We start from the raw sequence: 136,443 nt of genomic DNA, 5'->3' as shown, positions 1-136,443 counted from the left end.
ATTTACCAACCAGTAGTAGATATTTTGGCTTCTACTAAGAAAGCTCCATTTGGAGCTAATGTGTTTAGATGCATGATCCAGGCGCGTAGCTCCCTATACGCTAACACGCAGTTGCGTGCACATCGATTCGGCATTCAAACTGAAAAATAATGGCAAAATAAAAATTTATCAATTGAATGTTAAAGGAAACACCTATGTTGTCACTTTTTTAATCGAAGAAATATCATTAGATAACGGCATTGGTTTCAAAATAAAAGTTTTATTGGAGATGATGGCAAAATCGGACAGAAACTTGTATCTTTTACAAGATTCGAATTTGTAATACTCAGTCTAAGACATGTAGTTTGTGGAGCACATTTTACAGTGTACGGTTCATCAGTTTGGAATGAGATGTACCAATCGGCATTAAAATTACAAGAACCCTTCGATATCATTGAAAATATGCCGAGGCGATGTGGTCGACAGACTACCGAAGCCAATCACCAAGCATAAACGCCAAAACAGTGTTGGAAAGTCTCATTATTTTTTGCGTTCATAGACCATATGATAAGGGAATTGGAGAGTGAAGTCGCGTCTAGTATTATCAGAAAATCGCTTCTTTGCGCTGTATCTGCTTCATCGTGTTGTAGAAAATATAACAGACGAACAAATCTCAACAATGTCTGAGACATACGAAACTGACTTGGCATGTAATTTTGACGAATTTAATTGGGAGGTCGCTCGATGCCGAACATTTACGCTGGTTTATAACATCTTGCGAGTGCTACCATGGAGATCTATCAGTGTACTTTGTATGTTGAAAAACAAATGTACGATCTACAATGAACAACGTTACGACATGCAGCTACTGCATATTTTTCGGTATCTCAGTGTGAATATTGACAAAGTGATAGAGAAGTTTGCTTCTGCCTAGACCCGAAGAGCAGATTTTTGACGATTTTGAGTAAATTCTGTATCACAAATATTTGTATGCGTTATTTATGTATTACTCTATTCAGAAGATTTATTAATAGTTTTACAATCATACATTTAAGTCCTGACTACACATATCGCCTCTTTTAATCGTCCTATGACCGAAAAAACTGTAAACATGTTTCTGGTGCCATGTGAAAACTAAAACAATATAAATTAGCTATTATGGAATAGAATTAGGAATTTTCCAAAAGAAGCTTCAGGCACTTTTGACTGAATTTCTATCCATGATCTTTTCCTTAAATGGTTCCCAGTTTCTTATCTAGAGTAAAATGATGTTACAGCTAAGTTTTCTTACAATGAATATTTCAGTAAATCTGTTATATACCAGAAGTTTATCACTAAGTATAACATTCTAAGCTTGCCTCATATTTGCAAGAAAATGCAGGATTATATCACGATCTTCCAATTACAACCATACGAACAAATTGTTGTTCCTGATTGTCCTATTAAACAAAAAAGTTATAAACCAGGTTGTATATATTTCTATAGAACAGAAAGGACATTTTAGTCATTATTTCTTATTTTTTTACTGCATATGTTTTTGTTAAACCTAGAAATACTATATATTCAGAGGTGGATTTACGGGGAGGAGAGGTCCATGGCCCCCACTTTTCTGGGGGAAATTTTGTTGCTTATATAGGGAATCAATGAAGCATGACCGGAGCGGGCTCCCTCTTAAGCAGTTGATGGGCCCCAACTTATGAAAAACTCTAGATGCGCCTCTGATATTATGACCCAGGATAAGCACAACTTGTCATAAAATATTATAAGTCTTAATTTTACATGGTGCAAAGTAGCCAGGTTTTCTCAGTCGGGAATAGTGAGGGTTTTTTAAAACTTCAATTGTAAGGATTGTGAAGTAGAGTAAAAATAATCAATTAATCAAATCATTACCTTAGTAGAACAGTTATTTGGTTCTTCATTTTTATTCATTGATAATCATGGTTTTAATCATGTTCTTAATGAGGTTCGATTCTTAAATGTTTCAAGAATACAGAGGAAAAAATTTGGCAATGTAATGACTCAAATTAAGATAGAGTTATTCCTCTTTGGTTAATAAAAACTCTCCAAAGATAACCTGTCAGTAGCCATTCTTAAACTGCAGAAACTATATTTTAATTTTCATCAGTGTATAATTGAGGTTTTTTTTGTTGTCGATTGAAGTATATCTCACATGTTTTATCGGTTCTTATTATTAGTTTCTAATGTTACCTTCTATTAACATCTGAAATATATTGTGCATATTGCCTGTATGTCTGCATGTTTGTCTGTTTATTCAACATTAACTAGAGGTATATGGTGAGGGTTGATTTCTATCAAATATTTTAACCCCGTTGCATCTTAGCGCCTATCCGAAGTCTGGAAACTCTTTGTCTTTGTCTTGTTAGTCTATAATATGTTTTTTTAAAGTTCGGTTCATTTGTATATCTCGGAGTTTAGCAGATGACACTCATTTCTTTGAACTGGTATAAATTTTTGTTTAAGGGTCAACTCAAGCCCACCTCCTGGTGCAGGAGCTGTGTTGAAAACTCATTGGTGACCTTAGTCTGTTCTCTGATCTTTGATCGGGTTGATGTCTCTGTGAAACATTATGTTTTGCTTATCTTTACTGACAATCAGTTATGTATGACACATACATGTAGTTTTAAAAACAAGTTTACAACATATTGAAAAAATGGAGTATGACTTGTGAACGACTAACGTATTAAGAAATCATTTGGTGGGGTCGGCAATTAAATCTACCACAGATGTCATACAAACCCTTTCTTCGTGGGTTCTAGAGAGCATGGTAATTGGCCTAACGTCTCTGTCAGATTAGATCAAACTTTCTAAATATCATCTGCGACTTCGCAATCTGATGAGCAAAGCTATTTCTAACTGATATGACAGTTGGTTCTAATGTTTTGATGTCATAAATGTGAAAAACAAATTCTGTATTTTTTCCTTCTTTTAATTTTCTAGATTTTTAAGGCATTAATCAATTCAGTTTTAGATTTTATTTTTGTTTACATTTGGGCCTATAAAGGAGTTCCGAAGGCTATGCCCCAAATACTTGTCGTCTCTAAGTGAGAAACCTGTAATTTAATTGGTGACGTTGGTAGCTGTCTGTCATATTAGCCGTCATTTTTTGTTTAAATTTGTTTCCCATTTGTCATGGTTGGGCCTTTTCTAACTAAATGTATACGATATAGTTTAGCTCATTGTTGAAAGGCGTACGGTGTTAGACCTATATCTGCCTTTAGGTTCACATCATTTGAGGTCCAGTAGAAAGTTGTCCCATTGACAATCATAATATACGTCATATACTTATTTTATATGTACAAATGTATAACATACATACAGTAAGCAAGTATAGACGAGTCAAGGGAGATCTGCATGTTTATCAGATTGAGACCATACGTTCAACAAACCGAGACAGACGCCCACTTTTGAATTATCTTATATTGTTTACTAGTAAATAACTTGGAATTGTAGGCCGCTGAATTGATGACAATTGATAATTGTGCCCCGATATATACATCAATCATCAAAACTTGGTGCATCTTTGTACATAAATATATACTTGTATTGTATTTTCTGTTCTCAGTAATTATAAGCGCAAATCACAAGTTGAACAGACTCTGCTTGCCAATATGAAACGCTTAATGTCATCCCGGCATTGCCATCTTTGCTCTTCTATTGAGTGTTCTTTTTTTTTTCCATTATTATAAGCAAAGGACTCGTCTGTTTTCTACGACTTATATATTTCAACTGTTTATTTGGTATTCTATACCTGTTTTTGACATTTATTAATATCTGGGATACTATTTTCTCGGATTGTTTGGTTTTTGGTGTTAATATATACAAACATTTCTGAAGAAAAAAAATATGAAAAAATGAAAAGTCTTTAACTTTACAGCTGTGGAAAATTATGTTTTTGTGATACAAAGGCCTTGATAAAACACACACCATACAACAAGGTGTTCACACATTATAAAATATATTTGTACTTTTAAAGCTGTCTATCACCCGTGATCGATCATAAAGGCGTTTTTGGTTGTTTATTTCATGTGAAATATGCCTCATATATCTAAATGAAGCAGTTCTATTACATATTATATAGTAAAAGTGTCTCACACAAATGTTAATAGGGTCTCATGATACTTATTCAAATCAGGTATTGAACAAACAACTTAAAATTAACCTCTAGTTGTATTTTAATTATTTTACGGATTTCATAAGACAAATGTTGTTACTCAATCGCTATATATGTCCTTGCTTGTCTTGAAGTAGAGCGAACAACTTAAAATCAATCGCTCGTATTTTATGTCTATTCTACGGATTTCACAAGACGAATGCTTTAACTCCAGCGCTATATATGTCATTGCTTGTCCTTGAGGTTATTTTCTACTTTTCTCGTCTTCGTGGTTATATCTTCTGTATGTGTCTTCTGTAGTCACGGAAGGCAAGAAAACAAAGGACAAGCAAGCCAGTCTGCTGCCTACACATGGTTCTTTCGGTACATGTTATGATGCTTAACATCGAAGACTATAGTCTACTATTGTGACAATCGTAATGTAAAATCCGTATAAAAACTATCGATTAGGGAAAATATTTTTAGATTAGCCAAATTAACAAAATCGTTTTGACCTTAACTGTACGTTTTAATACAGTCTCTAAAATAGAATCATATGTATTGGAAAATATTGATGTCTGTGTTTACGAGACGATGTCTAAAATGGAAAAAAATGTATTTCCACAAACTAACGACTGGGGCTGATTACATTTTACCATTAAGCTTATCTCAATATAATAATCTTAAGGAGAGGTTGTTATACGAGAATGCTATTGAAAATCGACTTGGAAGACATTTAAGATATTATGTAACAACAAAAACAACCAAATAAAAATACATTGAAGACTGATAAAGCATTAACCGTATAGGATGAGGAGGTGCTTGTTTTTTTCGGTGTGATTTTTTTCCACATTTTTTTTTAAATAAGAACATGTATTTTTTTTATTTTTTTTTTTGTCAATTTTTTACTTATTATAACAATTTTCAATAGAATTTTTTCACTACCCGTCTGAAACAATTTTTTTTCATTTCGAAATTTTAGAATCAAACAGTTTATCTAAAAAAATGTCCCCTTTTAAACAAAAGATGAATTGTTGATATCTAAAGTATTTAACAAAGAAAATTTCTAAACGTTCATTCCCTGTTAGTTTTAATTTCCTTATCACTTAAAACACCTGCCTGTAATTCGACAAGCTGTTTAATCTTTCATTTGATGTTATTTTGAAAAGAGGTCATGCCTTGAAACAATACACCTGACGAAAGACCATTGTAAGTTTGACATAATTATCAGAAAAGCGACCCAAGCAGTTAAGAAGAGATATGACGCCATTGATCTCGCCAAAGATCGTGGAGTGTGAAACATAACTTATATGCATTAGTCAAGAGTGTATCTTGTCTTATGATAATTCGAGAAGACGGTAACCGAAATGCAGATGTTTAAAAAGTAAAAGTTCCAGATTCAGTCGTAATAATGGTTTTCTTAAATTACAAATTGTACCTTGGATGGTGAGTTGGCTCATTTAGATATAGGAAGATGTGGTGTGAGTGCCAATGAGACAACTCTCCATCCAAATAACAATTTATAATAGTAAACCATTATAGGTCAATGTACGGCCTTCAACACTGAGCCTTGGCTCCCACTGAACAAAAAGCTATAAAGGGCATAAAAATTACTAGTGTAAAACCACTCCAACGGGACTCGAACCAACGGTCTAATCTATATAAAAAGCGAGAAACGAGAAACACGTATAAATTACATAAACAGATGACAACTTCTGTACATCAGATTCCTGACTTAGGACAGGTGCAAACATTTGCAGCGGGATTAAAGGTTTAATGGTACCAAACCTTCTCCCTTTTTCTGAAACAATAGCATAGCATCACAACATAGAAAACCACACGATAAAATATCAATTGGAAGGCTTAACTCAATCAAAAAACGTAAATTAACAAACTATGAAAGAATACATTTGATCTGCGATACCTGAATGCAAATGCACAGTTAATAAAATATTAGGAACAAACATTCAAGACCAAAAAGCAAACAAACAAGTCCAAAAAAAGCCATGGCAAGACACCACCGCAAAATATTTAACCCTTCGAAAAAACGGTTTTAATAATAACTACAGGTAAATGAAAAATAATTCTGTCGTTTTAAGTATACTACTTATGTGTATAAAATTCTTCCAATAATAAGGAATACCAAGAAAGTTCTGTCATATAAATACATAATTCAACACTAGATACAAATTGGGATGAATATCAACAATAAAACTATACAAAACTTCCCTGTACAGATTTAAGGAGAATAATCTTGATGTTCATACAAATGTAGTACGAAGAAATGAAAATTAGTAGATATTTCAAATAATTAAAGCTGGTATATAGACAAGACCCATATTAATATAAAATAACAAAACAACAGTATCAACAGGTCGAATTAACAAGAAAATACGATTTGAGAGTACCCGCAGTTACTGACAGATAGTTAAAAGCCAAAAACAATTAATAATAAAAAAAAAATCATGCATCAGAGACTAAAATAAACTAAAAGACATCAGAGACTAAAATAAACTAAAAGACATCCATTTAGGCACACATTCCACATCTTCTTATAAATATTGAATATAACTATTACTTAGTAAAGAACAACATACTGATAGAAAAGGTTCTGGATTGGGCCATTCATTTCTGTATTCTTTAATTGTTTAGGTCAATTTTTCCTAAAGATACTTTTTTTATGCATTTTCAAATTTGTCCATCCTCAGAGTGTCCATCATTCTTCATCCTTTATATTTCTTTATTTTATCAACCCCATCCCAGTGGCGGATCCAGGGTGGTCGGGGTAAGAACCCCCTTTTTGGGGACGATCAATGCATTTGAATGGGGACATCATTGTAGTTGGAACACACACACCCTTTTTTTGTCCTAGGTTAGGACCCCTCTTTTATCAAATGGCTGGATCCGCCCGTGCATCCACACATCTACCACGAAAGAAATGTTATAAAAAGTGTTGAATCAACGTACATACAAGGATTTGTATATAGTAAGATATATACAAATCTTTGATATACAGGCAAAAGTAAACTAGCTAACGAAGTAAAGATGGGAATGTAACTGTTGATTAAAAAATCACAATTTGTGGCTAATGACATGCTATTCTTATTTTGCAAAATCGGCAGATTTATGAACCCGAAAGTCCACAATTTGTAATGCCCACTTAGTCTAACCATCTGCTGTTAACTGTTACATATTATTATGATGAATGGCCGTTTAATGTCCAGCGGCAAATTGAATGTATATTCTGGACGAGAACATGTGAATGTAATATGAATATTAACCCTGCTTTGTTCTAGATAAATACGCGGATCTGGATTTTTAACGTGATAGTTGTTGTTTGTTCGTGTCTCTCATATTTTGTTCGTAAATTGTTTCGTTGGGCCGTTAGTTTCCTCAACTGAATTGTTGCATTTCTTTCGTGTCAGCCCGGCTTTTTATAGTCGACTAGGTATGGGTTTTTCTCATGGTTGAAGGGCGTATACAGTTGCCTGTAAATGCTTTCATCCATTTCACTTGAACTTTGGTGGATAGTTGTCTTATTTCCAATCATACTCTGGGTCACATCTCCTGTTTTATGTACAGTTCGAAGTTCACAGGGAACATGTCACTTTACGTGGACACATTAGCTTTTTCTGTTTGTTGTTTCATTTCAATTCCCCTCGATTTGCGGCGAAGCATCTTAATTTAAGTTTTTTTAAAGTCTTTGAGTTTGACCTAGCCAGGTTCAAATCCTCGATCTCCCGAGTGGCGAACTCGAGTAAATTGAGGCGATGTGAACAAAAGGTGATCTGACGATCTGAAGAAAAGTCAACAAGAAAACAAAAATAAAGGCATCTGAAATTAACTCAGCCCAGGGGCGGATCCATCCATTTAAAAAAGGGGGGTCCCACCCAGGACAAAAAGGAGGGGTTCCAACTATATGTCCCCATTCAAATGCAATGATCGGCAAAAAAGAGGGTCCCCCCTCACACACACACACACACACTTTGGAGTCGCCAATGCAGCCCATGCATAAAGTGTACGTTGCGCTAATCGAAAAGTTTCTATTATATTTTGCTAATTGTAAGTGATCATATCCTGTATCTTGTATACATTAACCCGAATATGACAAGGCAATAGTGTACTGTAGACCAAAATGTATCGAATAACCCGAGACATAAAAACCGATTAATAAAACAATAAACCTCCATTTAAGACATCGCATACAGATATCTGATCAGATAATCAGATCACGTAAATATGACTAAATCAATTGTTAAAATCAGTACTATATATTAGTAAATAAAAACGCTAAATACATACAAATAGTGGTATATAATGATTAATTGGGGGACTGTAAATTTACCGATCAAATAAAGGACAATGGAATCGCTTCTCTGTAACTGGTACCGCAATGTTTTTATCTAATTGGAGATAGTTACAGATTTTTTTTTAAACAAACGATAAAAAATAGGCATTTGGTTAAGTGTCTATAAACCAGTGAAATTGTTGAAATTGTCTAATAAGGAAGATGAACAATAGTGTGGGGTATTTTGTTTGTAAAAACAAAGCACGCGCACGAGAAAACAGTCAAGCAAATACACATTAAGTCTTTTTAAAAGTTAACATGATTGGCAGTCATACCACATCTTCTTTTTTTATATTTACAACTAGACGACTGTCGGGACTATATATGAAAGGGGAATTCAAAAAAACAAAAGACACCTACACAGGAACAGCGCTTTAAGTGCTGTTCTACATGTTAAAATCAGTCAGCCCTTCACCAAGGAGCATAAACCTCTCCCCCTCATTAGCTAACTCTTATGGTTATTTCAGTGTTTCATTTAGTTGCTATCTTCTCAACATATACTCCCACTTGTTATTTATTCATATTTGAGCTATTCTGCAACATTTCGTTTTATAAAGGTCATATAATAATACAAGGAAATATACAATACAAAATAACCAAACAAGAGATGTTATTTTAGATAATCATGCAAAACAAGAAAAAATATGTTTTCTGACTTTTCTCCTATTTATGTTAAAAGGTCAATCTAACAACACAGTGACATTTCCTGATTTGGTTTACACAGTTTATTTATAAAATCAAATTTCCATCGTCCAACCACAAGTACTCTTATTGATTCGTACTTAATATAAGAGGGTGGTAAAGGGTTATTTTCGTGCAACGTGTATTGTCATTTTTATTTCACGTGCAGCCGTAACAAAGATTCGTTAAAATCACCGTGTTTCGTTAAATCGGTTAAAAGATCAACGTGCAAGAAATTTTTAATTGTTCGTTCATCGTGAAATGGCAATTTAATTCGCGTTCTTCCATGCAGAAACCTTACTTTACGCCCCTCTTATAATACCCCGCGTTTTCCTTGAGCTTACGATCATTACGACAGTAGCCTAGGATAAGTACTTTTTATAACAAGATATTCTTCCATAAATAGTACTTCTCGACAAAATATTTCCTTGGAAACAGGATAAAGAAGACATGTTCCTTGTTGATTATTTAATTAAAAACCTGGATCGGAAAAATAAGATAGTTTACTAGGACATAAATTGACTGTCCGATTTATACTTACTCTTGGCGATCATTTCAGTGGATACACAAGTCAAGTTTTTACTAATATACTTTGAAAAAAGGAAGTGAACTGTATTATTAAAAAAACATTTACAAAAATGACACTATTTTTTTTAACTTATTATACCTAATCTGGCCAGTTTTTGTACTATGATAATTTTGAAACAATAAGCGAAGTGTACTATTAAAAATACTTTTAAAAATATAACACAGATTTTGTTTAACCTTTTTATACATGTTATACTAATTTTTTTCCTCGCCAGCTATCTGTAATATCACACCGTTTTTTGTAAATATGCTAAAATATAGTGCATAAAAATTCATTATAACCGATTATTATTTATATATATAGGGGAAAGATATATATTATCATAATAATATATATGTGACAGAATCCATTTGCTGTAATTTGTTCTTCCAAACATCAACGTGTGTCCGTTTCTGCATCATTCTTCCGAACATCACTGTCTGTCAGTTTCTGCATTGATCTTCCGAACATCACTGTGTGTCAGTTTCTGTATTGATCTTCCGAACATCACTGTGTGTCAGTTTCTGTATTGATCGTCCGAACATCACTGTGTGTCAGTTTCTGTATTGATCTTCCGCGAACAACACTGTGTGTCAGTTTCTGTATTGATCTTCCGAACATCAATGTGTGTCAGTTTCTGTATTGATCGTCCGAACATCACTGTGTGTCAGTTTCTGTATTGATCTTCCGAACATCACTGTGTGGCAGTTTCTGTATTGATCTTCCGAACATCACTGTGTGTCAGTTTCTGTATTGATCGTCCGAACATCACTGTGTGTCAGTTTCTGTATTGATCTTCCGAACATCACTGTGTGTTAGTTTCCGTATTTATCTATATATGTATCCATATATAGTACTTTTCGACAATATTTTTCCTTGGAACAGGATAAAGATGACATATTCCGTGTTGACTATTTTATTATCTTTCCAGTAGATGAAAGTCCCTCTTTACAATAATACTTTGGAAAAAGGAAGTGAACTGTACTCTAAAAACTCATTTACAAAAATAACACTATTTTTTTTAACTTATTGCATCTAATCTGTGTCATTTTTTGTATAATGATATTGTAATAAGAAAGGAATTGCACTATTTGAATTATTCTTAAAAATATGACACAGATTTTGTTCAACCTTTTTATACTCAATCTTTTCCCCGCCAGGTATCTCTAATTCTCACCGTTTCATTTGACAATATGCTAAAACATAGTTTATGAACATTCATTAAAATATTTCTATTTTTAATAATAACTTATGTAAAATATATATGTGACAAGATCAATTTGCTGTAATTTGATCTTCCGATCATCCCTGTATCTCGTTTTCTGCATTTAACGTCCGAACATCACTTTTAATGTGTCAGTTTTAGTAATTAACTTCCGGACAACGCTTCAGTTTCTGTACTAATCTTCCGAACATCACTGTGTCAGTTTTAGTTTTTAACTTCCGGATATCGCTTCGGTTACTGCATTGATCTCCCGAACATCACTGCGTGTCAGTTTCTGTATTGATCTTCCGAACATCACTGTGTGTCAATTTTAGTATTTAACTTCCGGACATCACTTCAGTTTCTGCATTGATCTTCCGAACATCACAGCGTGTCAGTTTCCGTATTGATCTTCCGAACAGCACTGTGTGTCAGTTTCTGTACTGATCTTCCGAACATCACTGTGTGTCAGTTTCTGTTAATCTTCCGAACATCACTGTGTGTCAGTTTCTGTATTGATCTTCAGAACATCACTGTGTGTCAGTTTCTGTATTGATCTTCCGAACATCACTGTGTGTCAGTTTTTGTATTTATCTTCCGAACATCACTGCGTGTCAGTTTCTGTTAATCTCCCGAACATCACTGTGTGTCAGTTTCTGTATTGATCTTGCGAACATCACTGTTTTAGTTTCTGTATTAATCTTCCGAACATCACTGCGTGTCAGTTTCTGTTTATCTTCCGAACATCACTGTGTGTAAGTTTCTGTATTGATCTTCCGAACATCACTGTGTGTCAGTTGCTGCATTGATCTTCCAAACATCACTGTGTGTCAGTTGCTGCATTGATCCTCCGAACATCACTGTGTGTCAGTTGCTGCATTGATGTTCCGAACATCACCGTGTGCCAGTTTCTGTATTGATCTTCCGAACATCACTGTGTGTCAGTTGCTGCATTATTGATGTTCCGAACATCACCGTGTGTCAGTTTCTGTATTGATCATACGAACATCACTGTGTGTCAGTTTCTGTATTGATCTTCTGAACATCACTGTGTATCAGTTTCTGCATCAATCTCCCGAATATCACTGTGTGTCAGTTTCTGTATTGATCGTCCGAACATCACTGTGTGTCAGTTTCTGTATTGATCTTCAGAACATCACAGTGTGTCAGTTGCTGCATTGATGGTCCGAACATCACCGTGTGTCAGTTTCTGTATTGATCGTCCGAACATCGTTGTGTGTCAGTTTCTGTATTGATCTTCTGAACATCACTGTGTATCAGTTTCTGCATCAATCTTCCGAACATCACTGTGTGTCAGTTTCTGTATTGATCGTCCGAACATCACTGTGTGTCATATTCTGTATTGATCTTCCGAACATCACAGTGTGTCAGTTGCTGCATTGATGTTCCGAACATCACCGTATGCCAGTTTCTGTATTGATCGTCCGAACATCACTGTGTGTCAGTTTCTGTATTGATCTTCTGAACATCACTGTGTATCAGTTTCTGCATCAATCTTCCGAACATCACTGTGTGTCAGTTTCTGTATTGATCGTCCGAACATCACTGTGTGTCAGTCTCTGTATTGATCTTCCGAACATCACAGTGTGTCAGTTTCTGTATTGATCTTCAGAACATCACAGTGTGTCAGTTGCTGCATTGATGTTCCGAACATCACCGTGTGTCAGTTTCTGTATTGATCGTCCGAACATCACTGTGTGTCAGTTTCTGTATTGATCTTCTGAACATCACTGTGTATCAGTTTCTGCATCAATCTTCCGAACATCACTGTTTGTCAGTTTCTGTATTGATCGTCCGAACATCACTGTGTGTCAGTTTCTGTATTGATCTTCCGAACATTACTGTGTTTCAGTTTCTGCATTGATCTTCCGAACATCACTGACTGTCAGTTTCTGCATTGATCGTCCGAACATCACTGTGTGTCAGTTTCTGTATTGATCTTCCGAACATTACTGTGTGTCAGTTTCTGTATTGATCTTCCGAACATCACTGTCTGTCAGTTTCTGCATTGATTTTCCGAACATCACTGACTGTCAGTTTCTGCATTGATCTTCCGAACATCACTGTCTGTCAGTTTCTGCATTGATCTTCCGAACATCACTGTGTGTCAGTTTCTGTATTGATCTTCCGAACATCACAGTGTGTCAGTTTCAGTATTGATCTTCAGAACATCACAGTGTGTCAGTTTCTGCATTGGTCTTCCGAACATCACAGTGTGTTAGTTTCTGCATTGATCTTCCGAACATCACAGTGTGTCAGTTTCTGCATTGATCTTCCGAACATCACAGTGTGTCAGTTTCTGTATTGATCTTCAGAACATCACTGTGTGTCAGTTGCTGCATTGATGTTCCGAACATCACCGTGTGTCAGTTTCTGTATTGATCTTCCGAACATCACTGTCTGTCAGTTTCTGAATTGATCTTCCGAACATCACTGTCTGTCAGTTTCTGCATTGATCTTCCGAACATCACTGACTGTCAGTTTCTGCATTGATCTTCCGAACATCACTGTGTGTCAGTTTCTGTATTGATCTTCCGAACATCCCTGTGTATCAGTTTCTGCACATTTTTTTACATATCATAACATTGAAGTAACTATAATGTAATAGAATAGTGAAAAACCTGTAGCTAAGTTTTAGCTTTCACCTACTGTGTTATTAGTGACATATAGAAACAGATTATTGCATAGGGCTCTACATGGACTCTTCTTTATCACGGACGAACACTGAAGCACTTCCATCCAGCTTTCATAAAAGTTAAGAAAAGATACAAAATTGCTGTCAGCACTGGAACTGCTGGAATTACTTCCAGTGTCAGGAGCCTGTTCGTTTCTGAAGTTTTGGTGCCTATAATCGAATTCATTCGAGTTTATGATGTTTTTTTTTTAATAGATATCTTTGTATTTAATATAAAAAAAAAATGTTTATTAAAATAGTTCTGGTATATAGTTAAATTATTGAATTTTAAAACGAGTACAAATGATGATAGTGTTGTTATTTTACAAAAGTTGAAGATTCGAATCAAACATATTTTAAGTATAAAAGTACATTTGCCACAATATAAATCATATGTTGTAATAAACTTTATTCCATGTTGCGTGAAATTTAGTGACTAAATTATATATTGCAATAACAAGATTGAACTGCTGTGATTGTTATGGTACAAAAAGGTTGCCAAGTAATAAATAAAAAAGCCACAATTATTCTACGTTTTAAGAATATACATACACATCTATTTTTCTATTACTCTGTATGTTAACGTTCTGTCTTGTACCGCCTCATCCGACTAATTTTAATGAGTTTGGGAGGAGATAAGTTAAGTTCTCAATATGCTAAAAAAAAAAAAAAACCCAAAGAACTTTAAGAATCAAAATTAGATACTTTATATTTGCAAAAAATTGTCCAATAATGCGTTCGACTATAGGGTGGCATAAATTCCTACACTCTGATCACTTGTGAGCGAGCACATTTAAAAACAACTGTCTAGTGCATGCAGGGTACACTTTATTCACATCACATTGTTTGTCTGTCCGTTACGTAGACGAAACTCGCGTCTGGCGTACTAATTTATAATCCTGGTACCTTTGATAAATATTCATTGAAAATGTTCAACACGGATCGAACAGGATAGAACATGTGTCAATCATTTGAAATAGATAACAGGAACATGGACACGGTGGTTAATTGAGGAATTGCATTTCTCATTTTGTATTTCTAAAGCTTATTATACGGTATGGCATTTGTTCATTGTGGATGGCTGTACACTGACATGTTATTTTCGTCACTTACTTTTCATTTGGATTTTTGGTAGATAGTTGTCTCTTGCCTCATTGGACAACACACCACCTCTGTTTAAGGAGGGTTGCTACTCAGCTTCAAAATAACAAGTTTTTCATAACACTAGTATATATTGATAGGGGATAAATAAAGGAACCAAAAGGGCACAAATAAAATATAGGTCAATGTACTTGATCGTACTTGTTTTCGAGATATAAGCCATTTGAATTTTGGCGGGAAAATGTTCTCTCTTGATTTTTCGCAGCTTTGTCATTGACAAGTTTCTACTAAAAAATAACAACGATATCAAGTAAACTTCCTTTTATTACCGACAAAGTATAAAACCATTCCACACAGACCTTTAATTGTACTTTGTGCCACTGTTGCTTATTTTGGTCGTATTTCTATTTTTTTGCCATGGCATTGTCAGTTTGTTTTCAACTTGTGAGTTTGAAGGTATCTTTCCCTTTTATGCCCCATTTATGAGCATTATGTGTTCTGGTCTGTGCGTCCGTCCGTCCGTCCGTCTGTCCCGCTTCAGGTTAAAGTTTTTGGTCGAGGTAGTTTTTGATGAAGTTGAAGTCCAATGAACTTGAAACTTTCACGGTCCACTTAACATGGAAAATGATAGTGCGAGTGGGGCATCCGTGTACTATGGACACATTCTTGATTTCTCAAGTTTTTCTTTATAAAGTAGATGAATTCCATTGGTCCCATTCTTATAAAGGAAAATAATGAGAGCCGTTGCAAACGTCTATCAAGACTGACAAAACAGAAACTGTTTGTAATATATTTAATTAGAAAAACGGCAATTAATGGTATTTTTAAACCCGTGGTATAAAAAAATTATGACCACTACACGCTTCCTAACCAAATGTTTTCATAAATTATTTTTGTAGTATATTTATTATTCAAAATTCCCCTTTTAGAAAAGAATCGCTGATTCACTTATCCTTGTACAAGTTTTTTTCCTTGCCAATAACATGTTGTGTCTGGTTATAATGCTTGTAATGGCCTTGTTTCACGTCTGCTACACGAACCTGTGTCATGCATATTTTGTGAGTCATGCAACTATACCTTAAATATCAAACAAAAGGTTATTGGTGCCATCCATACATTTCTGTTACGTAAACAAGATGAAAGGATGACATAAAAATGAAATACATTGTTTGACCTTAAAGATTACAAGATATGGAATTGTTTTACATGTATATTTATTCGTAGGAAATCGATCATTCAATGCGCACGTTGTGCGGCCTGATCAGCGTTTTAAACCCATTTGTTTTGTTTTTGTACTAAAACAAGTCATTGACTACACAGCTATCGTAATTTGCAAGTGAATGTTATTAATCATTTCATAGGAACTGGGTAAATTATTAATGTTTGCAATGCACAACTTCGTAAAAGTACAGCTATTTAGATTAGAAATTATATTTGGGATCCCTGAAGCGTCATTGTAGTGCCCCCTTTCCCATTTTTAGGTCAGTCCTCTCCCTTATAAAAAGTTCTGGATCCGCAACTAATATTGTTCTTATCCGCAATCAAAAGGTTAAACACCTTTCAATTTACATTATAGAGCACCGTTTAGTGAATCTGCAATGCCTTACATCTATAATTAACTAAAATAGAAGATAGAAGTAAAACATTTAACCTATTTTTTCGTGTTAATAGAGAATGACTGAATCCGTGTATAGATTTTCGAAGTTACACTTGGATCTTTACGTGGTTCATTAGTAAAAAGTAATTTGGCATATTTGTTTTTTGTTCCTTTTTTGTGCATAAATTAGGCCGTTAGTTTTCTCGTCGTTGGAATTGTTTTACATTTGTCATTTGTCATTTCGGGGCCTTTTATAGCTGATTATCCGGTATGGGATTTGCTCATTGTTGAAGACCGTACGGTGACCTATAGTTGTTAATTTCAGTGTTATTTGGTCTCTTGTGGAGAATTGTCTTATTTGCAATCATACCACATCTTCTTTATTATATTGACATTTGAAAGGACTGACGAATGTTTGATGTTAATCAACAATAGTATGACGGACACCCATTGCGACCTTTGGGTCTGTTATACAATAAAGCACTCTTTGTGCCGAATATTTAAATATTTACATCTATAAAAAGACTAAACTTAGACGTAAACATCAAGTTTAAAGTAATGTTAGTATAGTTTAACATGGTCATACTAAATAAACAAATACGACCTTTCTTTCAAGGTAGGGTTCAAGATTTAAGGTTAGCGTGACAAATGTGTGGTCCTTATACTCATTTTTCACCTTTTGGCCTCAAGATGGTTTAGTGGTCATCGTGAGGATTAATAGTCCTTAATTATTAACCTGGTAGCCTGAAAAAAAATCAATAACAGTTTTATTATCGTTTATTTTATGTCACTTTTATATTGAGCCAGTTTTGTTTTACTGTTCAAATTTAAAACTCTAAATCTGGTTGAAGATGAACAACATTTTATAACTAGTTGTCCAGCATACAAAAATGATAGGGAGATATTTTTCAAGAAGATAAACTGTATTTGTCCTAATGTTATACATCTTTCAAATGAGGCAAAATTTGTTTGCTTATTTACTAATTAAATTTGTCTGTACTTAGATTTTTAGGGAGCTATATTATTACATGTCTAGATGTTAGACGAACTGTTGATTAATGTATGTAATAATGATAATTATAATGATTTGATGGTTCTGATCCTGCCTGGAATTAAATGTATATGATTTTTATAGAATGAAGAAAATAACACCTGTCTGAATTTTTTTTAATGTTTCATTTTATTATATAAAAACGTTTTCTGTTACAAATCATAATGTATTGTTTTATGTGTACATGTTATGCTGCCCATCAAGGGCCCTTGATTGGAATAATAAATATTCTTATTCTTAAATTTGAATAAATTAAAACAGATTAGGTCTGTATTCATAAATCTGTAACTTCTATGAGACGAAAAAAAAAAGAAATTTAGATTGAAACTCAGGATTGAAAGAAGACAAACTCTTTGAAAACCTTGACAAGGTTTAGCCGACATCCACTTTCTGATTGCTTATAATTATAGTTATGGAAGATATATAAGAGGGTGGAAAAGGGTTGCTGCCTAAAGGGTTATTTTCGTGCAACACGTTTTGCCATTTTTATTTAAAGGTTCTTTTTTTACCGTGTTTCGTGAAATCGGATAAAAGATCAACGTACAAGACATTATAATTGTTCGTTCATCGTAAAATTAGTTGCAATATCATTTCGAGTTCTTCACTGCAGATACCCCCCACTCCTTTTACGCCCCTTAAATAACATTTTTGCACTATGCAGCGGACATACAAACCCGTTCACACCAGTGTATAGCAATATTCTCAAGATAGAATTAACAAGATTACGAAGGTCAAAACACTTAAAATCTTTAGTTTACTATTTATTCCTCCGTACAGGTCAGTTTGTGTTTAAAGTTAAACTTGCTGTAAGTTTGGTTTATCCTACATTGATTTTACATATATCTAGATGGGTCAATCATTTTTTCCCAAATTAAGTTAAGAGGGGGGGTAGGGGGGTCAGTAAAAAAACTATCTGAATTAAGTTTTTTTATCCTACATTGAACTTTTGATGTCGTCCTTTAATATTGAAGTAAAGGGGGTAAATCGATAATGGTTCATGATTGTCTCCATCTTCAATCTTAAGGCCTGAAGGCACCAATGTATTTTTATGTAAAACCTCCACGGTTAAATCTGTATATGTGATTGTTCTCTCTGCCTATATTGGTTCATCTGCTGTTAAGATTGAGTTTAAGGTGGTTTTATGTCTGTTTCTTGTTAAGAACGTGTCTCTACTGGGTTTTCTGAGACTCATTATTTGTATACGGTTTCCTTGACCTTCGTTATCTCTATAAAGTCTCAAGTTTCTTGACCTTCTGATTTTTAACTCATTAAATTGAACCAACCAAGTGTATTTAAACTGATTTTTGACTCATTAAAGATCATTAAATTGAACCAACTAAGTGTAAGTAAACTGATTTTGACTCATTGAATTGAATCAACCAGTTGTAAGTAAATTTTTTAACACACGACTTGCTTCATATGTAAAAATGTTTCTCTTGGTGCTTGTGAACTCTGATAGTAGCCACAGGGTAATCATGTCCATTCAATGTTTTCGTGGTCACTATTTAGACGTAAACTTCCTATTTACGTGTTTATATTATTATATATTAGGTCAGGTGTATATTCTGTATACAGATGTAATCAAATTATTAATTTGACTGGAGGGGGAGTGTGGAACATTATTAGACGTCATAATAGTACAATGTATGATTGCCAGATGTCTGTATGTTTCATTTTAAAGCATGCGAAACTGATAGAGAAACATTTTGGCATTGTAATGATATATACTTATTAAAATGACCGGTCCTGATGTATTTCAATTTATCAAAATGTTTAAAAAAATATTCCCCGAGCTGCTGCTAAAAAGGCAGTCACTGAACTTAAGCATAAGAATTACCTATGATTACTTATTTATGAGAATGGAACTCTTTTTTATTCAAATTCTTAATCTTATAATTCCGCAGCATATAGGAAGGTACATCTGTGATGATTGTGTTGATTGTAATAACTGTGTATAGGCGATTTTAATATATTCTATTGTATTTCATTGTATTGTATTTAATTGTAATATTTGTTTGACTGTTTCAAGTTGATTGGACTTCAACGTCATCAACAACTACCTTGTCAAAAAACTTTAACTTGAAGCGGGACAGATGGACGAACGGACGCACGTGTATACCAGAAAACATAACGCCCCTCTACTATCGTAGGTGGGACATAAAAAAACGGAAACTCCTTGCGAGGATGTAATTTACATTTGTAAAGTTAGTGTTGCTAACCTTGCTGTATTGGACATTAGAACATTTGAATACCTAGTTGGTGACTAGGGTATTGATGAGCTTAACATCAATTCAAATTCAATTCAAATATTTATTGTCTTATAAACTCTGAACAATAAGTTTGTGACAAATTATATAAACATACACAAAATACATTTAACAAACAAAACAATGAAAACAAAAAAAGCAAAAAAACAAGACAATCTATCTATATAAATTTTATAAATAAATCAAGAGTCCCCTGTCCTCAGTTCTAATGCCTGTTTAAAATAGGACCCTAAGCTTTCTACTTCTTTTGAGGTTGATGGACAAAGAAGATATATTTTTTTTTCATTTTCTTGCCAGGACATAAAATCTGGCATATTTTACAGAAGAGAATATTGGACCCCCCCCCCCAAATAAACAAACAAATAAACTACAGAGAAAAATGGGTTTCAAAAAGATAATAATAAGCCAAATTTATAAAGAGAAATAAAATTGGCTAAAAGAAAATAAAACACATAATTGAAACTCCCCTCCCCCTTTCAGACCCTCATATACTGCTGACAAATAACATGTCTCCTGGTTTACGTGTAGGCTGATTTACATCATTAATATCAATTTGTAACTCCTTAATAAATGTCATCTTTGCAGAAAATCTTATCAATTCTAGGCATCCTTAAAAAAAATATTGATTCAGTTGTTTTTTCCCAATATCTGTTTAACAATATTAAGGAATTGTACACATGAAGGAATGAAAAGAATAAATATGGTGTTTTTTTTCTGAAATATACTGTCAATCTATTTAAAGTTTTTAAATGAAGGGTCTTCCTTTCTCTGTTACAAACATGACTTTTTTGTATTAAATATTGCTACTATAATTTCCTCTTTTCTTTGTATTTGTCGATTCTTTTTAATATGTTTCCTGTTTTCTCTCCGTTTTTTTGACAACTGTTGTCTCGAACTCTTCTTGAAAACAAAACCCAGACCATGCGGAATGTTTTTTTGAAAGAAAAAAACACATTTATCTTTTTTCTCGTCGAAATCTCCTTCGAAATGCTCCCTCTTGATATCAATTCCATAAATAGTTTCGCCAGATAATACACCTGACAAACTACAAGCATTTTTACAAAATCATTTTTAAATTTAATTAATTGAAATCTTTGAGAAAAAAATCATTTCCATACAAGTTGACAGTTTAATGGCTTCCCGTATCGTCTGCCACCCACCAGAACAAATATTCTTAGAAATAAAAGGAAGCTGAGAAACATAATTTAATCAGACCTTGGTACACTAAGTGTCTAATGGAGATATTTATGGAATAGTGAGTAAGATAATCTAATTATGCTCATTTTAAAAAAAAAAGAGCATAAAAAATTCAAATAGTTTCCAGTGATCGTTATCCCTGCTCATATTGATTCGCTAAAAATGGATAAAAATTACGCGAGAAATTACGAGAAATAAAATGATCAGGTTCAAAGATATTGCTAATAAAATTTTCTGTTCTTAAATGTCAAAGGAGTATTAACTTACATCTAAATCACATATAAATGATACATTTGCTTCCTGTATATGATTATTCCTTTTATTGCATATCTTACAATAAAAACGGTTACAATTCAATGTGTAATAAATTTTATAGCGGTTTTTTTTTAAAGCAGTCAGCTTGGATATCATAGAATTTACGCTATAAAAACCGTGATTATTTGGTACACACGTGTGTTGTATCTAAAACAAATTTTAATAGTTGAAACTAAACACCCTATTAGTAACCCGAAAAAATCAATGCATTACTTTGCTATGCAATACACCAATAACATTACAACCTTATATATATCTGCAAACGCAGAGAACATTTCATTGTGATGCGATTAATGTATAAAACCAGTAATTTGTCAATAAACCTATTGCTTTCTATGCTAAATTCTGCTATTTCAAGCATACATATCCTAAGTGGCAGAAACTTTATATCGAAATAATACCTTATGCTGGCTTATTATAGCCGAAATTAGTGGTTTTATATCCTAAAAAGAGATGAGCATAGGTATACGTCAATAAAACAAAAAACAAAAAACACAAATAAGCACAAGACATGTAAAGGTCAGAATACAGAAATCAGAGATTGTCCTGACTTTTTGGCGACTTGTGTCGTCGAACTTTTGGTCTGTTTTGGGTTTGATGGTACTGTTTTTATTCCCTCATCTTTGAGAACCAACATATTAGCTAGGAAACATGACAGTTTACAGCCGCCTGCATTGAGTGTGTAGGTAAGGTATTATTTAAGCTTGCCTGCTAGCTGAACCGTGAAGTCATTATTATGTAAGGTATACTACCATCCATTCGAAGTAGTCAATTCCTACGGACAGATAGATTAGTTATCGGTCGGTCAAGTCTACTCTTAAAGGATGGTAGTTTACCTAATCTACTTATGACTTCCCGATTCAGCTAGCAACCAAGCTAACCAAAGATATCAACCTTTACGTACACACTTATTGCAATCGGCTGTAAATGACTTCTGGTCTTTGAGTTATCGGTTTAATGTCTCACTGCATGACGAAGTGTCGTTTTGTTCACAACCAAAATTGACAGAAAGATTAAGACAGACTGAGTCCCAGGGTCAACTTCAACATTAGCTCCTCTGCCACTTTTACATTCTTAGGATCGACTAAGTGTTACAGTTCCGAGAATAGTTTAATACTCAACAGTAACACTATTTTATATGTGGACCTGGATGGAGTTTACAGAATTGAGCGTAAAAATTAATGTGCGCTAAATATACAGAATAGAGAAAATGGACCAAATAGAAAATAGAGTATAAATGGGTTCCCATATGATATTTACATACTAAAAGAATTGAGAAAACTGGTAAAAAAGTAAAAAAAGAAAAGGGAAAAATGGCATAACAATGAAGAATACAGAAATGAAGGACCTAGTCCCTTCACATATAAAGTATAATCATTTCAGACTCTACTTCATGCGGATATTATCATAGTTCTATTTCTTCGTATTTAAACACGTGCATCTCTGAAATAACAACATCATTTCGGAAGTGTTGCAGTAATATCAAGTCATCAATTCCTTGTACGTATCTCACCCACTTTAATTTGTCTTGCAATAACATAATTGACATGACATATCGACCTAATTTATCTAATACACCAAACCCAGACTTGTATATTGCCATGATTATATATAACATGACAAGACAAGAAGACAAATTGACCGACCCGTGCAAGGACTGTATAGCCAGTCAAGGTCGTTAAAAACTTCCATTTGTTGACAAATTGACTTGACATTATAACATGGTGACCAGTGGTAGACTAACACATGTAACATTACGGCACAGGTTACGACAAGCCTTGGGTGTAGTTACCATATGGTCCACGATTAATACATTGCCGATATCAAATGTTATTGCCTCAAGTGCAGACATCAAATGGTCAACAATTAATATACATGTAATGTGGGTTGCGGCATTAACTGGACATATGTTAGCCAACTTTGTCGCATCTTCACAATTATATTTCAATATTGCTAAAGTTATTCAAAATAATGAGAGCTGTCGAACCAAAAATTGATAAGGTGGAAACCAGGTCAAGGTCACCATAATCAAGTTGTTTCACCAGTAAAATATACTGATTCCAAAACTTAACATATAAAAAAGAAGATGTGGTATGAATGCCAATGAGACAACTATCCACAAAAGACCAAAATGACACAAACATTAACAAATATAGGTCACCGTACGGCCTTCAACAATGAGCAAAGCTCATACCGCATAGTCAGCTATAAAAGACCCCGATAAGACAATGTAAAACAATTCAAACGAGAAAACTAACGGCCTAATTTATGTAAAAAAATGACAATAGTTGTATCGATAACTAAAAATAAAATCTTTATTTTGAATACAGATTATAGTGTCCATGGTCATTTTTCGTTTACTGTTTTTTTTTTTACATAAATAAAGCTAATGGCATTCAAATTCTCTCGCATTTGTTTTTATGTCAGGGCCTTTTATATAATTGAATACTAGTATAAGTTTATGGTAAACGTTTTGTTCACTGTTGAAATACCCGCCCAAATCCAATCCTCCGTATGGTAAACTATAGTATTTTCATCATTTTGACTTTGATGGAAAGTTGTCTCATTGGCTATTTATAACCATATCTGCTGTTTTTTATCGTTTGAATATAAAAGCCAATATATCCAATGTACTTATACTGTAATACGATGTACTATAGTATAGCTAGTACCTTTCCGTAAATATCAACTGTCTAGCTATTGCATAAATTACATGACAATTTTACTATGAACATATACATAAATAAATCTACGAGGACTGGGTGTGGATTTAATCAAAAGACAGCAAAGCCAGACCTACAACACATTAGGTCTTAAGATCTTAAAGGTCACGAGTCAAGGACAAAGATCTATTTCCACCAAAAGCATGCCCCAGCAATAGGTGCTACTTTGTTTTCAATCACAGACGTTATCTGGCTTTAAAGTCTTTCTAGTCCTATAACGATACACAGTCTGCTTATATGAGGGTCTATCTCGGGGACCCTTTATTTCTGTATACTTTCATACTTTTTTCTCTATTATTCGTTTTTGTCCTTTATTCAGTATTTGTTGCCCACTGTTTTCTTTTATCCAATCCAGACTAACGTATATTGAGCCGAGTTCTCCCGTGTCCATTGCATTCCATCTTCACAAACGGAAAAATTGTCGTTTGTTTCTAAACTCCTTAACAGCGGTGATATTGCTCTGCTAAATTTTTACCATACTGCACTATCTCAGAGTTCAGTTCATTGCCTTTAAAAAAAAATTACTCTCATGTCAATATCAATTTAGTACAGTACTACGTATGATCAATAGTTTCGTATTCTTAGACATTCCAATACTTCAAGCTATTTATTCATCCAGACTGGATGAAGTAAGAAAATATATCCTATTCTTAGACCAAATACATTCACTCAGAAAATCTCAATTAACGGACATTCTCATTTCCAACGCTTTTCCTGTAAACATGTCAATTTTCATTATTCTCGAGACTATTTTGTCATCAGAAGCATATAGCATATTGCCTTCTTGTGATCGAATAACAACAACAAAAACCTACACCACAACAATAGGTATAAAAAAGAAGTTTAGTGTTTGAATGATGGTCAAATTGTTTTTACTTTGATAGATTAGTTTGTCATCATTTCATTAAATATGCATAAGTTGTTGCAAGTGGTACGATCAAATTCAGTCCAATGAAAAGTTTGTAAAAACTAGATTACAAATCAAGCATAGCAACGTCTGGGAAAAGATAAAAACTGTATTACAAATCATACATAGAAACGTCTGGGAATTAAGAGACAAAGACCTTTTAATATAAAGTACTTATCTTTATATTCCTCCCACTGCGATGACACGCATATTTAACAATTATGGGATCCATATTGTACCACTTATGCAATCTGGAATTTTGTAGCAAAACATGCATTTAAATAATAAGATGTGATATGATTGTCAATGAGACAACTATTATTTACAAAAGTCCAAATGACATGGATTTAAGCAACTGCAGGCCAACATACGACCTTCAAAACTGGGCAAACAAATACCGGTAAGAGAGCTACATGTATAAAATGCATTGACGTGACAGAATGTTTTAAACAATTCAAACGAACAAACCTTCGGCTTGATTATTGACAAAACAACAAACGTAAGGTAAATCTTGCAAATAGCAGATAAAATATAACTGTCACTGTAACAACTGAAACATTCTCTTGACTTGAAACTAGTGTCCACATCTTCTTAATGATTATTAACAAACAAATACACTACAATAATGTCGATGGAGTAGAGATGTTTGCTAAGACCCAATGCCACAGCAAAGAGAAATAAAAAAAATACCAAGCGTACTAGTCAAGAATCTGATGGTCAGTAGTGTCGTTTGTTGGTGTGGTTCATAAGTGTTTCTCGTTTTTTATATCATAGATTAGACCGTTGGTTTTCCCGTTTGAATTGTTTTACAATAGTCATTTTGGAGCTCTTTATAGCTTGCTGTTTGGTGTTTGACAAGGCTCCGTGTTGAAGACCGTACTTTGACCTCTAATGGTTAACTTTTACAAATTGTAACATGCATGGATGGAGAGTTTTCTCGTTGGCACTCATACCACATCTTCTTGATGTCTGTCATTGGCAATCCTCCTATACATCTCCTTATTTTTATAATTTTAAAAAGTAAATGTGGTATGATTGCCAATGAGAAAACGAGACCAAATGACACAGAAATTATCTATATAGGTCACCGTACGGCCTTCAACAATGATCAAAATGTATACCGCATAGCTATCCACAAAAGGCCCGACATTAGTTCAAACTCTTGCCTATATCTAGTGAATTGAACATATTATATACATGTATCAATGCATTGAAATGCTGTTTTGTTTTCAATCATACTACACTCAAAAGTTTTCTACTTTTTATATATGTACGAAATACAAAGGCCTTAGGGCATGGTCTCAGTGCTAGGTTGATATATGAGAAAGGACTTCTTATAACAAAATCCAATGTATTCTAACCAAAAAATAAGTAAAAATGAAGGAGCATACCGATTGAGAAAAGCAATGGCGATAAAAAATCATTGTATAACTATAAAAACTAGAATTCTTTGATGTCTATAAAATGAATGTACTTCACCATTGGTGACCTTTCTCTACACGTGATTAAGTACTTTTTACCAGACATAAACAATGAAAAATGACAATATATTTCCGTAAAAAATCAATCAAACATAAATATGTCCTTCGTTATCTATAATATATAATTGAAGGTTTTACATGCAAAATGGTTCGATTTATATTAATATACAGTGAAACAATGATTTTTTTTCTCCAAAATTAACCACTATACTACAAAAAGGGGGCAGGGCTCGTATCCCCTAGAACAGCAATCTGCCTTGTAGTCAAGGTAAACTACATCTGAAGATAGATATAAGATATGGTATGAGTGCCAATGAAATAATCTCCATCCAAGTCACAATTTGTAAAAAGTTAACAATTATAACTCAAAGAACGACCTTCTACACGAAGCATTTGCTCACACCAATTAGCAAGCTATAAAGGGACAAAAAATGTCTAGTGAAAAACCATTCAAACAGGTAAACCAAGGAAGTCTATAATAAAAACTGGCAATATCAACGCGAGACTTTATTAACCAATGAAAAGATTGGAAAACAACTATCAAATACTTGACTTGGAACACGGGAAATGTCCAAAAAAAAATCCCGGACTTAACCTGGTTTTGTTGCTATATAAACCTCCAACTTATATGACAGTTGTTTCTAGTTCCGTTATGTTGACAAAGATCATACTTCTTGTTCCGAATCCTAATCTCGATTTCAATCTTTGAAATTGATAATTGTTTCTATAAATTTTTATCGCAGAAAACTAAAATGCAAGTCAAATGTACTCTTTCAATTTTAAAAGTATAAAACCACACTAAATATGTTGCTGTTATAGCCCTAGGATAAAATGCTTTTAAGGTATAACTTTTATGAATGATATATGCCTTAACAATATCAGAATTACCGACTGTGGTCATATTTATTGATAATTTCCATTTGCTTCTCATTTTTCATGTTAAAAGTTGTCTGTTTTGGTATAACTAGTCATCTTCTATTACAGTGCATTTACAAGTCATCAATTTTGTTGTAGTTGTCCGATTTTTTATTTTATCATCAAAAATATTATCGTGACTGCATGGCAGTGAATTAAAATTTCAAACATTTTCGTATACATATAAAAAAAAAATAGATTGATCGATTGTTGGTGTTCAATGCAACTTTTAGTTGCTATATTGAAAAAAAATATTGGAATTTGATGCGACTGTCATTCAAGTGAGAGGTTTAAATAGCGATATAAAACCAGGTTCAATCCACCATTTTCTACATTTGAAAATGCCTGTACCAAGTCAAAATTACGACAGTTGTCCATTCGTTTGATGTGTTTTATCATTATTATTTTTTGATTTTGCCATTTGATTAGGGACTTTCCGTTTTGAATTTTTCTCAGAGTTCAGTATTTTTATATTACGGCGACCAGTTTTTAGCTTACCTGGCCTAAAAGGCTATGTGAGCTTTTTTCGTCACTTGACGTCCGTCGTCGTCGTCGTCGTCGTCGTCGTTAACAATTTTTCAAACATCTTCTCCTCTGAAACTACTGAATGGATTTGGATGAAACTTAGCATGATTGTTCCTTAGATTATCCTGCACAAAGTGTGTGATCCGTCAAAAAATATGGCCGCCTATACTTAAAATATAACATAGGGGTCAAATGCAGTTTTTGGCTTATATCTCAAAAACAGAAGTATTTAGAGCAAATCTGACATGGTGTAAAAATGTTCATTAGGTCAATATCTATCAGCCCTGAAATTTTCAGATGAATCAAACAACCCATTGTTGGGTTGCTGCCACTTAATTGGTAATTTTAAGGAAATTTTGCAGTTTTTGGTCATTATCTTGAATATTATTATAGATAAAGATAAACTGTAAACAGCAAAAATGATCAGCAAAGTAAGATCTACAAATAAGTTAGGTTGACCAAAATTGTCAATTGACCCCTTAAGGAGTTATTGTCCTTTAATGACAATTTTTCACAATCTGTTCATCATATTTGTAAACTTTAAAAAATCTTCTCCTCTAAAAATACTCAACCAAATTCAACCAAACTTCAACTGAATGATTAGTAGGGTGTATAAAATGCAATTTGTGCTTTATTTTTTATTTCGTCAAAAAACATGGCCGTCATGGCTAAAAATAGAACACAGGGTAAAATGCAGTTTTTGGCTTATATCTCAAAAACTCCAGCATTTAGAGAAAAAAAGACAAGAAGTTAAAGTATTTATTAGGTCAAGGTCTACCTGTCCTGAAATTTTCAGCCGAATTGGGTAACTGTTTTTTCAGGTATAATGCCCCTGAATTGATGATTTTAAAGAAATTTTGCAGTTTTTGGTTATTATCTTGAATATTATTATAGATACAGATAACTGTTAATAGCAAAAATTTAAAGCAAACTTTAAGTAAGATCTACAAATAAGTCAATTTGACCAAAATTGTCAATTGACCCCTTAAGGAGTTATTGCCCTTTAAAGACTTTTTTCACAATTTTTTTATCATGTTGACTTACTTTAAAAAATCTTCTCCTTTGAAACTGCTGTATCAATTTCAGCCAAACTTAGGCTAAATGAGTTACAGAGTATCCAGTATAAAATTTATATTTTATTTCCTTGTATGTCAAGAAACATAGCTCCTATGGCTAAAATAGAACATAGGAGAAAATGATTTTTTTTTGCTTTTGAAGAAAAAAGGACGATTCAAAGAACATTTAAATAAATTGAAAAGCCAAAATAATCATTGATGAGAGATTTAACCAAAAAAATTAAGGTGAGCGATTCAGGCTCTTGAGAGCCTCTTGTTTTTTAGTGGAAAAAGTCGGAGTGCCTAGACTGAACCACCGACCTTCGACACAAAAACTGGCAATCATACTGAGATAGGAAACGGAGTCAAACTAACACGGTCACCAAAATGGTTTTGTTTAATTGATTGATGATGCCACTTTTATCATTGTTGTCTATTTTGTGGCGGCCAGTTTTTTGTTGTCGGAAGAAGCCGGGGTTCATCTTTGTACTTTGGGCTATATTTATAGATTTTATTTAGAAACGGGCTTCAATGAGAATATTCACTCTCGTCATCTGATTATTATTTCTACTTCTTACTTGTTACTTTCTATCTTTTAAATTCCCAAAAATCATTCCTCCCTTCACAATTTATCTTTAAAGAAAATCGAAAAATTCAAATTAAAAAAAACCAGCACTTATATAATATGATATCCAAAAATACATTTAAACAACTAAATGTTATGGCCAAAGTTTAAAATAAGTATAATTTACATGAATGTCTTAATAATAATATATTAGCATTACATATCATTACAGTCTGTGTTCATTTTAAGTTCTAATTACCATTTTATTCTCATTTTTCAATCAAATTGTCTGCTTTCTGGTAAAACCAATCATCTAATACTAAAGTGCATAGAAAACTGGGCCTCAGAAACCTCACCAGTTTTGTTGTAATTATTTGACTTTTTTTTTCTTCAAATTTTGGTATTTAAACTAATTCTATAGACTGTTAATAATAAATTCAGATTCCATATTTTTATCTGAAATTATACAATGATGGAAAGATTGTTGGCTGTTAAACGTCCAGTGGCAAATTAAATGCATATTTAGGACATACATGAACATCGTAATGCGGCATGAATTTTAAGCCTGCTTTGTAATATACGGAAACGCTGATCTGGGTAACTACATGCTAGTTCAAAAGGTTACACTGAGTCCGCAGGAAGACATGTCACCCTACCCAAATATCAACCAAGCTGGCCATAGTTTTTTTTAAGATCGTTTACAACATGTGATTCGTTGTCACTCCGACAGGTTCACTTGAAACCCAAAAGTCTGCGCGAATGAATCTGCCAATTAAACTACTGCTACTCGGTTTATTGAAACCAGCAACAAGGTACTGTCAATTTGAGGTTATAAGGGCAATACCAATATAATTAGGAATAAAATGAATGCTTAATTCTAAATATTTCCCCTTAAAACGTCAAATCAATTTGTTTGCATGGTGCACCTCTTCCAATGGCTGATACTTTCTTTCTTTGGTGATGAAACAGATTTCCAGTCTTCGAGGAGCCGACTTCAAGGCTAATATTGTAAAAAGTCTATGATCACTCAAATGATTGTCCTTGCATCTAAAGGGAGATAATTGAACTTTGGCACATTCAAGTTAAACGCCACAGAAATGTCAAAGTTCAATTGCATCCTCTTTTTAAGATGTCAGACAAGAATTAATTCGCCTCATGTACATCATTATACGATGTAGTCTGATGTATGTGAAGTTCTATAGAACTCCATCAAACAATTTAGGAGCAGTTGTATTCATAGATCAATGAGTAAAATACAACGGATAAAACAAATTATCTTCCCTTTATTATTTTCTTTCGTGCATATTTTCATATGGGAAACTCCCATTTATTTTGAAAAAGATCAAATATTTTTCTTTGGAATATTCATCAATAGAAAGTAGATGAAAGGACGTGGTATTCCAATACAATATTGAGTTTCAGTCCGCTTGTCTCGAATTGCTTAATATCTTTATGAATAGTAATGACATATTTGCCACTGGACATTAAGCATACAACGAGAAATCAAATCACTGTTTTATATACCAGTTGCATTATTTTTTTTATTTAAACTTATTATAGTTAAGGCCAAATTACATTTGCTTAAGCCTCGGAACAAAATTCAAATAGATATATAAAAGAAGATGAAATAATATCAAAAACAACGATAAGACAAAAGAAAAAAAAACTAATTGACCCCTACACATTGATGATTGTAGTTTATTAAAGTGCAAATAACATAAAAGCAACTGCTTAAAAAACTTGTTCATCCACAAAGCTCATGTAACCCCTTGACACAATTATAAATGAGCATGTCATTCCAATTGTCTAACACCATCCATATGTTATAACGACACATTAAGAGTGTCAGGTGCTGATACAAACGACACATTAACATGACAGAGGGTCACCTCCTACACTTATAAATGTCTATCTCTTACGTGGAGTACCTTTCATCTTGTTATGATTTGTGGTGTAAGATGAAAGAAGATATTATTTTCAAGGTAAAATGATAAATGATGGTCAAGCAATACTGGACATAAGTTTATACCTAATTACGAATGCAAGAAAGTAGTTTTAAGAATTTTATACGTAAATTTTACATTTCGATATTCACCCCGTTTTTTGCCATACTTATAGGATTTATAGGGATATGCATACTATTTTTCATTGTCAGAAAGTTTTAAATAAAAAGAAAATTCAATTCAGTTCGAATTTTAGTTTAACCACCCAAGAAAATATAAACATAAAAATTATAGAAATTTGCATCCATGCATGTATATGTACAAAAAATGACTTACATGTCCCCGTCTTTCCACCAACAATACGGTAAGGTCCACGTTTAATGGTCGCACATTTTCTTTAAATTTTGAAACTGATATTACTTGAAAAACAAACAGTATTATTTATTTACTCACATGAAACAAACCGGGATGTGGTATTCAGTATACGTAGGAGAAACTGGAAGGTATTTATCAAAACGCACTCAAGAACATCTGTATCGTTTTAAAAGACCTAATAAATTCAAAAGTATCATTTACCAACACCTTAAGAAGCACAACCATCCTTTTAAATATTTAGCAGTTCAACCTTTAGAAGTAGTAAATAAGCAGCCTGGTGAATCGCATTCAAAGTTTGTACGATCACGGAAAATAATTGAATTAAATTGGATTAAAAAATTACAGACAGTTTACCCTCTCGGTCTAAATGATAATATCATGGGAATTGGTAATATATCTAGAACCAATTCCGTTAACATTTTGGATATTGTTTCTAAAACTGTTCGTAAAAACCGTTCTCACGGTTGTAGAACAAATCGCAATCAAAGAAAATTTCGGGCCAATCATACCAATATTTCGGACCTAATTTCTATTTCAAAAAACAACGGCAGACATTATCTGTTAACAAAACTCTGTTCGTTACCGGTTAATAAGTTAAATAAAATTTTGGAGGATTGCAACACAATTTCATATAGCAGTCCTAAGTATGAAATTGTTCAAATTATTATGGCATATTGTTATTCTAAATTATTTCCCAAAATTGATCGCCCTGAAGATCATAAAAAACATTATATTAAAATTAAGTATGTCAATAAAGGCTTTGATTTTGTAAATATTGCCGGTATATTTAACGACCATTCTGTTAAAGAACAAATTCCTGGATATTTTGACAATACTGAGCTACCTCTTATTTGTTATATTTACAAGAAATCTACCCGGAAATTTGTGTTTAATTATAGTCAATTGTGTAAAGATGTTAATATCAGTGAAAATACACCTACTTCATGTAATTGCAGTAATTCCGAATATATTTATGGACCCATTTCCCATGTTATAACAGGAGATCTTAACATCGTTCAAGACCGAGAGTTAAAATCATTTCTCAGTAAAGGACCTAAATATCGTCCCCCGTCAATTATTAATTGGAATGAGTGTCGTAATATCATACACGACTCACTCCATACTTACTGTATGAAATGGATAAAACGGGAAAAAGCTGACAAAAAATCTTTGGACTCTTTTTTTAATTCAGTAATGAAGATAGTTGATATACGTATTCAACATTTTAAAGAACATTTTACTATTAACAATAACCACAATAAACCTATTTCTCGTATCAAACATAAACTAAAAGAACTAGCCAAGGAATTTGTTTTTGTCCCGGCCGATAAAGCTGCTAATAATATTATTATTGTTTGACGTAAATTTTACATCGAGGTTCTGAAAAAGGAAATCACCAATTCACCAACATTCCAACTGACTCCATTTTCAGAAAACGAAATCTGTAACAAACATAAACTTTTAGCCACCGCTTTACAAGCAGAGCCAAATACAATGAAAGTTCCAACTATGTATTGGCTTCCGAAGCTACACAAAACCCCTTACAAATATAGATTTATTTCGTCGTCAAGCCATTGTTCAACTACTAAATTGTCTATTATTCTTACCAGCACACTTGGTACAATTAAAAACCTTATAATAAATTGTTCAAATAAGGCCTTCGAAAAAAGTGGAATAAATTACTTTTGGAGTGTCAAGAACTCGTTGGAAGTACTTGATAAATTGCATGCTTATATTGGTGATTTTGAATCTGTTCAAAGTTTTGATTTTTCTACCCTGTATACCACATTGCCTCACATTCTCATTAAGAAAAAATTCACACACCTAATTAAATGGGCATTCAAAAAATCAGAATGTGAATATATATGTTCAAACTCTTTTAGGTCATTTTTTAGTAGCAATAAACAAAAAAACTATGTTAATTGGACATGCTTTGATACTATATATGCCCTTGAATTTTTACTAGATAACATTTTTGTTCGCTTTGGGGATTCCGTATATCGTCAGATTATCGGAATTCCAATGGGGACTAACTGTGCACCACTTATTGCGGACCTCTTTTTGTATTGTTACGAGTTACAATTTATGACAAAAATAAGCAAAGACCCATCAAAACAACATCTGATAAACAAATTTAATAATACTTTTAGATATTTGGATGATATTTTGGCTCTCAATAATGACGACTTCAGTATGTATATTAATGAAATTTATCCTGGTGAACTCACTTTAAATAAAGCTAATACTAACAATGACCACTGCCCTTTCCTTGATTTTTCATTTCCTATCGTTAATTATCCGTTTTTAGATGGTGACGTTCCCTTGTCACCATCTTACGGTGTTTATATATCTCAACTTGTACGATTCGCTCGTGTATGTAACAATGTTTTAGATTTTAACGAGAGAAATTTATGTATTACTGAAAAATTATTACACCAGGGTTTTCGATATCACAAACTAGTCAAAACATTTACTAAATTTTATCATCGGTATAAAGACATCATTCGTAAATATAGCTCAACATGCAGACTTTTTATACGTTCAGGTATTTCACATCCAATTTTTTATGGAAATATTCTTTATAAAGCACAAAGGTGTCAGTATTCACCTCATAAACTTACAAAACCTTTGAATAGACTTATTAAGAAGGGATATAATTACGATACTGTTGTCAAGTCATTAAAGATTGCATATTTTGGCGTTAATATTGAGTCACTGATAAGGTCTTTGCGTCGGAACTAAACACATTTATTCTAAAAACAGTTGTTGGCATGACACGGGTTATGTTCTTCTCATATATGTTATGATGGTATGATACTAAACCCCTTACGGGAAGGATTGTGCCTGATGTTCATATGATGAAATCATACTCTTTCAGTCAGTTTAATTGAAGTCTGGAGCTGGCATGTCAGTTAACTGCTAGTAGTCTGTTGTTATTTATGTATTATTGTCATTTTGTTTATTTTCTTTGGTTACATCTTCTGACATCAGACTCGGACTTCTCTTGAACTGAATTTTAATGTGCGTATTGTTATGCTTTTACTTTTCTACACTGGTTAGAGGTATAGGGGGAGGGTTGAGATCTCACAAACATGTTTAACCCCGCCGCATTTTTGCGCCTGTCCCAAGTCAGGAGCCTCTGGCCTTTGTTAGTCTTGTATTATTTAAATTTTAGTTTCTTGTGTACAATTTGGAAATTAGTATGGCGTTCATTATCACTGAACTAGTATATATTTGTTTAGGGGCCAGCTGAAGGACGCCTCCGGGTGCGGGAATTTCTCGCTACATTGAAAACCTGTTGGTGACCTTCTGCTGTTGTGTTTTTTTTATTTTGGTCGGGTTGTTGTCTCTTTGACACATTCCCCATTTCCATTCTCAATTTTATGTATATTGGAAAAGCATAGGAATTTAATTGAATTTTGAATGCATATACAAGTAAATATTCAACCTTGTCTCGTGCATTGTACATCTATATAAAAGCCTTCAATGTCTATACGTGTACCGCCGTGATTTTCAGATAAATGAAACTGATCGTTATATAACTGAGATGAAGGTCAAAACTTCTCTTACGAAAATGTAGCCTATTATGGATTGAACGATGATCAAGTCCAATGGACATCTTTCATCCATTTTCGAATTGACGTCTGAAAAACAGACTTGGCTTTTAAAATGACAAGAACTTAAGGAAACTTTAAAAAAAAAACATTTGTCACAAGCTGGAAAAAAAACCCATTACAATGGCAAGACGAAAAGACAAACGAAGTCTCTTAAAAACTACACAGAAAACATTTTTTTGCAATATTATTGTGAAACTAAGGTCCAGGGAAGCAAAATTTGTATAAGAGTACATACATGAAAAAAAATGAAATTCATGAAATAGAAAATAGGAATAGATTTCAATGTTCGCTGGACTATAAATATCCAATATTTGACGTTAGAATTAATTTTAATTTGCATACTTTTGTATAAATTCAGTTGCAAGAGATTTTCTAAAAACCATGTCTGACGTAAAATATCTGTCAAAAATGGAAATGAATGCAGTTAATGCTGATGATTATGTGGAATAGGAAGACGTGTTAAGATGGATTCATGGTGTTAATTACATAAGGTGCTAAGGAGTGTAACTGTCCACGTCAGGCGGGTTTAAAACTCGATAATAGATTAATCTGGGTGACACTTCACAAAATTTCACTTCGATATATAATTTTAAGGTGTTTTTTTTATATAAATATATACAACTATATTCATCGTTTGTGATTGCAATTTTAAACAAGACATATATCGGGTCTAGACCCGAGTAGCTACATGTTATTGCTTTATGTGAAATGTTTTCTGAAGGAAAACTGATCATTTCGTTCCATAGAAGTCAAGAATAATTTGACCATTTCCTTGTTTAGTGAGAGCTGTAAATTTCAAACTATCGGCAAACAAGAGGTGCATGTTACAATCAATACAACTCAACGTCATCAAGCTTCAGACCAAATATAAATTTCTTCCCTTCCATAGAAGCCACTGAAAGGTTTTACGACAAGGGTTTAGTAGGGCGGAGTGGGATGGATACCAGACTTACTCTATTGCTAGTATTTGTTATTGCATTGTTAGGGTCGAAAAAGAATGTTCTTATAGCTAACTGAGAGAGTTAGACCCATGTCAGACAAGCTTATGTCATGATGGTGTTTTATTTACATAAATTTATAATTGAACACTTAAAATATGCTCTTTTTATTCTATATATTGTATTGTATTACATTGCATTGCATTGCATTGCATTGCATTGCATTGTATTGTATACAATTGTTTAAATGTATTGCTGGACCCTTATGGGTGTAATTTTGCAATAAAGATCTAAAGTATAAATTATAACATCATTTAGAACCAGGGGTCGAATTTAAGCTTTTTTGTGTACTGGTCAGCCGGACCAGTGGAGTGAAAACTCTACTGGTCCGGCTCCAAATCTACTGTTCCTGCAAAAAAATATCTAAATTAGAACGAAATTCTCTCTCTTTTTTTTTATTAACTTCGCTACAGGGCCGTTCTTTTCTGATTTGAATACCATTCGAGATTTTCTGATTTTGTCGTAATGATACACACCTTCACGAATTTGAAGGATTCAATTTCATTGGCTGAAATCATTATTTCAAAAAAAGAACGAACACAGTGTGTAGACAGATCCTTATAAGCAAAGCGTGGACACAGAATGAGATTGTATAAAATAACACCTTTCTACGCATAATCGGGAACGGCTGAAGACAATAGCCCTTGAAGATAGTAATGGCATTGATTGTAAATCTGATTCCAAAAGCTGTGAGAAACACTAAAAGTATACTTAAAGTGTTGCATTACAAAAGGATCGGCTCTATGTATGTTCTATTCATATTAGGTATTCTTTTCCCAAAACTTAAACATGGTTTCAAAATAGATTTTTTCTAAGAGTAAATTGAAAATAAACATTTAGTCAGTTTTAAGGTTATGTTTTTGTTTGGCATCTTGTCTGTTTTTTAAGAAAATACACTTAAAGTTATCGTTTGTTCAGTGCTAGCTATGATATTTGTTTTTCGTTTATTGTTTTGTCAAGAAATCAGACTGTTAGTTTTCTCTTTTGAATTGATTTACATTTGATTTCGGGATCTTTTATAGATTGCTTTGCGGTATGGGTTTTGCTCATTGGTGTAGCTGAGAATTAATTTGATCTTGGGTGGAGAGTTGTTTCATCTGCTATTTTTATAAATAATAAAAATACAGCAATATGAAATAGAAAAAATGATGGATCGGCGATATTCCTGACTGAATTGTTAAACTCGGGGCGTATTCTTGCCTGTATGTGGGGTTTGAGAAATTGTCATCACAAACCCCTTTGTAATTTTAAACTTAAACTTGCCTTTTACCGCTGAAAAAATAAAACAAGACGACAGAATGAGATTTAGAGCAGGTATAATAATGTTTTCAGGACACCATGCCGATTTATTTCGCGTTGTAGGTGTTGCGTGTTCATTGGTGGTCAGTATATTATATTAAAGTTGATTGATTCAGTTCTTGACGTTGATTTTCAATAGAACTTACTGTTACACTAGACTGATAATTGAAAGCAAAAAATACTAAGCCACAAATTGATATATATCATGTAATCCAAAATATCGCCATTGTGTTCAACCATGATATAGTAAACAAGCATTTTACTTGTATTGTAACAAAAGACAATTATACGAACTATGAAGGAAGTTTATTTCCATTCATCTTCTTTAAAGTCAATGACAAATTAACGAAGACATAACAACAGTCGTTAACTAATAATGGGAAAAAATTCATCATTCCATGAAATACAAAACATGTTATTCTAATTCAAACCATTATAAGGATTGCCAGTTATCCTGTTATAAATGCCAGTGGTTCTCTGCGGGGGGTACAGCTTTATTGACCAATGAAAACTCGCCACCATGATTTATAGATTAAAGTCCTAAAAGTGGCGTTAAACATCATCAATCAGTTAAACCATTATAATTTATAAGGATTGGCAGTTATTCAATTCAATTCAATCCAATTCAATTCAATTCAATTCAATTCAATTCAATTCAATTCAATTCAATTCAATTCAATTCAATTCAATCCAATTCAATTCAATTCAATCCAATTCAATTCAATTCAATTCAATTCAAATTCAATTTCAAATTCAAATTCAAATTCAAATTCAATTCAATTCAATTCAATTATTTGAAAGAACACAATAGAGGCGTGATCCAAATACAAGAACAGACAATAATGTATTCTATAACATATAAATGAAATATAGATTCATGTGACAAGAAGTTATAAGTAAATTCTATGGTCACTATAACATTCAGAACTCATAATGATACTATACACACATACAGCATGATTATTCTTATAGTTTTCCTAACCAGTGGCGGATCCAGGGTGAGGGTTTCGTGGGTTGGAACCCCTTTTTTTGACGATTAATGCATTTGAATGGGGACATGTAGTTGCCCCCCCCCCTTGTCCTGGGTTGGGAACTTTCCCTTTTTCAAATGGCTGGATCCGCCCCTGCTAACTTTTACTTAAAAAAACCTCTATCACCTATATAAAAGAGGGGCGAAATATACCAAAGAGACAGTCAAACTCATAGATCGAAAATAAACTGACAACGCAATGCTGAAAAATAAAAAGACAAACAGACAAATAAAAGTACACAAGACACAACATAGAAAACTGAAGACTTAGCAACAATAACCCCACCAAAAACTGGGTGTGCTCTCAGGTGCTCCACATGTGATCTCAGGTGCTCCACATGTGATCTCAGGTGCTCCACATGTGATATATGTTTATATGCACAAGCGACTATACAGGATTGTTATCCGATGAAAGTTTGAAAATGTTATTTTTGAAAACGAAAATTTATATTGTCAATTTACTAGCAAAACTAAAAAAATAACAAAGTACACTATAAATGAGTCAAAAAGTCTTTTTATTAAAAGTTGAAATTTAAAAAATAAGTATCATTTTTTCATTGTTTTGAAAATACAGCATTAAAATACCCGCGTATACAGGATGTTATCCGATGAAACAGTATGGTGATCTCTCAAATCTACTTATTGCTAGTAGTCATCTGTCTATGCTACGGCTTCGTCCACCAATTAAAACTTGCCGCCATGATATAAAACTTAAAGTCGTGGTGTAGTGGTTAGCGCATCGGACTACAATTGAAACACAAATGTTCTTGGTTCGATTCCCATTAAGGGTAGAAAATTCAGACTGAAGTTTCGGCTCTCTCTTGACACCATTTTCGAGTCTGGTCTTGAGAAACGATGATAGTCCGTCGGCCAGGGGGACGATAAATGAATGACCCGTGTTAATAAAGCGAAATATATCTTGCACGTAAAATATACCCTTGTAGATTTCGAAAAGAGCAGGATAATGCCGTTACAAGGCAGCACTCGCACCCGCAAAGTGGAAAGGGATTACTATAAGTTGTAATCCAATCCAATATAAATAAATATGTTGATACCAAAAATCTCGAATGTGGCGTAAAACACAATTATTCAAAAATTGACAAATTTAGGAAATCATTTACATTGATAATTTGTTATTCATGAAACTGACAACGCTGCACAATTGTATACTTTCTGAACTTATACAGAATTTGATTTAGTAGACATTGGATAATATTAATTAATGTTTTCCCAAAAAAGACTGCTGTTGTTTTTTTTTCTATGGTCGGGTTGTTGTCTCTTTGACACATTCCCCATTTCCATTCTTAATTTTACGATCTGTCATCAATTTCTTCTTTTTCTATTTTATTTTCCATTCATTTAAGATATTGAACATAGTCGAGATTGTATATAAGAAAAGCTTCGTTAATTAGTTATATGTTATATACAATGGAATAAACTAGAATGGTATTTATATATCATAGATTGATGACATGTCTGGTGTCCATGGTAATTTAACACAATCTTTTTATTTTCCCACAAGTCTTGCAGAGGTCAATGGCTGCTCAGAAGGTCAAGGTAATATGGTTCAGCGAAACATATAATTTATAATCAATGTCTATACAATTGGCTATTGACGTTTCTCTGCTAACGATGTTTCTATTTCCGGCTTTCTCTTGTAACATGTCATATTATTGTACAACTGAATTAGCTGACAAGATTTGACAAGGTCATGGCTTTTCCAGATTTCCTACCGCTAAAATTTCCTTGTAGGCAAAACGTGCCATTTTCTGAAATTCTTTACGTAACTCTCCCACACTTTACATAGGAACTTGACTATGCCATTAGCAAGAGGTATTACCAAAGTTCGGAATGCGTACTTGGAATGGACAATACGACATATTTTGCGCACATCAGGAAATGACGTAACTGGATACGTACTCCAGGCAAATTTTCCCTTCGGCAGAAAAACATGTTGACATACTATACAAATTACATGTAATAGAATCGTCAAAGGGAACTAATAATATCATGATGACATTCATAATTAATCACTCAACTGAAATTCATTGCCATAGCTTTACTTTTGAAAAAGAGTGAGATGGACTTTGTACCATGCATAATTCTAATAAACAAGAGTTGACTGAGGAACCGAACGTTCGTTTGGTTTTTTTTTTATAGGGCATGCTTTTATTTGTCAAATAACATGTCTGATTCAAAATTTCTGTAGAAAACAACTTGATTCGTATAAAAAAGGTACAAACAAGTTTGTGTCCATTGAAATAAAAGAAACAAAGTAATTATTATCGAGACAAATGTTTCAGTGTCCAAAAAAAAAAACCACAATGCACCCATTGCTTTATCTCTACGATACGTGTTTAAATAGCGAGATGGACTTTTATTTGAACCTTAACAATCCTTAAAAACAGATGAGTTGATTTATTCAAATAACTTCAAGCTCTTTGGTGGCGTAAAATGTCAGTCGCGAGCAACAATACGAACCTTTGTGGCGAGCGAGCTTATGTCTAGTAGCGGTTTACATTTTATGAAATCTATATACGTATATAGAAAACCCGGTTATCTTTTAATCGTTCTATTTGTTGCCTTTTCCTCCTCCTTAGAAATTTTAACGGAACGTAGCTTGGTATTTCCCGGTCCTTGAGATAAAACTTTGTGATTTTGGTAGTGGGAGTAAAACAAGTGGCTAATTAAGATCAGATACTGACACTGAACTTTTCCCCAACCTTGTTAATTCACTTTATTAAGAAGTCATTACCATCACGAGAATAGGGTCCACAACAAATAAAGTTTATTGTTCTGGTATGATCTTTGTATATACATGCATAATATGTGTTAATTTGTTTACACTTTGTGCTATTATTTTTATTGTTGTCATGAACAAATATATTGTGTTGAATCAATGAAAAACAATATCCCACAAAATTATTTTTGAAGGTGGTGAAAATGATAACAGAATATTTTTTTTGCTTATGTAGATTGACAAGATTGTTCATTCAACATAACAGGACAATCGGGAGTCAGAATAAAAGGCAATATGGGTGATTTTCTCGCTGTGTTGTAGACCCATTGGTGTCGCTTTGACAGATCCAGGGGGGGGGGGGGGGGGGTCCGGGTGTTGAACCCCCTTTTTTTGCCGATCAATGCATTTAAATGGGAGCATACAGTTGACCCCCCCCCCTTTTACTCTGGGTTGGAACCCCCCCTTTTTAAAATGGCTGGATCCGCCCCTCCATGGGTGGCCGTTTGCTCTTTGATCAGGTTGTTGACACAATCCCCATTTCCATTCTCAATTTTGATTGTAACTGGACAAGTCGATAAATTTTAACGTATATTCTAAACTAGATAGTGGATTTTAAACTGGGCAAGACGATTTCAATTTGGACAAATATAAGTTGTATTTTAATCTAGTCACGTTGGTTTTAATCTAGACACGTTGAAACAGGACATGTTGTTTAAAAAAAAATGTTTTACACTTAATAATGTACCAAACATTACAAGTTTGCGATGAGCCTATAACAAACTGTTGATACCAAAATTGCAAGGTGTTCTGCAGCATTTGAAGTTCACGAAAAAATAATGAATAACGTTAGTTTTATAGGAAAAACGAAAAACCAGATGATTTTTTGTCCTGTACATCGTTATTTCTTTAATTGATATTATAGTACCGAAGTCTTTTACTCTCCAGAGTTAATCTTCAAACTTTTGCACCTCGTTTTTCTCTATTTCTTTGTTGTTTTTGCTCACTTTGTCTCTATTAATTTGTACTAATACTCCGCTCCATTTTGAAAACAGCATTCACACCCTACAGTACTACATCATAGTGAACACAAACGCTACATTATTTGCCCAGTGTATTTTTAAAATTTATTATTATATATAAAACTATTTGAGTAAAAGTATCTATGATTAAATCTATTGCTACAAGGAGGTTATGTAGTGTTGAAATTAAACAGTAATTATATTTCAATGTACATTTTAATTGCATTTTCAAACTAACATGTCAGATTTTTGTGAGGGTTTTTGTTCTCCTCATGATCTCCTCATGATCTCCTAATTGGATACATTGTCTGTCGACAATGACAGTCGCTACTGAATTATAAAAGCAAATATAAAGAGACCAAGAAATTACAAGACCATTCTCAACGGAAACGGAAAGCTAGCAATATGTTACATAATGTAAAAATAATCAAACAGTTCTTTGATTAGAGCTACATATGGATTTACACCTACTAAAATAAGAAGATAAAATCGTAATCTATAATGTCTGGATAAAATCCTTAATGACAGTCTTGTACGATAGAAGTTAAGGCGACATACATTACAGTTATATAAAGCAAAATTTATAAATTTATAGGCGACTAATGTCTGGTCATATAAGAATTAATCAAAATGGTAAAATCCAAAATTTGCCTAAATATTGATGACATAACATTGAAACCAGTTGTGAATCTAGGATTCTGAAAGGATCAAAAGATGAGTCTTTTTATGAGAGGAAATAAAATTAAGAACGGAAATGGGGAATGTTTCAAAAAGACAACAACCCAACCAAAGAGCAAACAACAACCCAACCAAAGAGCAGACAACAGCCGAAGTCCACCAATGGGTATTCAATGCAGCGAGTAACTCCCACACCCGGTGGCGTGCTTCAACAGGCCCCTAAACAAAAATGTATACTATTTCAGTGAATAGGACGTCATGCTTTTAAACTTCGAAATATACACAAGAAACTATATATAATTGAAAATCATTCAAGACTAACAAAGACCAGAGGCTCCTTCCTATCTTGGGACAGGCAACATTGCGACGGGACTAAACCTTGTTTTTTTTAGATCTCAACACCCCCACTTAATACCTCTAAACGCGCAATGTTGAAAAAACAAACACACAACAATACGCACAGTAAAACTCAGTTAAAAAGAAGTCCGAGTCCGATGTAAGAATGCATTAACCATATATGTAGCTTCATTAGGGAGGAGTTATAAATGTTGCCATCTACAGTTATATATCCTATCCTCTGTACTAAAATTTCCGATATCCAATTATGGTTTCTACAACAACAACAACAACAACAACAAAAACAACACACTTGATTGTAGTTGGATAATCTCACATGTGTTTGAAGTATTTAGTATGCCCCGATGATGATTGTGGAAAATTTTTTCAATTTTGTTCAATAATTTCAGAGGAGAACATTTCAGAAAAATTAAAAGACGCTGGACATCAAGTGATGAGAATTACTCACATGAGCCTTTGGATCTGGTGAGTTAAAAGAAACAATGAACAGCTCAACAGTAGCCACAGACAATGGAAAAAGAAAGATTATGGTAAATTCATGACACCCAATCACTACGATATATCAAGCTCTGCATCATCGAAAAATCATATCGTGACAAACATTCACTACGATATATCGAGCTCTGAGTCATTGCAAAATCATATACAAACAGTTTCTACGGTATATCGAGCTCTGGTTCATTAAAAAGGCATGTAAAAACAGTCACTACGAGATATCGAGCTCTGAGTCATTGAAAAATCATATACAAACAGTCATTACAATATTTCGAGCTCTGATTTATTGAAAAAATTATATACAAACAGTCACTACGATATATTGAGCTCTGAGTCATTGAAAATCAGATACAAACAGTCATTAAGATATATATCGAGCTTTGAGTTATAGAAAAAAAAATCATAAACAAATATTCACTATTTATCGAGCTATAGTATAAGTCATTAAACAATCATATACAAACAGTCACTACGATATATCGAGCTCAATATTATCGAACAATCATATACAAACAGTCACTACGATATATCGAGCTCTAACTCATCAAACAATCATATACAAACAGTCACTACGATATATCGAGCTCTAAGTCATCAAACAATCATATACAAACAGTCACTACGATATATCGAGCTCTAACTCATCAAACAATCATATACAAACAGTCACTACGATATATCGAGCTCAATATTATCGAACAATCATATACAAACAGTCACTACGATATATCGAGCTCTAACTCATCAAACAATCATATACAAACAGTCACTACGATATATCGAGCTCTTAGTCATCAAACAATCATATACAAACAGTCACTACGATATATCGAGCTCAATATTATCGAACAATCATATACAAACAGTCACTACGATATATCGAGCTCTAACTCATCAAACAATTATATACAAACAGTCACTACGATATATCGAGCTCTAACTCATCAAACAATCATATACAAACAGTCACTACGATATATCGAACTCCGATCCATCGAACAATTATATACAAACAGTCACTACGATATATCGAGCTCTTACTCATCAAACAATCATATATAAACAGTCACTACGATATATCGAGCACTAAGTCATCGAACAATCATATACAAACAGTCACTACGATATATCGAGCTCTAACTCATCAAACAATTATATACAAACAGTCACTACGATATATCGAGCTCTAACTCATCAAACAATCATATACAAACAGTCACTACGATATATCGAGCTCTAAGTAATCGAACAATCATATACAAACAGTCACTACGATATATCGAACTCCGATCCATCGAACAATTATATACAAACAGTCACTACGATATATCGAGCCCTTACTCATCAAACAATCATATACAAACAGTCACTACGATATATCGAGCACTAAGTCATCGAACAATCATATACAAACAGTCACTACGATATATCGAGCTCTAAGTAATCGAACAATCATATACAAACAGTCACTACGATATATCGAACTCCGATCCATCGAAAAATTATATACAAACAGTCACTACGATATATCGAGATCTAAGTCATCAAACAATTATATACAAACAGTCACTACGATATATCGATCTCTGTTTCATCAAAGCTAAAGAGTTGTAAATATTTTACGTTTACAAAATGTACTCTATATATATAATACTCTGCCTACTTTTCTGTTCTTTTTCATTTAAATTCATTTACTAATTATAGTCTTAAATGCCAAACTAAATCGGAGTTCACATCTTTAACATTAAACATTAAAAATCCGCACAACAGTAAATTTATCTACTTTAACAGCACAAATACTAAGTAAGGCAGTTTTAACTTTATTTTCATACTGAAGCGTTTGAAATCTGAATATGTCTGTATGTGCCGATAAATGGTGAGTACAAACCGGTAGATTATATGCTAAGATGACGCAAAAGTGCAATTACACCTTTTCAAATTTGCTTATTTTATAACATTAATTTGTAAACTCGAAAAGGACACACAGTAGACATTTCATTAAAAGTCACTTTGAAATAAAATTAGACTGACAGTAATATAACACACACCACAAACAAGAGAACCGTTGTTGTGTAATCATACTCTCTTAGTCTAACTTTTGTTTGACATTTACAAGTACTTAAATGTTTTTCTGAAAGTTAAACTTCCTTTTGCCAAAAGAAGCTGAAACGACATGTAAAATAAACAATGAGACAGTCCATGCAAATAAAAGGTGTTTCATCCTAACCCAATCAACGCACAGCTGAGGGGGTGACACTATCCTAACCCAATCAACACACAGCTGAGGGGGGTGACACTATCCTAACCAAATCAACACACAGCTGAGGGGGGTGACACTATCCTAACCCAATCAACACACAGCTGAGGGGGTGACACTATCCTAACCCAATCAACACACAGCTGAGGGGGATGACACTATCCTAACCCAATCAACACACAGCTGAGGGGGATGACACTGGAATGCTCATCACGTCTGCATTTTACCCTTATATCCAAAAACCGCATATTGAACCTCTACATCCAATGCACCAGTGGACATTTTTTTTTCTTTTTTTTAAACCAGCCACGTTTTGTACGGGATGACAAAAATGGAACAGGAACTGGGACAAAGAAGTATCAACATATTTAGAAAATCTGTAATCCCAACCATATTCAACCAGCACTATTTTTTTTAAATTTGGACCGACAATAAAAAAAACCCAACATCGTACATCTTTGGGAGGTACCAAAGCTGGCCATGGTAGAGCTCAGAGACCATAAACTCTTTGCAAAAAAAAAATGGTTTAGAACTGGATATCCTTGTTTTGATACACAGATTAAGTGAATACTTTTAGCTTAACGTCCAGTGGCAAATATCACATTTGTATAGTCAGCTTTAAAAGACCCATACATGACAAAATATAAAACAATTTAAATGAAAAACAAGAATGTGTCCTCAGTACACGGATGCCCCACTCGCGCTATCATTTTCTATGTTTACTGGACCGTGAAATTGGAATAAATTCTCTAATTTGGCATTAAAATTAGAAAAATCTTATAAAAGGGAACATCTATACTAAGTTTCAAGTTGATTGGACTTTAACTTCATCCAAAACTACCTTGACCAAAAACTTTAACCTGAAGCGGGACAGACGGACGGACGAACGCACAGACCAGAAAACATAATGCCCCCCTACTATCGTAGGTGGGGCATAAACATAGCCCATTAACAATACATTTGCTTCAAAATTTTCTGTAAATGGAAGCCATACTTCCAACCAAATGTTTTAAAATTTTATTGAACTAATACGGCTAATAGTACAAACCAATTACTAATAGTCTATAATTGGAATCTTTGCTCATCTATTTCACAAGAATAAAAACTAACAAAGTTAAAATCCCATGACGTCAATAATAATATTTCATCCCCTTTATCTGACTACAATAATACAATAAACCATTTCCAACACGGCAATTACATAATGAAGCCTTTACTTTGTCTTCTTGGTAATAATAGCATAGAGTAATTCTAATCAGTCATGTCTATGATATCAGTTCTTTGTTTTAAGCTCCGATAATCTTTTATAACAACAATCCGCTTAACGAGAAGCGTTTTGTTGCAGATTGTATTTTTTTTTGCGGCAATACTAGACAAGATAAGCATTTCTAGTCTGACAACATTTTTAGATAAAATCTGCTTATTAAAATATTTGCCATTAATAACCTCATTAAAATGCTTTAAATTTCTAATTCAAACAACGTTTTATATTGGACTATAATTTGCCATATCAATCAGGTCTAAAACATTTTGCCATAGTAATCAGGTCCAAAACATTTTGCCATAGTTATCAGGTCCATAACATTTTGCCATTATAATCAGGTCCGAAAATTGTGACATAGAAATCAGGACCAAAACATTTTGCTATGTAATCAAGTCCAAACTTGTTTGCCATAGTAAACAAGTCCGAAACATTTTGACATGGTAATCAGGTCACTTCTGAAACATTTGGAAATTGTAATCAGGTTCGAAAATTTTGCCATAGAAATGAGGTCCAAAACATTTTGCCATGGTAATCTGGTCCTACATTTTTTTGCCATAGAAATCAGACCCAACACATTTTGCCATGGTAATCAGGTCCAAAATGTTGTGCCATAGTAATCAGGTTTGAAACATTTTGACATAGTAATCAGGTCCGAATCATTTTGACAAAGTAATCAGGTCCGAATCATTTTGACATAGTAATCAGGTCCGAAACATTTGGAAATTGTAACCAGGTTCGATAATTTTGCAATAGAAATCGGGTACAAAACATTTTGCCATGGTAATCAGATCAAAAAACTTTTGTCATAGTAATCAGGTCCGAAACATTTCGACATAGTAATCAATTACAAAGAAAGTTCAAACTAATATAAAATTTTAGTTCCATAGTAATCAGGTCCAAAATCATTTTGACATAGTAATCAGGTCCGAAACATTTTGATATTGTAATCAGGTCTAAAAGATTTTGACATAGTAATCAGGTCCAAAACATTTTGACATTGTAATCGGGTCCGAAACATTTTGACATCGTAATCAGGTCCGAAACATTTTGCCATTGTAATCAGGTCCGAAACATTTTGCCATTGTAATCATGTCCGAAACATTTCAACATTGTAATCATGTCCGAAACATTTCAACATTGTAATCGGGTCCGAAACATTTTGACATTGTAATCAATTCCGAAATATTTTGCCATTGTAATCGGGTCCGAAATATTTTGCCATTGTAATCAGGTCCGAAACATTTTGCCATTGTAATCATGTCCGAATTTTTTTGCCATAGTAATCAGGTTCGAAACATTTTGACATAGTAATCAGGTTCGAAACATTATGACATAGTAATCAGGTCCGAACATTTTGACAACGTAATCAGGTCCGAAACATTTTGACATTGTAATCGGGTCCGAAACATTTTAACATTGTATTCGGGTCCGAAACATTTTGCCATAGTAATTAGTCCGAAACATTTTGACATTGTAATCGGGTCCGAAACATTTTGACATAGTAATCAGGTCCGAAACATTTTGCCATAGTAATCAGGTCCGAAACATTTTGCCATTGTAATCAGGTCCGAAACATTTTGCCATAGTAATCAGGTCCGAAACATTTTGCCATTGTAATCAGGTCCGAAACATTTTGCCATTGTAATCAGGTCCGAAATATTTTGCCATTGTTATCGTGTCAGAACATTTTGCCATGGTAATCACACACCAATTTCATGTCACTTTCTACCTTGAAATCCATTTAATAAAAAGGTAATCAAGGTAGTTATCAGGTATTAATGAACATACTGCCATGGTAATCAAATACTTTTTTTTACCGTGGTAATCTTTTAATGAACATTTAGAGACATTGTAACCAAGCTATCAAATTTTTTACCATGGCAATTACAATGTTAAAAATGTCTGTCAACATGATGATATACAATGAATGTATCATGTCATTCTAATTTTTACCATAGTAATCCTACACCATGTTTGTCATGCAAGGCCATTTTCCTGTTACATAACTTGTGATAAATCATGTCCATAAAACGCACGAATAAAAGCAATGCTATGAAAAAAAATATTGCAGGATTGAGTATCAGCAGAACTTTAATTAAATGCTTTGTCAATCAGCTAATAAATTACCTCTTTATAGACCTCCTTTCTTCAATGTACTGTTAGTTCAAAATTTGAACTTCAGAGCTTAATTGTATTAAACCTTAAACTGATTTATCTTAATAATTCTGACTTTTCCTATAAAGATTTGACAAGAGTACTGTTAACATGTATCAAAAGTCTGCATCAAAACGAGTACTTAGGGAAATCAGATTAAGGCAGATGCATTTTGATGCACTTCAGTGCAAATTCATTGACTTTTGTGCAACTGAGCACCTGTGCATTGCATAAATTGTGCAGCATCAGACATTGGCACACAAAAGTAATTGAATTTGCTATAACTTAATAGTTTATAAGTAATTACAAAGAAAGTTCAAACTGATATAAAATTTTTAGTACCTTTATATAATTGACTAATTAATGAAAAGAAAAAGAGATAAAAGCGCTTATTTAGGGAAACGGCAACACCTATTATAACAGAAAACCTACAGTTTCAAACAATTTAGATTTTTTCTTAGATTGATTTTTTTACTGGGCAGTCTGTTTCAAAACAGATAATTATTGTGCACTTTTATCAGAACTGATATTATGAACCAGTTGTTTTTTTCTGAACTGGTGTTTATTGAGCAGTTTTTTTTCTGAACTGATATTATGAACCAGTTGTTTTTTTCTGAACTGGTGTTTATTGAGCAGTTTTTTTTCTGAACTGGCTTTTATTGAGCAGTCTTTTTTTCTAAACTGGCTTTTATTGGACACTCTTTTTTTCTGAACTGGCTTTTATTGAGCAGTCTTTTTCCTAAACTGTCTTTTATTGAGCAGTCTATTTTTGTACTGGATTTTATTGAGCAGTCTTTTCTCTAAACTTGCTATAATTGAACAGGTTTTTTTTCTGAACTTGCTTTAATTGAGCAGTCTTTTTTCTGAACTGGCTTTTATTGAGCAGTCTTTTTCGAAAACTGACTTTTATTGGGCAGTCTTTTTCTGTACTGGATTTTATTGAGCAGCCTTTTACTGTACTGGATTTTACTGAGCTGTCTTTTCTCTGAACTTGCTTTAATTGAAGAGTCTTTTTCCTGAACTTGCTTTAATTGAGCATGTTTTTTTTCTGTCTTTGCTTTTATTGAGCAGTCTTTTTTCTGAACTTGCTTTTATTGAGCAGTCTTTTTTCTGAACTTGCTTTTATTGAGCAGTCTTTTTTCGGTATTCGCTTTAATTGAGCAGTCTTTTCTGAACTTGGATTTATCAAGCAGTCTTTTTCTGATTTTTTTATTAAGCAGTCTTTTACTGAAATGGCTTTTATTGAGCCGTCTTTTTCCTGGACTGTCTTTTTTTGAGCAGTCTTTTCAGAACTACTTTTATTGAGCAGTCTTTTTTGGACTGGCTTTTATTGAGCAGTGTCTTTGTTGACTGTTTTTTTGGATCAATCAGAACAAGTCTATTAAGCAGTGACATAAAAATTATTTGTTTCTTATAAACAACAATGGCTGCCATTTATAAACTGCCACACATAATTCAGTTTTCTGTTTGTTTAATATGCTTTATATGTAGAAATTACAACCGGAGGTATAGTTCCTATGACAGACAAATGTACAATTTAATTGTTTGTAAACAGGAGATACTATTATATAATCTAAATTGAGTATGCTGATGTAAAATTTAATAACGAACATACAGGATATTAGGTTCTATGACAATAAATCTGTTTTCTAACTTCCGTCATGACAAGAAGCAGTTGGTTAATTTTTTTTAGGCTGATAGCTTGGTGAGTTCAAAAGCCTTTAAGTAAAAATGAATGACAAAAATAGATAATTTAAAATGAGTCTGAAGATATAAACGGTATGACTGATTATTTTAGGTCCTTAAAGTTCAGAGGCAGAGTCAATAGGTATTTGTTTGAGGCTCCTTTTTGTTGTTTTTTGCTGTTATCCATTTGAAACAAAATTATCCATTCTGGATAAAAATAATCATCCAGGATTTACAGCAGATTGCATTGAATAAAAATTGATCTAGATAAATTGTAACCAGTTACAGCCAATTGCATTGAGTGTGTAGGGAAAGGTAGAACACTTGGTTAGCTTGCTTGTTACCTAAAACGTGAATTCATAATAAGATTAGGTAAACTACCCTCCTTTAATAGTAGACTAGTCTGACAGATAACCAATCTATCTGTCTGTAGGACTAGACTACTTCAAAAAGAGGGTAGTATACCTCACTTAATAACAACTTCACCGTTCAGCTAACAAGCAAGCTAACCATGTGTTCTACCTTTCCCTACACACTCAATGCAATCTGCTGTAACTGGTTACAATTCTTATCAATGTAGATCAATTATTATCTGTGGATATAATTATGCATTCTTGAAAATTATCATGCTGAAAAAATATCCCTTCCAGATCAGTGATCCTGGGGGGGACGGATTAATTCCTATGGTAAAAACAAAGTAATGGCAAAATAATATGTATTGATATAATTTAATATAGTAACATATAGCAAAATGAAATAAGCTAAAAATCATCAGTTGATGGTATATTGCAAATACATGTCAGTAATTTGAGAATGAAAATAGGGAATGTATCAAAGACACAACAACCAGATCAAAGAGCAGAAAACAGTTGATAAACCAGTTTGTTTTGATGGTTTTGTAAGCTTATATCCTCAGAAACATGTATAACTGCCTTGATGTATTCTTCTGTTTTTTTCTCTTGTAGGCTAAAAATCCCTTGGTTGTCATTTGATCCTTTATTGAGGGTCACTGTCTGGGATTGAAGCACTCATCCAAGATTTTTCAAATAACCTGAGAATTCAGCACTATAAAAATTGAAACAATTTCCTCTGAAACACTATGTGCTCTACCATGTAAGACCACAGGATACGTTGCCATGTCATCATTTCCATTGAAAGCTCTGTCTGAACTGGTATCAATACAAACTTTGGTCTAAAACTAAAAAAAAAGAAGATAATTATTCATAGTGAATTCAAATCTATATGTACTTATGAGAGATCATATGAAATAGTAATTTATCTATCTAATAAAATAAGATTGCTTCCTTTTAGAGAACTTGGGGCTCTGTTCGAAATTAAATAAGTACAAAACTAGGTAGGTGATCAAATTTCAGAGAAACCAAAAAGTTCAAATCACTGGAAGTCAAATGAATTCAAAAAAGAAAAAAACAAGAAAATGTTTATTTCTAGATGTAAAATCATCCAAATCTCCACAATAATTGTGTGGGATATTGATAAATATAGAATCTACTTCCTCAAGAAAGTTAAATTTTCAAATTCAAAATGAAAGGTTATGGGTGAGAAGACAAATTAAATTCTGTTACAAAATTTAAATAAACAAGAATGTGTCCATAGTACACGGATGCCCCACTCACACTCTAGTTTTCTTTTTCAGTGGACTGTGAAATTGGGGTCAAAAATTGGAATTGAAATTAAAAAGGTCATATCATTATTAGGGAACATGTGTTCTAAGTTTCAAGTAGATGTGACTTTAACTTCATCAAAAACTACCTACACCAAAAACTTTAACCTGAACTTTGCACTTTCATTTTCTATGTACTGTGGACCGTGAAATTAGAGTCAAAACTATAATTTGGCTTTAAAATTTGAAAGATTATATCATGGGGAACATGTGTACTAAGTTTCAAGTGGATTGAACTTCAACTTCATCAAACACTACCTTGACCAAAAACTTTAACCCGAAGAGGGACAAACGAATGGACGGACCAACAGAGGCACAGACAAGAAAACGTTATGCCCCTCTTCTATCGTAGGTGTGGCATTAAAAAAAAAGTGGGTTTTGCTGTATAAAATATGTTGCCCAACCCCACCCCAGACATTTTATTTCCTGAAAAAGCCCATAAAGAAACGTAGAGTTAATATTTGAAAATAAGGCAAAAGTTTTTTTAAAGTAAAACTGTCAAAGTTGTTGAAGATTTTATACATAAATAAAACTCAGTTCTCAAATCAAATCATAAAATTTAAAAACACAATGACATAATATAGTTTAATCCTATAAAAACAATTTGATCATTGTACATCTTAATCAAACAGAGTTGTCAATTGCAAGAAAATTGGTTCATACATGTGTCTTGGTGTCAATTTGAGATAAAAAGTCATTTTAATTTTTCAAACCTAAAATCTTTTAATGTAGCGATTTTTTCCCCATTTACAAATGATAGTAGTCTCTGATAAAACACTGTCGTTCTTAAATCGAATCATAAAATTATAAAAAAAACAATGATATAATAGAGTTTAATCCTATAAAAATACATTGTTCATCTCAATCAAACAGAGTTGTCAGTTGCAGGAAAATTAGTTCATACACGTGTCTTGGTGTCATTTTGAGATTTCAAATCATTTTGATTTTTAAACCTATTTTTTTTTAATGCAATTCTTTTATTCTCGTTCAACTATGTAACAAATGACTGTATTAAAACGTGTCTTGGGTGACATTTGGAGATTTCAAGTCATTTTAATTTTACAAACCTAAAATCTTTTAATGTAATTTTTTTTCCATTCAACTATACAAATGACTGTAAAAAAACGAATTAAATCATATAACGTCAATACAATCCAACTTAGTATGAAAATCTTTTTAGAAGTCATAATGTAACAGATATATTAGTTTTTAACAATCACAATTTCAGCGTATTATCATTCCTTCGTCATAAAAGGATCAATATAAGACGATATAATATAGGTATAAAGAGACAAATAAAATAAACTATTTTGTAATTCTTTATGTAATATACTTTACAAAGCTTATACGCACTTAGTCTACATACTTACTTATATACACACTTAGTCTACATACTTACTTATATACGCACTTAGTCTACATACTTACTTATATACACACTTAGTCTACATACTTACTTATATACGCACTTAGTCTACATACTTACTTATATACGCACTTAGTCTACATACTTACTTATATACGCACTTAGTCTACATACTTACTTATATACGCACTTAGTCTACATACTTACTTATATACGCACTTAGTCTACATACTTACTTATATACGCACTTAGTCTACATACTTACTTATATACGTACTTAGTCTACATACTTACTTATATACGTCAAACAGAGTACTTTATTAAGTAATTTCAGACTTAACAAAACAGGATTTATTGAAAATGTTTTATATTTAGAATATGTCGTTCAAACTCTTTTATTATTGAATTCTTTAAATCTAATATCCTAATTCTCAAAATTAATAATTCTCACGATGTGAGCATTGTATTTGTGTCACGTAGGCAGGTGCAGAGTTGCAATTCAATAATTGTTGTTATTTTATTTTGTTACTTAATTACCTTGTTGCACATCAATCTCCTCAAGGGTCATAACTCTGGCTTAAAATTAAACTTGTTTATTTGTTGTGATGCTTGTTTGTTTTATCATCAAAATCTTTTTAGAAATTAAATCAATTAGAATAGTATGCATTTATTGGTTAAATTTTCAGTGATACAAAGTTATCCCCCCCCCCCCTTATTTGACTTATTTTTGACAGAAAGATTTTAAAAAAAAATGACATCTCTGCTCCTGCTGATAATTTTTTGGAAAATATTAAAAAGTAAAAATCACAAAAATACTGAACTTAAGAGGAAAATCAATTAAAAGGTTACTAATAATTGCAATGCAAAGAGAAAATAGAGTACACACCTTTTAATAATCATGCGACCTTGAGTTATCTTTTTGTCTTGAAAAGGTAAAATGCAAAAATATATGATACATCATCTTGCTTTGGATGCAATTATTTTTATTTATAGGCTGCAGGTTGATTTAATAACATATAATATTCCAAGTACATTTGTACTACAAAATGAAATATTTATTGGCCAAGTGAATTATCTTTCCAATGAGTCATAAAAATAAGTAGGTCTGTTTGAATAGCAATTTTTTACCAAAGAACTTGACAACAGACTTTACTTGTGGATCCAAAAAATGCATATCTTTAAATAAAAATACACCATTTTTTGTGTGTGATATTTAGGGTTATTAGTCTTTTATCATCTAACAGGTCTTGGCCAAATTCCACAAAATATCTAATTAGTTTTTTGTTTTATGTCTTTCAACTTTTAAAATTTTCCGCTGACAATCAATCTGACAATAATTCTTAGTTGACTAAAGGAATAAAAAGGATATTAAATGATGCTTAATAGCGAGCTGTTACATTGTCTTTGAAATAGCAATTGTGAAAGTTCAAACTCTCAAGAGCCTGTATCGCTCACCTGACTCTACTTGGGTTTTTGAAATCGTATAAAAAAAGATAAAATTTGGCTACAAAGTTACAAAACTTGTTCAGCACCTCATAAAGAACATTCATGCTATGTTGGGTTTCATTCCATTCAGTGGTTCTCTATAAGAAGACTTTTTTATGCATTTACCATAGGGTCCTATGATAAACTAAACCCCCTGCTGGCGGCCATCTTGGATGATGGATCGGCTACAAAGTTACAAAACTTGGTCAGTATCCCATAAGAAACATTTATGCTATGTTTGATTTCATTCTATTCAGTGGTTCTCTTAAAGAAGAAATTTGAATGTATTTCCCATAGGGTCCTATGTTAAACTAAGTCCCCCCACTCGCGGCCATCTTGGATGTTTGATCGGCGACAAAGTAACAACACTTGGTCAACATCTCATTAAGAACATTCATGCTATGTTTTGTTAAATTCCATTCAGTGGTTCACTAAAAGAAGTCATTTGTATGTATTTCCCATAGGGTCCTATGTTAAACTAAGTGTCCTGTTGGCGGCCATCTTGGATGATAGATCAACTACAAAGTAACAACACTTGGTCAGCACCTCATAAGGAACATTCATGCTATGTTTGATTTCATTCCATTCAGTGGTTCTCCAAAAGAAGTCATTTGTATGCATTTCCCATAGGGTCCTATGTTAAACTAAGTCCCCCGCTGGCGGCCATCTTGGATGATGGATCGGCTACAAAGTAACAACACTTGGTCAGCACCTCATAAGGAACATTCATGCCATGTCGGGTTTCATTCCATTAGTGGTTCTCAAGAAGAAGTTCAAAATGTAAAATGTTAACGACAACGACGACGGACGACAGACGACAGACGACGGACACCAAGTGATGAGAAAAGCTCACTTGGCCCTTTGGGCCAGGTGAGCTAAAAAGGATTATTAATGATGCTATGTGGATGGATTATCAGTTTTTAAGAGCAAATTGACTTGAATGTAAATAATAGAGAACAATAGACAAAATAGAGGAAAAATTAAAGAAAAGAGAATGTAAGGACCCCCATCACTGTCCCACTATCCTCTAATATTAGATGTCCATTGCATTGTACTAGTGCATACAAATTTCTTACTAACTGCCAACTATCATGAAAATGATGGCAGATCATCTAAATCATATTTAAAAGCCATGTGAAAATCATAAATGTTATCGTCCATAAAACAATTACTTTCCCATAAATGTCTTGGAGAAATCGTTTATGTCATAAAAAATTGTCCAATGGAGGAAAAAAAAATGTCCATATTATTTTTTAGGGAGTGCATTTATCTTATTAAACTGAAATAGACATGGGGTTTGTTTTGATATAAAAATAGCCAGAGGAAAGTTAATTGGATGTTAACATGCTTCTGACGGGAGTTTCTATTTCATTTTATTCTGAGGAAATATGATTATAGACAGATAAGCATACCTTAAGGATGTTATGGCTAAATGTGCCACATTAAATTAATTAGAAATTGACTCATCCCTTCCCTTATTTGCACTTGTTAATCCATTTAATACTCAACTGTTTATTTCTACTTTAAATTTTCCAAGCAATTTATGTTTAAACTCTGACAACTATAAAATTACAAAATCATCTTTCCATCTCTTGATTTCTCCATTAAAAATATTTTTATCTTTTATAGTATAAAATATTATTTTTAGAAATAAAAAAAGAAAAAAAACCCAGCACATACTTTATATATATAGAAAATCATTTGCTCCCTAATTATGTGTCCCTGAGTTAAAATAAGATGTGTATAAATGAAAAATTGTCAAAGAGCTGGCTATCAAGAATAATTATTTTTGTATGAACATTCCATCTAAAAATGTTCTTCTCAGATGTCTTGGTGTCCATTATTCATTATTCTCTACCCTTCCCCCCCCCCCTCTGTTCCTACATTCTTTTCTTTTCTGTAGATTTGGGCCATATACCCCAAATTTATTTTGAATATTATTCTGATTTAAAAAGAAATTTTTAGCCTGTGTTGTATGAATTATAAAGGTGCAGATCAAATTTAAAATCATAGAAGCCAAGAAAAGTTTGATGAAAATTTTCGACACAAGGTCTTTTGGCCAGATCAACCCAAGGGAGTGAAATTTTGCCTCGTAGATACTGGCACTTGGCAGAAAATCAGGTGGCTAATAATCAATTTGACTCGTTAATGAGTTAATGCAGCTGTTCGTAATATATTCAAAGAAGAATTAAATCATGGACTTGTAATTTGCCATCCAAATATTCAAGTTATGGCCTAGCATCAGTGTGGGGTCGTGCTCCTCGTTCACTCTAATTTTCCTTAGAGGAACTTTTGTTACTTCTGTTACCAGAAGAGCACCTTCTTGCCAATATAAAAAATGCCGGCGGTTTGTAACGTCTTGCCAGACCTCGTTTACTGTTTTTTCCCTGCAGCCGATTTTATTCCACTTAAGATTTCTTGATTTATTTAGTTTTAAGGAGTTGCAGAATGGTCGCCTATGAGACAACTCAATTGTACAAACAACTTTGGTATTAGCATCTAAAGGTATTAACTGTACAACCTTCAACAATGAGCAAAACCCTTACCATATGTGGCCAGTTTTATTCCACACATTATTTCTTGAATTATTTTAATCTTTAATTAAATGACTTTTACTGATGTAATAATTTTTTGTAATAGGAGAAAAGTTTCCTTGCATAAATAGTGTTGTTAAATTTCATTTCAATATCCCACTGGAACATGTGTTACAGAATGTGTTCCTAACAGATTTATGTTCCTAACTGAATAAAGGGTATAGAATATTTGTTCCAACAGGAACAGATTTTATGGCTTTGTCTATAACAAAGCTTCTAGAGGAATTTCTGTTAGATTGATCAAAAATACATGTAGGTAGACAAATGTCACAACTTGACCTACTCTCACCGTTGGCCAAGCTTGAAAAAATATTTTAAAATCCATTTGATTGAAGATATTACACATCATTGGATTGAACCAGGAGTTTCCTTAACTGTATAAATAGTGAAGCAGAAACTGCTGAACTTTTTAGATAATTTGAGTTTGTCCAGTTTTTGGTTGGGTCCATTTTGCTCTCTTAATTTTTTAGCAGTAAATTATTTGTGAAAGATAATGTAACATTTCTATATTTTTTACTTTTGGAAATGTTTTTCTAATACTTCTCATCTTTACACCCCCCTTTTTTTAACCCTCATGATTGTTTGTTAGAACTATACATTTGATAGAGTTGACAAGTTACAATTGGAGAATTGACAATTTTTAGCTGCTGTTTGGGTGTCATAATTGGAGATGTTTTATCCACATATTCAGTGTTAATTTTTATGAAACTTCTGAGCATCATATCCTTCACCCTTTTTTTTAAGATAAGAGTTTAATGCTTTATTTAGTGAATGTATTCTCTTAACAAGACAAATGAAGAAATCAATTTAACCCTTTGTCATGTTAAAAATTGGTATGAATTTCTTTTGACATACTGAACAAAATTAATTGCCAGCAATTATTCATAAATCAGTGATAAATTCAAGTAAACAAATTTAAAGAAAATATTTTCTGTAAGCTTAGTATCGGTTACAAAGTATTAACTGAGATTTCAGATAATGCAAACAAAAACTCTTGTCATATACTGTAATAAAAGTTGTTTCATGTTCATTTCTGTCTGATAAAATCATAAAAGTTATATAATTCTAACCTAAATCATCTGTTAGCTGCTCCTTCTTACATAAAGTTTAGTACTTGAAATGTTTCTTAGAAAATAGCTATCCTCTTATGACCTAGTTTATGACCTTCCTCTTTGTGAAAAGTTGTATATGTCAACAGAAAAAACGAGTACTCCCCAATGTCCCATAAAGGAAAATGTTTAGTATAATTATATAACAATTTCCGTAAAAAATCTAATTAACTTTCATATTGTGCGTCAAATTCATGTTTTTTCATCAAATAATCGTTATTTTATGGAGGAAAAATTGATTATGTTGTACAGCGCAGCAATAAAAAATATAGTTCATTCATGTTTTATTTTCTATAAAATGCATTCAGATCTCTTTAGCAGTGCTTAATGAAATCTGAGCTGATTTGGTAAATGTCATTTGGTCAAGTACGGTAAAAATTCTGTTTACGAACAAAAAACTGCATCATAAATACTCTCTAAATTTTCCTTCCACTCGGACAAAGCCTGATGAATTGTTAGACGATAAAGATAGGTCTGATAAGCTTTTCCGCCTTAAGGTATTTTTCTCTGTTGGATTATTTCGATTCCCCTAATGACTATAGCGCCAATTAATTAATCAATTACCTGCTTCGACTTGATTAGCTCGCAGCATTGATGTGGGTATTCATAAGTAGTTGATGACATCTCTTCCTACAATGGATTTGTAAAGGATTAGAAAGTAGAAAGGTTAAAATGATAATTATTGAATACAAATATTGTAATACAAATTGTTTTATTCTTAGAAATCCATTACAAAATTGAAATAACTCAAAACTAGACTGATATTAACACAGTTTTTTTCTTCTTCAAATTAGTTTAATTGCTTAGCAGGGTGCAGCTGGATACGACTGCAGAGGTCCAACCCTGAATGGTTGGGGCAAATTTGACACAATATTCGCGCTTCATACAGGTCTGAATTTGAATTGTAATAAAATAATTGACACATAATAGGTTTCAGACACAGAATAACTGAAGTCAAAGAACTAAGAACTGGTCATACAATTTCAATTTATATTAATTTTTTTGCTTTTGTACAATACTCAATGCTTTTTGGCCCCTAATTTCTATACTGTTGGGACCATAACCCCCAAAATCAATCCAACCTTCCTTTTGTAGTTATAAACCTTGGGTTTAAATTTCCTAGATTTCTATTTACTTATACTTAAGTTATTGTGCATGCAGAAACCAAATGACAACGATGTGATACCAAAATTGCACTAGATAAAAAGTTGAAGTTTTGTTGATCCCCACATATCTTAGGAATTGTTAGTGTTAATATTACTCCAAATAGATATTTTTAATAAATAATACCAAGAAAATTACTACTTGACACATGAATTATGTCACTTTCTAGTAAAATGAAAGTTACAATTTAATGAAACAAAAATGCAAGTGATGACCACTTAAAATTCTAAGAAAAAATTTCTGAAAATATGATGATTTTAATTTCCAAGAAGTTAATGAACGCATGATAAAGACAAAGTTCGAATTCTTTAATGAATTTTATGAATTTTATTTTGGTGGAGAACAAATTTTGTGATTTCTACATCAATCTGTTTTGAGGTGGTTTTCCTTTGGTTTTTGTTGTTGTTTTTAGGGGGGAGGGGGGGAATTCATGTCACAAAATTATATGCATTTTAAGCAAAAAATACATAAACAGAAAAAGAACAGTGCTTTCATTGCTGTTCTTCATCAGAAGTTATAGTGAAGGCTTCAACATGGAGTAAACACTGTTTGCAGGGAATTTTTACAGTTTCATTAAAGATAATAATTAAATTCCAATATTGTAAATATCTAATGAGATGAGATAACCTTTAGACACCATTTCTAATCATGCATCCTCGAAGGTCTCATGAACAGAATATACTTCAAAACCATGTTAAAGCTATCATGTCTATTGAGCACTTATATATTCTATTGACCAAGTTGACCTTGACTTGATGTTATATGAGATATAATTTCTCCCAGGTGTGATGTTAATATATTTGTGAAATTCTTTACAGCTATCCAGAGATGAGTATTGTTTAATAAATATGATGGTCTAATTATTAATATTTCATTGTACAAGTTTAAGTCATTTATTTTTCATATTATGTCATGAAACTAGAATCTAATAAAGAATATTCATGTTACATGTACATTAAACCTGAAATAAATTACATTCTTTTTTATTTCCATTCAAATTAATGTTTTTTTTCCAGAAATGAATTATTTTAAAAAAATGTTATCAAGCTTATGAAAATTGTAGTGTTACATAATTCAACACTCTGTATTAATTTTCCTACTTAATAAATTTAAGCAAGATTCATAAAAAAAAAATATTGAAATTTTCTATAAAAGCTCCCTATATATAACTCTTTAAAAATAAACCATTTTAGTTTTTACAGTATTCAGATGTGGGGTGGGATGAGGGGGCTGCTTTGCAGCCGCCTATGCAGTAGGTCCAGTTTGGGCATTGCTCATTGTTGAAGGCTTTACAGACCTATAGTAGTTAATTGCTGTGTCTTTTGGTCTATTGTGAAGAGTATCTCATTGGCATCTTCTTTTTTTATATTTAAATCCAGAATGAATTTTGCCAAAATTACTAAGCTAAGTCATACATGTACCTGCATTAGTGAGCTGTAAAGTTTGGATTCTATGTGATGGTTTTCACATTTAAGCGATTCCTTATATTTCTTGAAAGGCATCTGAGTGAATTTTTAAATTAGAAAAATTCAGCAATATCTGCAATAAAAAAATAATTATAATGAAATTAATACAGTCATTAAACACATTATGATATGATATTTCAAGCAATTAAACTGTCTGTTGTAAATTCAGAAATTATTGAGTGCATTTATGACTGTCATCATGTAATGTGGATTAGCTTCAATTTCACAAATCTGAATCTGCGATGTCAGGAATAAAACCTGCATTCATGATTTATTTTTGTGTCAAATTGTCTAAAAAATTGTTTCTGTGTCCATATTCTCTCAAAAATAAATGTTAGTGATGGGACATATTCTTAATATCACAATGCTATTTAAGATATGTAATATCTTAGACGATGAATTTCATTTTTTCTTCAACTGTAAAATAAATAAAAATATAAGAGAAATCTTTCTAAAATATTATATACAAAAATATGTAAATTTTAATACACTTAATTTTACTGATAAACTCGTGATAATACTTAATCCATCAACACCAAATGATGAAAAGCAGTTGTTTCTTTTATTAAAGAGTCATTAGAACTGAGGAAAGGAGAACAGTAACTGTTTTTATCATATTTCTTATAATATTGTCGAGTTTTCATTATGTTTCATGATGTTTGTTTGTCAATGTATTTGCCACAACCAAAATTGGTTTTTGTTTGTTTTGCAAATAAAGATATATTTGTTTAAGGGAAAATAATTCCCTCTAGGAATATTCCCATAGTATATGAATTCTTTGTATTCTAATTTAAGATAACAGTATTTCAAAGGTATTTTTAAATGCTTAGTAAATTCTTGAAAATGCACTAGTAGAAATATAATATGGAATAACCTCATCAAAACATTTTTGTACCATAGGTCTGCAGTCAGTTACAATATCATATAAACTTTACATTAGAATTCAAGATAGTCAAGTCACAATATGTTTATATGAACAAGAGTGCACACACTGAAATGTCTCGCCTGCTTAACTAATCCTTGATACTATCTTGATAGACCTAGATATAAAGCTTTATTACAACTGTCACATAAACTAAACATTAACCAAGAAAATGAAACATTGATCAATGAACCATGAAAATGAGTCAAGGTCAGATGAACCATGCCAGGAAGACATGTACAGCTAACAATTCTTCAATACAACAAATATAGTTGACTTATTGCTTATAAATAAGGAAAAACAGACCAAAACACAAACACTTAACACTTAGCAATGGACCGTGAAAATGAGGTCAAGGTCAAATAAAACCTGTGTAACCGACATATAGATCATAAAATATTTCCATACACCAAATATAGTTGACCTAATGTATAAAGTATTAGAATAATAGACCAAAACTAAAAAACTTAACTTTGACCACTGAACCATGAAAATGAGGTCAAGATCAAATGACACCTGTCAGCTAGACATGCACACCTTACAATAATTCCATACATCAATTATTATGTAGACCTATTGCATATAGTATGAGAAAAACAGACCAAAACACAAAAACTTCCGTTAACTATAACCACTGAACCATGAAAATGAGGTCAAGGTCAGATGACACCTGCCAGTTGGACATGTAAACCTTACAGTCCTTCCATACACCAAATATACTAGACCTATTGCTTATAGTATGTGAGATATGGACTTGACCACGAAAAAACTTAACCTTGTTCACTGATCCATGAAATGAGGTCGAGGTCAAGTGAAAACAGTCTGACAGACATGAGGACCTTGCAAGGTACGCACATACCAAATATAGTTATCCAATTACTTATATTAAGAGAAAATTTAACATTACAAAAAATCTGAACTTTTTTTTCAAGTAGTCACTGAACCATGAAAATGAGGTCAAGGACATTGGACATATGACTGACGGAAAGTTCGTAACATGAGGCATCTATATACAAAGTATGAAGCATCCAGGTCTTCTACCTTCTAAAATATAAAGTTTTTAAGAAGTGAGTTAACACCGCCGCTGCTGCCGCCGGATCACTATCCCTATGTCGAGCTTTCTGCAATTTAAATTCTCACTCATGAATTCGTCCGAATTTAAAACATTTCTATACTAAATACATGGCTAAATAAGAGACAAGTCATAATTTACGTTTGTTTGCTCGCAATAACTTTCTTATTTTCTCAGCGAAACAACATTTAATATCTTGTAAACATTTTACAGATTACAAAAATATACCACAATTCCATCTATATACATTCACAATGTCCTCTAAATACATATCAATACAAACATAACTGTAATATATTATGCAGAGCTTAACGTTAACTTCGTCTATCAAAGTTACTCGAGCACATCGATAATAATCAAACGTAATCAGGACTTATAAATGCCTATAAAACCCCACCCGTACTACCGCCCTCGAAATATTCGTGCAGAAAACAACAGTAACATCAGACCACTTCTGATTTACATACTAGCCAAACTTGTACCACAAGTCTAAAGATAGAAATAGAATAGGGAAATTCCAAATATAACGGAATAGAAATAAATAAAAGTTGCAGGCTCGACAATTAAATTCAGAATGAAAATGGGGAATATAGATATAGGAAGCAGTGGCTGATCCAGAACTTTTCCTAAGGGGGGGGGGGGGGGGGGGGGGGCAGCTGACTGACCTAAGGGGGGCGGGGGCCCCCGCTCTGGTCATGCTTCAATGATTCCCAATATGATCAACCAAATTTTTTCCACGAAAGGGCCCCCCCCCCCCTGGATCCTCCTATGGGAAGATGTGGTATGAGTGCCAATGAGACAACTTCCCATCCAAGTCACAATTTTTAAAAGTAAACCATTATAGGTCAATGTACAGCCTTCAACACAGAGCCTTGATATGTCAATTTAAACAGACAACAACCTGACCATAAAGCAGATTACAGCAAAAAACCAACAATGGGTCTTCAACGCAATGAGAAAACCCTACTCCTGGATGTAGGCCTCAGCTTTACATTAAAATAAATCCTATCAAGAATTTAACTAGATTAACCTCAGCTGACCAATATAACTTGACCTTAAATCAAATATTAATCAAGAAATTGCTCCTTAAAATATTAGTATTTCCTGTAATAATATTGGCCAAATGGGAAATTGTGTCCTGGTAAAATGACATTTCCAATACTTTCAATTAAATTTCTTCTAATTTATACCTGAGTAAGGGGGAGGTAATTCATACTCTTGTTACAAGAGTGCAAATATTTGATAACATTTTACAGGATTGGAAAACCTTTAAATGATTCAAAGCTTAATTTTGCTAGTTTTTATTTTCAAAAATGGGGAATTTTGTAAAGTTCAAACCTGCATAATGATCTGAAAAATTGATGCACAAAAAAAATACAAGAACATTGCACCAATTTTATAACTTGCTACTTAAAAATAGAAAGAAAGTAAAATTGACAAATCGGAAGTACATATATAAACACATACACTCCATTTTATTACTTAATATTTAAAAATAAAGAAACTTAAGTAAAAATTAACAACGGAAGTTAAAAAAATACAAGTTTTAATACTTGCTTTTAAAATAGGAAAATAGAAAATTGACAATTGGAAGTGCTAAAATATAAGTATTACATTTTATTACTTGCTTTTTAAAAATAGGAAAATAGAAAATTGACAATTTGGAGTGCAAAAATACAAGTACTACGTATACGTTTTAGTACTTGCTGAAGCAATCAATAATGACCAGCAATTATTAACAATTTCTAGATGACAAATGGTGTATTATCAAGTTATTATCGCCTAAATTACAAATATGTCAGACAATTTTGATATAAGTTGAAGTAGTTTTGTGGTTTGGCAAACAATCAGGTTTAGTTAAAGCTTAAGCAAAATTAAAGTACATGTATGTGGGTTTAATTCAATGATTGCTTGCCTTTTGTGAAATACATCACTTAAATAAAAAAAATAACAAGCCTTTTCCAATGTTTTTCATAGTTGCACATGTTTTATCTGCCCTGAATGGCAATTATTATTATTATTTATTCTAAAAAATTGTATTTTTTACTTTTTACTTTTTTAAGCCTTGTATCTAAATGTATCTGAAGTAAATTCAAAATCCTGGCACAACACTTTTGACCATCTTACAAAAATTGGCTCAAATTTTGAAAGTCAAACATGACTCACTCGTCACTTGCCATGCAATGATAAAAAAAAATAAAAAAATCTGTCTTTAAGTGTACTGAATCCATCAACACCAGACCGTCATCAAGTCAGCAGAACTTATTAAGCTGTTGTCTGACTATCTGATTATTTGGTCAAAGTTTTTGATGTATTTTTTTGGTGACAACCATCTAAAAAAACTTTGACTATGGCAGACTTGAATCAAGAACCTAGATATTGACTATACATGTACTAGATATACTGTTCCTAGCTTGGATTGAATAGACTTTCATCCTATATTTCTAATACTTTGATGGATGAAAAAATTTAATAGTAAACAACAGATGAATTGGACAATTTTTACCATGCAGTTCAAAATTAACGTTGACTGATAATTTTGATGAAAGTTTATTATAAATTTACTTTGTACATGAATTTTTAATTTAAGCTCAACTTTGAATATGAATATAATTGCTTGCATTTAGTTTCTGCTTTGTAATGCTATTTTAAAAAGTGCTTTTTTATGCATTCCTCATTTAGAAATCTTTAATTTTACTTTTTTTTTCAAAATTATAATTCTATTTCTTTATTTGATTATTGCTACGGTATAAAAAACTTATTTCAGAATTCAAATTTTGTCCAAAAAATAGACTACTAGGTTCAATCAAATGTAGGTTATATGAAAACAAACAATACACCTAAAACATTTAAATAAAAACATAAATCATAAACAACTTTATATATGTATATTTTTTCAAAATTATCGCCTCATCAGCAAAATATTGGTATTAGAAATCGCTCCTTTATAATAATCATAAAAGATTAAGACCATGACCCACACCTACGCAAGTAATACCAAATATACTGAAACATGCGATGTTACATTAAACATCAAACGACTGGAAACTTGAACAAATTACAAAACAGCTTGTTTACTTGTAGAACATGCAATGTTTACAGTCTCTTGATCAATCATATATACCAAGTCTGCATCACTGACAGACATTGCAAAGTTCTTGTGGACTAGAGGACAATGCCCTATGGTCCAGTTTTTAGACACTTTAGTCTTTCATATATCAAGTGACTTTTTGATGACTGGAGAGCAATGCTCTCTGGTCCAATTTTGGGACACTTTAGTCGAATACATGCCTTCAGGGATTTTATAAGACTTCTGAGAGAAGAATGAACTCGTGTCCAGTTTTAGTACAGTTTAAGTCTTACATGCCTCCAGGGACTTTTATTCTATGACTCCAGAAGAATGAACTCATGTCCAGTTTAATTACACCTTAGACCTCAAGTGACTTTTTGATGACCTTAAACATTGCCCTCATGTCCAGTTTAAGAACTTAGTCCTATGGACCTCAAGTGGCATGGAAACTTATAAATAGAGAATATGGCAACTCTTAAGTCGAAATCTTGTGATATCATGCAACATACCCTCAAAGTTTCATTTAAATTGTAAAGTATAAGATTTAAAACTTGCTTTTTCAATTCTAATCTTACATGAATATACATAATCCTCTATTTCAACATTATTCAATTTTTGTTGTTATTTTGTCAGGATTTGATATGAACTTTCAAGGCAAACGCTCAGTATACATGATTACTCTAAACTTCTACCACAGAAATGTAAAATAACATCCTACACAGCAACTTAATGCTCTCAGCTGACAATGTACAAATATATATATCCAAATTAAACTAAATTCTAGACTGTCCTAAGGCTAAAAAAAAAATCATTATTGTTTCATAAAATTGAAAATGGAAATGGGGAATGCGGCTTCTGACAGTTAAAAAACAAGGAAGGAAGGATTTGTGCAAACATCTTGCATAGACTATATATAGGGAAAGATTAAGGACTGAATCGTGCTTTACCAAAATTATATAAACTTTTAACAGAGCTTTATCAAACAAGAGGCTCCTAAGAGAATTACTCACCTGATGAAATTCTATATCATAGGTAAGAACTCAAACTTAGGAAGCACCGTCACATTCCATTATGTTTTATAAGTGGTCAGCCAATGGTTTCTGTAATATTGGATAATTATAAATCTTGCATTCCAATAATTTTTGCTGTTAACACTGAACAGTTTTTGTTTTTTAGAGGCTAATACTTGAATTATTTTGGAAAATAATTCAACAAGAATTGAAAATGAGCCGAAGCTTAATTGACCATACAGACTGATAGATAGGTTTTCTATGTCCCCCACATAGTGTCGCCAGGGGGGCAATAACTTACAGTTAAATCATATCATTTGAAAACAAGAATAGTTTATTCACAGAGATTAAACTGGAACAAAACATTATTAGTTTTTTCCAGCTTTTGCAAATGTGTGCAACAATTTATCCCAATTCAAAACTTTGGTTTATAGTATGCAGGGGTATAAAAATTAAGTAACATCTTTTATCCTTTTTTTGTTCAATATAAGAAAGAAGATGTGGTATACGTGCTAATTAGACAACTTTCTATTCAAGTCACAATGTATAAAAAGTTAACAAATGTAGGTCAAAGTAAAGCCTTCAACACGGCTTTACCCTTAACTCCCACCAAACAGCAACATATAAAGAACCCCAAAAAGACTAGTGTAAAACAATTCAAACAGGAAAACTAACAGTAAATCTATACCAAAAAAACAGAAATGAGAACCATGTATGAACCACACCAAAAAGCAACAACCATGGACTAACCGGCTCCTGATAGACTTAAGACAGGTGCATAAAAATGCAGGGGGTTTGAATGAAAGAAAAGATTATTAGGACTTGGTTTTGTTCAGATTATTCAGGTACAAATTTAATAAATAATCTCTTTTTACATCATTGCAGTATGTATATATAGGTGGTCTTTTAATAAATCAGCAGGTTTAAACTTAATGTGTATGTTATTATTGACACATATTTATCTTCTCCGTAGGAAGGCTCGAAAAATAATTAGAACAGTTACTTCATTTGATATTAACTATATATTCCTTAAGGAGGCCAATTAATTGCAATGATTTAACAATAAATAAACCTTAGGATAATTGTTAACAAGTTCCAAATTTAGCATTTAATTTTCTATTACAAGACCGAAACTCATTCAAAACAACCTTTTTAAGAAAAGCAATTAATCTTGGTTTGGCAAGCTTTCTATACTATAAGCCAACCTAATTATTCTAATTATAGAATGAATCTGTGAAAAAAACATTTCCCAGGACTATATCTAAGCTTAATTACGAATTGACGTGCAGTGTTCTTTTCAAATTTCGACAAATGATATTGTAAATGATTGTATTATATGTCTAGGTGAATAAACAAGCACTAGATATACCTGACTGACGTACAATTAAAGACGACACAAAATGACGTGACGTAGAAATTTCAGTATCGTGATTACTTCACAATAGATTGAAATCTTTGTTATGGCGGGTAGTGACGTTTTCCAGGTAGCATTGACATTTAAAAATAATTTGTCTACCCATTTGCAACATCAAAATATAATTTGTTTTTTCTTTAAACTTTCGCGTAATATCATTCATCTGATAAAATAACACTTTTAAGGCCCATGTTTATAAATCAACTTTTTGATTTGATTTTTTAATGAAAATAATCCATTTACAGGACATTACACGAAATGAAAATGTACAGTGCTTTTCTAGATTAACCTTCATCAGGAACGCTTAAAGCCCAAATGAAAAATATATGGATATGAATGTCATGTGTAATAAAGAGCTATATGAACAAGAAGAACCTACAATGTTACAGTCCTCAGGATAAACTTTTGAATCCAAATTAAGCCTGCAGATCAATTTTAATAATAAATCTTATAATTCACTTATCTTTACTTATTGTCTATGCTCTTTGTTTGCTTTTTTCTAAGCTTTTTGTGCTTTTCTCTTAACTTTTTTGTGCTTTTTTCTTAACCTATTTGTGCTTTGCTCTTAACTTTTTGGTGCTTTTACCAACTTTTTTGTGCTTTTCTCTTAACTTTTTTGTGCTTTTACCAACTTTTTTGTGCTTTTCTCTTAAATTTGTGTGTGCTTTCTCTTATCATTTTTGTGCTTTTCTCTAAGCCTTTTTTGTTTTGTTTCTTTAAACAAAAAGTTTTTGTTCTTTTTTGTGCTCATTTTTGCCTATGCTTTAATTATGCATGCACATGTGAAAAATGCAATATTATTTTTGTTTGTATGGTCAGTAGTAAGAGTGTAATTTTGAGCATACCAGTACCCATGTTCTTAGTGTACTGTAATTATCTGTGTATTTGGGTAATTCTACTGCAATACTATATATGACATGCAAAAGTTATACATAAGGAAACTGCTAAATTCTTGTTAAATTGCTATGGTGCTAAATAAATTAAAAATAGATATTTAAGGGACCAACTGAAGGACGCCTCCAGGTACGGGAGTTGTTGCTACATTGAAGACCCATTGGTGGCCTTCAGCTGTTGTCTGGTCAATGGTCGGGTTGTTTTCCCTTAAACACATTCCCCATTTCCTTTCTCAATTTTATTAATAATAAGAATTGGAAGAGGATGCTGTCTGATTTTTTAGATTATTCAAATATCATTTTCTAGCCGATTTTCCAACATTATGTGAAGTTAGTTTACAGTATATATTTTAACATTGATGTTGGACCAGGATTGCAAATTTTTATATCGGTCATCAATTTTAGAATGTTCTTACTTTTTCAACTTAACAGTTAATGAGTTTGTACACATTAAAATTTGATACAAATATTTTAGCGGCAGCTTGCCTAGAGTCAGAAATGGAGAATGTGAATGATTTTAAATATGACCGTAAGTTTAACTTTGACATTTAAAACATATAATTAATAATCCAAGGCTAACATCAACTTTAAATCAGTGAAAGGTATACATGAACTTTTTAAAGGGGTAGTCTTTTTAATAAACATAATAATATATAATTTCATTTCAACAGTAAACAAGAATGATGAAAAAGTGTCACCCACATCGATCACGATTTTGACCTTTCATTGCCTTTAACTGGTGGGAAAAGTAAATATTTACAAAATTAAAATGTTCAGCCACACGTAAAATCATATTTGTGGAAAAAACTTTTGCTGTAGGTTAAAACATGTTAGTAAATAAGATAAATTTGATCCCACTTTCCTGAGGATAGGTAGATTAAAAATCAATTATGACAAGTTAATATTTAATATTCTGTAGATTGCCGAAAAAACTGTGAAAAAGAGGCTGTAATGATATTCAATTGACATCATCGTCACATGTTAAAAATATGAATCCCAGTGGCAAATCCAGAACTTTTCATAAAGGGGGGATGGAGTGGAGGCCGGCTTCAGTGATTCTCTATATAATCAACCAAATGTTTCCCACATAATTTGCCAGTCAAGGTTGTTATAAACTTCCATTTGTGGTCACAAAAGGGGGGGGGGGGGTAAGGCCCCAAGGATCTGCATATGAATCCATAATTTACAGTTCTGGTAATCTTTTCAAGTTTAGTACCATTATGTTTAAAAAAAAACATATCACTTTGACTTAATTATTAATCCTTATTTTTTTGCAATCTAAACAGTTATTCCTTCTATTTTTGCAATCTTAAAATAGTGATCCTCCATTTTCAGCAATCTTGAAACTGACATATTTATACCAAAATCAACAGACTTCTCCCTGAGCCCCTGTATCTTTCATTGATTTAAGTTGCATTATAATTAAACCAGGGGACTCAAGATTTCATCCAGAAAGCATTTATCCACAGGCACTTGTCTCAGATTTCCCTCCCCCTATATACATTAAGGTGTATATTGGAAAAAAAAATTCTGAGACAAGTGCCTGTGCATTTATTTAAGACCTAAAGCAGACAAGGACAAGGTGATAAATTTATGCTCTAATTTTTTCACAAAGTATTAAATAAAATCCACTTGAATATTGGTCTTATTTTTTTTATGAAGAGCATTATATATAATCAAACAAATTACCATGCTTCTGTTATTCATGTTCTTTCTTCTGTTAACTAGTGTCAGAATTCTTGCCTCTATATTTCACCGAACTCTTCCCTCAATTAATCAGGAAACAGGTTATGATTTTCTTCTGTAAAATAAAAAACAAGACCTTGAACAAAATATTAATAACATCAATTTTCATAGAAATTTTTTAACTGACATTGAATTTTCCAATAATTTTAGATTCCACAATCCTTCCTTTTGTCAGATAATCTGTCAAAGATTATAAAGTACATCCAGAGCAATTACGGAGTAAAGTTTCCTTCCAGCATTTTACAATCCTAACCCACTCGTTTGTTATATGTGTTACAACATGTACAATTATTTCAAACTGATTTATAAAATCCCTAGCAGCATATGGCAGATTCCATATAAGAAAGTTAAACAACTCCCATAAGCATGTTAGGCAAAAATCATAAGCAATGAACTTCTGTTTTTGAATACATGCTTTACTATTAAAAATAAAGACAATTTGACCCCAAAAAAAATTATGACCATCATTCTTTTTAAATAAACGAAGCCTTAAATGTTAGGATTCTGACATAAGATTTGACAGACTTTATTTTTTCTGACATAAGATTTGACAGACTTTATTATTTCTGACATAAGATTTGACAGACTTTATTTTTTCTGACATAAGATTTGACAGACTTTATTATTTCTGACATAAGATTTGACAGACTTTATTTTTTCATACATAAGATTTGACAGACTTTAATTTTTCATACATAAGATTTGACAGACTTTTTTTTGTTTGACATAAGATTTGACAGACAAATTGAGTTTCTGACATAAGATTTTGACAGACATGATTCTGACATAAGATTTTTCATACATAAGATTTTTTGACAGACAATATATATTTGTTTTTTTTGACTGACATTGGAAATCAAATCCTAGTTGAAAGTAATTTTTAAATCTCCTTGAAAATACTGCAGCCTAACATCCAACAAGTTTTCACCTCAGATCAAAGAAATTTAACTGTTAGCACATTCAAATTTTTCAGACATAAGAAAACAAATTTGACAGATCTTATGTAGGAAACATTAAGTTAAAACTATTGCTTGATTAAAGTTAAATGAAAGAATCAACATGTGTTTTTTCTTATGCACAGCATGATTTATAGTTTTAAGTGGCATATATTGGAACCAAAAATGATTTTGAAAGTTTTTACAGCGATGTTCCTCACATAAGATTTATTGACAGACACTGAGCTATAAAGCAAGATATTTGAAAGTGAAAAAAAATATATATCACAGATGCTTTGACTAAAAAAAGTAACGGATTTGGGAACAGGGATGTTTGAACAACCAGACTACACTAGTAAATACCAGTATACAAGTGTCAACATAAAGCATTGCAACACATACACATTGTGTAAAAAAATGGGAGTTAATTCTGTCAAATTTTTTGCATTTTCTCAACTTGTTTTTATCATTTCTACTTTAAACAGAAACAATCATATCCAAAAATTATTTTTATAATTTCTTTTAACATCATTATTCATCAAGACATTCACAGATTATCTTTAAAATAACAGCAATTATTATTTTTATTTATTTATTCATTTTGACAGACATTTTCATTTCTTACATGGAATCTGCCATATAGTAATCTATTTCTGTTGTCATTTTTCATAATTTGAAAATTGTTTCTATTTCCTCTCATTGACAGGGGGATTTACGGAGCAGAAAATAAAAGACAAAGACAAATTAGGAAATAAAAAGAAGAGGAAAATGCCCTCCTCCCGACCCCCCTTCCAAAAAAAAGAAGGAAATGGACCAAAATAAGATTGCACAAATGGAGACTATCTAATCAAAAGAGTAGTTCTAATTAACTTCTGTAAATTTTACTGACCAAATTTTTTTACTCATATTTTTATTTTTAATTTGACATTCATAATTTTTGTCTTCAGACTTTTTTTTAATACTGTTAAGTCAAAAACAATTGTCTGCATTCATTCTTCAAATAATTATTTATTAATGGAAAAAAATGTGAGACCCATAATGCCATTTTCAGTTTTAGATATAAGTGAAAAATACAATCATAATCTAAAGATGTTATTTTTAAAGAAAGTGGACACAAATCCCATCACAATAAAACCATCACAAACATTTCAAAATTTACAGTAAATCATCTTTTTATTGGCCATAAATTATTTCTATCCATATTTCACCATTCTCCTTTCTTAACATTAATCAAGGCTAAGTTGGAGTATACTTTTTTCAAGCTATTCAGAGAAAAAAAAGGTACTATAAATTCTTTCAATTTCATGGGTATCAATTTATAGTGGATTGTTGAAAAAATTGTGTTTTTGTGGATAATTGATTTTATAGTTTTGCAATAGTCTGCATACATTATACCTTATAAAAACTTTGTTGAACATTTAAATTCTTGTTTCACCTGTACCCCAAAAAAATGTACGAAAATTGGTAAACAAACAACGAATAATAATGAATCCACACAATACCTAGTGAAAATCATCTATTTTACAGCTTACTTCCTGCACTAAGGCATTTATCTTCAAACTTTACAACCCTAGCTCAGATGTAATCTAAGTTTAAAATGTACCACTTTCATAAAAGATGAAAAACTGTCACTAAAAATCACAAAAGTTATATCATCTTATTTATTTATCACCAGAATTAACATAATTATGACAAGATTGAACAATTGCATGTATATAAATCGGCATAAGGTCACTTGTGTTAAGGAGGAACTAATGTACTACTTTTTCTACTACCGTTGCCTTTAGTTGTAAATCTATAAGCAAGAAGATTTGGTATGTTAATGAGACAATCAGAGACCACCTCAGAGAACAAAATGACATAGAAGTTTGAAACTATAGGTCACTGCAGTATATCCTTCAATAACGAGCAAAATCCCATACCACATAGTCAGCTAAAAAAGGGCCTAAAATGACAAATGTAAATCAATTTAAACAAGAAAACTAACTTTATCATATATGTAAATACATGTATATACAAAATAAAAAACAAAAAAACATACAGCAGCTAACAACAACCACTATAAGTCTTTCCCTTATCTGTCCAAATAGATTGATTGCTGGTGTTTAATGCCACTGTCAGAATAATAGCTGTGTGGACTGGGTTGTGCTCATTGTTGAAGGATGTACACTAGAGTGATCCATATTTCTTAACTTATATGTTATTTGGTCTCTGAAGAAAAGTTGTTACTTAATCCAGTATACCACATCTTCTATCTACAGATTGGCTATATTAAGTAAGGCTAGTTCTTGTTATTGAAAGCCATTCAGTGACCTATTAATTGCTTATATCTTTCCTTAATTTGTCATTTGAACTTAAGAAAGTTAAGTGTATAGTTGTCTTATTGTTGAAAATCATACTACATCACCTTGTTTTTATACTGGATAAGGATCAATCTATAATCAGACAATCAAATCGAAATGACAGAATTAAAATCATGATCTTTAATAAACTTCATCATGTGATCCAGGGCAATAAATGTTCCTGTCCTTCCAACACTAGCACTGTAAATATAGAATATGATTTAGATCAGTAACATTACCTTATACTGTTAAAGTATACAACATTTGGGTCTCAATCTATCAGAAAATCAAATCGAAATGACAAAGATACATGTACTCCTTTCATTCAATAATCAATTAATGACTCTTTTAAAATCTTGATGTACCTATAGGTTAAAAAAAAATATATTGATGTAAGGCGTCAAAGAATAAAAAAAATATACTAGCCTTTCAAGATGTCTTAATTATTTGGACTACCTGTAGGTCAAAGAAAAAACAACTGAAAAACATATAAAAAATGCATTAATAATTGATCAACAAGACTTTTTTTAAAATTCTAAATTTTTGCAATCGATTGTCCTACATGTACATATAGTTATTATAGTTACTAATTGGAATCGAAATTCCTGACAATTGTTCCACAGGCACTAGACGTTCTGTCAAATATAATAATTAAAAGATGGGCAATTGGAAAAAAATAATGTCCATATAAAAAGACCTCTTTCTTAACTATATATACATTATTTTCTTCCCATTGCCAAAATTTAATTACTATTGACACAATGTCTACTGCCTGTGATCATTCATACACAGAAGATTGCTATTTCAAACTTTATATATTTAATTTTGTCACTATGCAGCTATGATTCAGACAAGAACAATTTTGATGGTGATTTATGAGCAAACATTTTGTTGAACTTTCATTGTTTTTTTTTAGATCAATTATACTTAGTAACGAGAAACATCAAAAGAAATATACTATCAACAAAAAAGTATTTTTAATTTGAATCTCTCGGTACATGGTACAACTTAGGTCTCCAGTCCTTGCCATGTACCACTTAGGTCTCCAGACCTTGCCATGTACCACTAAGGTCTCCAGTCCTTGCCATGTACCACTTAGGTCTCCAGGCCTTGCCATGTACCACTTAGGTCTCCAGACCTTGCCATGTACCACTTATGTCTCCAGGCCTTGCCATGTACCACTTAGGTCTCCAGACCTTGCCATGTACCACTTAGGTCTACAGACCTTGCCATGTACCACTAAGGTCTCCAGACCTTGCCATGTACCACTAAGGTCTCCAGGCCTTGCCATGTACCACTTAGGTCTCCAGGCCTTGCCATGTACCACTTAGGTCTCCAGACCTTGCCATGTACCACTAAGGTCTCCAGTCCTTGCCATGTACCACTTAGGTCTCCAGTCCTTGCCATGTACCACTAAGGTCTCCAGACCTTGCCATGTACCACTTAGGTCTCCAGACCTTGCCATGTACCACTTAGGTCTCCAGACCTTGCCATGTACCACTTAGGTCTCCAGACCTTGCCATGTACCATTTAGGTCTACAGACCTTGCCATGTACCACTTAGGTCTCCAGACCTTGCCATGTACCACTAAGGTCTCCAGTCCTTGCCATGTACCACTTAGGTCTCCAGACCTTGCCATGTACCACTTAGGTCTCCAGGCCTTGCCATGTACCACTAAGGTCTCCAGGCCTTGCCATGTACCACTTATGTCTCCAGGCCTTGCCATGTACCACTTAGGTCTCCAGACCTTGCCATGTACCACTTAGGTCTCCAGGCCTTGCCATGTACCACTTAGGTCTCCAGGCCTTGCCATGTACCACTTAGGTCTCCAGGCCTTGCCATGTACCACTTAGGTCTCCAGACCTTGCCATGTACCACTTAGGTCTCCAGACCTTGCCATGTACCACTAAGGTCTCCAGTCCTTGCCATGTACCACTTAGGTCTCCAGACCTTGCCATGTACCACTTAGGTCTCCAGACCTTGCCATGTACCACTAAGGTCTCCAGACCTTGCCATGTACCACTAAGGTCTCCAGACCTTGCCATGTACCACTTAGGTCTCCAGACCTTGCCATGTACCACTTAGGTCTCCAGGCCTTGCCATGTACCACTTAGGTCTACAGACCTTGCCATGTACCACTAAGGTCTCCAGACCTTGCCATGTACCACTTAGGTCTCCAGACCTTGCCATGTACCACTTAGGTCTCCAGGCCTTGCCATGTACCACTTAGGTCTACAGACCTTGCCATGTACCATTTAGGTCTCCAGACCTTGCCATGTACCACTTAGGTCTCCAGGCCTTGCCATGTACCACTTAGGTCTACAGACCTTGCCATGTACCACTTAGGTCTCCAGGCCTTGCCATATACCACTAAGGTCTCCAGACCTTGCCATGTACCACTAAGGTCTCCAGGCCTTGCCATGTACCACTTAGGTCTACAGACCTTGCCATGTACCACTTAGGTCTCCAGACCTTGCCATGTACCACTTAGGTCTCCAGGCCTTGCCATGTACCACTTAGGTCTACAGACCTTGCCATGTACCACTAAGGTCTCCAGGCCTTGAGGTCATAAAACTTTCGAGCATTATTGTTGTACTCAGACTCGAGAATCAACCAATCAAAATACTGGATTTTGTGTTTCGAGCACTTATTTTGTACTCAGAGTACTGAGTAGAGTTTTATGACTGAGAGCCCTGTTGTCCAATTGAGAGCTGTACTGTGAATTCATTTGTTTTTGTGATCTCGTATAAATTGTCCTGGCTTGAGGAATAAATTTGGATTTTGTGGTTTTCAAAGTAGACATATATATATACATATAAATAAACAAGCACATATTGAAAATATGTACTTCCTTGAAAATTCAAATTTGTGGTTAACCTATACCCACAAATTCTACAAAAAGTCTTGTCTCATGAATAAATTATGGTTATCATGATTTTATATATATGCAATAGCTGTTTTCCCCTGAAAAACTTATGTGTCCCTTAATTAACTTAAGGCTAAATAAGTTGCAAATTATTTCCCTTTCATTGGCATATTATATGTCAGTGACCCAGAATTTTTTTAAACTGGGTGCCACTATAATTTTCAATTTTAAGCAGTTTGATGAATGGGCCCTGACCCTGAATATATAAAAAAGAAGATGTGGTATGATTGCCAATGAGACAACTATCCACAAAAGACCAAAATAACACAGACATTAACAACTATAGGTCACTGTACAACCTTCAACAATGAGCAAAGCCCATACCGCATAGTCAGCTATAAAAGGCATGATAAGACAATGTAAAACAATTCAAAGGAGAAAACTAACGGCCTTATTTATGTAAGAATATGAACGAAAAACAAATATGTAACACATAAACAAACGACAACCACTGAATTACAGGCTCCTGACTTGGTTAAAAAAACCACCTTAGATACAGAGTGGGATGCCCCCCTGACAATCCTCTAAATATGCCTATGTTTATAATATGCTCATATGTAATGTCCATTATAATATTCATGAATATAGATAAAATTAATAAGAAATCATTGTTTCTTTTTTTGGTGCACAAAACATTCAGTGATTCACAATACATCAAATTTCTGTATCTGCACGACATGCACATTTTCTTCACATTTATTAGCTATTTATGTCTGTCAAATATCATTTGGAGTCAATATAAATATGCAATACACATTCAATATCTGGTTCAAACATGCCTATAGCTTAACCCTGCACTTCCTGCAAACTTGAATGACGTTGCTCCTTTGGCCTTTTAAAGCTTTCTTAGGTTTACCAGATAAAAAGTCACCATCCATAAATTCCTTCAAAAACCGACTAGACAAATATTGGTCAGCTGAAGAGATACACTATAATGACTACAGAGCAGAAATATCCTGAAGTCACAGACAAAACAGTATAAGAAAAACATTAAATTACAAGTCCAGTGAAGAGGAACCTTGAGGGATCCTGTACTGGAAAACTATAAGTAACTATAAGTAAGTATAGGTACAGGTTTTGTTAAAGGCCTTAATTTAGCACTTGCAGCATTTGATCTTTGGTGGGTAACTGTCTCATTGGCAATCATACCACATCTTCTTATTTATATACAGAAGGGATATCACAATCCACGAATTTAAATTTTTACAAACTTTCATTGCAGTTCTTCATCTCAAAGTTAAATACAGAACTATTTTCTTATAGAAACCATTAATTTACTGAAAGACTGTAAAACTGCATGAATTAAAAAAAATAAAAAAAATAAAATGTATGTCTTCAATACAAAAACAAAAAAAGTACAAAATGGCGAAACATGAAATGGGGAAAAAATAACTGTTTCAACCTCTTGCAAAATTGCTGTAAAAATTGCAAACATGGTACAATATTACTATATTTCTAATAGAGCCAGACATGACTGTAATTCAAAATTTAAGTATTTACAGGATTCATTCAACTTATACTCCCAGGGGAAATAACAACCTTGAACAAAACAATTACCTTATTCAATTACATATGTAAAATATGTTACAGTGACGTCAAATCACAAATTCATTTACTACTGTTAGACAAAATGAAAATATTATTAAACTAAATTAGTCAATTCGGTATTGAAACATGAGTAACCTTTAAAATAATCAGATTATAGAAATGAGAATAGTTTATTTTTACAATTTAATCCACTTATAAGCAATGAATTACATTATCTGAGCGTATATTTATATATTTACATTTAACCTTGATATGTATGTAACACAATATTAGCAAAGCTAATAATCGGCCACTGAACTAATTTACTTTGCAAATTTGGCATCTCTATATATCTCTTGATTTTGTAGCAAAAAATTATTTATAGAACCCTGGAAATGAAAGAAGATCTTTGGTTTATGTGCAATAAGAAAGTATAACAACCCAAAGAAACAAAAAAATAAGAAAAGAGCATGCGGTCTCCTCAATTCAGGGACTTGGGGATTGTGGAGGTATTCATTCCCCAATTTGGCAATTGTTGTCATTTAGTCAGTTTTGTTTTATGACATAATTGTCCATAACTGTTTTGTTCATATTTGTACTTTTGAAATTGAACTTTATTTCACACAAACTATTTACTCATTTGACTTTAATTTTCCATTTAGAAGGAAAGCAAATATGTTATGGCTTTAATGACACTTTTCCAAATTGTCCCCAAAGCGAGCTGGCAATATTTCAATTCATTATGACTGCGACAGAAATTTTTTATAGATCACCCTGTGACATTCATTCAAGCGTGACCACCCACTATATCTTACCTTACTCAAGGCTGTTTAACAAAAACATGACCTTTGACATTTCATCTATTAAATTCAATACTAGTTTATTTTGTATTCAAATAAAAGGCTTTTGTGTCCTATTCGTGTTAGCGGAGATCAAATTTCTGAATGTTATTACAAGTGTAATGAAGGGTATGATAGGATATTTTCTTTTACGTCAGGAGCGAATATATACGTAATTCTAGCTCAATCAAGAAATATACGACTGGTTAATGAACCTCTCCCGACAATAAATAACTTTCTCATTCTACTGAAAAGACATGCATTGTGTTAGAAAAGAAAAGATTTCGTCACAAATAAAGTTGGACTTGTTATTGGAGCTCTCATGACGGCAAATGATTTTCATATTTGACGAAAAGAAACCTTGTTTTAGATTTCTAATATAAAAGAAAATATTTTGTCACAAGTATAGTTTATTAACATGAACTTGTTATAGGACCACTCATGACAATAACATTTTTTCAATTCTACCAAAAATACACGCATTGTGCTAGAAAGGAAAAGATTTTGTCACAATATAGTTCAGTAAGATGAACTAAATATTTTTGGACCTCTCATGATGGCAAATGAATTTCACATTTGACGAAAAGAAATACATTGTGTTTAGATTTCTAATAAAATTTAAAAAATTCGTCACAACAAAGTTTAGTGACATATAAACTTATTCTTGGACCTCTCAAGTCGGGAAATGATTTTCCCATTTGACCAAAAGTACACGCATTGTACTAGAAAGGAAAAGATTTTGTCACAATATAGTTAAATAAGATGAACTTGTTATTGGACCTCTCTTGATGGCAAATGATTTTCACATTTGACGAAAAGAAATACATTGTGTTTAGATTTCTATTTAAAAAAAAAAAATTGTCACAACAAAGTTTAGTGACATTTAACTTGTTCTTGGACCTCTTATGTGGGAAAATGATTTTCCCATTTGACCAAAAGAAATGCATTGTGTTAGATTTCTAACGAAAAAAAATAAATATCACAAGTATACTTCTTGTTATTGGACAACTCATAACAAAATTTTTTTTTTATATTCTACTGAAAAGTTATGCATTGTGTAAGAAAAGAAAAAAATCTCGTCACAAGTATAGTTTAGTAACATGTACTTTTTATTTGAACAATAACTTTGCCATTCTATCAAAAGAAATAAAAAGTGGTAAGATTTCTAATAGAAAAGAAAAGATTTCATCACAAGTATATATTATACATTGAAGCTGGAACAAAAATAGAATTAGTATAAGAGTCCCAGTATAAGTAAGATGAACTTGCTACTGGACCTTTTGATCATGGCAAGAAATAATTTTCCCTTTTACCAAAAGTTACGCTTTACGTAAGAAAAGAATAATCTCTTCACAAGTATAGTTAATTAAGTAAGATGTACTTGTTAAAGGACCTTTCATGACAGACAAGAAATAATTTTCCTGTTCTAAAGAAAAAAAAAATCTTTGTGTAAGAAAATAAAAGGTCTCGTCACATAAGTATAGTTAAGTAAAATGACCTTGTTATTGAACCTCTCATGACAATAAATAATAACACCATTCTGCCTGTCGGCCAGATTTAGAAAGAAAAGACGATATGTATACTATTGTATAAGTCATTATTTAACATCCACTTTTGTATAAGTTAAATTTTGACATTTTCTCAAATTTCATCTCAACACTCAACGTAAAAAAAATACAACCACAATACCTTTATTCTAAAATCTTTCTTTTCACCTTAACAGCAAGACTTGATCGTACCATTCTGTAATATACTCAGTTACTCAACCTGAAAATAAGAAGTTTATTGTTAAAAGAAAAAGAAAACAAGGCTTTCAAATAAAAGACTTTTTTTAATAGTAATTCGGTGAGAAGTGCAAAAATAGATTTGCTGGTGTTCTGTACTCAGAGACACAAGGAAAGCAGAGGTATTTATAACTCACCTTTGCAAATTAAATGTCCTCATTTATTCAGTTTGGGTATATTACATTATTTTTTTTTAAATCAAATCAAATGAAAATGATTTATGGTATTTTGAATAAATGACCTTCATCACAAATCTTGAGTTCTAGAAGCCTTATTTTCTTTTTCTGTCCTTAGGGTCTCATTGAAAAAATTTGGCAGACAAAAAAGAAATTATCTTTGATTTCTTCTTATATTTATAACGCAGTTCTAAAAGTACTAAACAAGTTCAAATAAAAGCTCAGTTCACAACCTCTTTTCTAAACATTACATACAATTTTTTTTTGCAGCAAGTTCAAAAACAAGCTTGAAGTCACGTTCAAGTGTTTTTTTTCTAACCATGAGCTGTTGTTTTTTTCATAATCAAGTTCATAAACTAGCTTCAGTTACTAGTAACAAGCATCTAATTTTCCAAAACATTTAATGAAATTTTGGATTGCTATTGAGTATATACAAATGCAGTCATATATCAAGAAATTACACTGGGTATACATTAAAAGATAATCAGAGAACTTAAAAAAACAACATGTTACGATGATGTATTTCCTAGTTGGCAGAGTGGTCTAACTATACTCAGGTCATTAATTTTGTTGCCTCTTTAATGTTGCTATTGCAATGTAATGTATAGTATTGTGATGTAATGTATTGTAATGATTGTATTGTAATGTATTGTTATGTATTGTATTGTTTATCATATTGTTTTGTATATCATATTGTATTGTATATCATATTGTATTGTATATCATATTGTATTGTATATCATATTGTATTGTATATCATAATGTATTGTATATCATATTGTTTTGTATATCATATTGTATTGAATATCATATCGTTTGGTATTGTAAGATATAGTATATTGTATTGTATTGTATTGTATTGTATTGTATTGTGTTGTGTTGTATTGTATTGTATTGTATTCACTATTGTAGTATTGTATTGTACTGTTAAGTCTAGATGCAAAATTTTTCATAAAAATCAAAGCGATACTGTTAATTTAGAATCCAATGACCACATTCATTCAGTATTGCCAATCTTTTAACAAACAACAGTATGATAAATGAAAGATTAATTAGTGTAATTTGTATTCATATGATATAGTTAAATGACAATATCTTAATCAGTGCTATGATCATCCTATTTACAATTTTCCCATTAATAAAAACATTACTGAATTTAGAGTACTTGTAGTTTGAGATGTAGGCGTATATAATGTCAAGGAGACAGCAACCCAAGGACACAGAAAACAAAGGAAAAATAGAGTTCTGACATACACAGTTTATAGACAAGTGTCTATACAATATGTCAAAGTAAAATCACCCCAAGTATTCATTCAAATAGAAATTATCAATGATCTGCCAAAATATGAATAAAAGGAGATTTGGGATACGTATACAAGTTCAAGAGAGAACAACATAATTTCTTCAACAACAGACAATTTTTAAAAGTCAAGCTTTTAGACCAAAAATCAAATTCAGATTGTTTCATATTGCCCCTAACCGCATGTAACCAGCATATATATACACCAGAAATTATAACGAAACAAATCATTTTTAATTTTTCTTTTAAAGATTTTTCCTGCTAGTCTACAACAAATGCTGTTTGACGAATTTAAAAAAAAAATAATCCCTACTTGGACTTACCCAACCCTACCAAACACAGGTAGGCACAGACATGATAGACGAAGAGTTTTTCAAGGGTGGCCTAATAAGAGCCTGGTCCAGCAAATTCACAATTAATGAATAAAACATTTTTCCCCCATTGTAAATGACCTGATGCTATTCATGGAAAATGAAGTCAGAAGGTCTACCAGATATCTCTTACATTTACATTATGTAAATAAAACATTAAACTGTCTCACACTGATGCTTGTGTTAATAACACATTCTCAATTACTGTAAAAGATTCAATGAAAAAGTCAAAATGCAGATCGATAAATTGAAGTATACATGGTTTTTGCACTTTTAAATTCAACCATAATTTTCCTTATTAACCATTTCTATAAATATATTTATCCTGATGCAACATAAGAAATCACATGATTTTAAAGAAATTTTGTAATTGGCCTTCATTTACATGTCCTAAGTTGTTGAAAGTTTAAAAAGTAGCAGCACAGACTAATAATAACACACGTAGATATAAGAATATGTGGTATGAGTGCCAATGAGACAACTATTTCAAGACAAAAACATGTCTATGAATTGAATTAAAACATTGCTTTGTACTTTACTAACACAAAGAGCTGGATTTTTTAAAATGATACGTGCAAATTGTCAAAAAATAGTGGTGAACCCTCAATATTAAGTCAGCCAAGGGTTTAGGTTGTTACCCCTCCTCCTTTTTCCCCTTTGACTTAGTAGTAGTACTATCCAAAATAGGGGTTTGCAGTGAATCTACCTTATGTAAATGTAGGAAGATGTGGTACACCAAGCTCAAATGGCCCCAAAAAATTACTAGTGTTAAACTTAAGTACATTGTATTATACCTCTTTTCAATTTGTCCTTAATCCCTGTGGTTTTGACAGTGCATTAAAAACATTTTACAAAACCAACTGATGATATCAGCAAACCAACTAATGATTTCAGCAAAATTTAGATGCAATTGGCCCATAACTGTAAAACAATGCAAAGGAATAAAAAAAAAAAAAACATGGCCTAATTGGGTAAAAATATTAATGAAAAACAGATATGACAGACAGCAACTAATGATCTAACATTATGCTGCCAAAAAACATTGTATAAAACTCATTCATTATAATAAATTATATATAGAATGGTATAGTAGACATCCCCTTATCATAACACATAAAAATATTGTTTTTCTCACAATAAATATTTCTTATGAAGTATAATAGAGAAGAAACCGGTGTAATTATCAATAAAATACTCATAAATACAGTATTACATTGTTTTATGTGTATTTTACTGTTCTATATATCAATAGCTGACATTTGCAAAATAATTTCATGAATTCGCATTTTGTGGAAATTTAGTGCTGTATCAATGAAGCACAATTACTTGCATCACGTTAAAGATTTGATAATGTTTTTATTGGAAGATTTGATATAGATGTCACATATGGGAATAAATGCAACATATTATAATCTAGAAAAAAAGTATAATACTTTGTAATAGAAGACTTTTGTGTTAAATTCCATAAATATCTCTTAAAGTGCAATTTATTAGAAATTATATTACATATGAGATAGTTTTACATTTCAGTTCAACCTAGCTGAGCAATTATGGTATCTGAAGACATTAAGGAAATACAAATTTACTATAGGCTAAAAATGTATGCAGAATTTAAAAAAAAAACCTGTCCCCAATATTAAAAACATTTATCTCCATGAAAACTGGTGCCAACAAAACACAAGAGTGCACATGCTGAAATGTCTCATCTTCTTTACTAATCATTGATATTATATTGTTAGTCCTAAATATAAAGCTTATGACAACTGTCACATAAACTTAAGATCAAGGTCAAATGAACCATGCCAGGCACGCATGTATAGCGAAGAATTATTCCATACAACAAATATAGTTGACCTATTGCTTATAGTTTCAGTAAAACAGACCAAAACACAAAAACTTAACACTGAGCAATGAACCTTAAAAATGAGGTCAAGGTAAAATAAAACCTATGCGACTGACATATAGATCATAAAATATTTCCATACACCAATATATGAAAACTTCGTAAGGGTTACGCGGAACCCAGTGTCTCGCCTACTTTTGCTGAAAATAGCAGGCTCAACAAAAATGAGGAAAAAAATCAATAAAAATATTCCTCTTGAAACTATCTTTTGATTATAAGGAGCTTCGGTCCAAGTTTTGTAAAAATCCAGGATAGTTTATGAATCTAATAAATGTTTTAAAAACTTTAACTGCAAATGGTATGTAATGTTAACTGAAAGAAAAACTAAGTCCATTTATAAGTAAAATACAGATACACAGGTACTAAATATTAAAAAAAAATCCTTCTAGATACTAGCTTTTGGTCATAAACAAGCTTCTGTCTAAGTTTGGTACAAATTAAAAATAGTATCAGAAAGTTATTATTTTTTTTAAAATTTAACCACAGAGTGAATGTGTTGATTCCTGGCAGAAAATTAATCTAAGTCCATTTAAAAGTAAAATACGGAAAAAAAGGAATTTATTTTAACAAAATTTACTTCTGGATACTATCTTATGATAAAAAACAAGCTTCTGTCCATGTTTGGTGGTAATCCAGGACAGTTTAAGAAAGTTATTAAAATTTCAAAAACTTTAACCACAGAGTGAATATTTGTGGACGCCGCCGACACCGACAACGACGGAATGTAGGATCACTTAGTCTCGCTTTTTCGACAAAAGTCGAAGCTCGACAAAAATGACCTTTTGCATATAATATTAGAAAAAAAACCTAATACTCAAAAACTTTTGACCCCTGAACCATGAAAATGAGGTCAAGATCAGACGACACCTGCCAGCTAGACATGTACACCTTACAATCATTCCATACACCAAATATAGTAGACCTATTGCATAAAGTATAAGAAAAATAGACCAAAACACAAAAACTTAACTATAACCACTTTTTTTCCAAGTAATCACTGAACCATGAACATGAGGTCAAGGTCATGGGACATGTGACTGACAGAAACTTCGTAACAGGCATCCACATACAAAGTATGAAGCATCCAGGTCTTCCACCTTCTAAAATCTAAAGCATAAAAGAAGTTAGCTAACGCTGCTGCCACCACATCACTATCCCTATGTCGAGATATCAGCGACAAAAGTAGCAGGCTTGATAAAAATGAATCCACAATGTACTGGGCCACTGGCATATAAAAAAAGAAAATGTGGTACGATTTTTGAATAAAAAAACTCTCAACAAGAGACTAAATGACACAGAGATTAACAGTTATAGGTCACTGTATGGCCTTCAACAATGTGCTAAGCCAAAACAGCATAGTCATCCAAAAAAAACACCTCGAAATGACAAATGTTAAAATTTCGAATGAGAAAACTAATGGCCTAATATATGTTTAGTTTAGGTTAAAAACTGCTTTAGTATATCATACTTCACAAACTGTGGATTCATTTATTTTTGTGGGTACCAATTTTCGTGGATTGAGATAAATTTGCATTTTTGTGGATATTGGATTTCATGGTTTTTCAAAAATCTTCATAAATTCCTATGTAAAATTTGTAATTCGTTGGAAATTTGAATTTGTGTTTTCCCGGGTAAGTATCCATCGAATAATAATGAATTCCCAGTTAGTCAGTTTTACATGAAAAAGCTCCCTAAAAATTTATCAATAAAATCATGAACCCAAGGCATTGAATGTAATTTTAACCAGATGCTACTCTTCAGTTTTTTTCTTTAAGCTTCCATCCTGTTTTGTCTAGAGAATTTTAAACAAACAAAAATACATTTCACCTATCCTTAGGAAATATTATTAACATGCATTGACGTCAAATAATCTATAATAGGACTTAATTTTCTCTAAATGTGAACATAAAAAGTAAATGAAACAAACAAACCAAAATAAATTTAAAATGCATGATTCTTAAAATAACTATATTAAAGAAAAAGAAATCAAAAGAAATGGCATATGGATTTTGAAATATTTCTAGAATTGACTCAATAATATGAAATATTTCCAAAAAAACTTACTAAATCTATTTAAAGAACAAAACCTTACTCACTGAAAGTACCAATATTCATTCCAAGATATTACAAAGCAGATGTCACTTTTATGGGTTTATGGAAATCACTAAATTCAATTACATGTACCAGTAATAGAAACAAAAATATGGATCTTTCTTATTAAAATTAATAGTTTGGAGTCTGCTGATATTTGCGGAAGGAATTCAAAGATGACATAACAGTGGCTTCATATTCACATTTTTTTTTCCTTAAATACTTTTTGTTGAGACACACAAAAAAAAACATTTATGAGAAATATTTCTATGAAATGTCTGTGCTCTAGAATATGCCAATCAAATGGGGAAAGATTTTGTGTGATTTTGTATGATTTTGGCATTTATTCTTACTTAAAGCCTAGTGAGTCAACAACCCTTTAAAATAAAATAGTTTAAAACCACTAGATTGATTGATTTATTGTTGATGTTTAACCCCACTATTTAAAATATCATGGTGGTTACTTTTCATAGGTGGAGGAACCAGGTTACTGCCCCTAGAGAACCATGATAATCAGCTGGAAAACTGACAATTCTGAGTAAATTAAGATTGAATTTGAAACACCCTTAATATGTGCAGTTTTCGAACTCACAACCTAAATGTTGACAGGCTTAGAGCTTTACAGTGAATGAACTATACTTTAAATTAGACCACTCAGCCACCGAGGCCTATAAAACAACTAGAAGATTTGATATAAATGAGGCCCTCCATCTAAGAGTTGGTCAACTGAATGGGAGAAAAATACAATCCTGTTCCTGATTATCATCACCTAAAATCAGCTCTGGACCTGCATGCCTTAAAGGATCAATGATAGGTCTTAGAGGGGTTATGCCCCTTTGATTTCAAAATGATATAAGAAAAACTGATGGTTCTTATGATTTTGGGTATTTTTTTAGAATAAAATCTTCCAATAACTCTATCTTTTGTTTTCTGAAATTACACCCCCTCCTTTAAAAAAATCCTGGATATGACGGGGCATTCATTAAAAAATAATTGTTTATTGCCATTAATGAATATACCCTCTTTAAATAAAGAATTTATTATTATTATCATTATTGCCATTAAGTTTTGTAGACTTGTAGCCAGTTTAAACCAGTATATAAATATCTGTTGAATCTAAATGTTAGAGGCAGTGAAACAGAAACAAATTATAGCTAAATTATTGTATATTTATGTGTCTTTTACAATTAGATTCTAATCTTTACAAATTAACATTTGTTTATGTGATCAGTATCTACTAGTCTATTTCATGCATTATTATCTGATGTTTTCAATTTATTCAAATGAAGTGAAATTATATGCTAAAAATTATATTTACGCAGTATTAATTTTAAAATGGTTAAACACACATACAATATTAAAATAATATGTGCATCACAAGGATCATTTTATTTTCAAGGTCATTTTCAGTATTGATGCTCACTTGATAAATGTGAAACTTTTGCACTAGCGACAGGGGCTGATCCAGCCATTTTAAAAAGGGAGGGGTTCACAACACAGGATAAAAGGGGGGGGGGGGGGGGAGGGAGGTGTTCCAACAATATGTCCCCATTCAAATGCATTGATTAACCAAATTAAAGGGGGGGATTTCCAACCCCCTGACCCCCTGGATCCGCCAATGATAGATATCTTGATGGTTTTATTTGTTACTTTGGTGTTCTAGTATGTAATCAACTTTAAAAAGTATAAAAAAACTAAAGTTTATGGAAAGTCCCTTTCCAGAACCTCATAATATTTATTTACCTAACTGAGGAGGTGCAAGTTACAAGATCACTTTATCAGTAAAAGCATTAAGCATTTTATTTTCCTACTATTTCATACTAAGGTGATGGAGCATGTTTGAACAAAAAACTACAAATATTCATCATTTCCATTAAAATTATAACCTACTTTATAAGAACTTGAACAGAACTGAAGACATTTACATCAATACTAATTCTAAAATGCAGAGGTATCACACAAAAATAGAAAGTTCAATGCTTAAATTAACTGCAAACCAAGTTTATGGAAAACCATTTTAATATCATAAAAATAAAATCTGTGGTACATATGATTTGTAACGAAACATTTACTCTCAGCCTGATCCAAATTACATAGAAGTCAACAACTCAAGGTCACATAAGGTCCTTTGACAATGAGCAAAACACATACTACAAAGCTATAAAAAGGTCTTTAATTACAAATGTAAATCAAAAAGAGAAAACTATTATGGCCTAATTTATGTACAAAACAAAGAACTAAAAACAAGTATGATATACAGCAACAAAAGACAATTATTGAATAACAGGAGGCTACTGCAGCTGACTTGGGAGTTTCAGAATGCGGTGGGGTGCAACTATTTTGTTGGTGCCAAAACTCTTCCCCTTCCTTACTAGAAAAAAAGGTCAAAGAGCTGTCTTACTGGTAATCTATTCCTCTAAATCAAACATGATGATCAACAAAGAAGAAAATAATTATCAGAGCTGCATGGTGTTTTTCCCTCTTTTCTGATTATAATGGGCTTCTCGCTGAGATAGATAAATTCCATAGTACATAATAATTTATCCATTTGACTTCATAAATGAAAACAGATTTATCCTCATATTTCAGTTTTTGATTCATTTAGTACACAAAGTTTTTCGTTACCAATCCAGAGCTCAAACAAATCATTGAGTGAGTCTTAAAGTTTTCAAAGTTCACGTTTGAATAAAAAAAAAATACATATGCATATATATTTGAGATCAAGGTGCAATATGATTCTATCTCCCTAAATTTGAATACATTGAGATTTTTTTAGAACTAATTTTTTTACTGTGAAATAATCCAGCCTTCCTCTTTCTTTATGTTTTTTTTTCTATCTATGAGGTTATTCATCTAAAACTTTGCAAAACAGAAAATGAGAAAAAAATATTTTTTTAGTAAACATACTTCCACATTTTCAGTTTTTTTTTTTATTATACTAATATTTACACAGGGTGTATGTCTAATTATTTGAAAACAATTTGAAAACCATCTATGAGTATCATTCTAAGCAAATCATGGATTACAGAATTAGACAATATTACAGAATTGCTTAGTCCATGGCCAATATCTCCCAGAAATGAGGATGTTTTTTAATTTGTAATTATAAAAGGTCATATATAAATATTGGTTTAAAATACAAGTGAAAAAATTCTATAAATTCGATTTTAATATAAAGTTTGGTCTATCATTGAAACTCTCAGAACTTTAAAAACCATATTTTCAATTTACCAACATTTAGAAAACCAGACAAACACAACAAAGAAATACTAGCTTGCTGAATACCAAAGCATGGGAACAGTCTAGACCTACATGTATTTAGAAGATTAGTAACTGGATCCCTGTTTCTATATTAATAGAGCTCTATTTAAAAGTTCAAAATGTGGTTAAGCTGAGATTACATCTAGTATTCCCTTACATTACATCAAAGTGAGAATTAATTGGATGGATAGGAATACCTCTGTATCAAATCTGATGTACTTTTATATAGAAAGCAGTTATCTGCTTTAAGTCAAGGGATTTGTCATTTTCATAACATGTTAATGATGCTTAAAATAATAAATTCTGTATGATCAGATTTCTAAATATATCTATTTGTAATAGCTGAACAGTGAATAAAAAGTTCAAGGAAAGGATGGCATACCGGTAATTGTAATTGTCAAAATTGCTACTAAAGCCTTAAGTTGAGTGTTTTTTAAAGGGATATGCTACCCTCCTTAAAAAAAACAATTAATATGCCTCTAATAATTGTTTTGAATAATTATTATAATTTAAATATTTAATTTCTAGAATCTAAACAACAACAAGAAATTAAACAGTTATTGTCTCCAATTACAATTTAAAGCAAAAATTCAATTTTTGTATTGCTGCATAACAAATCTTTTAAAAATAGTTCAATTCAAGCATCTACTATCATTTGCTACTTTAAGAGTTCTTTTCAAGAAAGAAAGAAATGTGTTTGAGAACTTTAATGTCTAACTTTATTAAATGAGAGAGCTAGTATCAAAATGTCTGACTATATTACATAATTTGTATAGCTATGATAACAACTAAAACACAACATTTTAACGCCAAACAGTTAAAAAAAAAAAAATATGTAGCACACAAATTCTCTGACGTAATTTTTATTTTTCAATATCACAAACTGTGGCATAACTTCATGGGTTGTGAAATGTTGTTGGGAAAAGAACTAGTAAAAGCAAGGTATTTTTCAATGTGAAAATAAAATTACACTTTATCATTGGCAGCTGCTGTTGAACAAGTAACATAAAGTTTGCAAAGTGTTGTTCTTCATCACAAAGTTAAAGCAACTTGCCTTCAACATGGAACAAAAAGAAAATCTCACCTCACTGACAAAGATGGCCCCATGGAACTGTTTGAGTTGAATTCTATGCTAACTGAAAAAAAATCATGTAGACTTTGTTAGATACTTAGAATCAACACCAACAAATTAGACCTAGCCAATAAAGAACCTACTGGAAATAAGTACATGTACATGTTTATAAGAAAATAGTTCTTTAGTACATAAAGGTGTAAATGGTCCAAGACCACAATTGTTGTCCCTTGATTTTCATTGTTCCCTAGTGTTGACAGTGGGTTACTTGCCATTAATTTTTATACCCCTTCCAAATTTATTTCTCCATGTTTAATGCCTCAAATTGCAAGTAGTTTGGTGAATTTGGGTCTAGAATTTTAAGGAAAGTAATAATTTGGTCAAGCTGAAAAAAGTTCAAAATTACCACTTCGGAAGCTGTCAAAAGATTTCAAGACGCCCCAAACATAAAATGTCCATATTTTGCGTAAGAGCCAATGAAGTTTTCTATAATTTTGATATAGTTTGTCCCAAAAGTAGTACAACACACTGTAAAAGTTTCTTCGAGAAAGCGCAGGTAGGATTGTTTTTATTTTCATTTATGTTCTAAAAGAAATGCACTACAAAATAATTGTGGTCTCGGACCAAATATTGAACTTAAGGTACATATTATTTTTTTAAACAAAATTATAAACCATTTTTTTTTTTACAGTACTGTAAATCTCTACTGTGTACAATACATTAATTCTTTTTTTTTTCTTTTTTTTTTTCTTATAATAAAAGTAACACTTAATTTTTTCTCAGCCTTCAAAGTTAAACAAAAATCTTGCTGACATAACAAATAATGCACATAGATTTAAGTGCTATTTTAGATAAGTGACTTCAAAGCTAATGAAAAGACATTTACTTTTTTTATGATTTCATCTCCTTTAAAATCAAGTAAATTTAAATATCAAAATGAAAACTTAAAAATAATTTTATGCATGAAAATATCAGTCAAGGATTTTAGTACTTTAGTTTATGATCAATTAAATTAACAGTCACATTATTACATAATGTAAAGAAAACTGCTTTTTAAAGGGAAATACAAAAAGCTTGCACTATTTTTCAGTGCATGTAAATTTAAACAATCATCACAAAAAATGTCTACATTGTTAATATTTCTAATATTAGTTATTTAATGTCCCATGTTAATATGTAATGCATATTCAAGACAAGAATATGTTTATGTTATTAAAAATTACTAAAAGTGGTATGATTGCCAATGAGACACTGCCATTCTCCATGTGATAGTCTGCTTTAAAGTGTGATACCTCCATATGCTTAATTTTAAGTTCTATGGTCTACATAAATATAATTAAATTTATAAATGCTGCATACAAATTATATATATATGCTATCTAAATTTAAAGCGCAAGTATGATTGACAATGAGACATTTATTGTTACTTTATGCTATTCTCCATGTGATAGTCTGCCCTGTAGTGTGATACCTCCATATGTTAAAGTTTGATGATCTACATAATATAATGTTAATTTCAGTAAATGCTGCATACAAATTATGCTATTAAAATTTAAAACACAGGTTTTTATATTTGCAACACCTAGCTATCTCGTTGTAATTTTTGCAATATAAATGAAAACATCACAATAATGGTTGAATCTGCAGTAGAATTAAGATCTATTAAAAAATTTGGCGTGATTTCATTTTGTTTGATGTCTAACTTACCACTAAATCTGGACTTTGATTTTTGAGGTATAATTTGAGATAAGTACACATGTCCTTCCTATTTTCAAAGGTATGTAATTTACTAATATATACCTTAAGATACAGAGGAGCAAGTTAAAACACCCAGCAACATTTTACTTCATAGAAAATTTGTTAATGGACCAAAAATAGGTGTTGTTTGCTTCCGTTTTCATGTCCCGTACAAAACGGAGAGATAAACGCCTTAATCACCCATCAAAATATCAACCTTGCGTACACCAGATATTAACAAAGGAAGCTGAGCCCTGCAAAATTACATTTCATCTTGAGAAAAACAGATCTATTACCTAACGTTAGTTTTCATTACTTTTCCTGACCATGCATTAATAGACATTAATCTTTCTGTTTGGCTTGTCAATCACATAGGATATGTCTATTTCATCCACAGTAATTAGCTAGTGTCTTTTCCATACCACTTTGCCTTTCAAAAAGAAGAAACGTACAATAAAAGAAAATGTCAACGAGTGGGAAAGTAAAGTCTTTTATAGAAAGATAATTTACAGTTTGTACATGACAAGCATTTTTACGTGAACAAAATGTCATGCAGGATGAGCCTGACTGTGCAAACATAATAGACCATAGAAAAAATTCTAAACTATTTTTTATCTTCATCCATGACTATGTGCATCCATTTTTAATACTCCAGTGGAAGAGGTTTTGGATTAAATTAAATGTCAAAAAGCTCTAAATCAGAATTGTTTTTACCTTCTTAATGATCAAAATATTCTTTAAGGGAATGAGCATAAGCATGACCCCTCTCCCCCTCTTCAAACTCCTGAAATAAATAATCTTTTCCTAATGTTATCCATATTTTTCACACTGGTTTACATTAGTTTTTTCTGTCTATAGGTTAAAGCAAGAGAAAAAAGTCTAAGGAAAATATTAAAGTTTATGTTGCAAAACACTTTTGAAGGATGTTTGCTACTCTATTTTTTTTTATTTTTGCCCCGATTTTCGGATTCCTCTGGTTTGATCCATGTTTGCCATTATAACAATTTGCCCACTAACCCCTACTTTTCTGTTCATAGTTTTATTACATAGAGTTCAAAAAAGCCATATTTCAAAATCTTATAAAATCCTAATTATTTTTTCATAGTTATCTAATCAAAAGAGGTGTCAATATTAGATGTATGAAAAAACTAGAGAGAATTATTTCCCGTCAAAAATTCTATGGCTTGTATCTTCAAAACAAGCACACGAACCCTCCATTTTTTCTACTTTTATTGTTTCTTTATTTATGTACAATTAATTCATAACAGTCTTTTAAAAATCTCGTTATTTTTAAACAGAGTAGCGAACATCCTTAAAAGAAATCTCAAAATATAATCAAACCTGTTCTTCAAACTTTCTGCCATCAGACAAATGGGTTGTTAAGATATTTGGTGGTTCCAGGCACAAGTCCATCTTATTTTCGAAAAAAACCCACCTACAAATAGAATGTGACCTACCGAATTAGACTATTTACCGGATTTGATATCACATTAGCAACACAACGGGTGCCACATGTGAAGCAGGATCTGCTTACCCTTCAGGATCACCTGAGATCACCCCTTAGTTTTGGTGTAGTTTGTGTTGTTTATTCTTTAGTTTTCTATGTTGTGTCATGTGTACTATTGTTTTTCTGTTTGTCTTTTTCATTTTTAGCCATGGCGTTGTCAGTTTGTTTTTGATTTATGAGTTTGACTATCACTTTGGAATCTTTCGTCCCTCTTGAAAATACCATACCTGTGAGTGGAGGCAGTCTGACAGTCAAAAATCTTAAGTATATCTATGTCTCACTGTTTGACTCTTTCAAGGGAGACAAAAACTGGGGGTAATCTCAGGGTAGGCAGATTCTGCCCAACATGAGGCACCTGTCATGTTGCTCATGTTGGTACAAATCCGGCAATAAGTCTAAGACTGTTAAAACAACAGAGTTAAATTTAAATATAATTTTATGATTTTACAATAAAGAAATACCAAATACATATTTGTTGGTGCCTTATCAAGTAAAATATCTATGTTTCAAAATTATAGAGATATGATGTAATTATTAATAACAAATAAATAATTATGTAAATTGATACAGTTTTTGTTTACTTGTTTACTAACAAAAGAAAATATAGAAAATAATATTTAAGTGATAATTCATCATAAAAGCCCCAAAATACACAAAAATTACAACAGTTTTTATTATTATTGTTTATTTATTCAATGATTCACTGTAAAATTACCTAAAGGGTTGAAAGTATGTAATAAACATGAAATGAATCAATACAATTGGCCTTAATGTACTGTAAATAGATACTAATATATCATTTAACAATAATTCAAAATTTCCAGGCACGATTAGATAGTTGGTTTTCCTGTTTGAATGGTTTTACACTAGTAATTTTGGGGCCCTTTATAGGTTTTTGTTCGGTGTGAGCCTAGGCTCCCTGTTGAAGGCCTTTATTACATTGACCTATAAAGGTTTACTTTTATAAATTGTTATTTGGATGGAGAGTTGTCTCATTGTCACTCACACCACATCTTCCTATATCTATGATTGAAGGGTAGATAAGTTTATTTGCCCATTTCATAATGTTCTCATCCATGCAATGTCTTTTCATAAATAACTAATGACTAAAAAAATCAGCAATTTTTCCATTTGTAAAAGGGCAAATCGTGTTAACTCTAGAAAAGTAAAAGTGGCACCTTGAAGTTAAATGTTTGATCTCTAAATTAAGAAAAAAAGACAGCACCACCTTGACAAAAAATAATAAATCAACACTAAGAGACGAAAAATTAATATGAGCAACACAAAGCCAATCAAAAACAAGGGTAAATTAAGGAGCATTCAACAGTATTTTTTCAACAAGTAACAAATAAATATATGTTATGCTAACTTCTGTCAAAATATGCTAGCTATGCCAAATGAAATTCAGTCTCAAGGGCAGATCCAGACATGTTAAAAGGGTAAAGGGGTGTTCCAACAATATGCTCCCATTCAAATGCATTAGTCCAAAATAAAGGGGGGGGGTTCCAACCCAAGACTCCAACCCTGGATCCGAAACTGAGCCTCTGAGGAAAACAGCATGTCAGTTAGTCAGTTTTCCTACCTAAGGACCTGGACTCTGGGTTCCTCCATCAAGAAAAACTGACCCCCAAGAAATAATAAAATAGTCCTGAAATTGGTGTTAAACACAATTAATTCAATCAATCACTCCTTTTATTATACATTTGTAAAGAAATTGAGAATGGAAACGGGAATATTTGATTCAAGATGAATTTTGTGTCTCTACAAGGTTTTTTTAATGTTTGTTGTTAAGCATTTACTTTAAGCTGGTTAACACAACTAAAATGTAGTTTTTTTGTAATATACTGATATTCAATAAGTAATATGTGAAGCTAATGACCCGAAAGCCAATATTCTGAATATCCCCTTTAATACAGATCAGTAATTTAAAATCAAGTTACAGGGTGTATTATGTAATCTTATGTTAAAGTAATTTGTTACAAAACTGGTACTCAAGTACTAAGAAATACAAAATAGTTCTTCTCTGTTTCATACTACATGTATGTAGCCTGGGGTGGGATCAAGGGGTTTATATGAACCCTTTTAAAAAAAAATTGGCACTATAAAAATCAAGATTCTGTTCGAATTTGGACCATCAAAGTTATTATTTTGTAAATATTGTAAGTCCTTCTACCACCCTTGATAATTCCGGTTGTAATGGGCTCTCTAATTCCGGGATTTTGAAAGAATCTAATGAAGTTTTTACTTTTTTTTCAAATTAAGACATCATATACGTATATAGGCCCAAAACTCTACAAGTAAAACTTAGAACCAATTAACACCAACATTGAGATACCATTAGGTCCATGATGTTATATATTTGATAACAAATAGAAAGAAATTACGTAACTATCCATTAACGGAAGACTATTTAAATATACACTTTTCATATTTCTATCTTTTAAATTTTTATATCACATTGAAATTACTCAAACTATTTTGAATTTTTTTTAATACTTGTCAAATTTTAGCTCTTTTTCAAAAGTAATAGTTCCATAAATAAAGTGAAATGTTTGTACAACATTAAGTTGAGTACAAGCCTATTATAAATGTCAATGGGTGCTGTCATACAGAATATCACAAAATCTACAGCATTTAGCATCTTACAAATAATAATGAATCAATAGTATGTAGGTTCAAGATCAGTGAGGGGGGATAGGACCTTTATCGGGACTCCGGGATCTGGTGTTTTTAATCTCGGGATTTCGGGATTGACCCTCTCGGAATCCGGGATTCTTTTTTTCTAATTTCGGGACCACAGGATTTCATGTTTTTAAGCCCGGGATTTCGGGATCAGCACCCCTCCTATTCCCCCTCATCAGTGCAACTCTAACCTTGGTGTGCATCAACATATATTTTATAAAGACATTTACAGGAAATCCTCTAATCAATGCCTTTTCTGAGGTTAAAAGAAGAATCCTTAAAAGTCATTACAAAGTTGTAGATTTTGTTAATGGATTCAGTCAATTTTAAAAATCACTTGGTCAGTAATATTGTACCATGGTCTTGTGTTGGGGGGACCTTCAATAATCTTTAAGTCATTTGTCTCTATTACACATTATATTTTGCTATTATTATTGTCTATTCTTTTGATTCTTTACCCTATTATTCTGTTATCTTTATTTGTTTGCTCTATTTTTTCTCTTTTGTTTTTATTTCTTACATTTTTCTGTTAATTTGGCTTCTTAATACATATTTTTAACCCAATCCAGACCCTTTAACCTTTAACTTCTGACTAACCCACATCACACAAGACTTCTACCATTGAAAAACCACAAACACACCAGGTTGATTCTAGTTAGCTGTACGTCCAGTGGTAAATATTTCATGCAAGTTCAGGAAGAACAAGTAAACTGCGAGCTACTGCTCACTGATGATACCCCCGCCCCAAGTGGATAATATTAATAGTGTAAAAATATGCAAGTGTTCGGTAAACAGGAAGTTGTCAAGTGATCAATCTGAAAACGCATCACACCGTATAGCTGACTTAGATAAACCCTGAAACCAAATTTCAGAAATCCTTGTATTGCAGTTCCTGAGAAAAATGTGACGAAAATTTTCAACTTGGCTATCATGTGTAAAATCATACAAGTGTTCGGTAAACAGGAAGTAGTCAAGTGATCAATCTGAAAACGCATCACACGGTATAGCTGACTTAGATAAACCCTGAAACCAAATTTCAGAAATCCTTGTATTGCAGTTCCTGAGAAAAATGTGACGAAAATTTTCAACTTGGCTATCATGTGTAAAATCATACAAGTGTTCGGTAAACAGGAAGTAGTCAAGTGATCAATCTGAAAACGCATCACACGGTATAGCTGACTTAGATAAACCCTGAAACCAAATTTCAGAAATCCTTGTATTGTAGTTCCTGAGAAAAATGTGACGAAAGTTTCATGGGACGGACTGACTGACGGACGGACTGACGGACAGACAGAGGTAAAACAGTATACCCCTCCTTTTTTAAAGCGGGGGTATAAAAACAAATTATCAATGAATACAAAAGGCAGGCCCAGTTCAATATGAAATCAACCAGGATGAAGGGCAGAAAATCTGAAATGTCACTAGAAATTTACAGTCTGCACCGTCATCCACTAGTCATTGCCCCAGACTAATAAAACTCTACTCGGACAAGTAAGTTTTTGTAAGGAAAATATCGGAATATTGGTCTTCAGACTACCTACCTACTACCTAGTACTTATTTTGTGCAGTCAGAAATATTTTTGGTTTAGATTGAGAAAATGGGAGTATAATATTGGATGTGGATACATTTGAATTTGAAGGCTGTACTTTGAACAATATTACTAGTAGTTAAAGTTTTACAAATTGTGACCTATTAAGGATGGAGGGTTATCTAATTGGCATTCATACCACATCTTCTTATATCTGTTGATAACTGGCCACCTACGGACCAATCAGACTCCAATAAACTGATACAATCAAACTACCTTAGCCAATCCCAATCATTCAATATAAATCAATTATACCAATTATATATCATAATTAGGATATCATAATGAGATAAGGAATAACTTCATAATTACATCAACAATTACAATTATTTATGACATGTATGTCACCCATTATATTTTCACAGTTGTTGACTTACAGAGGACATAATGGTCATTGCTAACATGAGGGTACCCAAATTGCACCTATTTAAGTTTTGTTTAATTTCTTCAAATATTTAGAATAATTTGACAATAGTTCATGCATGTTAACAATCCAATTTCTAAGAATTGGATGTCTCTGACATATATTTTAATTGCTTATTTTTTTAAAAGTTGACTTTTTGTGGTCTTTGCATGGCAAAGTTTCTGTAGATTTAACTTCTTACAGTTAATAAATAATCTGTTGATGATCGTTGATATATATTGTGTATATTCAAATACATGTATATTTAGTTACTGTAAACCAACTTATTTTCACGAGCGATTTATTTTCGCAACTTTTGAGAGTAGAAAAATAATGCGAATAGAATTTTTTGGGAATATGTCAATCTTTGATCTTTCCTTAATAAACTCCATCAAGTAAATCAGATAATCGCGAAATTAAATAGCCGCCAAGTGGTCAAGAAAGGGTTAAATGCAAAATAAAGTATCTGCGAAAATAAGTTGGTTTAAAGTATGTTAAAAGCAATATATCTATGAAACTTGAAAGATTTCCACTGATATATTTGCAAAATGGGTGTAATTTGGATACTGTAACATTATATCTTTGTACATGTATTGGTATTTTCAATATATACTTACTTCATTAGTTTCACTCAAAAATGTATACTCAAACAAATTTTGAACAGGTACAAACATCATCAATGGGTTCCTTTTTAAAACAGTCAATGGAACTGCTGTAATTACTGTAAATTCTGAAATTAAAAGGTGGATTTATAATTGTGATTTGTTCAGAAAGGAAGAAAATTTGTGATTTATTATAACTATTTCAGGATTATTTGCCCTAAGATACATGTATTCTATTTCAGAATAATTGCAATACAATGTACTCACCTAATCACATAGTCTTATTGCACTCAATAACATCTTGTTATAATTTTTTGAATTTACAGCCAATGTTATATATGTAATGTTAATTTTGTTTGTCGAAAGCTGTACTGATGTTTTACGACAATAAAGATTTTTGTTACATAATCTTTAAGTTTACATAAAACCAGACAAAACTTTGTTATATCATCAAATTATTTTTCTGCGCTGCACTGAAATGGTTTTTTCTGAAATTTTCCTTCAGAAACTACATTTATTTAAAACTGCTAGCATTAATTGACATACAAAAGTGTTACTTTCAGGAAGGGGGTTTCCCTTTAAAATCAAATAGTTGCTAAAAAAGAAGACAAAAAGATAGACAATAATTTATAAGATACTTTACCGGAAACTATTATAAAAGAGGGTGGGAGTTCTTGTTTCAATAAGAAAGGACAAGAAATGTGTAAAATCATAAGAAGTTGACAGAATTACAACAAAAGAAAAACTGAAAGTGGTGACCTATTTAGGTACTTTACTTGACCTACATAAGACCCACTTCTCCTACATCCAACCACAAAATTTCTATAGAAGTTTTGACAATTCATTGTTCTTGATAACAAAAAAATGCCCTTCCTATTTAATTGCGGTTCACTATTTTTAATACTCAAAATTTTGAATAAATAAAGCAAAAACTAATGTGAGGGTTTTCTCATTGTTGAAGGCTGTACAATATCTTTTGAAGGATATCTTTATCTTATCTTATCTTATCTTATGTATGATTGCTTATAATTGCTACATCTACTTCATTTTAACTGTTTTGGATAGTTGTCTAAAGCAGGCTATCCTTATTTTTAAATTGTGAGGTCTATATGGTTTGATTTATGAAATAATATTACATATATAAATAATAACTTTAATAATTATGTTATATAGGATAATTGATTGATTATTACTTTTATAGCTGTAAAGTCTAATCTCATTACAAAGATAAAATCTCTATTATACCATACAATGTATATTTATTATCTCATTGAAGAGATATTGATCTAATACAGGAGTAGATATTAAGATTTTTCTAATTGTAACATCATTCATGTTCACAGGTGTATACAAGTGATATATTTATTTATATACAAACATTGAGAAGATGATCAGAGGCAAAATGAAATATTTTCCAAGAATATTTTCAACTTTTTCGAAGAAAAATATTAAGTGATATATATGGGGAAAAAAAATCAGGAAAATATATCTCTTATAACGAGATGGTTAGGATTAGGTATTCAATTTTTTACTGATCTGAATTTTAACAAACATACAATAATTTTCTCCACACTTAGTTTGCCCATCCCTACTGAAAGATAGACAGTTGGTAGGTTGGTAGACATTTTCTTTTCTTTTTTCAGCAAAGAGAAATTGAAAGTGTCAGATGTTTTTTTTCTTCATGCCTATCTGGTTAAAAAAAAACTTTTTTCACATCTGAGGATAATAAGAGATTTTGAGCAGGCAGCTACTTTCTTGGTAGGCTTGTTAGGTAGGGTTAGAGCAAACAACCATTTAATTTTTGTATGGCCCATTTTCCCCTCTGCATTGAAGGCCCATTGGTAGAACTGGGCTGTTTTCTGATCTTTCATCAGATTCTAATAAAATTATTTGTTTCTTTGACAAATTCCCCGTTTCCATTCTTTATTCTAGAACTCGTGACTTGAGGTGAAGTTTTCCACATTTTCATCCGAGTAACTCTCCATCTATTTAGGTATGTTAATAAAACTAATAATTGTGTTGCTAGGATAAAAGTATAACAAAGTTGACTTAATTTCAGTATTAAAGGTTGAATACTCCATCACAAGTTATTTAGGTGATAAAATGTACGTAACTAATGACCATGACTCGGCATAAATTGAAAAGCAGTTATAAAAACAACAACAACATGACCATGACACCACAAGAAACTGTTATATAAACATCAATATTACCATTGCTGGAGATCTAGAATCTGTTTTTCAATGTTTTCTCAAGTTTTGTGTTTTGGCAGGCATCTTTTACTTTTAACTTATAACTACAAATAAAAAAGAAATAATATAGAGTTATCACAAAAGTCAAAAAATATATACATTTATAATAGTTTTTAAATAAAAAAAAATTTCTTCTTTTATTTCTCTATATTTTCTTCAAATTCTCTGATGTCATATATATATGGCCTATATTTACTTCAATCAACCAAATTGAATCATTGCCCATTTAGAGCTACATGTATTTTAAATCAACCAAAAACCTAACTTAAACCAGAGTCGAATTGAGGGGTACCAGGGTGCCCAGTGAGGCCACCCTTTTTGTTGAAAAAATTTGGTTGATTATATGGGGAATCACTGAAGCATGACTTGAGCAGCGAGTCACTCACTGGTGACTCAGGGCACTCCAAACCTCCTTTGTGAAAATATCTGGATCCTCCACTGTAAGCTCAACACTAGCCCTAACCCAGCCTAAACTTAAACTTAAACAAACTTTCACCTAACATTTTACCAAAAATTGAACAGCATCCCCTATTTCCGGTTAAGAAAAGGCACTTATACTTGTTAGATATTAAACTACAACTCATTGTCTGAAAAGATTCATATATTGAAATATTAGAAGAATTGGGGATATATAGTAATGAATAAAACATTTCAATTCCTCTAAAATCATAAAAATATAAATTGGTGTTCTATTGAACTGCCTCACCGAAGTCTTTATACAGAACAAATTTCTTTAAGGTTTCAAGAATGAAGATCAAAATTTTATTTATCGCTTTGTATACAGTTTCTTGTGGACTTGATATCATAGAAACAGGGGCATTAAACATTGATACATGAGGGTCACGATTGGGCTTTCAGATTAGAAAATAAAGGGATTTAAAGGGCAGAAATAAGGGCTCAAAATTGAAAGAGTAGAAAAAATTAGACCACAAAAATAAAGAATATATATAGGAAACAAATGGTGCTAGAAAATAAAAAAAATAGAGAATAATGAACCCAAAAAAAGAAGAACTTTTATTATAGAGAATAACGAAGGATCCCCTTCCACACCCTCATTCATGATGTAAACAAACCTAATACATTAACCTTATTCCCATATTAAGAAAAAGAAATGAAATATTGAATAGGTAAAGCCAAATATAGACCTTGGCAGTCTAATCAGATCCTGTATAGCTTTCCAATAAAAGAAACAAATTGATTATGGGTTATTTGTGTTTGTTTTTGTGATAGGTTTAAGGACAGACCCAGGACAGCTGACTGTATAACCTATCTGATAAGACAACTATAAGTACATGTATACAAATCATGATATATTTATATTTAAATCTTATCATTAGGAAAATGTTGGTAATAGACAAGATAAAAAAATAAAATTGTTTCACACTTTAAAATTTTTCTGAATTGTCACTTGATATCAATGTAGAGTTGTGAGTTTCGTTGGACGAGGTATAAAAAATAATGATTGTGTCACAATTTAAATTAAAATTATTATAATTTCATGTATTATATCTTTCTGTTAAAATTCTAAAAAGATTTTTTTATGAAATTGAAAATTAACTTGGGATTCTATATAAATAGAGTTGTGAAATTGACCTTCTTAATGATAATGAACACATGCCCTATTGGCAATGGCAACTTTCTACAAGTCCTATCCTTTTTCTTATTTATGGGTTATGTTACATCTATTTACAAATTATTGCCTTCAAATCTCTCTTTATTGTACAATATTAGGTACTGATTTTCTACCAAATTGATAAGAAATGTCAAATTATCAAATTGAAACACACCTGTATATAAAGAACTTTTAGAGTCACAAACGACATTTACAGAAATTCATTACAAGTATTTAATCTGAAATTTTCTTGTACTTTCACTTTTGTTTTCTATCTATATATAGTACATGTATTTCCTGGATATCATATGATTGTGCAATATAAATTTCAAATCAACACAATTAATAATTAAATATTTTCCAGAAAAAAAGGGATGATTACCTTTCATACAGTTTGAAGGACCATACCATCAGTTAAAACAATAAAGTAGAAATGTCAAACCCATGTTGGATTTTACCAAAACTTGTCCAATTCACATTTGTTATAATGTTATGAAAACTTATGAATTTTTTTTGAGGATTTGAACATTTTCTGTCTTAAAAAAATATAGAGATATTAACCTGCATCCATTTTTACAGGCTTTCAAAGAATACCACTAAGCATTTCCTTGCAGATCCATTAGGTCAGCAACAATTTGTTACAATTTAAAAAAAATAAAATCATTTTGATATTTTTCGGGGTGGGGGTATTTCAGGTCTTATGAGTATTTTTTAAGTCTTTTTTGCTTTCCACTTCAATTTATTGTTTTTAATTTATTTTTAAAACAACCTCATGAAATATAATACCAATAAATAATTTCTTCGCCTGATCAATGAAACATTTTTTTCTAGACAAGTAACATATGTTTTGTACTAATATCTACAATATATATATGTCAGTGTATCAAATAAAATAATTCAATAAAGATAATTATATACATATTTGTCGAGGAAAAAACAATATTGCATGTTAATCTGATGAATTATTAATAAAATATGAATATTGATTTTTTATATCTTATTTCAAACCAGTCCCAGGGTATACATGTACACAATAAAATCTATGCTGTACTTAACACTTGGTATATTTCTGTATTAACCTTTATGAGTTTGTTGCTTGCTATATTTTGAATTTCATTTTTTTTTAATATTGATATGTCAATTAAATTTATCCTGTGACACCCATAGTGTTACTGTGGTAGATGTACAGTGTATTTAATATTTTATTTAGTACATGTGTACCTTTACTTTGTTTTCACTTAGGTTGAAATACAAATTTATATGATTGATATAGATAAAAGTGAGGATAGGAGTAGGGCCCAATGTGTCAAAGATCTAGAGACAGCAACCTGACCAAAGAGCAGAAAACAACCCTAGCTAAATTCCCACACATGGAAGCGGGCTTTAGCTGGCCCCAACAGAACAATGTGTAATAGTTTAGTGAAAATGGTCATCACAATAAACTTCAATGCATATATGTAACACTCAGAAACGTGTCCTTCCCCCCAAACGTGTCCGATTTCCCCAAACGTGTCCACATTGACGTCACTGAACTGCAAAACATGTCTAGTTAAAAACATCGCCAAATCGTGTGTTTTGTATAAACGCCCAAAAGTGTCCATTTCTCAACAAACCTCCAAACGTGTCCAATCCAAAAAACGTGTCCATGTCAAGCTTTATTTGGTTATTGCTATTCCATTAACGTATACTAATTTTACAATTTCATTAAAAATATAGATAAGGTACTTTTTTCAAAACCGGCCGAAAAAAACGGGTAAAAGTGGGGGCGTCCTTTCGGCTAAGTCGTATGTAAAGTGTAAGCAAACATGTTAAGTAACGTTAAACTGTACAGTAAACGGATGAAAGTGTCCCTTTCTTTGCACATTAAAATTTGTGTATTCTCTCTAAATATTGTAAAACACCGGCAACTGGACGATCAACAGTCTATATTTCTCTCTGTCTTTAGTAATGCTGGAAACCTAAAATCTATAAAAAAAAAAAAAACGGGTAACCAGTTTATGATTTGATGAGTTTTTGAAATACACACACATTCAGATGGAGAACTATTAACAAAAGTTAAAAAAAAAAAATGATGCTGCTTAACGCCCGCCAGGCAATATTCGGATTAATATAAAAAACATCATCCGAGTTTATAAGTACAAAATAATTTACAAAGTCACCGATTAGTTCAGCTCTATAATTATGTGCAGGTTCGCTCTCAATGAGTTTGAAATACTTGCAACTGAACAATAAGCAATTTCAATCAAAAATTAATTAACAATTACAGATTAGGTTTTGAATTATGATATTCATTAAAAACCTACATTAAATGAACTAATAAAAGCTAATAAATGAAAACTTTGTCACCTGTGTCCCCATCATAAAATTGCCGTAAACGTTACCTTCGATTTTATTTAGGAGATGCATGTATTAACGCTAAAAGACACGAGACGTTCTGGCGTTAAATATTGGACACATTTTGGCGAATAACATTTATCGGACACGTTTGGGGGTTATGAACTTGGACACGTTTAGGGAATATTGTACATTTCAGACACGTTTAGGGAGAAAAGACACGTTTGGGGGAATCGGACACGTTTGGGGGGAAGGACACGTTTGGGAGTGTTACATATATACTGGGTAAATGAGCCAAATAAAAAAAATCATGTAAGACTTACAAAGGCCAGAGTTCTCCGAATTCAGACATAAAAATGAGGAGGAGTTAAACATGTTAAGATCTATTATTCATAATTTGTTCCTATTTACGGTAACAAGATGAACCTCTTATAAAAAACAATCTATATGTCTAAATATTTTAGATGATAAAATAATCAAAGATATATATACTAAACTACTGAATAGTTAACCTTGTAGGTTAAATCTAGTTCATTGACATACAGGTAAATTTCATCACAGATAAATATAAGTTATGGACTCTTGAAAATTTTCAGAAACGCTCCATAGGATAATAATATAACTTTCAATTTGATTTATCAGTGCTCCTTCAGTGCATACATGTATTAGATGTTACTTGAGTTATCTAACCAAGGTCAGTACAAAAACAGTTAGTGATGTCATTGTTGACACTTCTAAGATAAGTGACAAGTTATCAGAATAAATGTGAAATACCTATTATGGCTAATCTTCTTTTGTTATGCAATTTTTTATATAATGTGTTTTTTTATACCACAGAAACTTTGCAATTTTATAAAAAAATAAGGAGATGTGGTTGGACTGTAAATCAGACGAGTTTTAAACCCACCAATGACTAAAGGACAGAGACGTGAACAGCCACAGGTCACTGTTCAGCCTTTAACCATGATCAAAACCTTTACTATGGAGTTGGCTATAAAAAGTTCAAGGACAACAAAATGTGAAACAATTTAAAAGAGACAAACTATAGCCCACACATTATAAATACTTTGCTGTTTTTTTTTTGTTTTTTTTTAAATAAGTATATAATAGCTCAGATAAGCACCTAATATTCATCATTCTTCTTTTTTTTTTTTTTGGGGGGGGGGGGGGGATATTTTCAAATACTTTGTTCCCATTCTAAATTATTTGAAGAAACAATAATTGGTATAAGTGAAAGTAGTAGGTTGTTGCCAATTGAAAATAATGTATTGGGGATAAATTCTAAAATAAATTTGAAAATAAATCTTATCTATTTAAAAAAAAAATTCAAAATATTTTTTTTTCCTTTTACATTTTATTATTAAACTTGAAGAAAAAAATGTGTACCACATAAAAAAAAACATGCTAGTCAGTGCCTTGCATAATGCAATTGATAGGATGGATCTTGTAAGTATAATTGTTCGACCACAACACTTTACAGGGTTTAGATTGTTTCATCACTGATATAATATAATACTTGTATAGTAGACTTTTGTCCTAGAATATATCCTGTTATCTGAGACTAACACAGAGTAGTTTTCAGACACAAGTATTGATTATGTCATTAAGAATGGCGAACAAGCATTTTATCATGTCCAACAATAAAATCAACAGATGGTTACAGTACAAGTTTTAGTTCCATAATTTGTTGGGCGATATTTTTATGTTTCTGAATCTATATTATATCACTAAAAAGTTTTTTGGGAAATTAATTTGACACAACTGGATTTTTAAACGCAGTTTGAAAAGGAATTTATATATTATTGTCAGGCGACGATTTACATGCAGAAAAAAAATGTTTCATAAAGGCCATAGTTTACCAGGTCAAGATCTATTCCGTATAAACATATTTTATTTACTCACAGTAAAATGGATTGGACACAAGTAAACCATACTTATGAAGTCCGCTTCGTGTTGCTTAACCTTTTATGTTCTGTGAAGTATTTTTCAGACTTATGAATGTCTTTTCTGGGGAAGTATGATAATGTCAGAGCCTTCAACAATGAGAAGAACACATACCATTATAGCTAGCTATAAAAGGACCCAATGGCAACGTGAAAAATTTTGAAACAAGAAAACTAATGGCCTAATTTATAACAAAACAATTTATAACAAAACAATTTATAACAAAACAATTTATAAAATACAGGTTCGTTTAGTTATCTTCTCCCCATTTTTCAGTATACTTTATAAAACTGGAGTATACAAATGGAGTAACTTGGTACAGTGGAAGTTATTTGTTACAAATATGTATATTTTGTCATCAAAATCCCATTTACAAAATTCTGAACTTGCCACTGGTGAGCAAACATGATATGCTATTACGTAAGTTGGGATATCATAAGGCGACCTTGTCTTCATGATACAAATTTTGTCTTTGAACTGGGGGAAGTAAACATACTACAGTTGGATACAACTACCGATTTAACAATGCTGTGTTACTTAGCTTAGTATTGCTACAGGAGGCCTAAATCTAAGTCAAATTTGTCTGTCGTTATTTGGTAAATTGTTAGTACTGGTCGGTAAGCTATTTTAAAAGGGTGATTGTTCAATTTGAATTTTTTAATTATGTTGATTTGACAAAAATCAGTTGTGATTTAGTTTTAAAATGAAATGAAAAATCATTTTGTGTGAACAAAACGCTATTCAATTTACTTCAGGAACATGATACTCCGAGGAAAAATCAAACCATGTAGATATAATGTCTTTATGAAAATAATTTGTTTTCTGCTTAATTTATATGAAATAAATAGGTAGAAAAGACAATTATTGATAGCAATAGACTTGTTACCTCATAATGTGCAGCAACTAAAAAACAGCGTCTAATATCTCTCAAGGGCAGACAACTCCACTGCCAGACTGCCTTGATATTAATTCACATCAATACCTCATCAGACCTAAAATTACATAATTATATACATATATATACATTTGTAATGAATTTCACAGCAGCAAGTAATCTAATTGATGCATTATGCTTTCAATATTATGGTATATGATATTTTTGATATTTTATTCTTCAAGGTCGTAATGATTTGAAAACTGGAAAGCCAAATGAAAGATCTTTTTATTAATAATTTTCATTTATGTTCTTGTTTAAATCATTTCAATTAGAATTTGTCCCCTTTTTCATCTGTAAAAGAATTAATTTAAAATGAATTGATAAAAGTACAAACTTGCTTATCAAAGAAAAACTCATTTTTGGAAAGGTGTTCCCTAAAAAGGATTTTCAAAATTTAGATTTCAATTTATTATTATAATGTCCAGCAATGATTCCTGTATATAAAAAAAGTAAGATGTGGTATGGTTGCAAATGAGACAACTATCCACAAAAGACCAGAATGACACAAACATTAACAACTATAGGTCACCTTACGGCCTTCAATATCTTTCAGAAGTTTTAATTATACACTGATATAATTTTTCCACGTCTCAACCACCTGTTTTTTCTTCAAAAATATGAGTCTGAATTCAATCATAAAATAATCTTAATACGTTTATTCTCTTTGAAAAACTGCAGATACAAATTGATTTGATTGAGGCAAACTAAATTTGGAGAATGGAAACCAATTTTGGTATGTATGGATAAAGGTACAGACAGAATGTACAAGGGTTACACTTTATAAGACTAATTGGTTGTACTAACATTGACCTTGATCACACTTACCTAGCCTATGGTTATACTTATGTTGACAGTGGTTACAAACTTATATTTATACTATGGTTACATTGTGAATCCTTCACTGGCCATAGTGAAATTTTTTTTTCAAGGTTTCCAAGTTTCTCTGAATCTAACCCAGGCAAAACATGCTTGTATATATATACTCTAACTTATTTGTTTATTTTGTGTTAAAAAAAGATTTATAACCTGCTTTGCTGATCATGATTAATCTTATGCTAAAAGTCTTTACAACAAAGGTTTTACTAAAATCATCACAGGTATAAGAGTAACTGAACATTATCAGTGATTCATGCATGTAAATGGGGTCAAGGTCAGATTCCTACAAGACAGGCTTATTAACCTTACAATCATTCCGTGTACCAAATATAGTTGACCCATTACCATGATTACTGGAGGTATATTATATATGAAACAGACTTAACCAAGAAGAACAAAAATAGACATCATTGAGATGGGAGCAATCTTTTAAGTAGGCACTGGACGACCTGTAATGGGGTTGTCAACTGAAACCAAATATTTTAACCTTCATCTTTGACCTAGGAAGACGGACAGACTGATCACAATATACATGTAACTAACCACCACCAGACAGGGCCCTAATAACAAGAAAAAAAAGAAAATGCGACCTTCAATGGAAAAACTGACAATCCTAGAGTTAATTTAAAGATTGAAGTAAAGCACACTGAGCTGGATTTTTAACATGCTAGTTCACAAGATTAATAGTCTGCAGGTAGACATATCACCTACCTAGAAACTTGATTCTGACTCTGAGAACAGTCTTTGTTCTTACTCGTAGTGTGCCTTGTGTTTAGGAGGGAAGCAGAAAATACCAATTTTAAAGTCATTAATTTGACCCTGTCCTGGGTTCACCGTAATTCCTAGAAGAGTTCAAGAAAGTTCAAGAAAGTTCAAGAACTTGAAATCTGTTCTAGAACATTTTTCGCAGGGGGAACTTACAACCCCATATTTACAGAGAAAACGCTACCAGTAAGTGACCACCGAGGCTGTGTACCAATGAATCATTAAAATGAGGTCAAGGTCAGAGGATACCTATCAGACAAACATGTACCCAGTACATCTTTAAATAATCATTCCGTACATTAAACACACTACATTTGTTTGCACCTGTATTAATTAAGTCAGGAACATGATGTTCAGTGGTTTTTGTTTGTTGATGTGATTTTTCTCATTCTTCTTTTTCATGTAGATAAGACTGTTGGTTTTCCTTTTTAAATGGTTTTACACTAGCCATTTTTGAGTGATTTTTGGACCATTTATAGCCTGCCTTAAAGTTTAAACCAAGGCTCTGGATTGAAGACCGTATTTTTGACCTATAATGGTTTACTTTTATAAATTGTGACTTGGATTGTGAGTTGTCTCATTCGCACTTTCACTACATCTTTTTATTTCTATCAAATATAATTAACATATTGCGTATCATAAGTATTGGCATCTGATAAACAAACCAAAACACAAAAAACGTTACATTAACTAATGAACCATGAACACAAGGTCAAGGTTAGACAAAACCTGCCAGACAGATCATGAAATGTACATGTATGTATTTTGCTTACATTCTTCAAAGTATATATGGGAAAAGGTTATCTAATCATGTAACTTTAACCTTCATCAATATTTTATGAACATTATGAAATAAGGTCAAGGTTAGATCTGACAGATATATAGACCTTGCAAGGATCTCATATACCAAATATTATTTGTCCATTGTTAAAAGTCATAAAGTGACCTGATAATTTTACATCTTTTAAGTTTTTTCAATATGGCTATCACCATGATCACAGAAATCAAGATTTAAATTAAAATATGTATTTTTTGCAATGCTATTGGTTTCTCTGATCCTTTCCATTTCAATTGCATTAATATGCCAAGACTCCAGGTATTATACAAAACTTTTAAATGGTTTATCACTGGCAATCATATAGTTTAATTAATTAATAAGCAGCTAAGTTTAACTTTTTTGGTGAGGTGAATTTGTGTAATTGTGTTGATATGTAATCAACATTTACCTCTCTGATCACATCTCAAAAATACTAAAAGTCAATAATAAAAAGTATAATTTATTAAAAGGACAGAAACAACTACTCTGATGGACAATGTTTTTGGAATAGCATGATCAAAAGTCTCTTTTTTTCTCAAATAAACAGAAATGTTTCTAACACATGTATCATGAAATTTTCACTTCATATATTTGGGCTTTATTGCCTTCAGCTGCTGCACATCCTATGAAAGTATGTCTAGAGTCAGCAACACAAAAAGCTGATGGGATAAATACTACAAATTTGCTAATATCACACCATCTAATTAAATTTCCAGAAGAATTAAAAAAATATAAAATAGAAGAAGCTAAGTTTGAAACTACAATATTGTCAGAATCTGTAGTGAATGCACGGTATGGTTCAAAAGGTTTTTTGTCTGTGTTAACTTCTGGATGGCCACTGAAGGTATTTAGAACATCTCCATTCCTATTCAGTATAACCACTCTGCCTACAAGGGCTATATCATCCTCAGATAATCTGTCCAATACACAGATATTACCATTCTTTGTTATGGTTATATTCCTAATATGTGTAAATATGGGATTTCCATGTCTGTCAAATTCGTATATATTTTCCTGTTTCCCGTTTCTATCCAAAACAACCACAACCCGTCTTCCATTGGCTGGGTAAACTAAATCCCCACTATAAGCACCAACAGTGACTTTTCCATCTGGGTTTACATGAACAGCTGATATTCTTAGTCCTTGTTTAACATCATAAATGGAATCAGTCACCTCACCAGTTTGACCACTTATCTGCTTCAGTAAAGATCCTCCTGGTATAAAAAGGAGATCTTTAGATTGAGTACATGCCATACCAAGGACTTCAACCTCTATTTGATAAATTACCTTCAATTTGCTTCCTTCTATTTTAACTTTCTGTAGTACGTTTTTGTCCTTTATCCACAATGTACCTTCAAAACCAGCTGCTATATGACGTATGCTGGAGATTTTAGAGCAAAATTCTTTTATAATTTTGATTTCACCCTTTATTGAAACATTTTGTAATGAACCAATGTTATAAGCATTTATCTCTCCAGGTAGAAATATTGGAATAGAATCAAACTTGGTGCCAGGTAGTGTGATGATTTCCTCCATTGATTGAACTAACCCCAAACCATCCACAAAGACTCTCTTGCCATCATTTGATTGGATGATATCTTCAACCTCTGAGTTTTGGGATTCCAAACTTCCAATCAGAAGTGTCACTTCATTTTCTTCTTTTTTGGTAGTTTGATGAAGAGCTTCCCATCTTTTCATTACTTCAAATTTTAATTTCTCTATGTGTTTATCAACTTCTTTCTTTAGTTCATTTTTCTGAGTTTCTATTTTCTTCATGACATTTTCCAATCTTGAATGTTCACTGCTTTCAATATCTTTGACTTCTGCTTTTCTTTTCTTCAGCTCATCTATTTTAGTTTTTATATTCTTTTGTCCTGACTTCAATTTGTTGGTATGGATTTCATATCCCTCTTTGATGGCTACCAAACCATGGCCATTATGGGTTTCAGAGATACAAAGGGGACATACTAAACAGTCACAGGATTTGCAAAACATAAAGCATGTCTGTTTTAAATGATTTTGACAACTTATACTGGAAAAATCTACTTCTTCTGCATGGAGACCCACTTCCTGGATAGATACAACTTTGTGATCCTTGGCAAATTTGAATTTCACATGAATTTTCTCTTTACATTTTTCACACATGAGCATGTCACAATTTAGGCACTTCCATTCTATTTTAGTGTTCTCCTCACAAAGACTACAAGAAACTGAAACCTGTCCCCCTCCACATGCCATAACGTATTATAAAACTTCCAATATGTCTGCCAGATATTTTACTTCCTTCATTTGAACTTACAACTGATATCTGAACCTAAATATAGTTTGTTATTTATCATGTGACATACACAATTAACTATACACTCTTAACTATCAGAAATAAGAATTCTTTTATAACAGTGTAATTATCATAGATAAGATACACGTATTGTATAAAGATCAATTTAAATGTTTATAAGCACCTTGATTTGTTTTAATAAAATGTTTAAACAAGATCCTCTAATGATGATAGTCAAAGGCAGATTAAGGGTGGGAGGGGCAGGCCCCTCCCCCTTTTTGAGAAAAAAATGGTTGCTTATATAGGAAATCACTAAAGCCTGACTGGAGTGGGCCCCCACTAATGAAAATTTCTGGATCTGTCACTGATAGTGGCTAATTAAGGTTGATGAGAAGAATAAGTCAGTCATCAGAGCAATCTCAGTCTCAATATCAATGCAGATGTTGTATCCAAAAAATATAGGAAAGTATATGCCATAATGCACTCAAACCAAAGAATTATGTGGTCATATGCAACTAAACTTCATTGTACATGTGAAGCCTTCATTAATGAGCCAAACACTAAATGCTACATTTTGAAACAATCACTAATTCCCAAGCACCTGTCACTATTAAAAGATCAGGTAAATATTTGTACATAATCTATTTATTCATATCAACTTTGATCTTTTGAGTTAATTATATTTAAAAAGGTAGAGGCTTTCAAGAACCTGTATTGTAAAATGGAATCTTTGACTAATTGTAGTCAACTCCATATTATAAAACCTCTACATATTTTTTTTATAATCTCTTATGTCTAATGTGGCCAAATTATTTGTATATAATGCTAACAAATGAAATACAAACATTTTCATTCTAATGATAAAGAAAACTTACATATACAAATTCAACTTAAATATTTTCTCTTTATCAAATTCATTGATTTTCATGTCGTTGATCAATAAAAGTTAAAAGTCATGACCTACAACTAGTATTTTGATTTTAAGTATTGTCAATTTTGATCTACTTTTTTTCCAACTGAATAAACTTAAATTTTACATTATGTATTTGTAAATTTATCATAAAATGTAATATGATTGAAAAATTATTCACATATGATAGAGCAATGCACAGGGGCTTTTGAAAAAGTCAACTCTGTTGGTTAAACTTGATTATAAATCTGTTCTTATCTATATAATAATGACATAAACATCAGTTTTTATATATTTAACAATGTATTATGTACATCTACTCTTGTCTTCTTATCTTTAATAATGAAATTAACAAATAAAGAAAGTTAAATCTTCATATTTTAAATTTAAACCAAATATTCGACTTACATTTATTAAAGTAACTTAGTAAATTTGTTTGCATCTAAATCTTATTTTTCTTTGTATGAAATACAATTGCCTACTCAAATAAATCAGTTCTACTAATAGATTAAATCTGAAATTTCAGATTTGAATTTTAAGTACTTTTGTTTGTTTTCTCATGCAATTTTATAACAAGATCACAATAAATTGAAAGTGTAACTTCAAAAAAACTCTTTACCAATCTTCCTATTGGCTGTTTTATATGTTTCAAAAGAGTGAAAAGGTGTGATATAAAAAAGAAGATGTGGTATTATTGCCAATGGGACAACTTTCCACAAAAGACCAAAATGACACAAACATTAACAACTATAGGTCACCGTACAGCCTTCACCAATGAGCAAAGCCCATACCGCATAGTCAGCTATAAAAGGCCCGATAAGACAATGTAAAACAATTCAAACGAGTAAACTAACAACCTTATTTATGTAAAAAAATAAATGAAAAACAAATATGTAACACATAAACAAACGACAACTACTAAACTACAGGCTCCTGACTTGGGACAGGCACATACATACATAATGTGGCGGGGTTAACATGTGAGCATAGATCTTTCCAAATCTACATCAAATGTAATACTTTAATGAAATTGAATCAAAGGGAAATTACTTTATTTAAAGTCATTCTATCTTGACTGGACCACAAACCTGGCCTTGAAATCATAAAACTTTGCTCAGTGCTTGGAGCACAAAAATCATGCTCCAAACATGAAATCCAGCATTTTGATTGGTTGATTCCCAAGTCTGAGTGCAAAAATCGTGCTCCAAAGTTTTATGACCGCAAACTATTATTTAATACTAATATATTTGCCAAAAACAAAGAATAGAGTAAATTGGATTAAAAAGATGAAATAAAGAGACTAAAGGGGTGCTAAAATAGAAAGAACGAGAGAATAATGGACAAAATTTAAACATGGAGATCATTAAAATGGCTTAACATGTTGTCTGCTCTATGGTCGGGTGGTTGTCGCTTTGACATATTCACCATTTCCTTTCTCAATTTTAAGAATACATAATTCAGTTAACCTAATATACATTATATTAGCAATTTAACATTAAACCTATTTCAACTGAAAATGTTCTGTCAACAAAAAGAAGATACTAAAACGACAAACAAAAGCCATAAAAAAGGCAGACTATATCATAACTTAAAGGAGAAATATGAATTAATATACAAAGAGTTTCACAGAAAATCAAAGACTTTGAAAATTGACCTCTTACCCAGGTGCATATCTTTATAATTGGGAGCCAATTAGGAAACAAGTACAATATAGCCATCGGCTTTTACATCACTAAATGAATAACAAGGTCAAACAGAGATTCCGACCTTGACACAGAATAGTTCAATGTTTTGATCTCAACATAGAAAAACATGAGTTTTAAATAGAAAGGATACAAATATAACAGCTTTATTGTGCCTAGATACTTTTTAATTATTTATAGCATCCATATTTAGATAGCAAACTTATGCAAAGCTAATGTTTTCATTCTTGTATGAAAAAACCTTGACTAATCATACTAAGCCCAATTCTTTACTGTAATTTCAAAATAAAAATTTACAGTAGAAGCCTTCCTCTGTGTGTTGACCAATTTTCTTGCAAAAGGTTAATTGATCTTTAAAGTTACATAAACTTAGAATAAAAATGTTGGCAAATGCAATCAGAATTTATATGTATTGTCATTGAATGCCCTTGATTGTTTGTATATTCTGGAACAGTTCTAAAAAAATGGATTTTAATCAAAATGTATGTGTTAGAGTACAAATTTTTTTTACTTCCACACAAAGTATGAAAAGGTACTTGACCTTGTACTGACATAACATGAAATAATAAGATGGTTCAAATGAGACAGTTAAGTTATATTCCTCAGACTAAATGATAAAATTAAAATTGAGAATGGAAATGGGAAATGTGTCAAAGAGACAACAACCGGACCATAGAAGAAACAACAGCAGAAGGTCACCAACAGGTCTTCAATGTAGCGAGAAATAATTCCTGCACCCGGAGGTGTCCTTCAGCTGGCCCCTATACAAATATATGCTCTCTCCGTGTTGAAGGCCGTACTTTAACCTATAATGGTTTAATTTTTAAATTGTTATTTGGATGGAGAGTTGTCTCATTGGCACTCACACCACATCTTCCTATATCAGACTAAATGATGTAGATATTAGCAATATTATGTCACCATACAACCTTCAACCATGAGCAAAATCCACACAGTAATTAAGCTTTAAAAGCTCAGGTATAAGATAAATAAGTACATATATTTTGGTACACATCTTTTCATAGTATGCCATATTATAATCATTATATTATTGATAATTCTTTCTTAAAATGTACCTTTTAAAATAACTTGATATCTTTACTGATGATGCACTAACAAGGAGTGTACCATTGTAAAAGTCCTTGTAAATGTTAAATGAGGGCCACCATGAGGGAAGACAAGTAATTGTAGCCTGAGCTACCCACTTTTAGTAAAGAATTTGTTAATAATGTCAATATTATCAGTATTTTTATCATTTTTATGAATGACACCAAAGTTTCATCATCATTGAGCACAAATATTGACTATATTTTGTCATTTATAAAAATGTATCTTTAAAACTAAAAGTGGCTTTTTGATGTCTTTAAAAGCCATCAAATTTTGAATTAAAAAAAGTTTATTTTAAATAAAATTATTCAGTAATAATTTAACTAATCAATTGATGAAAGTCATATTGTTTAATCAGTATTACAAATCTGTCAATGTATCAACTTAATGCTTAAATTTGTATGATTTCAAAGAGGTTTTTTTCTAAATTTTAAAATAATCGTTCATTTAAGTTATAGAACAAAACTAATTCCATAATGAAAGACGGGTCACCATCAAAGAAGACTTTTTTTTTTAATGTTTAAATAATCCTGCATTCAAGTTATATAAAAACATAATGAAAGACAATCATCAAAGAATAATTACATAAAAGAACTTTTTGTTATTTGCACTTGACAACAGCTGTTTTCACAAGCAGCACGTTTAAAAAAAATGTGTTAGCTAAAGGAAATTTTATATAATTAGAAATCGTTAAAATTATAAACCGATATTATTTCACACTGCTTCATAACAAACTCTAAATGGTTCATGAATTTAATTTGACCAATAGGCATTTTCTTATTTATTTTATGACAATTTCACAACAATTTCTTGCATGCTTCTTTTAATAACAGAGTTGAATTTTATCGAAATTGCATTTTCTTACAAACAATTTGTAAACTTATCTGATGCTCCTAATCAGAAGTTGTGACAGAAATATTTCAAACAGCTTCTTAAAAATCATTCTTCTTTTGAATTATCAAATTACATAATATAACAAAGACAGCTATTACAAAACTATAATCATTGAATTATTCACTATTTTCATACATGTACGTACCACTAAAATCAATTTTTGTTTCATATAGGGTAAATATTGACTCTCTGTAACTAGAACAGTGACTGACCCTAAATATTTTCTATAAAATATTTGGAGCACAATCGTATTATTGACTCTGTTCTGTTTGTAGAAATAAATGAACAAGGTCACTTTTTAGTAACCTGTATTTTTCCTAGCTTTTTAAGTCATTTGAACTCTAGCGAAAAGTTGTACAGTCTCATAGTCTATCATACTGCACATCTCCTTATTTTATACATTGTAGTATAAATTTATACATTATTTGTTTCTTTATTTGTGGATGTTAATTTCCATCTTTAGCTTCGTGATGCTCTGACCTTAAAAACAGAAGTCATACTTCAGTCTCATACTCATAACCCGCCTGTCAGATGGTGTGATAACTATTTCTTTTAGTCCAATTGTTCTATACTCATGAAAAAACTTGTAGCAAAACTAAGAAATTATGAAATTACTGTATTCATAAGATGTGGTGTGTTATTTGTGTTGTAAAGTATAACTTACCAATTAAACACAATAACTTTTACATAAGCAGGCGTAACATTTCAGACTTAAAAAAAGAAAATTATCATGGAAAAAACTAGTCAATTGATCGATCTTGTTTATAATGACACATTAACACCAAAAACCCCTCTATACACAAACCCATCCATTTTCTGGTGCCAAAGTTATATAGGGTTTGAATGATAAATGATCTAAAAAAAACAAACAAACCTAGTCATAATGTTTGAATTCACAGTTTTTTTCTTGTTGTTACGGTGATGAATGTGTATATATTGCATACTTAACAAGGTCAAGACATTAAGAATTAGCATAAAAAGTGTACATCTTGACACCACAGTGTTTTATTGCTGAAAAAAGGGGGAGGGATAAATTGTTAAAAATCATTGGGGTAAGGGGTGGTTTTTTTTAGAGGATAATATAATTGTTTCTAAAGCAATGACTAAGCAATAATAGCATGGATTTTTTTTTCTATTTCCACTTTCAAAGTTTGACAAGTATGTATGGGTTATTTTGAACTTCTACAATTTCAATTTATACTACACTACAGGTATTACAGAAACTGAACAAATCAATGACCAATTAAAATGAGGTCAATGTCAATTTAAAACCCTGCCAGACAGACATGTGTATATATATATATATCTTACAATAATTCTATCCATACACACAAATAGAGTACTCAGTCAACCTATTACTTATGGTATCTGAGAAACAGAAATCACAAAAACTGTACTTTATATCCAAAGAACATTCAGAGGAATAAGGTCAATGTCAAATGAATCCTGCCAGACAATTACATTCATTCCATACAAGAGCAAAATCCTGTATAAATAGAAGATCGGATGAAAATAAACAAACTTGACCTGATCTTACACTTTTTTGCAGCACATAAGAAAAACTAAGGAGAACACTATCATAAGACATAAGTTTTCCTGGTCAGTCATCTGTTATTTAATATGACCATCATGTTTTTATTAATAGGCACATAAATTGACCCATAAAAGCACGAACCTGATCCTTGAATATAAAGTATTGACAATGTCAAAGTATTATGAAAATATGAAAATAAAAACATGTCAAAAACAGAACAATTATGCCGTAAACTTTATAGAGGGCAAAAAGTATTTTGTTATAACAATTTATCATAATTCAACTTTATCATCTTTAAAGGTTTCTTGGTGAAACTTCACAGTCCCTGCCAAATTAGCTGAACTGAGGAACTGTTGTCATTAATTATACATTAAATAGGTGTCTACCAGGTGAAATTCAGAAGGTGTAAGAATTCATTAAAACTAAATTTGTGCCTAGTTGCTTATTTACCAGATTCCCTCCATTGCAAGTTAGCTGGATTATTGTCTAATTATTTTTTTCAGCATTTTAGATGGTCCTTTCATATAAACAATTTCTAATGAGAACTAATAAAATGATCAGCTTTTGCAACGTGTAACAGTTTTGGTTCATCAAACCAAATGTGCAAACTTGGAAAGAATTTTGGGGGGGAATTTTTCTGCTACAATTTCGAAAAGTAAAACTCAATTACAGTGCATATTTGTCAATTAGTTCCACCTTGCTCATGCTTTTTGTAAAGATATCAACAAAAATAATGCCAACCATGCTAAAATGTTGAAGACCAAACTTTGACAGATAAATTATAATGGTTTACTTTTACATATTATAACTTGGGTGGAGAGTTGTCTTATTGGAACTCATACCACATCTTCTTATATCTATCAGATGTGCATCATGAATTATTTCTTAAAGTTGGGACAAATTCATAGACCCATTAATAGCAATACATTTTTAAAGTAAATGTCATTAAAACAATATGTATATCAACAACTGTTACACTATTTAACATAACATATAAACCATATTGCACATTATCAAAGAAAATGTTTGTAGACTGACAACAGATTACTTATAATAATACTTTTATACTTTTATAAATATAGTACCTTAAAAAAAATCATAATGTACCTAAGCTTTGACATATATCATATACAACTTATATTCTATTTTAAACTCTGTTAGATATTTACTTCAAGGCTCTTACAATATGTTACTGGCATATTTAAATAGAATGTGATGAAACAGCAGTCCAACAACATAAATAACCAAGTCAGCAAAATAGGCCAACCTACAGTTTCAACAAGAAATAGGTGTTACACTGTGTTACAGGTTTATAGAATATAGAATCATCCATGATGGAATACACAACAAATACAGAGTAATAAGCAGTCACGGGGGGATCAAGCCATTTAAAAAAAAAAGGGGTGGGGTTCCAACTATATGTCCCCATTCAAATGCATTGATCGGCCAAAAAAAGGGGGGTTCCAACCCCCCTGGATCCGCCATTGATAAGCCATACAAGAAAAGAGAAAAATGGAAGAGGAAAAGGGGGGGGGGGGGCAAATTTTCTAATTTCACAACACAAATAAGCAAGTCAACACGAGACCAAACTACAGTGACAATAATAGACAGGTGTTGTTTATTCATTATGAAGGTCTATGTTAACAGAAAAAAGTGGTGAAAAGGGGGGGATCTTCTTTCAAGATTTAAATAACTTTTCTAGTTGGCAAATTTAATGTATCATATACCTGAACATAAATGAAATATTTGCCACTGGACATTAAGTAAGCATGAAAAATTTAACCTTTGAATATGAATATTATGCAAAAAATATTTTGCAACTTTATATATAATTTTATAATTTGCACTAATATTAGTGTAATTATTAACACTTCTTTATCCTTTCTTTTGTTCTCAGATATGTCTAGGGCAAAGTATTTAGTTTACACTTCTCCAACCATGTCATTGAAATTTTCTCTTTATAGAAGCCTAGTGAACAAATCTATTAAATTAATTGTATTCTATTATAGAACATATTGTACTGGATCAATATTGTATGCAAAATAAACTGTTTAATAATGTCAAACAATATGTTGTGTCATATAAAAACAGCCAGTTTTTAGTACAAAAAATTACATTACCACGATCATTAAGTGATTTGTATTGTAGGTTATTTGATAGTAATTATAATTTATTAGACAAATCAATTAGAAATTTAATCACTTAATTTGTTCATTGAAGTAGTGTAATTTGAGACGTTAATAGACCATTTAATTTAATTGGATTTTATATCTTATGGTTTCCAGATTGAAGAAAATTGAAATGAGATACAATACACGGACTCAAGGAAGAAATAAAGAGGCGCAAGATACCAAGTGTACTTTTAAATCTCACAAGATGAAGAAACAAGAATGTGTCCAAAGTACACGGATGCCCCACTTGCACTATCCTTTTCCATGTTCCATGAACCATGAAATTGGGTAACAATCTAATTTGGCATTAAAATTAGAAAGATCATACTATAGGGAACATATGTACTAGGTTTCAAGTTGATTGGACTTCAGCTTCATCAAAAACTACCTTGACCAAAAACTTAAACCTGAAACTCCCACTTTCATTTTCTATGTTTAGTGGACAGTGAAATTGGAGTCAAAAGTCTAATTTGGCTTTAAAACTAGAAAGTTCATATCATAAGCAACAAGTGTACTAAGTTTCAAGTTGATTGGACTTCAGCTTCATCAAAAACTACCTTGACCAAAAATGTTAACCTGAATGGATGGACGAACGAACGAACGGAGCCACAGACCAGAAAACATAATGCCCTCTAGTTTAGAAGGTGGGGCATAAAAATTATGACGACAAGACTGAATAATGAAATATTACAAAAAGCAATATAGAATATAACAAAGAAGATGTGGTTACGATTGCCAATGAGAATACTGTGCACACGAGACCAAAATGACACAGACATTAACAACTATAGGTCACCCTACGGCCTTCAACAATGAACAAAGCCCATACAGGCTATCTACAAAACACTCCATAGAAAACTAAATATAAAAAAGAAGAAGTGGTATGATTGCCAATGAGACAACTATCCACAAAAGACCAAAATGACACAGACATTAACAACTATAGTTAACTGTATGGCCTTCAACAATGAGCAAAGCCCATACTGCATAGTCAGCAATAAAAGGCCCTGATAAGACTAAGACTGTGCAAAATGAGTCCTGAGTCTAAAATAAATGTTACAGATATTGAATTTTAAAGATATGCCACTAACAAAAGATGTCCTAAATGACCAAACATAAAATGTTGACATGTGACATACAGATATGTCTTGGCTGTAAATAATTTGGATAATAATGCAAAAAGGCAATATTTTAACTAAGCAAAACTATTGAAGTTGATGGAGGCGTGAAACAATAATCCTGTCTTTAAAATTGAGAATAGAATGGGTCAAAGACAATAACCCAACCATAGAGCAGACAATCGCCAAAGGCCACCAATGAGTCTTCAATGCAGCGAGTTGAAGTTAAATGATTTATTATAAGTAATGTTATGACTGGTTAGCTTTAAACTAATCGACAAACTTCAGAACCAGTTTTAATCAGTTAAAAGCAGTTTTATAACCGATAATTTTTAAACTTTAAATGAGACCTATGCTGGATTTTTTTTTAAGAAATTGGTATTTTGCATAATTTTATTTCAAATTTCACACAAAAAAGTCATTAAAAAGTTATGCTCTAAAAGTTTGTTGTTGTTATGGTTTACTATTATATGTGAATAGAAATATTTGGTGTAAACAAAGATTTTATCTATGACAGATAAACTATTTGTTTACACCAATATTACTGTGTAATGACATATTGTGATTTTAGTATGTGATCTGTCTTTAAGTTGTCAGTATTTTGACAAAATACTTTCTCTGTGTAAAAGATAATGTGTGCTCTAGCATCTTTAAATTGCTATCAATCAATCAATTATGAATTCAAATAAGTAGAAACAAAAAAGTTGTCAATACTGGAATAAAATTGTTGATGTCCTATATTAAGGATAAATATCAGGCTTTGATCACATGGGCCTATTGTTTCAGATATATAAAAAGTACAGGTTCCAGCCCCGGTGCCGGGGAGGAAGTTACGAATCAAATCTACTCTAATATTGTTAGGTTGATTTTCTAGGCACTTTATATATATATATATATACATGTATATATATTATTTAACAATCAACAACAACAACAAAATAATTGATAAATTTATGCTAAATTTTTCATATCACTTCTTTTACAAAGTTCTTCAAGATGACAATCTCTCTTTTCCAAAGTTTTGGCCTTCTACTCTACTGCCTAAACAACATATGTGTCAGAAATAAAATGGATAGATTGCTTTAACTCTATCTTCAGAAATAAGAAAATACAGTCAATAGACAATAACATTTAGTCCAAGAAATAATTAAAATTCTTAATATGCAATCAAACAGACAACTTTATAGGATAAACAAAACAATTAGATACATTTAGCTTGATAGGGAAAACACAGCCTGCAAGCCATAGTTGGCCAAATGTAATTTTATACCAATCATTCAAATAATCTTATTGTTGATCAAATCAAAGTCTTACCAAAAAAACAGGATATGAACTGTATCTAAAACCATGTTCAGTGACCTATAGTTGTTAATCCAATTTGGTCTCTTGTGGACAGTTGTCTCATTGGCAATCATACCACATCTTCTTTTTTTATATTATACATACTGTGGATTTGTTAATTTTCGTGGAAAATTGGAAACCAATTTCTTGGATTGAAAAAAAAAGGGTTTTCTTCAAGTCTGCATTAAAAACCCTAAAACAATTTTTTTTTATCTAACCTTAAAATTAGGGATTTACCTGCACCTAGGAAATCCATGAAAAATTGGTACCCCATGAATAATTATGAAACTACAGTATATTCAGATGGGTAAAGGTATAGGCCAAGAAATAAGACAGCAATACAATTACACAAAGAACCAATAACAAAGTGGTCTATTGTTATTGAACCTTTGCTGACCTTTATATATTTTTGGATAATTTAATTTACCCAATAATTATTATTTTGTATATATCTATGATGAATGTTTACTCAATTTTAACTGCTGGATCCCAATTATTGTCACATTCACTAATTATTTTGTCAACATAACAACACTTTCAGAGTTTCTACAACTGTCATACAAGGTACAGGTCATGGCAAGCAATATATAAAACAGAGTTCTCGATAACTGGGGTTCCTAGGGATATGACCACCACATTTTGGGAAAGTACCAACTCAATTTTGATAATTTGCAATAGAAATGATAGTGAGGACCTGCATATTTTCTTCAAGGACCACCAGGCAAAAACAGATTTTGAGAACTCTGAAAATACCAGGAAAATTTAAAATGTTTGTACTCAGAATAAACCAATCAAAAGTCTTGTGTTTTGAGCAACAGTTTTGTATCATGAGTGCAGGGCAATGTTAAATTACCTTATGGCTAGGTCAAACCTATTGTTTTCTTAGGAAAAATGCATGAACCAAGTTCATATATGATACAGCTGTTTTCGAGTCTGTTTGGAGATATAGTTAATATAAAAAAATATATGTCAAGTTCAACCGCAGTCTTCCTGGCAGCCTGTTTTATTCTCGGGTAAAAATAATATTTCGGATATCCTGAGAAAACCACAACCTTGTAACTCTTATTTATACATCAAAAACTGTGTTATATTGTACTGTTTATAAGTACTTTATATATCATATATTAATATACGATGATGCACTAAAAAGGACCTGAGCAAGGACAATTGTCTAGACTTGTAGTTGTAATTACCAGTAACCCTAAATGAAGTACAGTTTTATTTAATTCTTCGTCTTAATTAGCTTCCCTGTTTCCCTTTTATTTGTATAGATTTATCATTTGTTAATGTCGAACACCAATGTCAGGACACATGGAAATATCAGTCATAGGCTGATCCAGCCCCCCCCCCCCCCCCCCCCCCCCCCAATTTTTCATGGGAAAAATTTGGTTGATTATATACGGCATCACTAAAGCATGACTGGAGCTGGCCCTCCCTTAGGTCTAGATCCGCCAATGATAGTGGCCAGCTACTATCAATGGAGGAAGCCATCTGTACCCAGACTGCCATAGACCACTATCCACTTTAACTGGCATTTTATAATCTTAGTTGACAAAAATCAGAGTCCAAAACACCTTGCTACAAGCTGAGTCCAAACTCACAATTTCAGTGTTGTAAGGTTACGGGTTACTAGCAATGAGTATTTCTTCAACTTCAACCCCATGAAGGCCTTTTCTTTGAAAAATATATCCTGGGCTATTACAACAAGAGGCTCTCAAGAGCCTGAATCGCTCACCTTAATTTTCTTGGTTAAATCTCTCATCAATGATTATTTTGGCTTTTCAATTTATTTAAATGTTCTTTGAATCGTCCTATTTTCTTCAAAAGCAAAAAAAAAATCATTTTCTCCTATATTCTATTTTAGCCATAGGAGCTATGTTTCTTGACATACAAGGAAATGAAATATAAAATTTATACTAGATACTCTGAAACTCATTTAGCCTAAGTTTGGTTGAAATTGATACAGCAGTTTCAAAAGAGAAGATTTCTTAAAGTAAGTCAACATGATGAACAAATTGTGAAAAAAGTCTTTAAAGGGCAATAACTCCTTAAGGGGTCAATTGACAATTTTGATCAAATTAACTTATTTGTAGATCTTACTTTGCTTAACATTTTTGGGGCATTCAGGGGCATTATACCTGAAAAACCAGTTACCCAATTTGGCTGAAAATTTCAGGACAGGTAGACCTTGACCTAATAAATACTTTAACATCTTGTCTTATTTGCTCTAAATGCTGGAGTTTTTGAGATATAAGCCAAAAACTGCATTTTACTCTGTGATCTATTTTTAGCCATGACGGCCATGTTTTTTGACGAAATAAAAAATAAAGCACAAACTTTATTTTATACACCCTACTGATCATTCAGTTGAAGTTTGGTTGAATTTAGTTGAGTAGTTTTAGAGGAGAAGATTTTTTAAAGTTAGCAAATATGATGAACAAATTGTGAAAAATTGTCATTAAAGGACAATAACCCCTTAAGGGGTCAATTGACAATTTTGGTCATATTAACTTATTTGTAGATCTTACTTTGCTGATCATTTTTGCTGTTTACAGTTTATCTTTATCTATAATAATATTCAAGATAATGACCAAAAACTGCAAAATTTCCTTAAAATTACCAAGTAAGTGGCAGCAACCCAACAATTGGTTGTTTGATTCATCTGAAAATTTCAGGGCTGATAGATATTGACCTAATGAACATATTTACCCCATGTCAGATTTGCTCTAAATGCTTTTGTTTTTGAGATATAAGCCAAAAACTGCATTTGACCCCTATGTTCTATTTTAAGTAACGGCCGCCATGTTTTTTGACAGATCAAAAATCAAAGCACACACTTTGTGCAGGATAATCTAAGGAACAATCATGTTAAGTTTCATTCAAATCCATTCAGTAGTTTCAGAGGAGAAGATGTTTGAAAAATTGTTAACGACGACAGACGACGACGACGACGACGACGTCAACGACGACGACGACGACGTCAACGACGACGGACGCCAAGAGATGAGAAAAGCTCACATGGCCTTTTAGGCCAGGTGAGCTAAAAAACAGTTTTTAGGAAGCCCATCTTGCAAAACCATTAGATATCATTTAAATTTTCAGTTTGAGAACGGAGGAAATTTTACAACTGCATAAATCAATACATATTTTACTACATCTCGAAAGATCTGGACTACAGACATCTCTTTAGTGATATCATTTACTTCAAAATATTGGTTTCACTCAAATTCTTATATACAATTTAACATTGAAAAGCTAGAATACTGTCAGAATGATCCAAAAAGATACCAGGAGTTACGAAAAATACTGGAGAGACCAAACCAACTATCAAACACTTGATTCCTCTGAGGAAACAGACAATAACAACATGAAGAACACATAGTCTAGGTAGTCAAACATGGAACAGACATAAAATGTTGAGGGGTTAGAACAAAATTGATTCAAACATGCATAAGCTTTGCTTTTTCCTGATGCAGGCTTTAACTTTTATTTTTATTGAATTTTATATTAGGAGCAGACATTTTATAAGCCTTAAGTTTACAACCCTCATACTTTTGAATTTGACAGATGCCTTTTACATGACAAATATAAATTAGTATACAGGGTAATACTTTTTTCAAAGTACATTTTTTATTTCCTATTTTAGATTGATATCAGTCATTACAACGCTACTCAATTTCCGCTTTAAGTAGGTCGTAAAAATGGAGAAAACTAATACAGGACCATAAATAGACGGGATATCATGTTTAATACTCGCTGATGCCTTCCCATGGGATCTCTATCAGACGGAGCTGTCCATTAATTCTGTCAGTTTTTCATGGTTTTTCGTTAAAGGATAGAAATAATAGAAGCTGCTTTGAGTATTTTATGGACGGTTAGATTATTGGTATTGCCTCTTTGTTTTTGTCATCAATTTCAGCCTGATATTGACGATAACATCAACAAACCTTATGACCTTGTGGACAATTTGTGATAAATCCATCACAATACCGTTATGTCTTTTCAATAATATCATCACAATTTCAATTATAATGAGAAACCATTGTTATTTAGGTATCGTTTGTCCTTGGGATATTCCAATCATAGAAATTTATCCTTCACCAAAGTCGAGAGAGAACTTTCATCGCTACAGAGTTCACATCTAGCTGTGTGAAGACTTGTTTTACATCTTTCTATTGTAAGTTCACTTACCCCCTAGAGATCTTCACTTTATCCACCATTAAACAATTCTAAAAAATCTACAAATGAGAAAAACACTTTTTAAATTTTTGCAGGTTGAAATGCTTTCCTTAATTTATTTTCATCAGGAATGTTAAACGCTAAATATCTGAAAGCCAGAGATGTAGAAACATTATGAGCTATACGACCATAAGGGACCAAAAAGTATGTCAAAATTCATCTAAGGTCATCTTTGCTTCAAGAAGTTGAAACTTTAATTTTCTTAAAATGTAAAAATTTAGCAACCAGCATTTTTAGATAAATATGTTGTTAATCATGTAAGCACCAAAACTCTGCATGACTACTGAGCTGATGATACCCTTAGGGAATATAGAAGTCTTATATTTTACAATTTTAACTGAAGGACAGAACCAAATAATTAGTCCAATATATAACAAAGAGATGTGGAATGATTGCCAATGAGACAACTAACCACCTTGAGACCAAATGACATAGAAAAATTAGATGTCAGCTCCTCAACTTTGTTTCATTAAAACGAATTGGAAATTTATTGATATTCATGCTAGCAGCATTGACTCAGCTTTAGAACAGAAATATAACATTTGACCTATTTTGTGCTTAGTTAAGTTACCCGATATATATCAACTTTTCATCTTTTGTAGGGGAGCACTTTCATTTATTTTTTGTCAGGAAAAATTATTTCATAGGAATACATGTACAAACTTTCATTTTAATACCATTTTTTTTAACATGAATATTACTAGTTTTCAATGGAAACAGCTATTTTTTCACTTTACTTCCACAACAAAATGATTTAAAAGCAAAAAATATCATTTAAAAAAAATTGCCTACAATTTTAAATTGTGGTTTGAAAATAATTAGAGACAAAATTCTTTGTCACAAAGATAATTATTTGTCCTTGGGAATTTCCAATCAAATCTATCCTTCCACAGAGTCAAGAGAGAACTTTCATTGCTACAGTTCACATCTAACTGTGTGAAGACTTCTTATTTGTCTTTCTATTGTAGGGACACTTACCAACCAGAAAAAACCTAGATCTTGTCTTCACATTCTAGCTTCACCATCAAACAATTCTAAAATACCTACAAAAAAAAAAAACGTTTGTTTTATTGTGTGTCCAAGGTACTCAATATGTCACCAACTATAGTACTTTTTTAGCAGAGAATGTGTTTTTTTCTTGAGAACAAAAATTATATAGGTTCATGAGACTTCTTATTAAAAATTTTAATTCTAACATTTTTTTTCATTTTTTTAAAAACTTTTTTTCAATAGACACAATTTTAAGCTCTTATCTCGCTCCCCTATGGAAACTTATTAGTTTAAAAAAAAAACCAGAAACAAACAAATTATTTAAAAAAAAAACATGGCCCCAATGGCACCCTCCTCCTTATCTTTGAACAAATATAGAACTATATTTATGATAAATTGATAGACTTTTTACAAGTATGCCTTCAAACATTGGCTATAATCATGCAGTTTTCTTTTGTTTAATAGATTTCAGGCATTACATGTATACTATAGAATAATGTTTTTGATCATTGTTGAAGGTTGTATGGTAACCTGCAGTTGTTACCTTGTACACTCAGTCTCTAGTGATGAAATGTTTCATGGCAATCATACCACATCTTCTTATTTTCATACAGACCTTTCAAATTGATAAAAAAATCACTATTAACATTAATACCAACATATCCTTGATTCATAAAAGGGACAAAAAAAAACTGTTATTAAGTAATATTATGACTAAACCGTTGTTTTTATTTCAAACATTGATGATACATACTCTAAAATGACAGAACAAATTCTAAATACTGGTTGTAATGGCTTTTGTTTGTTTTTTTAATTATGAATGATCATGTTATATAACTAAATTTATGTTTGTCAAAATGTAATATTTTTTCCCTATACATCTTGTATTAGATCAACATTAAGAGCATAACTGAATAAACAATTACCTGAGAATATGATTTATAAACAAGGAGCTGTGGAAGTCCAAGGTCAAGGCCAAGGTCAAGAGGCCACTTCAGAAACAAGTTAAGGATAACTATCTTCATCCAATAATGTTATAACTAGATTAAAAATAGAAGTATGAAATGTGTTAGTTAAATAAAAATATACAACAATTTTATTACACATATTGTACCTAGAAATCTGGTGTAAAAAAAGGGGGAACTATTTTTTTATCCAATAATGTTTTAATAAGATTAAAAATAGAAAGTTTGAAATGACTGTTAGTTAAATAAAAATATACAACAATTTTATTACGCATCTTGTTTGGATATGTTCTGATACCTGGAAATCTGATGTAAAAAAGGGAAACTATTTTCATTGCTGTAGCCTTCTAGAAAAAACAGAAAAAAATATACATTTTGAATTTGAAATTTGTAAGTTGATAGAAATATAAAACAATTTTATTGAGCATACTGTTTGAATGCATTCTTGGTCCTTTTTAAAGAAGCATATTAAAACAGAAAACAAATCCAATTTGAATTACTATAGTGTGTAATTCAAATTAATTTTATTAGGCATATTTTTTTTAATGCATTCTTAGACTGAGAACAGTAAAAACTGAGTGAGAAAACAAATTCAATTTAAATTAGAAATATGTTTAAAAGTTCAGTTTTGTGTTCATATTTTTAATGCTTCTAAGATGTGAAAATAGTAAAACCCAAAATAAATTCAATTTGAAATGTGTTAATTAGTCCAGTTATTTTATTCAGCATATTTTTTAAATTTGAAATAGTAATAAAAATATAAATCAATTTCATCAAGCATTTTGTTTGAATGCATTTACCGATCTGCAGATCTGGTAAAAATATTTTAAAAAAGAAAATTAATCCAGTTTTGTTTTGCAGATATATTGCAGTTTTATGTTACCTACAGGAATCATTTATATTATAAAAACTTGTTTAAATAGACATAGAAAGATGCCTTTTATACCAAAAACATTGCCAAAGATTTAAGGGTTATGAGAAGAAATGAAAAACCCTGTTACATCAGTGATGAAAATACTACAACACTGTGACTAACTAATTGATGTCAGTTTGTTTTATTATGTTAACTTGCTGGTTCTCATGTATGTTATAATTATCAATATCATAAATTTTGTTCGGGGGTGTATATGAGGAGTATTAGACAAATATCATACTATATTTATATGAGCTTTGGAAATTTCATTTTAATGCAAAAAAAAACAAAAAAAAAAGTTTTTCTGTTGTAAATCACAGTGTATTGTTTTATGAGTATACATGTCATGCTAAAGAAAAGAAGATGTGGTATGATTGCCAGTGTCATTGATTTGATTTGATATAACTAAATTTATGTTTGTCAAAATGTAATATTTTTTCCCTATACATCTTGTATTAGATCAACATTAAGAGCATAACTGAATAAACAATTACCTGAGAATATGATTTATAAACAAGGAGCTGTGGAAGTCCAAGGTCAAGGCCAAGGTCAAGAGGCCACTTCAGAAACAAGTTAAGGATAACTATCTTCATCCAATAATGTTATAACTAGATTAAAAATAGAAGTATGAAATGTGTTAGTTAAATAAAAATATACAACAATTTTATTACACATATTGTACCTAGAAATCTGGTGTAAAAAAAGGGGGAACTATTTTTTTATCCAATAATGTTTTAATAAGATTAAAAATAGAAAGTTTGAAATGACTGTTAGTTAAATAAAAATATACAACAATTTTATTACGCATCTTGTTTGGATATGTTCTGATACCTGGAAATCTGATGTAAAAAAGGGAAACTATTTTCATTGCTGTAGCCTTCTAGAAAAAACAGAAAAAAATATACATTTTGAATTTGAAATTTGTAAGTTGATAGAAATATAAAACAATTTTATTGAGCATACTGTTTGAATGCATTCTTGGTCCTTTTTAAAGAAGCATATTAAAACAGAAAACAAATCCAATTTGAATTACTATAGTGTGTAATTCAAATTAATTTTATTAGGCATATTTTTTTTAATGCATTCTTAGACTGAGAACAGTAAAAACTGAGTGAGAAAACAAATTCAATTTAAATTAGAAATATGTTTAAAAGTTCAGTTTTGTGTTCATATTTTTAATGCTTCTAAGATGTGAAAATAGTAAAACCCAAAATAAATTCAATTTGAAATGTGTTAATTAGTCCAGTTATTTTATTCAGCATATTTTTTAAATTTGAAATAGTAATAAAAATATAAATCAATTTCATCAAGCATTTTGTTTGAATGCATTTACCGATCTGCAGATCTGGTAAAAATATTTTAAAAAAGAAAATTAATCCAGTTTTGTTTTGCAGATATATTGCAGTTTTATGTTACCTACAGGAATCATTTATATTATAAAAACTTGTTTAAATAGACATAGAAAGATGCCTTTTATACCAAAAACATTGCCAAAGATTTAAGGGTTATGAGAAGAAATGAAAAACCCTGTTACATCAGTGATGAAAATACTACAACACTGTGACTAACTAATTGATGTCAGTTTGTTTTATTATGTTAACTTGCTGGTTCTCATGTATGTTATAATTATCAATATCATAAATTTTGTTCGGGGGTGTATATGAGGAGTATTAGACAAATATCATACTATATTTATATGAGCTTTGGAAATTGCAAAAAAAAACAAAAAAAAAAGTTTTTCTGTTGTAAATCACAGTGTATTGTTTTATGAGTATACATGTCATGCTAAAGAAAAGAAGATGTGGTATGATTGCCAGTGTCATTGATTTGATTTGATTTTTGGTATTTTAACGCCACTTTTAAGCACTGCATTTAGGCTATTTCGTGGGGGTCAGTTTTTATTGGTGAAGGAAGCTGGAGTGCCCAGAGAAAACCCCTGACCTTCAATAGGAAAACTGACAATCCTAGTCAATTAAGATTGGAGTTGAGTGCACCCGCACAAGTTGGGTTCGAACTCACAACCTCAACCTCAATATATGAGGATTATTAGACAAGTATCATACTACATTTATATGAGCTCTGAATATTTTATTTCAATGAAAAAAATACTGTTTTTCTGTGATAAATCACAGGTGCGGATCCAGGGGGGGGGGATTCTGGGAGTTGGAACACCCCCCTTTTTTTGGGGACGATCAATGCATTTGAATGGGGATATGTAGTTTGACCCCCCCTTTTTGTCCTGGGTTAGGAACCCCCTTTTTTAAATGGCTAAAAAAAAAGAAGATGTGGGATGATGGCCAATGTCAATGAGACAATTGGAGCCCCCTGGATTGGAATAATAAATATTTCTATTCTTATTCTTATCAATGTATTTAATAAATTTAACTGTTCCTATGTTTATTATTACAATTAACATTGCTGTTTGACAGTGGCAGTGTAAAGGGGTAGAATCCTCCTTTTGTCAGAATTTTGTTTTGAATGAGAGTTAAAATCAATTAAAATAAGGCTAGAAACCACTTTCTCACCTCTTTTTTAAGTGGATCCCTCTAGAACCCCATTAGCTCTGTTTCCATATGTCTGATTTTTATCTTATCAAGCCTTACACATTTTTTTACCAACACTTAAATGTCATCATTAACAAGTAGAAAAAAACATCATATTGGATATTTTTTTAACAGCACAATCTGCTGTGAATACTAAATTGGTTTTGCATATCGTTGAAAGCCATATGGTGACCTATAATTGCTAACTGTCATTGTGAAGTCCACATATCCTTAGGGAGAAAACCATTTAACTTCAAAGGGGGTGGGGTATGGTATTATGTCAGAATTTCTTTTCCGGAACTTTGTTTTCAATTTTAGACGCTATCAATCACATTTTTTTATCTAGACTTTTAAAACACTTTAAATAATTCAAGGTATGGGGAAAATCTGGTTTCACAATTTTTTGGGGGTCATCTGCTTGACCCGACCACAATATTTTTTTTTTCAAATATAGCAATCATAATATTATTTTATTAAAAAAAAACATAACCCCTCTTTGAAGTTAAATGGGATAAATCCTTGTTTTCATATTGAAACAGGAATGTGTGTCATCTTTTACGTCACTTTTTTTTAATCTAGACAAAATTATGTATATTATTGGCACTTATATAATTATCATTCATATCAATAACTAACAGCTGCCTTTTTAGGCATAAGCCACACAGCATCCTATTGTGATAAATCGTTATATAATTTGTAGATAAATTATATTTTACTTCCTTCTTCCAGCAAAAAATAAATATTGTCTTAATATAAAAAGATCCTACACACATCCTGAACTCATATAGCTTTACTTTATAATAGTATTATATCATATGAATTACCAATATTCTTACAATTTCTTGGACTTCAGTGTGTCTCCTTTTATAAATTATACAGTCAGTCTGCATTGAGCTTTGATTGTGAAACTTGGCCTTTAAAACCCTTTCCTCCATAATGACGCCTTTTGACACCACCCCACTTA

The 136,443-nt window shown here is 31.8% G+C and overlaps 1 protein-coding gene and 2 long non-coding RNA genes across 3 annotated transcripts; all 3 read right to left on the bottom strand.

Moving 5' to 3' along the window:
- Positions 1-51,966: 51,966 nt before the first annotated feature.
- Positions 51,967-94,886, bottom strand: LOC134685986 (uncharacterized). Its single transcript, XR_010101495.1, has 7 exons — positions 94,750-94,886; positions 92,729-92,780; positions 82,448-82,525; positions 72,133-72,244; positions 62,018-62,135; positions 59,997-60,062; positions 51,967-52,395 (listed from the first exon to the last, which is right to left on the bottom strand). It is a non-coding gene; the product is annotated as an uncharacterized LOC134685986 (long non-coding RNA).
- An 18,454-nt stretch (positions 94,887-113,340) lies between these two features.
- Positions 113,341-115,011, bottom strand: LOC134686485 (uncharacterized). The gene has a single exon (XM_063546150.1). The coding sequence runs from the start codon at positions 115,009-115,011 to the stop codon at positions 113,341-113,343; it is 1,671 nt and encodes a 556-aa protein (XP_063402220.1).
- Positions 115,012-130,018: 15,007 nt separating this feature from the next.
- On the bottom strand, positions 130,019-132,038 carry LOC134687346 (uncharacterized). Its single transcript, XR_010101762.1, has 3 exons — positions 131,985-132,038; positions 131,047-131,111; positions 130,019-130,067 (listed from the first exon to the last, which is right to left on the bottom strand). It is a non-coding gene; the product is annotated as an uncharacterized LOC134687346 (long non-coding RNA).
- Positions 132,039-136,443: the final 4,405 nt, after the last annotated feature.

Source organism: Mytilus trossulus, chromosome 10 (genome assembly GCF_036588685.1).
Source record: "Mytilus trossulus isolate FHL-02 chromosome 10, PNRI_Mtr1.1.1.hap1, whole genome shotgun sequence".
NCBI classification, from domain to species: Eukaryota; Metazoa; Mollusca; class Bivalvia; order Mytilida; family Mytilidae; genus Mytilus; species Mytilus trossulus.
Note: the sequence above shows the minus strand (reverse complement) of the source record. Positions and strands in the feature narration are given on the sequence as shown.

What these genes read in the sequence shown, in the direction of transcription:
- LOC134686485 (XM_063546150.1), bottom strand. Translation starts at nt 115,011, where the DNA reads ATGGCATGTGGAGGGGGACAGGTTTCAGTTTCTTGTAGTCTTTGTGAG.